Below are 144179 nucleotides of genomic sequence, written 5' to 3'. Positions count from 1 at the left end.
TAAAAGGAATAATTTTCTTATTATGTGATTTTACATCATGTCTACATGCCACATTAAAATCCTTTTAAATACCATCAGATATGTGCATCCTACAGCTTGGCAAATATGAGAAGAGTAGAAAGAGCACAGATTTTGGAGCTAGACAGAGCTGGATATAAACTCCAGCCCCACCACTTATTGTGTAACTTGGACAAGTTCCCTTCTCTCTCTGTGCTTTAGTTTCTTCATCTGTAAAATGGGCATAACAAATTACCAGAATGGCATATACTCAGAGAATAGAAGGTCATAATTTGAAAAAGCATGCTGAAGTGTGAAGACATCTATAGTTTAGTTTGAAATGTTTTTAAACAGTTCAGCTTGGCTAGGCTGAACCATGTCTCCCAGAATTCTCAGAAATGTTTCTGGTTAAGGTACACCTCAAAAGACATTTTTATGTGAGGTTTGGAGGGTTAAAATGAAGCAGCACTATTTACAATAGCCAGGACATGGAAGCAACTTAAATGCCCATCAACAGATGAATGGATAAAGAAGATGTGGCACATATATACAATGGAATATTACTCAGCCATAAAAAAGAATGAAATTGAGTTATTTGTAGCAAGGTGGATGGACCTAGAGTCTATCACACAGAATGAAGTAAGCCAGAAAGAGAAAAACAAATACTGTATGCTAATGCATATATATGGAATCTAAAAAAACAAACAAAAAAAAACCCAAAAATACCATAGTACTGATGAACCTAGGGTCAGGAGCATAATAAAGACACAGACATAGAGAATGGTCTTGAGAACACAGTGAGGGAAAGGGAAGCTGGGACAAAGTGAGAGGGTAACATAGACATATATACACTACCAAATGTAAACTAGATAGTGAGTGGGAAGCAGCTGCATAGCACAGGGAGATCAACTCGATGCTCGGTGATGACCTAGAGGTGTGGGATAGGCAGGAGGGGAGGGAGGCTCAAGAGGGAAGGGATATGGGGATATATGTGTAAATATAGCCGATTTACTTTGTTGTACAGTGGAATACTATGATAGAAAAATCCAGGCAAAAGCTAATGGAACTGCTTCTACCCATGAAAAGAGTAAGCCAAAAGCAACATCTCATTGCTAGAGGTATTGCAGAGATCAGTACCACCATGGTGCACTTGAAACATGCAGAGTGGTGATTCCTACGTATCCATCTGCAGTCATCCCTATTCAGCTCACTGATTTGGCCTGTACAGTAAACAGAATGACAGTGGATTAGCATAAACTTAAGCAGGTGGTGCCTCCAATTGCAGCTGCTGTTCCAAATATAGTGTCGCTGCTGGAGCACATCAACAAATCCCTTCGTACCTGATAAGCTGTTATTGGTCTGGCAAATGCTTTTTTCTCTTTACCTTTAATAAAGACCATCAAAAGTAGTTTGCTTTCAGCTGAGAACGCCAGTAATTTTCTTTCGCTTTCCTATTCCAGGGGTATCAACTCTCCAGCCCTAGTCTATAGGGATCTCGGTCTCCATTTCCACTCTGCAGAACATCATTCTGGTCCATTGCATTGATGATATTTATGTTAACTGGATCAGTTGAGAGGAAGTAGCGACTACTCTAGACCCAGTGATAAGATACTTTCATGCCAGAGGTAGGAAATAAATCCCACCGAAAATCAGATCCTTTTTACCTCAGTTAAAAATTGAGGGATCCAATGATCTTGGGCATGTCCACATATCCCTCCCAAGGTAAAGGGCATGTTGCTGCATCTGGCGCCTCCTACCACAAAGGAAAAACACAATCCCTAGTGAGTCTCTTTGGCCTTTTGAGGCAATGTATACCTCATTTGGGCATGTTATTCCCGCCAGTTTACCCAGTGATCCGAAAGGCTCCCAGATCTGAGTGGGTTCCAGAATAGCAGGAGGCTCTACCTTACGTCCAGGCTGCCATGCAGGCATAGTGCCCACAAGCATGGATGGCGCTTGAATGGGCTGCAGCAGCCCATCATCAAATGGAGGTGGTCTGAGATGGAGCTCCAGCAGGTCCTGAGGCACTAGTGTGTTCCATGAGGAAGTATGTCCCCTACTCCTACCACATTGCCTTCTCTCCCTCTAAGCAGACCTACATGGCCTCAGTTATGGCATTTGGTTCCCTGTGCCAGTCAGTGGGTCCTCTTCAATTCAGCATGGCTTCCCTACATACGACTCCTGACAGCTGATTCTGGAGGTCGGAGCGCCCTAGAGGGGAACTCCAGTTTCCCACGCTCCTTTTTATCAGAGCTGAGGTTGTCAGTGGATTTACATTTTTCCTGAATCAATGGGGCAAGTTTTATACCAAAAAAAAATAGTATCTCCTGCCATAAAGCCGACTTTTAGCTGAATAAAAATTTCCAAATGACTTCCATATAAAAGTATGAGAAATCTGACCGTGACTGCACATGTCACTGACTCCCAGAGAGTTGAAGGAAGTCACAGCCTGGCCTCAGGCCACCAGATGTCATAGTTACCTCCCTGCTCACCTTCCTGAGGACAGCCTCCAAGGAGAGCATCACAGAGGGCCCCAGCCCAACATGGCCCTGCAGCCCAGCCCCAAAAGCTCCCCTGTAGCCATGGCTCCACCAGCAACACCCCACAGCACACTGCAGGGCCTCCCCAAGTGATCTGCTACAATCCAAACAAGCAAAGAACATGGGGGCACAGGGAGAGGGGAGGACAGATTCAATAAAGAACTCACAGATAATGTCTTGCTAGGAAAATCTTCAAGCATTACCAAAAGTAAAAACAATACAGTGAACACCTGTGTACCTATCTCTTATATTCAGTAATGTTAACGTTTTACCATTTTGCCATGTTTTTTCTCTCTCAGTATCTCTGTCTCTCTCAATTCATGATGGAGTAGAAAAGAGCTTTTGGAGGGGACAATAAATACTGCAAGTCTCTATCCTTAGTCTCTCCAGTCTTATAAATCCAACTGCTGGCTTAGCGTTCTACTCGGCTGTCTAATAAGCATCCCGAACTTAACAGAAATCTTGATTCACCACTCCCTTCCCCAGCCCTGCCTCTCCCGTGTCTTCCTCATCTTAGGAAACAGCACCACCATCCACTCAGTTGTTCAACATGAAAACGTTGGAGCCAAAGTCAGTCTTGATTCCCCGCCTACATGGGACACTTGCAAAAGAACTGTGATTTGGAGGGAAGACCCAGAACAAGAGGGGACATGAGAGTGTGGGGATTAGGAGTGTGGACTCTAGAGTCAGACCACCTGCTTTCACTGCTCGCTAGCTCACTCACGAGATCTGTGCATGTGGGCAAGATACTAATTGTTCTAACCTTCAGGTTTCTCTTGTGAAACGTCAAGATCACAGTAGTACGTACCACCAAGGTTGCTTTGAGAATTATGCAATCTCAGTATGGCAGCTGCCCAAAGTTAGCTCACCTAGGGTGCCAGAGAGTGAGCCTGTTTCTGCCAGTTCACAGTCTCCTCCTAGAGTGATGGAGGAAAAACAGAATTAGAGCTACATGATTTTCCACCTACAATGAGTTGAGTAGCATCAGCAAGAAAAAGGATACACTGTGGGGCCTCAGAAGGTCCGTCCATAACTACACTTGGATTTATGTACTTTTACTAAACCCAAACCCTTTCTTTTGTTTATTCTGTCTTCTGACTCTACACGTTTCCAACCAGAACCGCTCTCAGGGCAGCATGTACCTGGGCTCTTCACGGTGCTGCCCCCTTCCAGCTCACACTAGGCTTCTACACCCACCTCTTTGTATCACCATGTCACTCAGATATGTGCCCTCATTTAGGGTCCTTGGCTACCTCTCTTGGGGCCTTTGGAGTTTCCTAGATGGATGTGATTTGATTGTTTGCTTATTAAAATCAGTGTATTCAGATGATAAATCCAAAATTATAATGACTTCTGGCTTATTCCCAACCATGAAAGAAATATTTTTTCTGTTTTTTATAAATATATACATTATTTTTTAAATATTCTTTTCTATTATGGTTTATCATAGGATAGTAAATATAGTTCTTTGTGCTATGCAGTAGAATCTTGTTGTTTATCCATTCTGTATATGAAAGCTTATATCTGCTAACCCCAACCTCCCACTCTATCCTTCCCCCAACCCCCTCCCCCTTGGCAACCACCATTCTGTTCTCTATGTATGTGATTCTGTTTCTATTTCATAGGTTCGTTTGTGTCATATTTTAGATTCCACATATAAATGATATCATATGATATTTGTCTTTCTCTTTCTGACTTACTTCACTTCGTGTGATAATCTTTAGTTGCATCCATGTTCCTGCAGATGGCATTATTTCATTCTTTTTTATGGCTGAGTAGTATTCCATTGTGTATATATATCACATCTTCTTTATCCATTCATCTGTTCATGGACATTTAGATTGTTCCCATGTCTTGGCTATTGTGAATAGTGCTGCTATGAACATGGAGTGCATGTATCTTTTTGAATTATAGTTTTGTCTGGAAATATGTGCAGGAGTGGGACTGCTGGATCATATGGTAATTCTATTTTTAGTTTTCTGAGAAGCCTCCATACTGTTTTCCATAGTGGCTGTACAAACTTACATTCCCACCAACAGTATAGAAGGTTCCCTTTTCTCCATACCCTCTCCAGCATTTTTCATTTGTAGATTTTTTAATGATGGCCATTCTGACTGGTGTGAGGTGGTACCTCATTGTAGTTTTGATTTGCATTTCTCTAATAGCGATGTTGAGCATCTTTTCATGTGCCTGTTGGCCATCTGTATTTCTTCTTTGGAGAAATGTCTATTTAGGTCTTTGGCCCATTTTTTGATTAGATTCTTTGTTTTTTTGTTGTTGAGTTGTATGAGTTGTTTGTATATTTTGGAAATTAAGTGCTAGTTGGTCACATTGTTTGCAACTATTTTCTCCCATTCTGTAGGTTGTCTTTTCGTTTTGTTTAGAAATATGTTTTGTAATTTGATAAAGTGTCAGAAACAGATGTATTATCATTTAAGGATCAAGTTCTTTCATGCCATTTCACTCATTAATAAAATAATCATTTAAATAGATGTGAATGATGGAAAAAAATTTTAATGATAAGTCCAATATAATATATACATTGTTTTAAAATATATCAATAGGTTAATTACATTTTAAAGCTATAATTAGAACATTTATATTTATTATGTCATATTTGTATATCTGTATATGTCTACATACAGTCATGAAGGTTATTAGTAAATCCTTCACTGAAAATTGCTACATGAATAATATATAAATTGAGTAAAACTAGAAAAGTTTTTTCTGTAAAAAAAAATGACTATTATTCAATCGAATCTGTGTCCTTACAGTATTACTGTTATGTACACACTATCTCTACTCTGAAGGCCCCAAGAAACTAATTCAGTTCACTAGCTAAGGGGGAATTTATGCTATAGAAAATACTCCTTACTTTGCCAACATAAGTACAATTGAAGAGATGGAAGAGTCTGTGATTAGACTAAAAGAAAGGGGCATGACCTGGATCCCTAGAGCAGACCCACCTGGACTTCGGGACATGTTTTCCTGTTCTGCATTTAGTCATCTGGCTCCTGACTTCACAGCTTATTACAGAGACAAATTTTGTCTTTGATAATTGCCTATACCCCACTTGACTGGGATATCCCATACAGAGATAACCATTGTCTCATGAACAATCACTGACATGTCATATCATTCAACAATGCATCCTGCAATCAAAGGAGCAAGAAGTACTAACTTGTCCAAGTACAAATGATATACTCTGAACAACCTCCTGACAAGCAGAATCTCAGTAATGGTGAAAACCTCAACATCACAGATTAATGTCCTGTAACCTAACTTTATCTGTCCTTGACCAAAAGTGAGAATTAGGAAAAAAAATCTCTGAAAGCCATCAGCTGGCACTAACAAGACCCTGATGTTCTACTAAACATACAATTTCACAGAACACCGACATTGAATGAGGTCACTCTGGGATCATGGTAGAGTAAGACAAAAGTGAGACTCCTCTGAAATTATGTCTGGGTACAGACAAAAACAAGGATACTGGGAAAAACATGAAAACAATCAAATGTCTCCTTCTTTCAGCTAATATGAGTAACCACTGCCGTTTTGCTAATTACACCTTCAGTTCCACTCCATTTCTCTCTCATCTTGCAGATAAAAATTATTGCTATCTAAGCATAGAGTTAATTTTACTTCCTGACAGTATCCAATCCAGAGAAGTACCCTGCTTCTTTAAACACTCCACAAAATCACCTGACACAAGTTTAAATCCTGAGTTGCTTCCTGGTGTTGTCTCCTTTGTTGTAGCAAGTAACATGGGCAAATTTGTTCAAATACAGATGTGCTCTTGGGGAGATCCGGCTGTGGGCAATGTTAATAACACCAAGAACTACCTTGAGTCATTTGATCCAAAAATGACCAAATGCCCAGGGAAAACAGAAGAAATTACAAATAGAAGTAATAGTTACTGCTCCCTAGACATGTGCTGGAAGGCATTTTCACATGGTTGCCTTCATCTCACACAACAACTCTCTGATTTCCTTCTTCCCCTCACAGCCTGCGTTGCAATCCATCAGCAAGCCCTCTGAGCGCTAGCCCACAGGACACCCCAAACCTGACCACTTCTCATCCTCTGCACTGCGCACACCCAGCCCAGCCATCCTCAGCCACCACTTGCACTATTGCCATAGCCTCCGGAGGGATCTCTGGACGGTTCTGGCCCCGAGTCCCCTCCCACTGTCCATTTGTCTCACCACAGCCAGAGTGAGCTTTACAAATAGGACATATATATGTATCTGTAATATTGAGTCTATGAAAAATGTTCAATCCCAATAAGCAACTAAACATTTTCAAATTAAAATAACACATTGCACAGTGTAGTGCTTGGCACAAAGTGACTACTCAATGAATATTTATTGTATACATGAAAAATAATTTTTCGTCTAACAATTGGCAGAGATTTAAAAATATAAATTCGTAGTATTGGCAAGAGTTCTCGGAAACAGTACACTATATACTTCTGGAGAGATGGTGCATTTTATCAGGAAATTTGTCTCCAGAGTCTCTGAAATGTCCACATACTTTGAGCAAGCACATTTAAATTTCTTATTTAAGGATTTAATTAAGAATGTGCACAAAGCTGTATTTATATCCAGTAGTCCAGGCACTTTGACTAGCAGTTTAATGTTAGGTGTTCAAGAATGGATTTTTTTTTTTAGGTTATAAAAATTCATCATAGAATTAAAAAGGGGCTTTTTTGTTGTTGATGGGTATATTTTTTCCCTATTGTTGCTTTAACAATTTGCCACACACTGGTGACTTAAAACAACACCAATTTATTATCTTACAGTTATGGAGGTCAGAAGTCAGAAATGGGTCTTATGGGGCCAAAATCAAGCTATCAGCAGGGCTGTGTTCCTTCCAGAGCTCTAGGAGAGAATCTATTTCCTTGCCTTTTTCTAGCCTCTAGAGGCCTCCAACACATAGGATACCTACACTTCTACATTTCTTGACTCACAGCCTCTTCCTCTAACTTCAAAGCCAGTAGCATATCATCTTCAAATCTTTGGTTCTGACCTTCTCTTCTGCCTCCCTCTTCCACTTTAAAGGACCCTTATAATTGCATTAGGCCCATCTCTAAAATCCAGAATAATTATTCTGAATTTTAAGATCAGCTGGTTAGCAGCTTAATTCTTTTTTTTTTTTTTTTTTGACTTTTTTTTTTTTTTGCTCTTCATTTATTTTTTTATTTTTTTATTTTTTTAGGGGTACACCAGGTTCAGTCATCTGTTTTTATACACATATCCCCGTATTCCCGCCCTTCCTCGACTCCCCCACCTCGAGTCCCCCCCACCCTCCCTGCCCCAGTCCTCTAAGGCATCTTCCATCCTCGAGTTGGACTCCCTTTGTTATACAACAACTTCCCACTGACTGTTTTACAGTTGGTAGTATATATATGTCTGTGCTACTCTCTCGCTTCGTCTGTTTCCCCTTCACCCCCTGCCAGCAGCTTAATTCTTTCTGTAACCTTAATTCCCTCTTGCTGTGTAACATAACATAGTCAGAGGTACTGAGGATTGTGATGTGAACATTTTTGTATTGCCATTATTCTGCCTACCATATGGGATATAAAAAATTTTGGTCTCCCTCCTAAGCAAATGATGAACCTTCCAACCCACAGGTGAGTCTTCAAACTTCAAAAGAAGGCTTGAGACTGTGGTCTCAGGCTGCAGATAGGGAACAAGATTTCTCAGCACATCCAGAGTACCTTTATCACAACCGTAGTCATGGTGGTTGGGAATCAGCATTGCCCTTACTGTTTGAAACCCAAATATTCAGGCAATTATGGTGGCCCGACCTGAGCCCAGGTGGGTATTTGATGCTCAGACTCTAGGTTGAATGTACTTGAAACAGTCAGGAGAGGAAACAGGCCAGAACTTGAGTTCCTAGGCCATTTGATAGTCAAAGTTGGGGAAACAAAGTTCAGACACAAAATCCATCCAGCAAAAGTAGGGTTTATGCTGTGAGACCAAGCTAATAGCAGAAGCCAAGTATAGCAGGGATGGAAACAGAATTGAGCAACGACAAATTAAGCCCACGGAGCTAAAGCACGCACGGTGACTCTTTGCTAATTACCCTCATGGGCAAGTCCGATTGACTTAAAGGTACAGATTTGGCTGACATCATTTTTATCAGAGAAGAAATTTAAACTACAACATTGTTTTGATTTATTTTCCTTTTTTCCTGCAAACTGAAGAGTCTCAGTGGTTAGAAGGTAAACCTTTGTGATCCCAGTGTGAGGTAGCCTTTGGAGCTATGGCTCCCCCACCCCACCCCCAGCTTCTTTGCAAGTTGCTTAACTTGTAGTGTGTACAAAACAAAGGTAAGTGAGATGGAAACCCAGCATCTTAACACACACCACTCACACATTTCCAAGAATTTGTACTGCGCTGATCCCCCTTCCCTCCAGGTATCATCATCTTTTTTTTCCTGCAATAATGGAATTACCGTAGTGAAAGAAACAGAATACTATCAGAGTGATGCACGAAATCTCTAGTTTATTCCTCTGTGGCTAAAAGAGCTTTAGTGTTCAGCCTTCGGACCGATGTGCTTCCTAGATTTGAATGAGTAAAGGAAACAAAGAACTACAGCTAACTTTAGACTAAAATGTGGAAAGTGGGAAGGATTGTATAGGATAGCGATAAAGGAAGAAAGGCACCTTGGCAAATTCTGTTTTTCCCAAAAAAGGATGAAGGAAACAAAGCCCACATTTTTATTGTAAACTGTTACTGGGTACCAGAATCCTAAAATTCTTAGGACTTATGAGGCCACAAGACACTAATAAGCTAAAAGAAAGCAGGGCAGGGTGGAACCGTCTTGAGACTCAATAATCTCCGTTTCCCTAATCGCGAACGTCTGTTTGGTTGGTATGGAAACAAATTCTTTAAGTCTGGCCACAAGCTAACAGGAAAAACATTTCCTTCGGCCCCATGTTTCCCACTCAAGGACAAAGTCAGGGGCAAGACTTCTCCTTGCACTGCAAGAAGAAGGCAGTGTTGAAAGCAATGCATTTGATTTTAAGAGAGGAAGGCCTGTTCTCAGTGGCTAAACATTTGGCTGTAAAATGTGTAGACCATGTCATGGAATTTCTGGCTGTGGTATGTGTCAAGCTTAAGAAACAACATGCCATCTCACCACTCTAAGTAACACAGAGGTACAGAGAGGTTGAGACAGATAAACAGACACATATGTAGTTAGTTATGACATTAAAATATGGGAGCTGTTGGGAAAACTTTGCTGCTGAAAAATTAGAGCTGCTATTGTATAAAAACTGTCTAAATACTGGCTCGATATCATCATCAGTTAGGAAGTGGTGATAAAAATGTGTTGCTGGGAATATATAAAAACAAAGGAATATCGGACTTCCCTGTGGCACAGTGGTTAAGAATCTGCCTGCCAATGTAGGGAACACAGGTTCAATCCCTGGTCTAGGAAGATCTCACATGCCACAGAGCAACTAAGCCCGTGTGCCACTGAGCCTGTGCTCTAGAGCCCACGAGCCACAACTCTTGAGCCTGTGTGCTGCAGCTACTGAAGCCCGTGCGCCTAGAGCCCGTGCTCCACAACAAGAGACGCCACCACAATGAGAAGGAAGCCCGAGTACCACAACGAAGCGTAGCCCCCGCTCACCGCGACTAGAGAAAGCCTGCGTGCAGACCCAATGCAGCCAGTAAATAAATAAAAGTGTTAAAAAATAAAAATAAAGGAATAACTTGTTTTTCCAGGAGATAGGTTTCTGAAAATGTGTGAAGTAGATTTTTGTAAATGAAATCATATTAGGCATACCCCTATTTTAAAAGTTTTTATATCGCTTATCACCTTCTACCATGGTCTGTAGTTTACTTATTTGTTGCATTTATTGTTTATTGACTCTCCATCCTACTGCAACCTGTAGATCTCTCATACAGTAGCTGCTGTTGCCGCTGCTGTGGCTGCTGGCCCAGGACTCAGCTAAAGCTTTAACCCCAGGACTTCCTGCTCCCCCCCTGCAGCTCTCTCCTCTCTGCCACTCCACCCTCAGCCTGGGGTGCCAGCCCTAACACTTCATTATCCTAGAGGTGTTACAGGGCTGTTTAGTTCCCAAACAGGGAAGAGGGTCTCCCTTTTACCAGCTCCAGCCCACAACTGCAACCCCTGCGTGGTGTTGCAGACGGGCCCTGATTTACTATTTCAACCTTAAAACTCCTCAGCAACTAATACTTCTTGGGCACCTACTACCTGCCAGGCACTCTCCTAGGTGCTGGGGATACACACATAGACAAACACGTCTCAATTAATTCAGCTAACATGTCTTCAGTGTCCACTGACATTGATCCTGTAATTCAGTGCTTCTCTATAAATGTACCGTGTTTCTCTACATTTAGAATAAATCCCACACTGAAATCTCAATTAATAAACTAGAGATCTGGAGTATTATAGGCCCTATTGTCTGCATATCTTAAAGGCAACCATCAAAAATTGGTATCAGGTTGAGATTTCAATGTGGGATTTATTCTAAATGTATGCGTACTACAAATGCAGGTGCTCCCCTCCCCTAGGGCCCTGGGAAAAGGATCACTGAGTGCAAATGTTACAGCTTCCACAAATCCCACTGTCATTTCAATGAGACGTCTTACACTCCTAAAGTAACCAAAAAGTCAAATTGAATTGTTATAGAATTCTGAAATAAATCTTTTAATCTTTTCAGAGATTTCTGTCCATCTGCATCCATCTGACCATACTGGTCCATGATCCACCCCTGTGGAAACTCTAGCCAAAGCATTGGAGACTTTTAGTTGGAGTGTAATTAATGTGCCAAGTCATAATAACTATCATGAAAATATTAGAAAAAGTCAATATAATGAAAAGCTTTCCCTTGTCTCTTTCTTGAAATTCTTCTCCAGCTTAACCCAATTGCCTAAGTCACTTAGAGGCCTTTAAACAAAATGAAATCCTAATGATGTCTCTGCCATGAATAATTAATTGTTCATGTACAGTCTTCACAACAAAATCCATTCTCATTAGATTAGAGGTTTCCTCAAGATATGTGAGTTCATTATGGACATTTTTACCTCCTTCTTGTATCTTTCTTTCTCTGTCCATCTTATCTGTGTCTGTAATCTGAGATTCCATCACCCTGGCAGCCCTCCAAAGAGAAATAGTTGTAAGGCAATTAAAGACCTTTGAGAAGTGGTAGAATGTCTTACTACTTTAAAACATGATGGCTTAATTGAGAGCGTAAACAACAGTGGAGGACTAACTTACTGTGGTAAGGAAGGGCGGTTTGTTGCCTCAGAGGGAAAGAGGAGAGGCAAGTAGGGAAGGCATGTTTATCCACCTTTTTAGAAATGGATTTTTTACCCATGAGTGTTTTGTCTTTCTGAGGAAGCCTTCATGACTGGAAAGTCTTGAGAAGAAAGGAACATTATGACAACAGAACATCTTGTAATTTCTTTTAAGATGATGAATTGCAGGGTCATAGACACAATGGCAGAAATTTTAGGGGTCATCTCACATTCATTTGACAAATAACTGATTCCTGCTCTCTGTCTCAGTTCCAGCCACTGGACCAAAAGGAACCTTGTCCCCCTCCCCTTCACAGCCCTGCGTTTTCAACCTTCCCTCTTCCATCCTCACCCACAATGTATACAATTCTTTCAACTGTATCACTGAATTGAGTCATATTTATTACAACTGTGTTTGAATTTTTAAAACTAATCTAGGTGAAGAAAAGGATCTCATCTATAACTTCAAACATGTTTTCTATTTTTTCTCTTAAATTTGTTATATACATTGGATTATGCCTAAATTATTGTTCTTTTTCAAAGTAATGGTCTAAAGAACACTTAGGTGTAGGATGAACTTGGCGAATGCTGCACAGAGCTTTTTGTTTCACAATTTTTTACATAGCTTACTCATCCAATAGACAAAATTTTGTATCCTCTTTTTTTTATCTGGCCTATCATATGCGTTTTTGAGGTTAAACATAGTCTTTACAACCATCGTTTTGGAAAGCTGCATGATATTCCATTGAGTGGACACATGCTACTTTAACAAACCACTATTAATAGTACTGCAATGAGCATCTTTCTGCGTAAAACTTATTTAATACTTAGGATTATTTCCATAGGTTCAACTCTTAGAAGTGGAACTAATGAATTAAAGGATAATATTTAGGTTGTTGAGATATGTGAAAACTTTCCCAAAACATTGTTCCAATTTATATTTCTACATATCCTATTCAATTAACAGGATTAATTTTCAATTTAAGGTGGTCATAATGTACAGAAGTGGGTGACTGTGTTTATTGTGAAATGTACCATACATATACAAAAGTATATAAAACATATGCAGTTTAAAAAATAACAATAAATTAACATCCATGTACCCATTACCCAGTTCAAGAAATAGAATATTATGAATACCTTAGAAGCCCCCATAGTATCAATATATTGTAGCAGCTACAGACAGATCTCATAATTTCATTAGCTTAAAATATATGCACACACATCACACACACATTTACACCTTGTTCACATCACAGTCCATTCAGGCTAAGGAACTCTCCTTGACACCTCCAGCAGTAATTTAAGACTAGGTTTCTTGTATCTTGTAATTCTACCGTCTTGGAGGGTTTTTGCTCCTAGTCATTATGGCAAATAAGAGAGAGGGCATGGGGTCTTCCTTGGTGGTCCAGTGGTTAAGAATCCATCTTCCAATGTAGGGGATGTGGGTTCGATCCCTGGTGGGGGAACTAAGATCCCACATGCCGCAGGGCAACTAAGCCTGTGCGCCACAACTACTGAGCATGCAAGCTGCAACTAGAGAGAAGCCTACACCACAACTAAAGAGAAGCCCACCTGCCACAACGAAGAGACCACGTGCCACAGTGAAGATCCCGCATGCCACAACTAAGACCCGATGCAGCCAAATATAAATAAATATTTTTTAAAAAAAAAAGAGGGAGAAGGAGAGAGGACATGATTATTTACAATATCCAAGACATGGAAGCAACCTAAATGTCCACCAAAAGATGAATGGATAAAGATGTGGTACATATATGCAATAGAACATTACTTGGCCATAAAAAATGATGAAATAATGCCATTTGCAGCAACATGAATGGACCTAGAGATTATCACACTAAGTGAAGTCAGAGAAAGATATCTTATGATTATCACATATGTGGAATCAAAAAAAATGATACAAATGAACTTATTTACAAAACAGAAACAGATTCAGAGACTTAGAAAACAAATTTATGGTTATCAAAGGGGAAAGGTGCAGGGGGGATAAATTAGGAGTTTGGGATTAACATACACACACTGCTATATATAAAATAGATAATCAACAAAGACCTACAGTACAGCACAGGGAACTCTACTCAGTATTCTGAAAAAGAATAGATATATGTATATGTGTAACTGAATCACTTTGCTGTACACCTGAAACTAATACAAATTGTAAATCAACTACACTCCAATAGAAAATAAAAGAAAAATTTTTAAATAGAGAGGGCATGGAGAACTCATGTTTGCCTTTAACTGCCTTTCTCAAGAAGTGACACATCTCTACTTTCTTTGGTGAAAACTAACATGTGGCATCAACTTTATTATAAAAGAGGTTGGCCAGTGTGGCCTTCCTTTATACCCAAACAGTGCTGCCCGTCACACACAGTCTCCGCCACAGTGCCCTTCCCCAAGAGAGAACCCCTTCCTGACTTTTGTACTAATCATTCCCTAGCTTTTCCTTATATTTAAAAAAAAAATTGACTACAAAACACAAACCTAACTGAGAGAACGATAATATTGACACTATTATATAAAGACTCCTGAAAGAAGAGAATGTTAAGTGTCTGAGTCGTAATCTTGTTTCAGCTTCCTTGAGAATTTGCAGGAGTCCTTTCTGGGAATGTCAGTGGGCAAGATCACGAGCGAGTCTTGGAACTCGTAAGGATCAACGTCTAGAGCGTTTGAAAGAACTATAATTTTGATCGTGTACTAGATGTCCATCAGAAATAGACACGTTGGAGGGAGGAGGCTACTCTATAGTTTTTTCTCCCGAAATTCACAGTCATCTTCTGTCAGCTGTCAGGAGTATTTTAAATCTAATCATCAAGGCAAAGAGGAAACATAGGAACTTTAACGATATGTAGTCAGGACAAGCCAAGTGTTAAGAAGAATCTGGGCCAGTCTTGCCCAGGCATTTAGTCCCAAGGTCACAAGGATGGTCATAAGGCAGCAGGGATCTTGGAATTCACAGTTCTCAACAGACGGTGGCTGCCTTCTCTATCTGCGCATGGCTGCCATTCTGGGAACCTCCTTCATCACCACCCTGTGGGTTCCCTTCCCTGTCTCTGATATCGAATCTCCTCTCTCTGCTAATGATTGCAGTATGCCATGGCTTCTTTTTGTTTGTTTGCTTACTCTTTATTTTTTTTATTCCTCGAATTTAGTAAGTATAGTTAATTTAAAATCTGTAACTCTTAACTCGAATATCTTGAGTCCTGAGGGTCTTTCCAGTTCTCTGTTTTTTTCTGCAGGAACACATCCTCCAGCTGCTTCTTCAGAAAGGATGCAGGAGAGGTCAATTTTTTTAGAAAATCCATATGCTTTTTTGAGGTTACAGCATAGTCTTTACAACCATCGTTTAAAAAGAGTGTACAACCTTCCATTAAGTGGATATGCCCTTGTTTACCAAACCATGCCCTTTTTAGACATTCATATTGTTTCCCATTTTTACTACTGTGAGCAATGCTGCAATGAGCATGTTTCTGCATCAGGATGCCTACTGTGGATCGTGCCCTCATGGGCACTGTAGAGAGTCAAACACAGTCTAGTGGGCACAAAACAAGGAGGAGGCAGCAAAGAGAAGCAAGGTGTATACATGTGCCTAATAGAGAAACAAGTGATTGTCCCCCTGAGTCTGAGGCACAGAACAGCCTACTGCAGAACCTAACTTTCTCTGCAGTCTTTATTCCAACTTAGTTACATATGCAATTTTGCATTTTAATACATGTTCATCTTGGTGGTTTTGATGTTAAATAGTAACCTTTTAAATTATTTATCAGTGATTTTACTGTGGCACCAATTTCAGTTAACACTTCTCTGTGTAAATCCCTACACCACATCCTGCATGACCTACCTCTTGAATTCCAGTCTTGCCAACTGAAAGCATTCGCAATGGCCAAGGCTGGAACAATTTGAGTGACAAAGCAAAGAAATTTTGGATTAAAATTCAAAGTATAGAATAAATATTTATGAGTTCATACTGACATATAAATGATTGAAAAAATAAATAAATGGGAGAGAAGAGGAAAATCTCCCATGCAGAAAAATTCGAAAATAGTTTATGTAGATACTGCACCCAGTAGTTGTGGCTCATGGGCTTAGTTGCTCTGTGGCATGTGAGATCCCAGATTAAGGCTCAAACCCATGTCCCCTGCATTGGCAGGTGGATTCTTAGCCACTACACCACCAGGGAAGTCTGAGACAACAATGCTTAACTCCTTCAAGAACCACTTGTTTCTCTGTTTCCCACCACCACCACCACCCTGCCACACACACACACACACACACACACACACACACACACACACACACACAGCACCCTTGAGACACCCATACAACTGCTTATTTTTATTGTCTATATTTTTCTGTATGTTTGAAATATTCTATAATAATGTTAAGGTAATGTTTTCATAAATTTTTTTCCTATTGAGCTTTCAGACTCAATAATTTCAGACTTGACAAACAGTTGCAAAATAATATAAGAATTCCAGTACATCCTTCACCCACCTTTCCCATGTTAACATTTTACATAGCCACAGTACAATAATCAAAACCAAGAAACTAACTTGAAGTAATACTGTCAACTAACCTACAGACTATGTTCAAATGTCACCAGTTGTCCCACTGATGTCTTTTTTTCTGGTCCAGGATCCCATGTTGCATTTATTTGCCATGTCTCCAAAGTGAGGCAGTTCCTTGGTCTCTGTCTTTCATGCCCTTAACACTTTTGCAGAGTCAAAGTAAAACAGTTAAACCCATCAAGTTTGTGACTATCTCCCCCAACCAATTTCATTAAAGGAAGCTCTTCAGATAGTTGCCAGCACAACAGGGAAGAGCCTTGATATGGTTTCTAATCCCAGATGCATCTATAACCTCAAGCAAGTCCACAGAAGGGGCAGGAGGAGGATAGGAAAGTGGCTGAGCAGGGGCAGACTACACCCCAGTAGAATTACTGAGTTTTTAAATCTACAGTCTTCTGAACATCTACTGCAGTGCCAAGTTCCTAGATGCCCAGAAACTTCACCTCACTGGCAGGAACTTCTGAGATAGGGGAGCCCATTGTGGATGAGTGAGTACCCAAGTCCACTCATCAGGGCTTCTTCGTGAAGCCAGGAGTTCAATCTAAGACAGTCTGAAAAAAGCCCAGACTGTCAGTACTACATGTCCTGAAGCTGACTGAGGGTCACACACTCCAGCCTTCTCAGAGTTTAGCATCAATGACCAGAATGTCAGGGCCAAGAGAGGCGTTCCTTTTTTCCTTGCTTTCTCATGCTGCTTGGAAGTAGCATCCGGCCCTCCAGTGCCCCCAGGCTCTGAAATTACCTTCCTCCGGGCCTACAGCAGAAGAGATATGTGGTGTTACACCACCATCTAGTGCTAAAAGTAGTAAAGTGCAACAATACCATTCCCCGCATTTTGAAGATATAACAAGTCATTCAGCAGAGGTTGACAACCTTGAAGAAGCAACATGCCAAAATTTAATCAATGTACTCTAACTTCATAGTGTGACAAGCCAATGTGGTTTGTTGGGAAGAGGCAGTGGAGTCAAATGGACCAGGAGAGAATCCCTTCCCTGTTCTTACTTAAAGTGACTTGTTAAGTCTCTGAATGTCCCTGAACATTATCTTCCTCATATTTAAAATGGGGCTTGTAACATCCATATGTAAGGTTGTTATAACATGCCTTGATGAGTATTGGGTTCACAGTAGACCCCCAATAAACATGTATTCCTTCTTACACTCCTGTCTAACCCCTTGTGCACAATTTCCATGACAACCTAGAGTCATCAAAATGGAAGGGATATTTCGTGAGAGGTTTGATCATGTTCATACAAAAAGTCGGACAGATTGTACATTTCAGAGGCCATACTACATAGAGTTTAGAGCAGGGACTCTGGCACGGGGCTGCCTTGTTTTGAATACCAGCTCTGCCAATTGTTGTGTTTTCCATCTGTAAAATAGAAATGATAATAAAGATACCTACCTCCTAGGGTTGTTGTGAGGATTAAATAAGTTAGTAGCTGCAAAGCACTTAGAACAGTAAGCCTTTGATAAGTGTGATCTATTATTAAGAACATTTCTTAATGATACTGACCCAAAAAAGGAGGGCTGAGAGTGGGGAGGCTCCAAGCCAGTATTTGATTTATAAAAAGAAAATGTTACGTTACAGTTCTCATCCTTTTGAATGCTACTGCTCTATCCCTTGTGTTTTCCCCTAAACATACACACACACACAAGCACACACATTCTGTCTTCAAATACTTCAAATCTGGTGCCTCTTGACTAAGTTAGCTTCTTAATCCATCACCAAGCTGAGACAGGGCCCTTGTGAGCTTCACAAACAGCTCAAATGCCTGAGTGAGCTGCTTACTCTCTTACTCTAGTAATGCTTCTTACCTTAAATTCTTCTTTGGATATTAAATACACCAGTTTCCTGTTGGTTAATACTTGCATGAGAAGTCTTTTTCCATCTTTTTACTTTCAACCTTCTTGTATCCTTATACTTAAGGCAGTTGTTTTTAAGTCTTATAGAATTAGGTTTTGTTCTTCTTGTAGTTGATTTCTAATCTCATAGCACAAAAAAAGAATTCAGAGTAATGATAGAAAAGAAGATCCAAGATCTCGGAAAAAGAATGGAGGCGCAGATCCAGAAGATTCAAGAAATGTTTAACAAAGACCTAGAAGAACTAAAGAACAAAAAGAGATGAACAAATACAACAGCTGAAGTGAAAAATACACTAAAAGGAATCATTAGCAGAATAACTGTGGCAAAAAAAAAAAAAAAAGGATAAATGAGCTGAAAGACAGAATGGTGGAAATCACTGCCACAGAACAGAATAAAGAAAAAAAAGAAGGAAAAGAAATGAGGGCAGTCTAAGAGACCTCTGGGAAAACATTAATCTCACCAATATTTGTAGTTTAGGGGGTCCCAGAAGGAGAAGAGAGAAAGAAAGGACATGAGAAAATATTTGAAGATATTATAGCTGAGAACCTCCCAACATGGGAAAGGAAACAGTCAGCCCAGTCCAGGAAGTGCAGAGAGTCCCAGGCAGGATAAACCCAAGGAGGAACATGCTGAGACACATAGTAATAAAATTGACAAAAATTAAAGACAAAAAAATATTAAAAGCAACAAGGGAAAAGCAACAAATAGCATACAAAGGAATTCCCAGGTTTTGTTCTTTATCCAAGCTGACAATATTGTCTTTAAGTTGTAATACCTAGTCCATTAATGCTTGATGTATTGATGCATTTGGATTTAAATCTACCTTGTTAACTTTTTGTTTTCTGTCTGTTCCCATCGTTTCTTTTTTCTCCTTTCTTGCCTTCATTTGGATTTAAAATTTCAAGTTCCTTTTCTATTATCCTGTTAATTTTACATTCTTTTATTATTTTTTTAGAAAATATAGAAATTGAAATATGCACCCTGCTGTATTCATTTCTAATATAAATTAGTGTCTTAACCATTTCCATTTTCAAGACAATTCAAGGCCTTCAGAATACTCAATTCCATTTACCTCTCATTAGAGTTATATGCTATTTTTGTCATGTATTTTAATTCTTCATATATGTAAGAGCCCATAAAGCATACATATATTATTTTATGGCAATATTCTTTTAGATTTATGCATAAATTTACCTTTCCATTGCTTTTCAGTTTCTTCCTGCACCTCCAAGCTGTGATCTCTGATAATTTCCCTTCTGCCCAAACACCCTTAGTATTTTCCTTTAATACTTCTAGTACTTTCCAGTGGTGACAAATTGGAAAATACTAGAAAACAAATGAAAATTGTTTTCATTTGCCTGAAAATGTCTTTTGAGGGATATTTTTTGCTGCACATAATTTTCTATGTTGGCTATTATCTTCTGTAAGCTCTTTGAAAATATCACCTACTAACTAGGCTTACTTATTATTGCTCCTTTGAATGTGATCTACATTTTCCTTTAGCTTTTAAAGTTTGTTTTTTAGCAGTTTTACTCTGAAGTAATTAGTTGTGATTTTCTTTGTATTTATTCTGCTTGGAAGCCAACAGCATTTCTTACATCTGTGGCTCAATGTCCTTCATCAATTTTGGAAAACTCTTAGCCATTCTCTCTTCAAATATTGTGTCTGCCTTATTCTCCCCCAGCATCATTCTGGATACTTTTTTTTATCTTAATTCCCTCTTAAACTGTGCCTATCAAAGCCATCTATTGATTTCTTAACTTCAGTTATATTATTTTTCAATTCTATAATTTTCTTTTTATATAAATTTCCAGTTCTCTACTGAAATTTCTCCATCTTGTCATATAAATCCTTGAACATTTTAATCACAGTTATTATAAGGTCTCTGTCAGATAATACTAAATATCTTAATTTTCTGAGGGTTATCTGTTTTACTTTCTCCTTTTTGGTCAAATCTTATATTTTTGTATTTCTAGGGATTTTTTTTTTATTATTGCTTAACAGACTGAAAAAATGATAGAGATATTTTGAGAAACTGCATGGTATTATCTTTCTTCAGAGGGGGGTTATTTTTACTTGTGGCTGTCCACTAGGTTTGGGGCCAATTGCCTCATTCAATTAGGGACTGAGAGGATTTGAGGCTGGGCTTCAGTCCTTGTGAGGACAGATCCATTTCCAGTTCACCTTCACTCAAGGAGTAACCATTTTGGGATCCAATAAAAAGCCTAGGGTGTTTAAAGGACATTTCTTCTTGGTGCAGCCAGAACTCTAATTTTTGTTCCCTATGAGTCTACCAAAAATTTTGCTCAGCGTCTCTCACTTATTCTTGAATTAGCAAGTACTATTAAGGGGTAGAATGTGGCATCAAATGTAGGTCTCATCTGTGTGGAATATTGGTCTCTGCTTTCTTGATAGCTCTCTGATGCCTTAATGTTCTGACCTTTCTAGTTTTCTCAGCAGAGGGGTTGGTACAAAACAAGCTAATCACCCCTTGCTGGAAGCTAAAGTCTCTACATGTTCTATTTGAATGATTAATTTTAAGGAATTCAAGTTCTGAAGTAAAATAGACCTGATTCTGTCACTTACTAGCTATATGCCTTTAAGTGAAATATTTAACCTCTTTCAGTCTTAGTTTCCTCATCTGGAAATGGAAGTAAGACTCCTGGACAGTAGAGAAGCTCCAGGTGCTTTGGAACATGAACGCTAATTATTCTGGGCTCTCTTTGTAAGAAAAACACTTATTTCAAAGCGTCCATAGTATTTTAATAAAAAAGGCTTGCATTGCTCCACAATACTTATGTTCAAGAAGCATCATCATTTATTCCTCCTTGTGTTTAAATGTTGTTTAAATGTTTTTAAATGCTACTGTTAATATACATTTAAAAATCTGTTGAGGGTGGACCTCATGTTAAACAGTCTTATCACATTTTTTTAAATTCAAAATTTTAAGTATTTTTAAATGTTTAAATATTGAAACACCCAAAATACTGTTTATGTGTAGATACAAAATACAATAAACATGCCTTGTACCTACCATGAAGCCAGTTTCCCAGGCTGCAGTGACAGCCTGTGATGCCACGTCAGGAGGTGAGTCAGCCAGCTACATTGGGACTCCCAGGAAAGACTGGCAGTTGGGAATACCACATTCCAGAGCCTGGTGCTGTTCTGCAGACCCATCAACACAATTCCAGATAAAACAGGTCTTAGGGTCTCATTTACACCAGACTTAACAGAAAGCTGACATACAAATCAGCACTCTTTAGTCTTTTCTCAGTGAAGCAAAAACTGCCATGGGGCTCCAAAAAATGAGGCTCCAAATATGGCCTTTTCTCCCTTAATTTGAAAAGCCAAATTTCAATAGTGATGATGGAGCCAGAGCCAGAGAAACTAGTTAGAATAATGATGGGGTGTAGCATCAAACTATGGTGAAAATATTTTCAGTTCTTCAGTCCTCAGATCACTCTTTTTACCCAGCTAACAAAATCCAACCCTCTCACCCATACTGCTTGACTGTACAAAGTCTAGTCTTTATTGTGATGTGTAAGTAACAGGAAAAGTCCTGGGAAGTATTTACATCCCATCCTGATTGTTGCTAGTCACCCTTTAGCCTAGAGACCAGTGTCTGGGCTTCTGTGCTGCTCTTTTGCCATCTGGAAACCATCTCCAAGCTACCACTGCCCTGTAGGCACCATCTGGCCCCAACACGGACAGAGCTCTTCCCATAATCATCTAAAACACAGCTGACACTGAGCTGTAGTTTCTGACAAAGACCAACATGAGGGAATTAACAATGTAGGGAAAATAATTAAAATCGAGTAACACATGCCATTGTTCTTAGAACCCTTAGCCACAGCCCTTCACAGGGGGAATCTATGACCAGCATCGTTCTCCTTAGGCCCCAACCCGCAGCTAGGATGCAGAGACCTGCTCATTTCCTTCCGATGGGTGTCCCCCACAATAATTCTCCCCTGTATGAATTCTATGGCTCCAATTCTCCCCTGTCCAACTCCCAACAGAAGATAAGAGACTGATCAATCTCATAATTACCTCTGCATTCTTACTCTACCCACCCTCTCTATTTTAGAATCTGACCTATGGAACACTTCTTCCAGATTTGACAGTTTAATTCCCACATTAAAATCCAGACACTCCCTGTGAATGCAACGATTGCATCAGCCCTGAAACAAGCCATCCCTAGTCATGGACCCAAACAGTGTACAAATGTACCATAGCGCTCACCCTGTTGAACACCCGTCAGTCCTAATTTTTTCCTATTTTGAACAATGCAATGAAGATCTTAAAAGCTGAATCACACATGCATGATACCCTTCCAAACTTTTTGTGATTCAAAGAATGTGCACACTTTCAATCACTCATTCAGTACTGAACTAACTACTGAGCACTCTTCTAGGATGGGGCCTATACTAATGAGCATAAATTCACTCCCCAGCCTCACAGTGCTCATGTTTTGTAGGAGAGACAAATAAGGAAATAAACGTAAACTACCAACGGTGCTAAGTGCAAAGGCCTTTAGCTGAGATCTGATGATTAGTAAATGTTAACCAGGAAAAGAAGGACTGCACTGTGTTCCAAACAAAAAGAACTGCAATTTTAAATGTTCTGAGGGGACAGGCCAGGAAGAAGGACTTCACCAGATACTGAATCTGCCAGCACCTTGGTCTTGGACTTCACAGCCTCAAGAACTGTGAAAAATAAATGTTTGTTGTTTAAGCCACCCAGTCTATAGTAATTTGTCATAGCAGCCTAAGCTGACTAAGAGATTACCCTTGCCCATTTCCTATTAGGATTTTTGTCTTTTTTTTTTTTTAAGCTAAATTTAAGACTTGCTTATCACCTTTTAAATATTTTTTCCTAATTGTTTTCCTTTTAATTTTATGTCAAAACATTATATACATAAGCAGCCTTTTCTTTTAGGGATCCTGCCATAAAGGTATTTTCTCATCCCAATATTATATAAGTATTCATCTGTATTTTCTATTAGTAATTTCGTGGCTGAACTGCTCTTATTCAATCATGATGTCTTGACTGATATCTATAAACGGAAGCCTAGTTTTACTTTTCAAAGGGTTAACCAGTTACCCTTGAAATGTCCCTTTATCATTAAAAGTAAACAACTTAGAGAATAATTCATGGAGTCTTCTTAATCTTATATTTTGTTCTATTATCTAATCATATATTACTGTATCAGTATCATATATAACTTTATAATACATTTCATGTGAGATAAAGTTCTTCCATAGTAAGTTCTCCTATCCTCATTTATTCAATTTTAATTAGCTACCCTATAAGAGATTACCTTTCTTAAGAAATATTGAATTGACTTTCACAGGGATTTTTAAATAAACTAATGAGGTTTCAGACTACCTGAGAACTAGAAGATACCCATCTGGAATGGAAAGAGGTGAAAATGACCTTGAAGACTTCAGCAATTCCAAAACTACTGAAATTTACATAGATTTTTGCATGTAATGGGTACATTATGGAAGAGTTTGAATAAATATCCCATAAGACAGTTTACCATAACTGACGTTTTATTTTAAAAAATTACAGGGAGTGATTTCCAGAATCTTATTTTATAAAAGTACTGCCTATATCAAACATTTTACATCACTATTAATTCCACTGAAGAGCTGCCTTTTTTTTTAAGGTACTAGTTCCAATTGATGGGATACATGCCCTTAAAATAGAAAGTTTCCATTTATCCAAATGTCAAAATTAAGATTATTGAGAAGTTTATTGCTTTATGGCTGGGCAAGATGCTACTAGCACATTTTAGGTAAATAATATTCTTTGTTAAAAACTATGAGGTCATTCTGTTTAAAACTTTCAGGATAATTCACAGAAAATAGATATGTTTATTCAAATTATACATTGAAGGGCTGGGATATTAGCCATAGACATTTATATGTGAAGCAGCTCTTTAAAGAAATAAGACACACAAACAGGTCTGTCTTGGTATAATATACATAATTGAAATTAATAAAACCTGGAAGACCAGTATTATTACACTATGTTTTGTTAGGATATTAAAAAAAAAAAAAATCACACATTTAGTAGTCCATTTGTGCTTAAAATATTCATATGCATGAGAAGCTTAAAGAAAAAAACACCTCTGTACATGATGATGAAAAGAAAGTAATAAATTTTTTTGAAATTGCACTGTTATTTAAAACACTTTCCTAAATTCAGACCCGCCTTTGCAGCTAGCACAGTTTTTCAGATCTAATTGGCAACCTGGGGAGGCCCCTCTGGTATTAGTGAAGTAAAGAAGGTGGTGATAAAAGACCAGGCTGACGCCATTAATCCAGGCCTCTGAATTGCACTGGCATCTTCACCTGCATCTTCTCCACTCTCATCTTCAAGCCCATCATCCATAAGACGCTCCTTCAAACAAAACAAGAAACATATTCCTAAGTGATCTGAACAGCTAGCATTAATTCATGACAGAAAAGGAGAGAGTTAAATTCTTCCCAAAGAAGGAATATGAGCATATAATAAGGAAGTGGAACTATCTGGTCATTAGAAATCTTCAAATCCAAAATTGATAAATTCTTCCTTGTTCAATTTCAAAGGGATAATGGCCAATTTAATACAATAAATTCTCAATGGGTGCATAATTTTCTTTCTTGGCTATTTTTAGGAAGAATGATGTTAGTTCTTTCCACTTAATTCTAATACATGACTGACTCAGTATTTTAAGTTCTCCTGGATGAAACCATGCATTTACGTGTTAACTTTTCTTCAGTACTATGGAATACCCCAAGATTCTTTTATTATGTTGGTCTCATACAGTGCTGAAGAAACCTCTATATTTAAAGTATACAAAAACCTCATTTGCATACCATTTCTTCAAGTTCCAGATTGTTTGCATTCTGCACATCATTGTTAACTTCGGCGTTATTGTTGGGAGCCTGCTGCTGACCTCCTTCTTGCCTGAAAGGAAACCATCCAGCTTGGTGTCTGCTCAGTAAAATAAAGAGAAAAGAAAATAAGTCACAACTGTTTTTATTTGCGACACTGTGAAACATTAGTGTACTACAAGAGAAAAATGATCAGAACTATGATAAATGAAAAGACCAAATCTCCTACTTTAGGCCAAGAACTACCCCTCTCAAAGCAATGATAGGAAAACAGGCATCAATTTAAGTCTAAAGTTTATCATGAGCTTAACTGACTCTCTGCTAGGTATTAAGACATATCAAGAGTCATAAAATCATTTTTTGATATTTTTTTAAATGAAATTCAACTAGATATTTGCCTCTTGGGAAAGGGGGGGGCGGGGACAAGGTACAGTTAGTCTGCTTATGAAAAAAAATCTAACCTATACCTATAGGACTTACTACTGATAACCATAATTAATTAAAAAGAATATCCTCTGCAAGACTGCATCATACACTCCTCAAGTTCTAAGTAATTGATAGAGCATGTCTAACTGAACTAACAAATTTTATAAAAGACAATAAAGGAAAAAAACCTGCTTCTAGACAATTTTGATAAATGTTATTATGAAACATAATCTGCTTTGCCTTTGATGCCAGATATCTGAAGCCTAACATTCATATTCCTTCACTCAGCATTCACAACGAACTACCACATGCTGGATTCCATGCTGAAGTTTTAGAAGGTAATTAAAAGAAACCCAAAAAAGTGAATGAACGTCACTCACAAATAAACCAGTAGCATGGCTCCCATTACCATGATAAACCGACTAAAAGAAGAATAGAAGTATACAATGCTAAGGAGAATTGCAGCTCGTGAGAACGTGTACATCCAGTCTAGCCAGTCTCGATTGAAGTCTTCTTCGTTTAGCACTGGACCTCCCTGTGCATTCATTTGAACATTCTCATTCATGGGTCGATTTTCTTGGGCCACTAGGTTTGGCGCTGGTGGGGGTTCTTCTCCAGGAACATGTGCCAAATTTAGAGGCTGTGAAGCAGCAGTCTGGGCTGGGTTGGCATTTGATGTGGCCTGAGCTGAAACTGCAGCTTGACTGAAATATTCACCAAAATAAATATTAAAAAGAAAGAAAATTTATATACTGTATTATATTTTTCAAAACTTCCTGGGAAGCCATATGTATTTTTCATAAACCTAATATGGAATATTATAACTCCTGCACCTCATTTTCTAGGAAGCATAATTCCCAGTGGAAAAGTGGAGTCAATATGGATGGTAGGAGTAGCTCAGGAAAGGATGTTCTTCCAGCCTGGTAGTCTAGGATAGCAGGGGAGAGGTGGAAGAGATAAGAACAGCCATGTCATCACTATTGTTTCTCTCTTTCACTAAATTATAAGGTAATGACCAGATCTTTTTCCAAAACTTTTCACTAATGGCCTCTTTTGCTATTCTACATAGGATAAATACCCCCCACACCCACCACCTCTCCCCTCAGACCCATGTTTTGAAAGATTTGTCTAAAAAAGTACATTAATCATTACCCTGTGATTCCACTCTCAGTGATAAATGATTTGTATTAGTATTTTAAAATATTAACTAGATCCCAGATAACAATCCCTCAATCCTGGCTTTTGGGAACTCCATCTGGAGAACGCTGGTGTAGGTCCTTGTCAAGTTATGAAGAATTGTGGTCCTGAAGTTTGCTTATAATTTGATTGCTTAAAAGTCAGAATAAATTTTCCTGTAAAACACTCCCAGAAAAATGATAATATATCTGAAGTTTGCTTTAAATTATTTAGCAAAGGGAGGAAAGTTGTAGAACCACACTGTCATGAATTGATAAATGTTGAAAAGCTGGGTGATGAGAACACAGGAATTCATTTTACTAGCCTATCTATAATTTTATATGCTGAAATTTCTCTACAATAAAAAGTTTTCAAATCAAGATAGCAAAATAAAATAAAATAGAAGTTTTCCAGGCTACAAAAGCCTATTTAAGCCAGTATCTAATACACTGTATCTGTAGAGGGCTTTATCATTTCTAAAACACTTCCCATCTCATAGACATTCTGATTCATAGGTGAGTTATTTCATTAAAGGTGAAAACTTGAGGCTCAGAAGTTAAATGATGTACATAAGATTATATGATTCAGTAGCAAACTATAATAAGCCCCACTTTTCTTACACAGTTCTTATGAGGTTATAAACAAGACAAGGGGTGTAAAGCATCTAGTGCAGTATTAAGGACAAAGCAGTCACTCAAATGATAACCATTACTATGCTGACAGGTAAGAGATGAAGAGCCTGCCTAGAGCCAAGGGGTTGTGCAGGGGAGCATTGGGATACAAAGTTAATAAAGCAGGTTAGCTTTATGGGGTAAGGTTTAGAGGAAAGACTTCACACTGTAAGCAAGAAGCCATCAGATATTTTAGGGGATGGAGAATAATGGACTCAGTTACGTGTTAAGCAAGTTAACGTGGCAGTAGTACAATGAAATACAGTAAAGAGCCTAAAAGGAAAAAGAGCGATTGCAGTAAAGTTGGTCTAATATTAGAAAAGATCTGGGCAAAATATTGGAAGTAAGATACAGAAGGACAAAAGCTAGAAACAACATACTAACTTATCTTGGTAAGTTGTTGGGTTCAGGGATCACAGAAGCCAGAATCAAAGCTGATTAAGGTTAAAAGCTTGGAGGATGATTAAGAAGAGACAGTATCACTGACAAGGAAGTCAAGAAGGAGAATGCACTTAAGAGGATGGTGCAGTCAAATTTCAGACACAATTTGAATTTAAGGGAAAGGCAAATTTCTCTATGGAAATCTCCAGCAATTAAGTGGAGACACAAGATGAGGCACAGGAGATGAAGAACTGGGAATAACCACAGAGAGCTAACAACTAAGGCCATGGAAAAAGGAAATCCAAGAGGACTGGCTCAGGACTGAACCCTATCTTCCCTACCAGACTGAGTATCACAAGGCACATGGTAAGTAAACAAATACCTAATTGAGCAAGAAATGTTACCATTTAGAAAAAGGGGAAAAAAAGGCTATCAAAGGACACAAAATGAGTGCTCAGAAAGACAGAAAGAATGAAGAGGATAACAGAATCACAGAAACAAGGAGAGGAAAACACTAAAGAGAAGCTAGAAATGTTAAATGAGTACATAGGGCGTCCAGAAGAAAGAAAACCAAGAAACTGCATTTGGTGCTAAGACTGTTCCATGCTGATCAGAAATAAGACTTACTAAAATACCGACAGTCCAGAAAGCATATTTAGCCGCAACTGAGCCCTACATCATATTGATGCCTCCCTGACATGATTCTTTCTATTCCCTTTTTTATTCCTATCTGCACACAGATTTGCTGCCTTTCAGTGAAACTTTCCTAAGTTTTCTCCTCTTAAATAGATTAAATGTTATATTAAAGAAAGCGCCTGAATACTGCTAAATATAATTAGAGGAGAGAGGGAGAAGTAGAGAATAGGTTTAGTTGATATGAATAGGATCTGAACCCTTTTTCCTTTAGCTAAATAATTTAAAATAATTTTTAAAAACCAATGAAATACATCAGTAAATGAAATCCCAAGTCAACTTACTTAGGATGAGAAAGAAAATAAAGCAAATAACAAGTGAAAAAATAAACTCAAATTAACTTACTATTGCATATAATACTGACGAGCATACATCTGTTGCCACCACAGTATCTGCAGTGGGCTGAAGGCAGGATACACTGGGAATCCAACAGGAACAGCCTGCCCAGGAAGCTGGTTGTCTACATTTCTGCAACAGAGTAATAAAGAAATGTATTTTAATGCTCTAGAAGAAGCTGAAAGCATTTCTCTACATTTTAACTTCTGAACTACAAGTCATCCATTAACAAAATGTATTAAATCTTAATGAAAAGAAAAATACTTATTTTCAACATTCCTCAAGTAAGACATTATATGGCTTATATAAGATGACCCTGACCCCAAGTATATAGAACAAGTAACATCACAGCCCAATTTTAATGAGAAAAAATACTTTCATTACATTTTTAGTACATTCTCCATGAGAACCAAAACCCTAAACTTGGGGGAATTAGCAAAAGGATATTTTACATTAGTAACAAAATATTATTTAAAACATAGCAACTATCAACTGTAAAATAAAAAATGAACACTATAAAAATCTGTAAAAGACACATGCAGTCCAGTGTTCACTGCAGCACTATTTACAATAGCCAGGACATGGAAGCAGCCTAAATGTCCATCAACAGATGAATGGATAAAGAAGATGTGGTATATACATGCAATGGAATATTACTCAGCTGTAAAAAGCAATGAAACTGGGACATCTGTAGAGACATGGATGGACCTAGAGACTGTCATACAGAGTGAAGTGAGTCAGAAAGAGAAAAAATATATCGTATATTAACACATATATGCAGAATACAGAAAAATGGTACAAATCAACTGGTTTGCAAGGCAGAAATAGAGAGAGAACAAACACATGGACACCAAGTGGGGAAAGCGGGGCAGCGGTTGGGGGGGAATGAACTGGGAGATTGGGACTGCCATATATACATTACTAATAAGAAAAAAAATATCAAATTGTACACTTTAAATATATGCAGTTTATTGTTTGTCAATTGTATCTCAATAAAAGTTCTTAAAAAATAAAATTAAAATAAAAAATAAATTGCAAAGATGTGAAAAAAAAATCTGTAAAGTACTTTTTAGTTAAAGAATCAACATTAGCAGAACATATTTATACATGCATTCCTAAAGTAGATTAAAATTCTATTAATTCAGTAAAATTTGTGGCCAGTCACATTTAACTTCTCTATGCCTCAGTTTCCTCATCTCTAAAATGGGGCTAATAATAGAATCTTCCTCACAGGGTTTTAGTCTGTACTCAATAAATGTTAAGCTATTTTTATTTTTACTCTCCCTTACCACTAACTCTGAACAGGATTCCAAAGTGTGTAATGTGAGATTTGCTGAAATTTGCATACATCAAGACAACTACAGGGATAGACGTAAGTAAATGCATAATTTGTAAATTTCCTAACTCTCCTTTTCTTCATATTACTTGAATTTTATCTTAGCTAATGTTAGTTTGATCTATCCAGAGTGAGACAAGAATAATTAACAAATTCATCAACTTTAATTTTATATTCTAAAGACTGTTAACATACAATTAGTAAAAACTGATTATAGAAACCTAATTTAGAAGAGCTTGGGAGGCTGAAACTTATCAACAAACTGTACTGAAGGCAACTTGGTGCTAGATTAAAGCATCAAATCTCCTACACATAACCTGAAATTTCCTCATCCTTGGAGAAATAATAGGAGCTGTACAGGGGCTCCCATCCTCGGAAGATCCTTCTACCTCCTGAATGCGGCCCTCCCACTACTTCCCAAGCTTTCCCACGTACTGAAGGAAGAAGGAAAAGGAGAGAAGCCTCCATGAGAGTTCCTCCCAGCTCCTGATAAACAAGTCCTGTATAAGAAGAGGAAAAGAACCTTACCCCAGCTATACCTTTAAAAAGATATCAATTAGTGATCAATCTGGAGAGAAAGTCATACCACTGGAGCAGAGACATATTATAAAACATTTGTATAAATGTTTTGACATTTGTATAAATGCTCTTAGCATTTCCATCAGTGAACTAATGCATCTGAGCAAAATGAAAACTACCTAAATCACGTATTAGCAACAATATGAGTCTGTATCTAGGTATATATTTAAATTTTCTTAGTATTTCCAACTAAGAAAAAACTCATCCCCCTAAAAGTAGCTCAACCAATTTCTACCACTAAGAGGAAATATAACCTCACACAAATCCACTACTTCAACTGTTAAATGTGAAGACTGGACTTTGTCACTGTTTTTAAAGGTCAAGGGAAGAAAAGGCCACTAACAATCACTTAGAAAAAATTACTATAGCTTCCCACCTCACCCTCCTGCAGCTGAAAACATAAATGTGATTACTGAAATTACGTTGTCAAGAAAATTAATTAAAGTTTCCGTAGATGATTCCCATATGCTTCTTCCTTTTCTCACCAATAAGTTAAAAACTGCTGGACTACATAATTGCTAAGATACATTCCAGGCCCAGGATGTATACTACAACTTTCAGCTGTGTTACTTATCCTTCAGACAAGATGTTATATATTTGGTACTCTACAGAAAACAAGAAATAAAGAGCTTACTTTATACAAAAATTTAAAGTTATTGTTAAAATACATAATAATAGAGTAGTGAAACATTACATAAGAATTTAATATATTCTGGAGGATGTATTATTAAATAACACAATAGAGAATTATTATTTGGAGCTAGGAAAAGTGATGATCAAATTGGTAGCTGGGGGAATGGAGTTTAAAGTGTCACATCATTCCATATTCAAATGAATTTCAAGTAGACTAAAATAAAGTATTAAGAGTTAAACTACAGAAAATCTAGAAGCAATTAGAATTGATCACCTACCAAAGCCTTGGAAGGAGGAAGACCTTCCTAACTATAAGCTATAGAGGAAAGCACAAAAAAGATAACGTTTTTGATAACAAAAAGTTAAAGAGACAGAGCTTAGAAAAAAATATTTGCAATAAATAGTAGTTAATATCTTTTCTATATAAAGAACATATAGAAATGGAAATAATCATTAGGACACCAAATGAATGCAAATAAAATAAAAATACGGATTTTTTATCTGCCAATATCCAGTGTTGGCAAGGGTTGTAAGTGAAACTCAACTCTTTCACTGCTAGAAGGATACATTGGAATAAGGCTTTAAAAAAAAAATTTCATAAAATTAAATACCTTTAAAAATGTTCACTTATACTCAACTGCCCAGTAATTCTGCTTCTGTAAATTAGCTTAAGAAATATGAAAAAAATTTTCACATGTCTGCCCTTTAAGTCTTTGTATGTACTCATCCCTCTTAGGAACCACACACTCAACCTACTCCCACTCCCAGCCTTCTTTCTCCTATTAAAAGAGAGAAACTGAAAACAAGGACAGTAGCTCATGATTAGAAAGAGAGAATCTTATCATAGCACTAATCAGCATGCTGAAATCACCTGTTTTTAACTTCACTCCTATGAAGGCATTTACTCTCTGATCTATCTACTCTGACCTACTTCTACTTCTAGGAGTCCATCCTAAAAAAAATAGCAAAAACTTGAAATGATGTATGCACAAAGCTATTCATTACAACACTATTTCTAACAGTAAAGACGGGAAATAACTCAAATATTCATCAATAGGAAACTGGATCAGTGAATTGGTATGCAGATGTAAATAGGAATGAAGACTTCCATATCCTCCTACTGAGTGAGCTCCTGGATATTTTGTTAAGTGATATTTTGTTACAAAGCAAGGTACAGAATATCTATAATATGCTATCTTTCATGTCAGAATGAGAAATATATTTATATGTGTGTGCACATATACATATATGTGTGTGTATATACATTGTGCATACATGTGTATATACACACTTCCTTAAATTTTCACAGTGAAACAGTGGAAGGATAAACCAACACCAGAAAGTAATAAAAGTAGTTACCTACTGGACTTCCCTGGTGGCACAGTGTTTAAGAATCTCCCTGCCAATGCAGGGGACACTGGTTCGATCCCTGGTCTGGGAAGATCCCACATGCCACAGAGCAACTAAGCCCATGCATCACAACTACTGAGCCTGTGATCTAGAGCCCACAAGCCACAACTACTGAAGCCTGCATGCCTATAGCCCATGCTCTGCAACAAGAGAAGCCACCACCCTAAGAAGCCTGCACACCACAACGAAGACCCAACACAGCCAATGGATAAATAAATAAATTTATTTTTTTTAAAAAGTAGTTACCTATTATGGAGAGAGAGAGAACAGGAAAAGGGAATAAAATGAAAGCAGGGCTCTCTGAATGTATCTTGTTTTATAGATTTGAGACTAGAACCATAGAAGTGTTTTATGCAATTAAGAAAAAAGCTAAATCAAAAAGAAAAAAATAATAAGACAAAAAAAATTCAAAGAAACAGAAACAAATGAACTTGTGTACCAAGTCTGATAGCATACTACACAGAGAAGATTTATTCTACTAACTTCAAAACATAGTATTCTAACTATAATAGGATAAATTCTAAAGACAAAAAAGAACCATACTTGGGGAGAAGGGAAACACCCAATTCCAATCCCTTCTACCCATCCTGTCCCACCTAAGGGGAGGGAATAAGGAGAGGCACTGTGAAGTTCCTTCCCCCAAGTAGGTTAGACTCTGAAATAAACTCTAGCATGTAAGGTTCGGGGAAAATAGTTCTCCAGAGGGCAGACCTTGTTAAGCAGAACAGAATGATCTGACATATTTCCAAATCATTTTCTTTCCCGCTCTGCCTGCTAGAAACATGAAGGAATTCCTCTCTGATATTTACTATGAGGACCTGGTCAAGCTCCTAGAAGCAAAACTCACAACCGCGTGGGGACCCCCATATGACTGGGTCCCTCTGGAGTTTTTAACTCCTAGAGTTTTCCACAGTGACCCTCCAGCGCAGCTTACTGTTAACTGTAATTCATCAATTACAATTCAGGTTTTCCTAGCCCAGCACTGGTTCCCGTGGAGGTTTCTCCTCATGAATTTCTGCTTCATTAAGTTGTGATTCTCTGTATATGTCTGTCTGTCTCTCCAATTTGAGGGGCAGCAGTCTGCCCTATGACCTCACATCTCTGACAGATCTAAGAGTCACTGATTTTTCCGTCTGTTCAGTTTTTTATTTGTTGTTAGGACAGAGTGGCAACTTCAAAGCCACAGTTATTTTTTTTCTACCTATTATACCTTCTTTATCAACTGCCCCTGTTTCCTATGGTAAAGTGATAAACAGATTTGTTTGTTTTTCAAAGAAAGTGATGCACAACAATAAAGATGAAAATCACACTCAAAAAAAAAAAAACCCATAAAAATTTTAAACTATAAATACTATTTCTCAACAGCATTCCCTGGGAATAGGATCAGGATGAGCCTGGGAAGTCTAGTCAAGTATGAATCTAGGACATTATTCAAAATTACTAAAATAATGCAATAGGACACAGTAGAAAATTGAACAGGCTCCCACAGGCCAAAGATGAATCAATACTATCAAAAGACTATCAAGATGAATGACTACATTCTTTCAGTAGATAGTCTGTACACCAAACACAAACATATTAAAAGCCTTAAGTTCAGGGACTTCCCTGGCCGGTCCAGTGGTTAAGACTTCCACTTTCAATGCTGGGGGTGTGGATTCAATCCCTGATCAGGGAGCTAGGATCCTGCATGCCTTGGGGCCAAAGGGCCAAGGCATAGAACAGAAGCAATACTGAAACAAATTCAATAAAGACTTTTTAAATGGTCCACATCAAAAAAAAAAAAATCTAAAAAAAAAAAAAAGCCTTAAGTTCACATTGATACTCTAAAAAAACAAAACCAGAAAACCTCATTCATCACCTTTCATGGTTACTAGGGAAACTACTACTCTGAAAACTGATAAAGAACCCAGCATTTATCAAGCCTTTCTTGAAGGGACTGTATTTTAGGATAACAAAATGATGAACGTTCTTTATACAAGAAGCACAGCTAATAAACAGGAGAAATGACAGAATTAGGAACTTACCATTTTGTAACAATTAATAAAATAATGGATCTAGTCAATGATTATCACTGACTACTAAAAGGCTGACAAAGAAAATGTATGATGGAAGATCAGGCTGGCCACCTGAACCCACTGATCAACTTTAACATGAGTAGAGGTAATAAGACAGCCAAACTTTAGGTGCCTCCTGAAGTGATGCAAGGACACAGCACTACCTACAAAGGAAGGGAGGGAGGGAAGGAAGGACACTTAAGAGAACGCACACAGGGCTTCCTAGGTGGCGCAGTGGTTAAGAATCCACCTGCCAATGCAGGGGACATGGGTGGGATCCCTGCTCCAGGAAGATCCCACATGCTGTGAAGCAACTAAGCCCGTGCACCACAACTATTGAGCCTGCGCTTTAGAGCCCATGAGCCACAACTGTTGAGCCCATGTGCTGCAAGTACTGAAGCCCATGTGCATAGAGCCCATGCTCTGCAACAAGAGAAGCCACGGCAATGAGGAGCCCACGCACCACAAGGAAGAGTAGCTCCCACTCACCGGAACTAAAAGAAAGCCCGCGCGCAGCAAAAAAAAAAAAAAAAATGGTGCTGATGAACCCAGTGACAAGACAAGAATAAGGATGCAGATGCAGAGAATGGATTGGAGGACACGGGATTTGGGGGCGACGGGGAAGCTGGGACGAAGTGAGAGAGTAGCATAGACATATATATACTACCAACTGTAAAACAGATAGCTAGTGGGAAGTTGCTGTATAACAAAGGGAGATCAACTAGATGATGGGTGATGCCTTAGAGGGCCGGGACAGGGAGGGTGGGGGGGAGTCTTGAGAGGGAGGGGATATGGGGATATGTGTATAAATACAGCTGATTGACTTTGGTGTACCTCATAAGCTGGTACAAGAGTGTAAAGCAATTATATTCCAATAAAGAGCTTTAAAAAAAAAAAAAAAAAACCTGGGGGGGGAGAAAAAAAGACCCAACACAGCCAATAAAATAAATAAATAAATTTATAAAAAAAAAAGAGAGAACGCACACAGATTAAAAACATGAAATCAGTATTTCCCTTTTCCATTTCCACACATTGTCATCTTTCATTCTATAACTGATCTTGTCACCCAAATAATTAAACATTACTACCTACAATGTTTATAATTTATAGTATGTGGAATCAGGTTTGCATTTGGCCTCATTATACAGATTAGAATACAGACTAAAGGGGCTTAATCAGATAGGTTGCTCAAAGAAGACAATATATGGAAATGGAAATGAAAAACAATGATTTCATGTTTTTAATATGTGTGTGTTTTCTTAAGTGTCTAACCAGTCTATTACAAAAAATAACTTCAGAATTTTTGCAAATTTTCAGTCATTACAAAATAATTTTTTAATGGCCTAAAGCAGGCCACATAGTCATCAAGTAGGTAACAAATCCTTTCCTGGTTTGTTCAAATCTAAAGCAGAGTGATGGAAATTAGCAAATTCTTTAGGTTAAAATTATCCAAATCAGAAGTACTAGCATACAGAGAAAATGGACTTTTCCTTATCTTTGGCAATTATCTGTTTACATGATAGAAACATATGATATAGTAACCAAATCTCTAGTATTTATCAGTTAAAAACAGCATTTGAAAACACCTACTAATCATGAAATAATTTCATGTATGAAAAATTTTTAAATGGGACCAGCTGTGACAGAAGTATGAGGTGTTGCTTCATGATACATCCAAATGTTTTAAAATTTTTTCAATAAAACTTGTATTCTTTGATCTATATTTATATCCACATTCCATTTTAGTATTGTATATAAATACAATTTACTATTTCTTCCTAAAAATCACAGTAAGATTCAGTTCCTATCATACGAAAATCATTTGTAAAATATATTCTGGAGCATCCTCTGTGCCTGTTTCCTTATATAAGCATGAGAACATTTCCTATCCCATAGGGTTATTAAATTTATATATATATATATATATATATAAAGCACATCAAACAATGTCTGGCACAAAGCAAGCAAATATTGATAAAATATTCTTATCATTACTAGGAAAGGAAATATAATGATGTGTTCACCAAAATTTGTTTTTCCCTCCTATAGTTTTCCTCCTTGAGTTTTTGCTAGGAAGTGCCTCCCCAGCTAGGGATTGCATTTCCTAGCTCCTCTTGCAAATCACTGAGCTATGTGGCTAGTTCTTGCTCAAGGAATGTGAGTGACAATGGAATATATCACTTCTAGGCCAAGGTATTTACAAAGTAGGTGTATTTCCCTATGCTATTTTCTCCTCATTTGCCAAGTATATACAGATAAACTCCAAGATTTTATGAGTCTTTTTTTAAATTTTTATTTTATATTGGAGTATAGTTGATTAACAATCATGTGTTAGTTACAGGTGTACAGCAAAGTGATTCAGTTATACCCACACAAGTATCTACTCTTTTTCAAATTCTTTTCCCATTTAGGTTATTGCAGATTATTGAGCTGAGTTCCCTATGCTATAAAGTAGGTCCTTCTTGGTTATCCATTTTCAATGTAGTAGTGTATATATGTCAATCCCAAACTTCTATCCCTCCCTTTCTTTTTTTCCTTTTTTTTTTTTTTGTTTTTTTGTCTGTCTGTCTGTTTTTTGTTTTTGGCAGTGCAGCCTGTGGGAGAGCTTAGTTCCCCAACCAGGGATCAAACCCAGGCCCCAGCAGTGAAAGTGGCAAATCCTACCACTAGACTGCCAGGGAATTTCCTTATGAGTCTTGAAAAGATACAAAAGTGAAAAAACCCTGGATCTCTGAATCACCAGATGGAGAAAAATCACCTAAGTGGGAATGATAAATGCTAGAATCAGACTACTGCATGAGTAAATATCAAACTTCTATGTTGTTAAGATTCTAAAATTTGTTAGTTACATTGTTATTTGTTAGTCAATTGTCAAAATGTTCTATAAAAGTGATTTAATAAAATTCACATTTTCCACATAAGCTAAAGTAAAAAAATAAATAAAAATAAGTTTTTAAAAGTTGAATTTTAACTGAATTTAATCGGGCTCTAGATCTAACTACCAGTTTATAGGCAATCTATAAAAACAAAGGAAAATATTAATGATGCCACAAAGATGTAGTGGGCCAAATCTAGACTACTATGGGAAATTACATAGAACAACAGAAAAGGCACAGAGTTAAAAAAAGGCAGGGATAGCAATTAGATTAGAAGAGCCTTAAGAAATATCAACCAAATGCAGTAGGTCAATCTCTTTGAATACTGATCCAATCAAAACAACCATAAAAAGACAATCAGGGAAATGGAACATGAATTGGGTATTAAATGATACAAAGAATTTTTAATTTTGTTTCGTGTTCTAATGGTATTGTGATTCTTATAGTCCATATCTGTTACAGAAACACAGTAAAGTATTTAGAAATGAAGTGATGTGATGTCTAGATTTTACTTTAAAAATACTCCAGCCCAAGAAAAAAAGGAAGAGCAAAGGGGAATGGTTGAAGAATTGTCCATTAACAATTGCTGAAGCTCAATGTTAGGTTTAAGTAAGGGTTCCTTATAATAGACATTCATTAGTTATGCTTTTTAAAGTTAAGAATGATAAAGGAGAGGAGATGAAAGGAACTGGAAACTTCAAAAATCAGGAATAAATTCTTTCACAGAAAACCTGCATGGAATCCCCACTTTGTTTCCAGAATATGCCTTTTGAAGACTCTTCACACTGCTTTGTTCTCCCTTGCTGAACAGCCCAAATGTTGCTAACTATGAAGCCCTACCCCCTCCTCCAAGCAGACACAATCACTCCCTCCTCCAGGCTCCTGCAGAATTTTTTCAACACCATGATAGCACATCAGTGAATGGCAATTTATTTGCCGATCTGACCTACTTCCATTGGGGGCAACTACATACTTCATTTTCCTGTCTTCAGTGCCCAGCTACAGCAAATTCTAAACTAAACTTTTCCTGAATAAAAGCCACAAGGTCCTCCTACAAACAAATTTGCTTATTCAGTCACCAATACTTAAAAATCTGACCAATAGATCGGACTAGAGAAAAGTTTTAAAAGGAAGAGCGGAGAGGAGAGAAACACCATTACAAATGAAGTGAAAATACAAATGGTAACCTAGGAAATTATACTGAAACAAATGACAGACAAAATATTCACTTCAAGAAGACAGTTAACACAGACTTTCAAGTCAGATATGGATTTGAATTCTGTCCTGCTACTGATCACTTCTGTGAACTTAGGCAGGCTACATAACCTTTTAGCCTCCTTCTCCTCATCCACAAAATGGGAGAGAATAGTACCTAGAACACAGAGTGGTATAAAGTTCAGTGAACAAAGCATGTATAAGTGCCTAGCTTGTGCTAAGCGTTCAATAAGTATTAACATCCTTTTAGATAAAGAACTGTCATGAACAAATTTCTTAAAATACCAACATGCCAACAAATAAGCATTTCACAAAACAAAATAAAAAGAATGTCTCTTTATTGTGCCTCAAATTAAAAGGACATTCCAACTTATCACACTGGGAAGTACATATGTGAAATCACACTCTTTAACAACAGCTGTTATTGGAGGAGTAAACTGGTATAACTTTTCTTTTTTATGGCTGAATAGTATTCCATTGTGTATAGATTTACCATAATTTCTTTATCCATTAAATTACCTATGGACACTTAGGTTGTTTCCTTATCATGGCTATTATAAATAATGCTGCAGTGAACATGGGGGTACATATATCTATTCAAATTAGGTGTTTTCATTTTCTTCAGATAAATACTCAGAAGTAGAACTGATGGATCATATGGTAGTTCTATTTTTAATTTTTTGAGGAAACTCCATAGTGTTTTCCATAGTGGCTGTAACAATTTACATTCCCAACAGTGCACAAGGGTTCCCTTTTCTCCATAATCCTGACCAACAATTGTTATCTGTCTTTTTAATAACAGCCATTCTAACAGGTGTGAGGTAGTATCTCACTGTGGTTTTGACTTGCATTGCCCTGATGATTAGTGATGTTGCATATCTTTTCATGTGCGTGCTGACCATCTGTATGTCTTCTTGGAAAAAAGTCTATTCAGATCCTCTGCCCATTTTTTAATTGGATTATTTGGGTTTTTGCTATTGTATGAGTTGTTTACATATTTTGGATATTAACCCCCTATCAGATATATGATTTGCAGATATTTTCTTCCATTCAGTAGGTTGTCTTTTCATTTTGTTGATGATTTGCTTCTCTGTGTAGAAGCTTTTTAGTCTGATGTAATCCCATTTATTTTTGCTTTGGTTGTCAAATCTAAAAATGATCACCAAGTCCAGTGTCAGGGAGCTGATTTTCCTCTAAGAGTTTTATGGTTTCAAGTCTCACATTTAAATCAAATTCATTTTGAATTAACTTTTTTTTTTGGCCACACCACATGGCTTGCAGGATCTTAGTTCCCCGACCAGGGATTGAACCTGTGCTCTCAGCAGTGAAAGCAGAAAGTTCTAACCACTTGACTGTCAGGGAATTCCCATTTTGAGTTAATTTTTTTTTTAATAAATTAATTTTTTTAATTAATTAATTAATTTATTTGATTGGCTGTGTTAGGTCTTTTTTGCTGTGCGCGGGCTTTCTTTTTAGTTGCGTTGAGTGGGGGCTACTCTTCGTTGTGGTGCGCGGGCTCCTCACTGCCGTGGCTTCTCTTATTGCAGAGCACGGGCTCTAGGTGCATGGGCCATCAGTAATTGCAGCACATGGGCTCAACAGTTGTGGCTCATGGGCTCTAAAGCACAGGCTCAGTAGTTGTGGCGCACGGGCTTAGTTGCTCCACTGCATGTGGGATCTTCCTGGAGCAGGGATCGAACCCGTGTCCCCTGCATTGGCAGGCAGATTCTCAACCACTGTGCCACCTAGGAAGCCCCGAGTTAATTTTTATGTATGGTATAAAATAGTAGTCTAGATTCATTCTATTGCATGTGGCTGTTCGGTTTTCCCAACACCATTTATTGAAGAGGCTGTCCTTTCCTCATTATATATTCTTGCCTCCTTTGTCATAAGTTAATTGATTATATATGTATGGGTTTCTTTCTGGATTCTCTATTCTGTTCCATTGATCTTTGTGTCTGTTTTTATGCCAATATCATATTGTTTTAATTACTATTACTTTGTAGTATAGTTTGAAATCAGGGAGTGTGATGCCTTTAGCCTTGTTCTTCTTTCTCAAGGTTGCTTTGGCTCTTTGGGGTCTTTTGTGGTTCCATACAAATTTTAGGTTTGTTTTATTTTTATGAAAAATATCATCTGGAATTTTGACAAGGATTGACTGAATCTATAGATTGCTTTGAGTAATATGGACATTTTAACAACATTAATTCTTCTAATCCATGAGCATGGAATACCATTCCATTTATTTGTGTCTTCAATTTCTTTCATCGTCTTACAGTTTTCAGTGCATGGGTGTTTCACCTCCTTGGCTAAATTTATTGCTAATACAGACTTTAAATGTTGTAGATTTATATTTTATCTGGAAATATGTCCAGACTACATTATGCTTTTTTAAAAGGCTTATAAAATAAAATAGTATGCTATTTCTATTTTTAAAGCATACTTGGAAAGGTATTTGGAAGGAAACTACAAAAATGTTAACAATAGTTATTTCTGGGTGATGGATTATAAGCAATCTTTACTATTAAAAAATCAGATAACATAGAGGGTACAATGAGTAGGTTTTCAGTTTTATTAATTATAAAACAAGGCTGTTACTATTTCAGGGGGAAAATTGAGTGTACAAAACAGTGGGTATTCTATAAACCAGTCAGCAATTTTGGGAGTTAAATAAATATGACAGCACAGCACACTTGAGTCTAAAACAGTCAAGATTTATAAATGTGACATTATAAATGGACAGCCAGCGTGATGATGTTCATGTACTGTTTGCTCTTCTCATGTTTCCTCAAGATCTTGATGGGCAAATAATCACCTGCATTAGAGTTTCTTAAAATGTGAGGTTCCCAGAGGGCTGTTAAGTTGGCAGATTCCTCAGCACTACCCCAAACCTAGTGATTCAAAAACTCAGGGAGGGACTTCCTAGGTGGTTCAGTGGTTGAGAATCTGCCTGCCAATGCAGTGGACACAGGTTTGAGCTCTGCTCTGGGAAGATTCCACATGCCAGGGGACAACTAAGCCTGTGTACCACAACTACTGAGCCTGTGCTCTAGAGCCCATGAACCACAACTATTGAGCCCACGTGCTGCAACTATTGAAGCCCACGCGCCTAGAGCCCGTGCTCCACAACAAGAGAAGCCACTACAATAAGAAGCCCATGCACCACAATGAACAGTAGCCCCTGCTCTCAGCAACTAGAGAAAGCCCGTGTGCAGCAACAAAGACCAAACGCAGCCAATAAATAAATAAATAAATTTATTAAAAAAAAAAAAATTCAGGGAGTAGGGATCAGAATTGAGCAATTTTAACAAGCTCACAAAAGATTGAGAGTACTAACCTACGTGGTGGAAAACACATGTGACTAGTTAAATATAAGCTGTACTAAAGTCTAAAAAAGGTGTGCAGAGATTATATTTTGTTGATGAATTCTTCACGGTCAGTGAATTACCACTCTTGCACATTTAAGGCTAAGGCTAAGGCTCTGTTAAATGAAATTTACTCAAAGACAGATATAAAGTCTTCATTAATAAAAAATTACAACTATAAGATTAAGTTAAATCACATTCATTGTTGAACTGAATAACCTATTTATTGAACTTGCACTTAAACTGCTTTGTAAATCACAAAGTGCTCTTTCCAAATATAAGGATTTATTTTCTAGCACCTAGCACTGGCATTTATTCAAATGTTTCAGTGTATCAGACTCACAGATGCCTATAAATTTGTTCACTGAATGTACAACATTCACTTATAAGTATGAATAATTTATAAATAATTGCCAACATATCACTAAACACTTTACATACATGAACTCTTAATCCACACAGAAATCCTGTATGAAAACTACTATTACCTCCAGATCACGAGCAAAGGGAAGCAAAGTTGAGAAGAGAAGCTAGTGAGCAGACAGGGCCAGGATTCAAATCACGGCCGCTGGCTCCTGAATCTGCACATCCACTAAGCTGTACTGCCCTCCTGATTTAAAGCTAAACATCATTCATCTAGTAAGAGAGTCCTTAAGGGAAGCTCAAATCTTTAAGGATTTTATTGCTTATCATCTTAATACTCATTTTTAGCAAAGTAAACACTTTCAGATTTTTCTAATCTGTTTTATATACTTCAAAGAGCTAAATGCCTTTGTCTCCAAAGGGTGTTGGTTTCCTCAACAGCCTAGTTTAAAGAAATTATTAATCTTTTCCCAAGATATCCATGGTCTTATTCTAAAGACATGCAACTTTATACACTTTGTTCTGTTTATTACAAAATATATTCACTGTAAGTATGAGAAAGAGTTAAAAATCTTATTGTGCAGAGATAACTATTATTAACATGTCATTATATATTCTTCCAGGCTTATTATATCCATAATATTCTCATTCCATCACTACCACATATTTGGTAAAATATTAGCAAAACCACTCTATAAATTGAGAGGAACTGAATTGTCTTACTCTGCAAAAAGACAGGAAAGGAATCACTGTCATAAGACAAAGTATTTTAAGCCACTATTCTATAATGTAAACTGTGACAACACCTTTTTTTACAAATAACTAAGTTTTGGTTTGTAATAATCATTTTCTGAAAACAAAAATATTGATAGTTTCATAGGATGCTTTACAAAAGTTTACAATCAGCCTCATCTAAACACTTATTTTTAGAAGAAAAACTCAAGAATATGAGACAAATGAGTCTTTTTAATATTTTGGTATATACTCAGCTTTGTTTTTCTACATTAAGAATTGAATTAAGTTTAAAGTTCTAAGTAGAAAGTACCTGTATGTTATTATTACATCCCGTTTGGCATAACGGTCAATGGCTACTCCTTGGCTATATCACTTACTACCATTCTGAAGGGTCCTAGCCATCGCCTTATTTCCAGCCTCACCATCATGGATCTAGAGCACTGCCACACACTGCCATCCCGCAGCATGATATGCAACACAAAATAACTATCACTACGTATTATTCATGTTTCCTTTACTTCAAAAGTACTCCAGTTTCAGACATACCCAGGTCTAAACTGTACTCTCCAAGATCCTCCTCTCTGAGTTATCTGAAAGCTGTGCTGTGGCTGTTGGCTACATTCCCCCCAGAACTGCCTGACCCAAGAGGCCTGCTGTAATTGCTAAATATAAGGTAGCCAAAGCAAGCTTCTTGAGTAAACTCCTCTAAGAAGCAACTCTGGATAACATGCAATGGTTAGCATATCTTCATAATACATCACAGTTTTACTCTACCTCAGTTGTTACCAAGCCTGGCTGATTATAAACACCAGTAGAACTTCTTAAAAACAGATTACTGGGCCCTATACTCTTCCAAGAACACCCTCACTCATCCCTCTGGCTTCCCAGAAGATTAATTTGCATAGATCTATAGTGAGGCTGAGTAAAAACAAAAATTTTAGTTACCTAGATCCTTGCTATTCAGAGTATGTTCTAAGATCAGAAGCATCAGCATCACAGGGGAGCTTGCTGGAAATACAGAATCTCAGGCTGCAACAGACCTACTGAATCAGAACCTGTTTCTTAACAAGATCTCCAGGTGATTAGCACAAACATTAAAGACTGAAAAGTACTGCCCTACACAATTCTAATGTACAACCAGCTTTCAAAAGCATTGCTCCTGGGAATTCCCTGGTGGTCCAGTGGTTAGGACTCCATGCTCTCACTACAGAAGGCACGGGTTCAGTCCCTGGTCAGGGAACTAAATTCCTACAAACTGTGTGGGACAGGCAAAAAAACAAAAAACAAAAAACCCCACAAAAAAACCACTACTCCACCTAACTCTCTAATTCTCAAAACATATAATCAGCTACATGAATAAAATTCAAATGTACGCATACTCTGATTACTGAAGGGGGCTACCATGAAAGTCTGGAGTCACAGATTTTTAAGAGGCCCACAGCTATCACAGTTGAACTCACCCTTGCATTACATATGGGAACTGATGACTCTGTGCTGGGTCAGTCTGTGCTTGTGGAAGAGTACGTTGCCTCAGTCCTTCTGAGGAAGAACTGGTAGCTAAAGACAAGGTTTCTTGACTGGATGATGGAGTTGATGATCCTGACTGATCTGAACTCTACAAACAAAAATGTAATTATTTTTTCAAGGAGATTTAATTCATTACAATCACAATATTACAGACACACTGCTAAAAATGTATTTATGAAAACCCTCTGTAAAGAGTGAATTTTTAGAAATTTACTGATTTGACTCATGTGCCCAGCTTAATAGGTAGATATTTTAATTCTTAGGAGACTGAAGAGTTTAGAAAACCAAAATCACTTAATTACACAATAGTCCATTTGTCAACTATAAAAGGCTGAGTAGTAGAGTTATTATATACAAAAAAATAGCATACAGAATTTGTGAAAATTAAACTAATGCATGCTAAGCTCTTTTCATGATGTTTAACACATAGGAAGTGTTTGATAAATGGTACTAATAACTGTGTCACTTAGACAGTTACTATGTTCCAGCTACTGTATAACATGCTATTAGTAATATACTGGTTTAAAAAACTGAGGAACATGCTAGAATTTGGTGTTATCTCTGACATTAACAAGGAAAATAACCTTAAAATTCACTTCATCCCTAAGTTTCAGCTTTCCTATAAATAATGAAATTGAACTAGATTTTCAGGATTTCTTTCAGTTCTAAAATTCTATTAGTTTATAGATACCACCAACAAATGTTTTTTTAAAAAATGAACAAGATACCAAACAGGATTTTAAAATTCTCATGCTTCAATGATGTCAGTAATACATAGATTCAATAACCTCAAACAATATAACCCCATATAGACCACCTTAATTTGCAGCTGCTTGAAAATAGTCTGTCATGTGTTTTATGTAAATTTAAAACACAATTACATTTTACATAAATTACCCACTTTAAAAAGCTGGGTATACAATAATTTCAACATCCTTCCAAGTTCATTAAAATTGCATTTACCTGTACTGCTTTCCTATTTATAGCACGTCTTTTTGCCTGTCTACCTTCCTTAGTCCTGCCATGTGAAAAGTCCCAACAACACTGGTCTTTTGCAAAACTAACAAAAGTTTTAAGATGTTATTCCACACCAAACAGACACCAAATACCTTACTAGGGAGCCTGATTGTTAGGCACACAACCTGGAAAGTCTTCCTTTTTGGCAAGATTTCTTGTTAAATGGACCATCAAAATATGGTGTTCATTAAAAAATTAACAGAAGAAAGGCCTAGCTATTTGGCAGCACAGCCTAATTTCCCTAGAACTAATTATTTCTGGCCTTATTAGATAACTCTTTCCTGAACATATTTTTTAAAACATTTTTAAGTCCTACTGAAATTTATCAGCCATAAAAAATTAAGAGGAATTCAACTTAATTTTTCCTTGATACTTTTTAGATTTTTTACAACACACCTTATAAAAACAGAATATATATACTAATGACATGAAATCATGACTGAGGAACCACTAGAAAAGTGAGAACGTTCTTTTTCAACTAAAACTGGAGAAACACAACTGTGTCCAAAGACTACATACAGAACTCTATGCTAATGCCAGGGTTTTGTCCCTTCTTATGCAAGGTAGGAAACACAGAAAGACCCTTAGATTTATTGACAAAACATATCTCAGTTTAATGTAAGCTAAATTCCCATGGCTGGTGCTAGAAAATACTTATCATTGAGGCTATGCTAATTAAATATAGCAACTAGAAGACCTAGTTTACTGAAGAAGCAGTTGACTAGCAGTATCTATATCACCCCTGCCATTCATCCCCTCCTTAAAGTTTTGGCTAGATTCTTGACAAGAAAGAAAGTATACTTAACAGTACAAAAGTTCCCTGCCCAGGAAGTTTTAAGCAAGCTTCCACTCATCCAGTCCTTTTCTTTCACCTCCAAAAGTGTCACATAAAGCTTTTATGGGAAACCAAAAATAATTTAATATAAAAGGATTTGGGACAGTGTCTTTAAAACCTGTAGAAAATTTCTCAGTTAAAAAGTTCAACTAGTTTTTAAAATTTCCAAAACAATTTTAGGCAAATGGAAAAATAAGGAGGGAGAAATGAACACTCAAGTATGAAAGAACTGAGTAGGTTAAGTAATTATTCCTCCCACAGTTGGAATATACGCTCAAATCCAGTCATTTTAAAAAACAAAATTCTTGACCAAGAATCTACTTCAAGAAGATTAGGCAAACTTAAAGTTTAAATAATTTAATCTACCTTGATTAAATACACTATATCAAATACCTTAAATATTTCTGAAATACTGGTGCTAGAGTTTATATTATATAACCATAACATAATTCTGGTTTTTGAGTATTTCAGTAATTAAACCCCTGAAGATTGGATCTATTACTGACCTGCCATATAGCAAATTATAATTCAAGGGGAACAGGCTTCAAGGGATAACATTCTGTATTGGATCTCTAAAAATGAAGTTTAAATGCTCAACTTGAGCTGTTCAAAACACAATCTCACAACCCACAGATCCAATTGTTCTGTTTTCCACCTAGTTTTTAGAGGCAAAAAAGGATAATCAGAAAACTTTGACATTTACTCTGCCCAAAACAACTCACAGAATTGCTGCTGGATGCCAATGCTTCATGACTTTCTTTACTGGTGCTGGATTTTGGGGAACTGGGAGGAGTCCGAGAAGTACAGACTAGATGAACCATATGATACTCATCTTGCTATAATTAAAGAAGATATATTTAAAGGGTAGCACTGGAAAATACACAGCTCAAAAACGTCAGCAGCTAAGCAGAAATACTTAACTCAGAACTTAAGTTCCTTCCTACCACAGCCATTTTACTAGTAATAAATTGTTGTCATTTGCAGGTAAATTAGGGCCCCTATGAATTCAATATTTTCCCCATGCTTAGAAAATCATCTCAATATTCAGGAATTGCTATATGAAAAAAATGATTATTTTGTATACCAAGGAGTTTTGAAGCAAACACTGCTGTAAAGTTGTGTCAATGCAATCTATGATTTCAATATAAAAACACCTAGCACACATATCAGAACTGTGACAGTCACATTGAAGCTGAGGCATACAAACTTTGAGTAATGAAATGTTTTCATTATTTGAGACCTTACAGCAATAAAGAAACTCAAATAACTTCACTATAACCTCATCTGTCTTAGTTTTAGCAACAGCATTTTATTTTTTAAGTCAAAAACTGTTTTTATCTCTAACACTTATACACAGACATAAAGCATATATTTGAACCATGTTCTGTAAATATTCCAAATGTGTTTCCATAAACCTACAATGACAAGGAAAATATTCTAAAAATGATTAGAGTTGGCATTTTAGCTTAGCAATTTCATGAGTGCATTTATAGTTAGGCATAAAGCAAGTAAAAGAAATGGAGAAAAGAAGGAGAATAAAGGAGGCCAGAGAAGAACAAAGGGTGGCTCAGCAATTTTAAAAAAGAAAGAAGAGGAACTTCCCTGGTGGTCCAGTGGTTAAGACTCTGCCTTCCAATGCACGGGGCATGGATTCAATCCCTGGTCTGGGAAGTAAGATCCTGCATGTGGTGCCAAAAATGAAAAAAAGAAAGGAAGGAAGGAAGAGAGAGACAGAGAGAGAGAAAGGAAGGAAGGAAAGAGAGAGAGAGAAAGGAAAGGGGACTTCCCTGGTGGTCCAGTGGTTAAGACTCCGTGCTCCCAAGGCAGGGGGCTCGGGTTCCATCCCTGATCAGGGAACTACATCCCACATGCCTCAACGAAAATCCTGCCTGCCACAACTAAGACCCAGCCCAGCCAATAAATAAATAAATATTAAAAAAAAAAAAAAAAAAGGAAAGAAGGAAAGAAAAAAATCAGAAAATGAGTTAAAAAATAAAAGGGAGGGGGAGAGCAGGAAGAAAAAAAAGATGCCCAGTTGTGAGAAAGAAAATTGAAGCTCTAGGAATTCATCATCTACCATAAACTAGGATTGTGCTTAATTCTGAGGTGAATTCAAGAAAGTGTAGGAGTCAACCCCTCCCCTAAAGAGGATCAAAATATTGTTAAAAGAGCAGACTACCATATTAGAGCACAATTAGAGAAATACATAAATTAGTCTTTTGCACAAAACTGAGAAGTACAAACTACAATTGCTTTATGGGTTTAGAGAAAGAAGTTAATGGGAGTTAGGATACTAAGGAATTCCCAGAGATAGCATGACATGAGGTACACCTAGCAAGGTAGGTAGAAAGGATGCCTGATTTACAATGTCCCCTCAGCTTGGGAATACAGAATAGTAAAAAGCATCCAAGTACAATATGTTTGTCCTTACAAACCTGAAACAAAGTTTCAAAGGTCATACTAACCACAATTACCTCACAGTATTCATTCACCTTTGGGAAATGTTTCTGTAAAAAAATTTATATCTAAACAGGTAAAGCTAATGACAACATTTAACTGAAAAAAAGTAAAGGATTATACAGTTCAAAGATCTGCTCAAAATGTAAACATATTGTTCAAAATGTATTATGATAAGGGGCACAACAGACAACAGTCCTTTGACTGAAGCTTTTTTTTTTTTTTTTTTTTGGCCGCACTGCATGGCATGTGGGATCTTAGTTCCCCAACCAGGGATGGAACCCATGCCCCCTGCAGTGGAAGCACAGAGTCTTATACACTGGACCACCAGGGAAGTCCTGAGGCATTCTTATTTTAAGTCTTCTGGTTGGAAATGATTTCTGGCAGCAGAAGCCTTTTTAAACATATGCATGTGTAGACTCTAGCTATCCTTGGGTTAAAATAATAAATAAAGCTACATTTCAAAGAGCATATAGCAAAAAAGTTTTTAAGCATAAAAACAGAAAGAATGAAGAGGTGAAACAGAGGATTTGGGGGGTAGTGAAATATTCTGTACTACAATACTATAATGGTGGATACATGTCATTATACATTTGTTTAAACCTACAGAATGTAAAACAACAAGAGTGAACCCTAATGTAAACTATGGGTTTGGGGTGATAATGATGTCAATGCAGGCATCAGCTGTAACTACTGTACCACTCTGATGTGGATGTTGTTAGTGAGGGTAGCTGTGTATGTGTGGAGGCAGGAGGAATGTGGGTAATCTCTATACCTTCTGCGCAATTTTGTTGTGAACCTAAAACTACTCTAAAAAATAAAGTCTATTAAGAAAACAAAGTGGGGCAGGGGGTGGAATCTGCTGCAAATTCCACTATTTTGGTGGCGGGGGGGGGTATTAAACCACTTTGGCAACCTGAAACTACATGATTAAAATGAAAAAGAAGACGACACACTGGCAAAGCTAAAATGTCGTCTAAACAGAAGGAACACACCAGTGTAAGATTTTTTAAAGTTTCCCACAGGTGATCATAAACATACAGGAAAGGAGAGAGAGATTATGGATACCCAGAAACACTGAGTTAAGTCAATTATCTAAAGCAAAACATAACAGCTGTACATTCAATTCTGCTACATTCACAAGCAAAAAGAATCTTAAACGCAGAAAAGTTCTAAAAGTATAAATTCCACAAATAAATATGAGCTAAAAGCTGCCATTAAAATAACTAGCATTCAATCTGAATACCAGCATTCTAAGTTTGCTAATTGATGGACCAACTGGGCTTCCTTCTATTTCCTGTCCTGAAATTAAACTCCTAACCCGTTAACTTGTATTAAAATGTAATGCAGATTGGTCAAAAGTGGATTTAAGAGCAGAGACTGTCATCAATGAAAATCCTTCACCACTATTTGAGCACTATACTCTTGCACTACTGATAATACTGCTTTCTTACACAAGATAACAAATCCCTGAACACAAAATATATAATCCTATTTCATATTTAGCTATCAGATGGATATACAAAACTGTTACCTAGACTAATAAGAATCACCTATTATCCTACCCAAAAGGGTTGATTTTAAGTATCTAAAAACTAAACTGGTCGGATATCAATAAAACTTCAGAACATATCTCCTCTGGCACTCTGAGTATCTGGTATCAAACAGTGATAGAAAAGCTTACTTTTCTGAGAATGTCTTTCAGCTGCAGATGATCGGGAAGCAGTCTGCCCGAATACACCAATCTCTGATCCTTCGTCAACTAAGAAATGGGACAAAGAAAAGAATTCAACCTTTTCTAATTATACAAATTGAAAGTTAGGAATAAGATGCCTTACTATGGGTAAAGTAAAACTCCCTTTAGGCACAAATAAGCAGAAAACTGACATAATTTAAGAATTTTGTTTTTCCAAATTCCACTTAAGACATTAAAAGTTCAGCAAATGGTAGCATATCTACTGTAGATATAATAAAATATAGATAATTACCGAATTATTTTTTAAAACGAGGAAAACAGGTCAATTGGACGTTTGTCTTTTCAGCCATAATACAATGCATGTGTGACTGTCATTAAAAACCTTCGAGATGATAAATGAGAAGGTGGCTGGCTTTCTACTAACAGTCAACAATGGGATAAAATTCCAAGGTCACCAATGTTATTTTGCATTGTTCTGTTGGTATTTTTAATCAAAAGTATACATAAGATTTATTTTCTTTTTTACTAACGTCATGCAGGACAATTCATTGGTTTTAATTCAAAAGCCATTTGGATTTAGTTACAGCTTTAGGTAACTATTCTAGTTTTTATTATTCTTGCCATTCTCATGAATACCTTAGTACATTTTTCAAAAACACAAGTCTAAAGAAAAATCAGCTCAACTGCATGAAGATTCAAGTGTCATCTCCATGTGCAACCCAAAATAGAAAATATGTTCTGGTTATTTCTGCCTTATTTTGTACTTATAATAAATCTGCTAAGTATTCACACTAGCAGCATTAAGTATTTAAAATAAAAGCATTTATGTAGTCCCCTAAGACCTCCTATCTCATAACTAAGAAACAGGCAAATGTTCCTTGAATTCTATTAAAACAATTAAATATTAGCTATGTCAACAATTACTAAACATGCCAAATCCAAGCAATAACTATAACAATTTTCAAACAGACTATAGATGCAACACAGCTACTAAAAAAGAGTCTTACATTAAAAATAGCCATAGTAGAAAGAGTCGTACTGAGTAAGACCTATGGTTTAGAGGACCTTAGGTACCAAAGATCAAGGGAAGGTATAGTTGTCCTTCCAAGATACTTAGCTTTTAGGCATAATTTAACTTCCCCTGGAAATATTTTTGAGTGTACCATTCCTAAATGTACATATAAAACTTCTAATACATAACCAAATGCAACACAGGATTTTTTTAAAAATACGTATCACAAGTCTTGAAATTTCGATCAACACATAAATACTGAGTGGGACACAAACAGTAAATTATATAAGTTAAATGCTAAGTAGATAATGATAGATTTAACCCCAGACAGCTGAATTATGGACTGCTTTACAAGTTTCCACAATATACGTATCACTTCAGCTGCAGCCTCAAGAAGTTTCTTTGATAAATACTACAGCCATCATAAACTATCACTCTTTCACCAGTCCAAACATTTAATAGATACTTCTGTCATATCATTCTGTATAAAAAAATCAGTCATTTCTTATGAATTTTTTTACTTTACTATGAAAATTCTCAAACATACACAAAGTGGAGAGAATACCCTTACCATCTTCAAGAATTCCCAAATATCCAGCTCCAACAATTATCAACATCCTGCTTTTCCTGTTTCTTTCACCATGCCCCCCCACCCCCTTTTCATTTTTGGCATGGAAGGGAGTTTTAAAGCAAATACCACATATCATTTCTTTCACCTGTAAAAAACAGCATGTATCTGTAACAGTTTTTTTCCCAACTAACCACAATATTACCACATTCAACAAAATAAATATTAATTCCTTATTATGTAATATCCAGCACAGCTCAGTTTTTCCTACTTGCTCAAAAATGCCATCTCCTCAACAGTATAAAGATGTCTTCCCCATTCTTTTTGACAGATGCATTACATAGAAATACTAAAGTTTACAATATGGATATTTGAGTGTTTCCAGGCTTTTGTTATTAATCGTAGTGTCCTTCTTTCATACTATTCTGTTTATTTCTCTATTCCCCCACCATATCCTGGAACATGGAGCTCCCTGGTGATCTTGTTAAAAGCAATCCTGGTGGAACAGTAGGGTAAAAACTTAATTGGAATGGATTCAAGAGAAAAAGAGAGTACAGTTAAAGGTAGTGAATATTCACAATTTATAAGGAGTTGTGCACTAAAGACAGGAAAGAAAGCAACAGCTAGAAGGGGAGTCAAAAGAGTCTTATTTTACTGTTTTGTGTTTTTGTTTTTTTAAAAAGAGAAATAACATGTTTGTAGGCCAATAGGAATAATTCAGTACTAAGGAAAAACTGAGGATGCAGGAGAGAAAAACAGAGAATTTCAAGAGCAATCTCCTTGAGTAGCTAATAAGGGGCAGAATCTTATGTGAAGGAGTTGGACTTAGAGAATAATACAGCAGAGATAGGTGAAGAAATGTTAAGAAACTTGTACACAATTCCACTACCACCACTCTGTGCCTCAGTTGTCTTATCTGAAAAATGAGGGCAATAACAGTACCTATTTCACAGGGTTGAATTTTCACAACAATGAAAATGCACAGAAACCTCTAAGAACAGAGCAAACCTAGAAAACATTCAATGAGCATTTGATACTAATCTCTAATACCTGCTTCTCTGACATCATGCAGTTTCATGAAGATCTAATGAGAGATTATGTGAAAGAACTGATAAGTTGTATGACTAATAGCAGACTATCTTCATTATGTATAAGAACATGATTAGGACACTGCTAAATAGGTTTGATTAAAGCTGTAATAACTATCACTTTTAATGAATAAAAAAGCAAGCCCTAATCCAAACCATGTTTGAAGAGCTTTCAAGAATCAGTTTAAAATGACACTTATAAATAACAAAAGGAAAGTTTTAAACTAATTTTAGTTTCTCTACAGAGAGAAAAATATTTGATGTTGGTAAAAATAAGTCCATGTCCAAAACATAAGTTACTTACCTTCAGATTTTTAGTGAAAGGATGTATGGGTGGTAGGATAAAAGAAGTATTTACCACTTACTGCTTCAAAATGTAAGAAATCTATATATTATCTGCTTTCTACATAGGTAATCTCTATTTTACTATAAAACTGTAATGGTAATGGAATGTACTTTATCACAAGTATCACTTTGAAACAAGATGGGACATAAAAAATGCTAGAATACTCATTATTGTGGACTACTGACAAATATATATATATAAATTAAGTACAATGGCAATCCAACTTAGACAGTTTACTCCCATAATTATTTAGCAGATAGGTTTAAAACAACTTTTTCACAGAAACAATACAGATCACTATCAGTCAGCAACCTCACAGATTCCAGAAGCCTATGCTTGAAAAACTTAGCCATACAAATTAAACATAATATTTAGGATGATCACTTAGTTTAAAATACAGGTACTAAAATCTCATGAGAGTCAGGTATAAAGTAACCATCCAATTATCTATAATGATAATTTTTACACCAAGATTAAAAAGCCAAAATTAAAGATTTTGAGAACTCCTAGTCCTAAAACTATAAGTCTCAGTTTCAGAAATACATACACTCATCAAACTTTTAAACCTAATATTACATAATCTATTTAACCCAAAATAGAGCTGATTGAAATAGCATTACTAGAAGCCCAGAGACTGATAATCCCTTATCCCAAGTCCCTACTTTTTTAAAGCCTATACCCACTGAACAGAAAGGCTGGGCAATGGCTAAGCAAGTCCCTCAGCAGGATGAGGAAACAGCATGACCAAAAGCACCTAGCAAAAGGTTTGCAAGAAGGAAAAACCACAGCTTTCACCATTTGCACCTCTGGAAGAGCAATCAAGGTTCAGAAAATCCATTAAGAAGCATTTGTACATTTCATCCATACCACTGGTCACTGTCCCTCCAGGGTCTTTTGCTAACTTTTCCATCCAATTCTAAAAGTTAAGGAAGGTTCTTCAGCTTAGATGCAAATTTGTTTTTCTAGCCTAGGCCTCTCTCTCCCTCAGACCCAGATCCGTATTCCCACCTGCTTATTAGACATTTGACACCTTCAAATATCTTTTTTTTTTTTTCTTTTGGCTGCACCAGGCGGCATACGGGATCTTAGTTCCCAGACCAGGGATCAAACCCATGGCCTCTGCAGTGCAGTCTTAACCACTGGACTGCTGGGGAAGTCCCTATCTTCAGGTATCTTAATAGCGGACTCAAAGTCAAAACATCTACAATGGTTCTCTTAATTCCCAGTTCCTCATATCTTTCCTCTTACTTGTTCCCTGTTTCATAACAACTTGCCACCAGTTGTTTAAGCCAAAAATCTGGGCATTAGCCTCAATTTTTCTTTCTTTCACTGTGTCTAACGTATCTAACCATCAGCAAATCTCACGGACTCTATCTCCAAAAGTCCCTCTCAATCCCTTTCTTTCCATCTCCATTGCCACTACCCTAACCTACACCATCACCTCTTGCCTGAACTTCTGAAATAGCTTCTTAACTGGTCTTTACACTCTGTTCTACAGTCAGTAAACAGAGTGATCTTTTAAAAATGTGAATCATTCCTGTCACTCTCTAATAGATTCCTACAACTCTGGATTTAATTCTAATTCCTTACCATAACCAGATGGTCCTAGCATATCTGGTTTCTGTCTCTTTCCAACCTCCTCTGATCCTAATCTTTCCTCCTCATTCACTACCTTAACTGGCATTCAGTTAGATCCCCAAATATGCCAAGCCCTTCTCCAATTCTGACATCCTACCTGCAATATTCTCTACCAGCTCTTGCAGGGCTAGCTCTTAATCATCTTTTGGGTCTTAGCTTTAAAACGACCTCCTCAGAGAGGTCTTACCTGATTTACAAATTTAGAGTATTCCCTTTCACACACCCAATTTGTTTCCTTTATAACACAAACCATAATCTGTAATTAGGTGCACATGTTTATTTCCCTAAGTGGAATATGGGTGCCAAGAATAAACGAGGGCCCATGTCTGTCTAGCTCATCTCTTTACTCCGAGAGCCTAGCACTGTGTTCTGAAGAGTAGATGCTAAATGTCAGTTTATTAAATGAAGTGTTATGAGTCCAAAAGGGCTTACACAGGTTTGGAAGACACAACTTATTTGAAGTTCATTATATCAGTTATTTTACATGTAATCATTAAGAATGGAAATGAAGTATTCAGTCTATGAATCACAATACCAGTTTAAAACACTTGCTGGTGCTAAATTCATCTGGTTCATTTCTGCAAATGGTACTGATATTAGCATATTATTTACTATGAAGAAGCAATCATGTGTTAGTATCTTAGTATTAACTTTTCTCTAAATTAATAGTCAACTTCAAATAAACTTTTATCTTTCCACAGCAAGGGAACATCAATTTTCAAAAAAGCAGAATATAACAAAATTATATGGTACCCCCAGAAAATACATGAAGCAAAAACAAGTGTGTATGAGGGTGTAAAGAAAGTAGAACCCTCATACATTGCTGGTGGGAATGTAAAATGGAACAGCCTCTGGAAAAGCTTGGCAGTTCCTCAGAAAGCTACCATATGATTCAATATACATCCAATTCCATTCCTAGGTATATACCAAAGAGAACTGAAAACAACACATCCACACAAAAACCTGTAAGGGAATGTGCACAGCAGCATTATTCATAATAGCCTAAAGGTCAAAACAACTCAAATGCCTATCAACTGATGAATGGATAAACAAAACATGACATATACATACAATGGAATATTATTTGGCCATAAAAAGTAATGAACTGACACATGTTATGACATGAAGGAACCCTGTGTTAAGTGAAAGGAGCTCATTATGCTAAGTGAAAAGAGCCAGACATAAAAGGCCATATATATTACAGTTCCACTTATGTGAAATTTTCAGAATAGGTGAATACATAGAGACAAAAAGTAGATTAGTGGTTACCAAGGACTGGAGGACAGAGAATGGGGAGTGACTGCTAGTGAGTATGGGGTGATGAAAATGTTCTGCAATTAGATAGCGGTGATTGTACAACTTTGTCAACTACTAAAACCCACTGAGTTTGACACATTAAAGGGCAAATTTTATAGTATGTGAATTATTTCTCAATTTTAAAAACTGCTGCTTTAAATTGAATATTCAAATACCTTCAGATAATCAGAAGTAAACGGAAAAAGAATTCTTTAATTTTACTGTGGTTGAAAACAGAAAAAGTTTTCATGTGCATAAACTAAGATTTGAAATTTTTTCCACTAAAAAAATTAGTGAAAAATTTCAGTTTAAATATCAGTGAATTTAATTTAAATATCCGGAAAACCAGTGGTTAGACATGATAACAAACCACACAATAATCAACTGAATTTTCAGCTGGTTTGGATTATAAGCTACAGTATTGGGAAAAATTTCTGAGATCAGATTTTGAGATCTCAAATCAAATTCAATTTAACTTGTAAAAGTGATACAATTTTATTTATCCAGACTTACTAATAACAGTATTTTTTACCTTGATGAAAAATCCATTTCTGTATTAGTTAGCGTAAGTAATGCTAGCTTCTGTAACAAACCCCCAAGATCTCAGTAGCTTAACACGATAAAAGTTCATTTTTCTTTCAATAAAAAAAAAATTACATGGTATCCTTTAAATATAAGAATTCAGGAGACTCAGGATTGGTAAATCTAAAATAAAGTACTAATTAAATTGTCAATTAAAATTTTCTTCTGTTAAGATATTGGATATACAGAATAACATATAAATATATTTGACTATCTCTGTTAACAACGCCATCATTCTTCCTGTTGCTCACACTCTACATCCAATAGTCAGCACATCCTACTTTCACCATCTCCACTGCTCCACCTGAGACGAAGCCTGGTGATATATGGTAGAGCAGAGGCAGCTAAATTACCAAGTTGGAAACATCCTGTTGGCACTCTGAGTAGCCCAGAGACAGAACTATACCACTCCAAATAAAGAGTTGGTTAACCAGCTGGCCCCAAAACTCTGCTACCCACTTAACAGAGACTGCTAAAAACCAAGGGGTGATGAAAGCTCACCTGCTAGTATAATATGCAAAAAAAAATCCTAAACTGGGGAAAGATGTTTCCTTTCTAAAATATTTATGTATATTTTATCTAAAGTGTCTGACTTTTTAATGTTTAACTAGAAATCAAAAAGAGATGAAATACTATGTATCCCTAGTGTGTTTAAAATATTCACAAGTCTAATAGATGACTTTACAAAGCGAACAATACTTCTATATTTCTGGAAGGCCACCTAGTTAGTATCAAAAGATTAGATTTTTTTATGTGAAAGACTAAATGGGGTCTCTCAAAATTATGTATGGCTTAAAAAAAATCATGTCCTTAGTATATCCAACTTCAGTGTAATCAAATAGCTCAGTAAAAGCAATGGTCAACTTACATGTTAGTTCAAAGAACTCCAGCCCAATTTCTTTGAAAGTGGTAACTATTAGCATTACAGCACTTACATAATGTTCAGCCACAAGTGTTAAAGAGCTTTAAAGAGCTGGTTCCCAGAAAGTGCACAAGATATCATTTCTGTGGGAAATGAATTTTGTGAATTTGTACTGGAACATATCTCCCTCCCATTTCCACTAAATCCACCCAATCTAAAGCCTCAGGAAATTCAGAAACACTGTAAATGGAAGCATAGCTTACCCAAACTGTCTTATCCTCTTGCAACAATAGTAAACAAAACCAGCTCACAGAGCTTAAACAATAATTTCCTCTAGAACTCCAAAGGGACATTCCCTACTTAGCTGTTTCTACTCACAGGCCAAATCAGGTATACGTACAACAGAGATGCCAAAATACCTGATTGCTATGGTTCATACAAATAAGCAGGAATGTGAAAAGATAGGGCAAATCAATGTTCTTTGAAGTCTTAAGATATTATGTTCCCATAGCTTCCCTATAATATAGCAAAATAAACAAAAATAACCACACACTACGCTGATACGCATTAGAACGGTATTAAGACTGTGTTACCCATTCATCTGTAGCCTTTAGATGACAAACCATCTAAACACACAGGTCTTTTTACAGTTCACTTCTTTTTAATTTGCAAGTATATAACTGAGATGGCCAAGTCCCTAAATGCCTTTCTTCATCTTATTATATATAACCATCATACGGTTAAGACCTGAGGCTTGCAAGTCAGGCCAACCTGGGTACAGATTCCAATTCTATTACTTAAAGTTCTACGACCTTGGGCAAAAAAAAATCACCAAGCCTCAGTTTCCTCATCTATGAAATAGAGCTGATAATAAAACAGCTTAAGCTGTCTATGAGGAATACATGTGATAAACATATAAAGTGCTTAGTAGAATGCCTGGTATACATAGCAACCGCTTAGTAAATGGCAGTTTAAAATTAGAGCACCCAATATGACAGTTAAATAAAAGCATTTGAGACCATCAAATCAATATTTATTGTGTATGGGAATTCCCTGGCAGTCCAGTGGTTAGGACTCCACGCTCTCACTGTTGAGGACCCGGGTTCAATCCCACAAGCAGCGCAGCACAGCCCCCCCCCCCAAAAAAAATTATTATGTAAAGGAGAGAAACAAAGTTCTAGAAAAATCCTATTTTTAAAAGCATTGATGCATGACTAAACAAAACATTACCTTCACAGTACTGTTATTTTCCCAAAAAAGACATTAGAAAATGGCTACAAAGGAGTTAAATAAAACAAATTTTAGTCAGCACTCATTCAAAACTTTTAACTTTCCATCAACCTTTGACATGAGTCCTATAAAACAAAAATTACTTATGTGTGTGGATTGTAGCCCCTTTAAATCAACAGTTCTGAGATGGTTAAGCAAGCAAATTGTAAAAATGACCTAGTTTACTTAAGTTATGCTAAGTGAAGTAAGTCAGACAAAGATAAATACCGTATGATATCACTTATATGTGGAATCTAAAAAAATACAACAAACTAGTGAATATAGCAAAAAAGAATCAGACTCACAGATACAGAGGACAAACTAGTGGTTACTAGTGAAGAGAGGGAAGGGGGGGGTAATAAAAAGGTAGGGCATTAAGAGATACAAACTATTAGGTATAAAACAGGTTATAAGGATATATTGTACAGCACAGGGAATATGGCCAATATTTTACAATTTTTTAAAAAATGACCTTCCTAAGTAAGATAACAGTGGATTACAAAAATAAGATGGATATAAACCTCAAATGATACTATAAAAGCTATTTCCACTGACAGTGAAAGTAAGACTTCCATATGAACTGTAGGCAATTTGGTTACGGAATGTTATATTCTCAGAATAGAATCTATACAACTGGTTCTATTCCTTTTTCTTTACTTCTAACAAAATCTAGAGCATAGGCACAATTTGAAAAGGCGCCAAAAGAGGAAATCTATACAGAACTGAGGGATGTGTTCAACAGGCATTTTGACCTTAAGACAGAAAAATGGAAAGCAAAAGGATACAAGCCTCAGAAAGGTTTGCCTTCAAAACTGAATTTCAGGGTGAGTCAGGTCCATCTTAGTTATTGTTTGTGTATAAGAACAAATAATAAGAAACAAGATAATGAAAAAAGTGCCTAATTGGATTTAGACATTCTTATTTTATTTCTTATTTTAAAGTTTTCTCTAGGGTAGTCCATTCTACTGGATAAACATTAAGATCAACCATTCTGATATTTACATACCTAGTAAATAAGTCTAAACTAGCCCAAAGTCTGAAACTACTCAAGTAAAAGTGGCCCTCTTGATAGGTTATCTTCATCCACTAGCAGCAATTACCTAAATTTCAGAATCATTATTTCACACTACAGGCCAATTTTAGAAACTGAAAACCTAAAGTCATGAAGTGATGACAAATGTCATTTTAGAATATGATTCACAATTATATACACTACCAACATGAACTGGTGCACTTCCCAGTTCTTAAACCGAGTACTAAACCAATTATCAACACCATTCAAAGTTAAACAAAGCTCCATGAGAGCTCAATTTCACATCTGAGGTTTTTAATAATGACTTTGTAAACAAACTTCTCCATAAATGTGGCAACTGCCTTGCTTCCTAACTGGAAAACACTTTTCCCTTTGCAGCCCATTATGGATCTATAATCTTTTTACACAGTACTGTACTACTAAGTACTATAATAATGCAAAGCATTTAGAATCATCCGTGCAGCAATAGCACTGAAAAAACAGTTAAAAAGAAACTATCATCTTATCTGCTTAAAACTGTTATTAATTCTTTAAGAAAAATGTCCCTGTGAATCTTTTCTTAAAACAGCTACACATTCCCTTACCCCTAACTTCAGAGTGGACCATTCCCTTCCTGTGCTCCTACAGCACTCAGTAATCCCTCCTATATACCACTAGTCACATAATAAATATTGTAGTTATTTACTTGTATGTCTGTATCCCCCACTAGACCTGAGCTTCTTAAGGGCAAAGGACTCTTTATTACCTCTTTGCTTAGTATATACATAGGCCTTCAAATGCCAGATCAATAAAATCCTAATTAAATAAATAAATGAAGCCCAAGAAAGTGTGCTTTGGAAGGAGGGGTACATTTGTTGCGGGTTTATTGAGGGGAAGGGAAGTTGAATTTAAAATACCCATGCGGATGGAGATTATCTGTGATTAAATGAAGTCAATACCTGACCATAAAGCTAAAATCTTAAGATTTTACACACTGTTGCGGAGTTTGGCCAGAATTCAATTAACAGCATGTAGGCATGTGACCTATCCTTGTAGAGATCCTAAGAGAACAACTTCAAATCTCCATTCTTCTCCCTCCAGCAGCTCTCATTTATTTTTCTAGAAGCCACTGCCCATAGGGACCAAGGCCCACTACCTCCCCTGACCCATCAGATCCAATAAGAGCAGTACTGCCCAGAGCTACAAACTTTTCTACTTCACACTGGGGAACACTTGCTTCTACCAGGCACTAAACCCTTCTCTGCTTCCAAGTCCACCCGCCTCCACCCGGCAGATGCACAAGCAATCAGGCATAAGAAAGGATCTGTTAAACACCAAATAGCACTTGAGACACTTAAAAACAAAATCAATGTTAAGTAGTCATTGTGGGTGGTCATAAGACCCTAAGCTTCTGTTATATTAAATCAATAATATAATATTGCTTATATTGTCACATTTCTCTGTTCTAAGTAAGCTTTAGGGACTCCAATTCCTATCCCAAGGACTACCTATGGTTTTGGAGTATCATTAAACAGTTGGTCTGTTCGACAGCTGTGATACTTCAAATCAGTTCTTCAAATCGACTGTGATAAAAAATTTAGAATGTAAGTGTGTCAATAACCTTACAAAGTTTTCAGTGAAGTTCTATGAAAATAAACACATGTAAGCCATCCCCACTCTCATTAACCTAGAAATAAACTTCAGATATTACAATTCACTTGGAGAAAACTTGCTGGAAAAGAAAAAAAGGTTTGCCACAAGGTTAGGTAATTATTAGGCTGCATATTATTTGGTACAGCTTCCAAAAGTGCCTCCAGTGTGTACTAGAAGCAAGCGGGTTAGGAGAGCAGGGCGTAGAGAAGTTTGCAACTGATCTCTGTCCTCCAGCAGCTGACTGATCCATATGGGCACTGATAGCCCTCCACTGGAGGTTAGTCCTAAGAGGGCAGAACTCCTGCAAAAAACAGTCTTATCTCAGGTGCAAGTAAGACAAATGGGTTTCACAGTCCTCTCTTAGGTACTTTTTTAAAAAGAAGAAGTTTCAGAAAAGTGATAACCCTTGTTTTATCACAGTGCAAACCAAGTCCCTTTTGGTTTAATTGTATAATATAAAGATCCTCACGTAAGTGTATACTTGAGCATATAACTAAGTACTTAGATATATGCTCAATAATGTACTCAGGAATGGCTATCACTATGTTACAAACAGTACTATGGAAGTCTATGACCTCCAATTTTGACTATCCTGAAAAGCTATTTTCTACTTCAAAAATGTGTAAAATGAGTCATGCAATAGGAAATCTTTTGTAAAGCAGAAATTTTTAAAAAGAAAGTTACCCCTGTGTAAATCTTACCTTTCAAGAAAAGATTTGAATAAGTGAGAGTTCCAACTATTTTGTTCCAAGTACCTAAATACTTCAGGGTTTTTATTTCTGCTACTAAAAATATCTGTAATCAAAAAATACTGAGAAACATAGCTAATGCCAACTAAGAGTTGTTTTTCTAAACCTCCTGTTTTTGCAATAACTACCCTATTTCTATAGTTACTGTAGAAGCCTAAATGCCTCACTAAACTTAATACTGTAACACTGAAACAGTCCTAATTCATTAATATCTTAATATAGATTAAGTGCCTGCCTTATTTGCATAAAACAAATAAGTAAAACCTAGAAAGCACAGTTGCCTTCCAACACATCCCTGCTGCTGGCTGAAATTTGCCAGATGCCAAAAATATCCCCTCCCCCCCCAAAAAAAACCCAAGCCTCTTTATTAATTAAAAAAAAAAAAAGGTTTAGTAATCACTGAAAACTACTTAATTCAGAAATGAAATTTTTACACAATGGAGAACATGAAAGCCTCACTTTCATACACACTATACATTATACTTTTCTAAATTACTCCAAGACTTAATTATCAACTAAGTTAATTATTAATTATTAATTATCAGTTAATTATTAACTTTCAAATGTAACTTTGGGAACAGATGGAGCTGTACTATCTATTGTATTTATTATCTTTGCAATATCCAGATATGATACAGAATGGAAAACACTGCCACACTGATTTACAAGTGGCTATATGAGAGGAATAAAAGGATGCACCAAATGGTGGGGGGTGGAAGGGCTGTTCTCCTCTAAATGAAGAACATTTCTGTGTCCTCTACAGGAGAAAAAGGAGAGAGTAAGGGGCAGAAGACAGTGAATCTAAAACGTACAACTCTTTGCTTCTTAAATCATACATACCAGTGTGGAAAGTATAACTTTTATAGGGGGTCACATTCTCATTTCCAAGAAAAAATTCGCTCTTCAGCATTGCGCATATTTCTGGGCCGGGTGTTAAAAATAAAAAGGAATTTTAGTCTAATAAGCAATTAATATGGGTTATAGTGCTTTATCTTTTTTTTAAGGATGAATCTGTCATACCCATTTTAGGTTGATGACTGAGTTCAAGGAAGATGGTCCTGTTGTATGCCTGCCAATTCTCACGTCCCTTGATATTTCCGTATACACTTACTAATTAACTGAACCTCATCAGGAAGATATTAATGATGGTTCAGACACTCAAGAGAGACACATAACCTCGGAAGGCAAAATACTTTGCAATCAAAAAGAGACCTATTTGACTCAAGAGGGGTGGGGATAAACAGGGAGTAAGGGAGTACATGGCACGAAAAGCTGCTGGCTAGAGCAGCTGCGCCCAACTTTTAGACACTTACTGGTTTGCTAGGGTACACGTTAGACAGATGCGTTTTTAGTTTCCCCACGGTCCAGTTCAAGAAGCAGCTAATAGTCTGGTCACTGTATTTCTGATTCGGTGCTTTAATAATGAGGGTCACAGGCATCTCCATCCCATTTTGGTCCATGGTGCCCCCAAAGTCGAACAGAGTCAAGAGGAGCAGCAGTTCAGCCCAAATGAACCGAGGTGGTTACCGCCGGCGCGTATGGGATGGGGACGCAAGCCAGTGAGTTCTTAATACTCCTGGTCCAAGTCAGTCACAAGTGCCTCGGCTGATACAAAGGCCATTGCCGGTACCGAAGATGATGGGCAGTGGCGGCGGCGGGGTCTGGGGGCCCGGTCGTAAGTGCAGTTTTCCCCGCCAGGTCCGGGCTCCGCCGGGCTCTGGACTGCAGAGTGAGGACGGGGGAGAGAGAAAGCTGTGAGAAGGCAGGGAGGGGTGAGGGCGCGACCGCCCGAGCCCCCGCCGCGACCCCCAGGTTGAAACGCAACAAGGCCCCTACGCGACGGCCCTGCCGCGCGCGCTGGCGGAGGGGACGGGCCGCCCCGGGCGGCCAGCCGCGACAGGCAGGGCTACCTGAGAGAGGGCCGCGGGGCCCGCCACCGCCGCCCTCCTCGCCGGGGCACGACCGCCGATCGCACAGTCCTGCCGGGCGTCCTCCGCGGCGGCCGCTCCCTTCCTGCTGCTCGGCGGCGCCCACGGTCTCGCGAGGCGCCGCGATGGCAGCGGGAGAAGTTGGCCGCAGGGCGCGGTCCGCTCTCCGCCTGACCCCTGGGGCAGGGCAGCCGCGGCGCAGGGCCGGGCGCGGCCCAGATGGCGGCAGGTGGCAGGAGGGCGGGGACGAGAGGAGGGGCGCCGGCCGCGAGCGCGCTGGTTTTGTTGTTGTTGTTGTGAAGACGGTCCCGGTCCCCTTTAAGCCGGAACACGCAGGGCGGAAGTGCGTCACGAGCGGCTCGCCCTGGAGCGAGGCCCTCCAGGTCCGGCAGCCGCCGCCCGCCTGGCGAGGCCCTGGCCGGCCCCGGACTCCGCGGGCCGAGTTCCGGGTCGCTTCGAGGCCGTTCGGGTGCGTCGAGCGCGCTAGGCCGAACCATTCGCTCTGCCCGCCCTCCCCAGCGGCACTCGGGCCTCTCTACCAGCTCCGCGGACGTCAGTGCATTCTGTTTTGACCACACCCCGAAGACTTGGGAAGTGTTCCTCATCTTTAGAGTTGTCTCTGCAAAAGTTATTGACCTTCCTGATGCTGAATCAAACGTCTGCCCGTAATTCCTTGTATCGACTGTCTGCAAAGCACAGTAGTAGCTGGAACTTTGGGGAGGGAGACGCTGTGGATACGTTGCTTAAGGAGAAGCCTTTCAATTAAACCTTAAGTCTGCCTCTACTTTCCGTGTGACCCTGGCTGAACTTCCCGAGTCTCAGTTTACTTCTCTAAATGGGGACGGCAGTGCCTACCTGCCTGTGTGCTGTTGATTAAATGAGCTGTGTAGGTAAGCCATCTGGTCCAGTTCAGCCGTATATGTCTCACAACTAAATATTGATTTCCATGGCTTTCCTCTTCGTCTCCTCGAAAGTTGACAAGTGTTTGTTTACTGAGCACCTACTGTGTGTTCAGTGTGGCTGGAGATGAAGACGGATGGCAGTGTTATTTTTCTGTTTTATGTCTTAGACGTGGGAACGCGAAGGGTCAGGCTATTGCCCAAAGCCAGCGGACTCTCCATGTTCTGCACAAGTTTAGGAGTCAGTGCAGTAAATTGTTTGTTAGTTGTGCATTTGCACAGCTCCAGGTTTCCACTTATAGGTGAAAACAAGCAGATAATGGAAGGGGCTTTAGAGACCTGGTCTCTTCCCCCTTAGCTTCAGAAGAGTTAGTGAAAATTAGTGACCAAGAGGAAATTATTCCTCTCAACAGCTAATGCAGCAGGAGCCCTTACACCCTCTCCTCCTTCACCTCTTTCTTTGTGATAGGACACCTACCATATCTTAGCCATACCCGCTCAAAGCTCTTCTGAAATAAGAGTGAAGTTTCCTTTATTTCTTGTCATGGAATGAGAACAGCTTGCTATGACTTCACTTTTCTGTAGAAGACCCTGGTCTTTTTCTACCTACTATCTAGTCATCTTAATAGAACCTTAATTCTAGCTGCAAATACTTTTTTCAGACTCCCTTACATCTAGCAGCAGCCATGTGACACAGTTCTAGCCCATAAGATGAAAGGTGAAGTTGCTACTGGGGCTTCTAGGAGAGCTTTCAGATGAGCGTGTTCTGCATACCGGAGCTCATTCTTGCCCTACAGCTGTCTTTATTCCTAAAGGAATGTGATGCCAGCGGTGGGGCAGCCACAGCTCAGTCATGAAGCAACAAACAGGAGAGCAAAGGCCTATATTATTACAAGGACGGCAGAGTGGAGCAGAACAATTGAAAGAGGCTAGATCCTTTGTGGCATAATTGTGCCACCATATAAGTCCCAAGTTGTCTGCTCTAAGAATTCTTTTATGTCCAATTCCTGTTCAAGCCAATCTCCTCAACCCCCAGCCGCCACAGCCACCACCACCACCCAACCCTGTAGCTGCTGCCACTTATGCTTGTGACTCAGACTTCCTGGAGGCCTTTAATGTGGTCATCTCACTTGGTTCTCTGAAATGTACATTATTAATGAGATATACATTAATAATTATTAATAAGACAGAACGTACATTTCACTGCGATTGACACTAGAGTTCATCAAAGGTTCACCAATATGGACAAAATCATTTTAAAATATAACCAACATTCAAGAGATTGAAATATATGAGTATAAAGATGATAGAGTATCTGACAGAAATGATGTTTTGTTTTGTTTTGTTTTACAGCCACCTGATTAAGTCCCTAAAAATGCTTTTGATGCTGCTGAACCTGGCCACAATAAAAACAGTATGTAGACATGATCCCATTTTTGTTAAATTGTGTGTATATGTGTATAGAACAATGCATGAAAGGGTAGTCCCCAGATTATTGATAGTGTTTAACATGGAATTTGGAGTAGGAAAAACAGCATGGAGGGGATGCACAATAGCAGTTACTTAGAGGCTGCTACGAGCTGTTTGTTCCTTGTCCGTGTTGCAAGTAAGAAAGAGAAATGCGAAAGAACCACTGCACATCTCAGTTACCATTTGCTACTCAAAGATAGCCTCTAATGAATGCTTAAGAGTAGGATGCTAATAGATAATAAAGGATTTGTGATTGTTAAGACCAAATCTGCTTTAACAAAATTAATTATTCAATACACATAATCTTAGTATCTAGTTCAGTAATTCAGGATGATTTCTGCCCGTGGAGTAACTGTCTGTGTTGATAAAGTAAAACACTTAAAGCAAATTATTTGTAAACAATAAAATTGATGTCCAGTATTTGTGGGATATTTCTAATTTTTTTAATTGGGAAGGAGGACAGCTAGAAAAGCTTATATCGACTTATTCTATGAAATTCCAGTTTCTTTTAAAATTTTAAAGAAAATAAAGTTCTTCTTATTGAGGTTTTCTTACTAAAATTTAGAATACCTTTCAGGAAGGTAAAACACTTTATAATGTTGAATAATATAGTTTTCAGTGTTTTGTTTTTTTATTTTTTTATTTTTTGATAACTCTCTTGGGAGGAAAGACTTTAGTCAAGTGATGATCTTGCAGTTATAAATTTCAGAGATGATGTTGGCCATCTGGCTTCTGATTCCTTCTATTTCTACTTACACCAAACTTGTCTTTTTTTTTTTTTTTAAGATACTGTGCCACAAAGCATCTAATCAAATCTCAATCAAATTTAGTGTTTAAAAACAAGTGAAATCCTACACTTGGAGCCTAGAAAAATTAGCTCATTTCAACACTGCATTTTCAAAATCTTAATTGGTCCCAGATGTTTGATTATAAACCGTTTTGTAGAAAATGGAAGGAAGAAAACTGCACATGCATTAAATGCCAAATGGATGATTTGACTGATGTGTCGTTTAATGAATTTTCAGAACAGCCTTGAGAGACAGTGAGGTCTATGAAGTGCAGAAAGTCTAGATGTCTTTCCCGAAGTAAGACAGCTAATAACTTCCAAATAGAATTCTGATTCCTCTGTAATACACACTCTACTACACTGAACTGTTTTATTTAAAGAAATTTATGCATAATAACACACATTCAGAAGGAAAAGGCTTCCAGGAACAACATCTTAGAGGTCATCTAGATCAGCTTTCCAAGCACCGCCAGAATCACTCTTACTACCTCTCTGAAAGGCAATAAGCCAACTTTGGCTTAAACCCTTCCAGGGGGAGGGAGCACATCATAGTTTTCACTACAGCATAACCTGTTGTTAAACAGCCATGGTTATGATAAGTGAATTAAAATCTGCATTGCTATAGTTTGTCATTAGGCCCCTTTTCTCCTCTTGATTAATCCAAAATATGTTTACTTATATTCCACATCTGTCCTTCAAATAGTTAAATGCTATCTACATCTTCTCCAGACTAAACATCCCCAGATCCTTCAACTGTCCTTAAGAATCATTTCCAGATTATTCAAAACAGTGACACCTTTGAACACGCTAGTTTGCATAGCCCTCCTCAATTATGGTGACCATAATGAGCATTTAGACACTTAATTTCCCTAGAATAGTCTTCATAAGGACGCATCTGTATTTCTGTTAGTTTCTGTGTTGATATAAATCTTCATAAGCTAGTTTAGCAGTTGGATTTCCTGCTTTTTAGAAACTTGGTCTAGTCAGTTCTTGCAGTGACCATTTGGCTAAGACAGAAGTCTGATTTCTCTGATGAGTTAATCCATTGACTTATTTATGATAACACTTGAAGAAAATTGTAACAAATAGCATCTCACTGACCTCCTTTAGGTGACCAGAGGAAGGAGGGAAGGAAAAATCCCTTATATTTTTCACTGTGTAAAGAATTTTGACCTAAATTCATGCATGTATTAGTTATCTATTGCTGCAAAACAAGTTGCTCCCAAAGCTGTGGGTCAGAATTTTGGGAGTGTCTTTGCTGTTTGTTCTGGTTTTGAGTCTCTCATGAGATTGCATTCAGAATTTCAGCTGGCATTCAGTTATCTGAAGGCTTGATTGGAACTGCAGGACCTACTTGCAAGGTGGCTTACTCGTTAGGCTGGCAAGTTGGCCTGGTTGTTGGTATGAAGTCTCTATTCCTCCCCATGTGGGTCTCTCCAAGGACTTCTTTTGAATGTCCTTACAACTGGACAACTGGATTCCCCCAGAATGAGGGATCCTCGAGACCAAGGCTGAAGCAGCAGTGCCTTTCGTGACTTAGTTTCTGAAATCGTACACTGTCACCTACATGGTGTGCTATTTGATCACAAAGACCAGCCCTGAGTCATTGCAGGCGAGTACATAACGAGCGTGAATACAAGGAGGTAAGGACCTCGTCATATTGGAGGCCAGTTACCGTAATGTACCTTACCAAAGCCTAACAGGTCATAATGGATACCCTGTTCCTTCTATATGCAGCTATCCAAGTCCAGATCCCGATAGGAATCTTGCAGTTGGTTTACAACTGCTTGTGCTTCCTCTGGCATTTAGCCTCTCTCTTCCCAGAGATCTGTCACCAATTTCCTCCCCCCAAAATTAGAACTATCTAACTCTTTTGGCTATATTTCTCAAAGGTTTATAAATGTTTATCTTTTTTGCTAAAAGCAAATATAGTTTAGCTGAGTTTGGGAATGTTAAATTTGCCCCACTACGTTCAAAGAAAGTTAAGAATAATCACTAAATTGAACATACAGACTAGTCACTGGCCTAACTCAGAGGTTCTTAATGTATACCCTGAATTATCTATAGAACTGTGTTCATATGTACACATGTGCATTTATCTACAGGGAGAGTTCATGGTTTTTATCATCTTTTTTTTTAAGATAAATTTATTTATATTGGCTGTGTTGGGACTTCGTTGCTGTGCGCAGGCTTTCTCTGGTTGTGGCGGGGGGTAGTCTTTGTTGCTGTGCGTGGGCTTCTCAGTGTGGTGGCTTCTCTTGTCACAGAGCGCAGGCTCTAGAACACAGGTTCAGTAGTTGTGGTGCTCAGTGGCATGTGGGATCTTCCCAGACTAGGGATTGAACCCGTGTCCCCTGCACTGGCAGGCGGATTCTTAACCACTGCACCACCAGGGAAGTCCCTTTATCAGCTTCTTGAAGGGGCCATTTGTAACATCTTTCAGAGCCACAACAAAATTTAGTCCTCATTGTAAGTTTTTTCCAGTTAAAGGATATGGGTTGTTGAGCCAATTACCAAGTTATTGCCTCAAGGGCCCCCAAACTCTCTTCATTGCCTGCTTTGTGATAATAGAAGTAAATCCTGTAAATATCAATATTTCTCCTTTTCCAGCTCTCATGATATTAAGCTTTGTCAGTAAAGGGCCCTGGAGGAACACTGGAGGAAGAAGAGAATTCTCTACCTGTGTAGTGTAGTGTGGTCCTTCAGGCAGGCTCTTACAGTACCTATGGCTTCTGCAGCTCCCAATTCCAGCAGTGCCCAGCGGCCAGCAGTGTGTAGACTTCCCGTGAACAGCTTCTCCAGGAACCCTCTCAGGCTGCTTTGCAGGCAACACCCATAAGCAGCTTTCCTGGGAACCCCATCAAATGGCTTCACGTGGACTACCACCCGTACAACACTGTCCGTGAACAGCTTCCCCTCATACCGCTTAGGCAGCTTTGCACCCTCAGGGAACTTCTCTGACATCAAACGAGCCACAGTCACTGGACTTCTTCAAGGAGAGTATCTCAGCCCTAAGGACAGTAGATAATTGCTATATCTGATTTTCCTATATTCTTTAGAATTCTTTTAGCTCCTTACTAGCTATCTCCTTATCACTCCAATCCTCTGTTATAAGTGGTAATTCTTTATATTTAACCTTCCATGTTCAAAATATTGTTTGATTTCTGTCTCTTGATTGGACCCTGTTACAGTATTGGTATCAGTAGTGATTCCAGGAGATGAACACACAAAGAATTTGAGGATTGCTTTGATGATGCCCTTTGGCTGGGCTCCTCCCCATTGAGAAGTGAGATGAGGGCATTATAAGTAATCAAACTATCATCTGTGGTTGATTGTGATGACATGTCAGCTGAAGCAAGAGATTGCCCAACTGGCTGCTGCACTTGACCATTATGGCAGTTAAGATGTCTGTAAAGACAATGGTATGGGATAGAGACTTCTGAGTGCCCTTTAGCACTTATAAAAAGAAAATCACAAGCTCATGTCTTTCAACTGAGGCTCAAGTCACCGTCTAAGACCAGAAAGCTTCCATGATAACTATAAAAGAATCTTTTCTTTCTTTCAGAGAGGTGATATTGTCAAAAATCAAGCACAAAATTTTAAGGCTTGCTGAATTATAGCCATAGTTGTATTCACAGTCGCATCAAATTTTTCACATGACAAAGTAGTGATTACCTGGGGGGGGTCAATATATGGGTGGGGGAGTGGGAGGTACAAACTATTGGGTATAAGATTGGCTACAAGGATGTATTGTACAACATGGGGAGGTGTTAGTTCATGAAGCTGGAGGTAGCTGTCACGATTGATGGGTTGACTGAAACCTGGACTCAACCATGGCCTGTATTTAATACAGCTGAGATACCAGAGCTATCTACCTTATGTAGATAAAGGAATCCAAGGGCCTAGGGAAATAGGAATGTTAAATGTATCATGTGTTACCTGCACACCCACCTGCCTCCTTTAGCGTTCCATGAGAAGGCCCAGAAGACACTCACTTCACTAAGGCGTTGAGAGACGCATGAGTGAGGGGAGCCCCCACATCCTTGTAAAGTTCGGTGTTGCCCTCATTTGTAGACCAGAGATGGCTGAAGGGGATACTACCACTGAGAGAAACTCCCTAGTTATAGTGCCCTTTGGAAGACAGCAGCCTGAAAGGATGAAAATCTGTTTTACAGGATGCAGTATATGCTTTGGATCAGAGACCATTATATGCAGAGGCATGTCACTTCTTGGCTCAACTGCAAAAATACTTAATGTCCACCATTTACAATAATAATATTTGTGCTACTCACTATTACAGAGGACACAAAGAATGGTAAGATGTACTTACCTTCAAGGAGTTTACAACTTAGGAGAAAATAAGACAAGCCCACAAATGACTGTAAGACAAAATAGAGTAGGAGAAGTATCCCAGGGCCTTCTGGAACCCAGCCAGTTTATGTCTCAGCAAAAAGCAGAAGAGGAAAGTGAGGGATCTGCTGTATCGAAGTGGGCTGGGGGCAATTTGCGAAAGGCAAACAGTAATTTGACATGATTCTTTTCCTCAAATTATTCTAACTTTTTCTCACATTTCCCCCAGATTATATGTTCATTAAAACCAATCCACTGCCTTTCCACAAGCCCAGCTGAGACCCTGTAAGTTCAGAGAGGCCCAGCTATGCCACAGGAGATAAGATGGACCTCACGCTACCAGGCATGCACGTCTACCTCCCCCTTATTAAGGTCTGTTTTTCATTGTGCCGTTGTTAAGGACAGCTTCATCCTTTTCCATTACGCTCTCCACCATCCCTCCCATTTCATTTCCAGCAACTATGGCAATTTCTTTATGTTGGTAGTGGCTTCCTAATTCGTTTTGTTAAGATTCTGAGGCCAGATCTGGGATCGGCAGGATGATTGATTTAACTGACATGGGTAAGGAAAGGGAATGACAACTAAGTCAAGTACTTCAAATACTGTGCACTAGAAACCCACTTCATTCATTCATTCATTCAAAGTATTTCATATTCCAAAGGTTTTGTACTTTTTTATCTTATCTTGAAAAATATTTCCAAAAACATGCATAACAATTTTTAAATAGTTTCATAACTAGTCAACAGAAAAGGCCAGAGTTCTTGAGAAAAATCTTGTCTGAGTTCACTTTTTTTTTCTCTTAGTTTCTTTCTTTGTGTCATGACTCCCTAGGGTTTGTAAACTAGGCTGAGTCTTTGAAACAGCAAACTAGCTTTGACTAAGAAAGTTTGTTAAATTCCAGGCTTTAAAGAGTAATAGGACAATAGAGAGTAATAGTCTTTGTAACACTCATTCTTAAAGAATGCAGGATTTTATCTCCCTGAAGGAGTTTGTTTCACAACTTTGATGTTGCCCAGTGCAAAATGCTCAGCTCTGTTGGAAGAATTTGTGACTAAGATCACTCCAGAATAAAGACAAAGCAATGTAACATTGGGTGCTTATTACAAATGTGCAATGTTCTAGGTGCATTTATATTGTGATCTTTCAATCCCTTCAAGATAAACCCTGAGCTCTCACTTTTAAAGTTTCCCTGCGCCATCCTTAGATGCTTTGTCTGCGCTTTCACGTGAAATTTATTGCATTTACCATGTGATAATTATCTCTTAATAAGTCTGTGAGCTCCCTGAGGCTAGATATTATGCCTTGAACAAATTTTTTATCACTATTGCCCAGCACAATCCCCTTTTCTTAATAACAATGAATATTATTGACTAAATGACAATACTCATTTTACAGAGACGGTAGATGAGATCAGTAATTTGCCCAAGATGACTCAGTCAGTAGTTGATAGAGCCATTGATACAAAAACCTATGAATTTTATGGCATTTCCTACTTGTTTCTAAACACCACTTCTTGCTTCCGTATCTGTAGAAATTGGGGTAACCCTCTGTGTCCTTTTTCATTTATGCAATAGCAGACAGTAGAGTGTCTGGAAGAACTACAAGACAGAAATCTGAAGTTGAGGAGATGTACCGTGAGGTCAGCAAAAGCATCACAGGGACAAAGTTCAGAAGTGATGGGGGGACGTCACTCTTCAGACATCTGCTAGGAATCTCAGGGAGCCAAAGAGCAGCATCCCTGATTAACTATAAACTTGCTTCTTATCTACCCAGAAAAACATAGGGAAAGAAACTACAGGAATTTCAGCATTGTGCCTAATTCTTATCTCACATACTTTCTTCTGACATCTAATGATAAGCTATATCACAGGCATTTTCCTGCTATCTCCTCTGCCAAACTCAGTATTTTAATCTATTATTTTTTATTGCACATATGACTATAATCTCCTATAATTATTATATACTTGTAAGCTTTTTATTTTGTGTCTATAAAAGTTATTCTTAGTTAACACAACCATTTTTATTCACTCTCACCCCAAATTGCAGCTTAGAGTAACACTTCAGGAAGGGAACTATTTGAGGCACTCTCCTTATAAACCACCTGCATTTGTGAGGATGCCAAGGGACTTATGAAAGAAAATAAGTTTAAAGAAGGAAAAGAAAGCTCAGCATAAATTAGTACTTTTTCTCAGATTCATGTGAGAGATGCTCTTCTTTGCTCTCCAGCATTTATCCATTGGTTCTCCAGGTTTGTTTTATTTTATTTTTTTAAAAAATTCATTTAGAAACCTCCATTTTGGATATGGAGTCTCATTTTGACTTATCAACAGAAACCATTTTACTTATTTCATACAATTTTTTTAATCAGCTATGATTTTCTTTTATTTAATACTTTTTTAACTTAAAAGAAATTCTAGTCTAATCTGTATAACCTAACCATCCTAAGTTAGCAACTATCATTTTTTATTTCTTCTGATTTTCATTATATCTGAAGGCATATTTATAATGAAATGTGTATGTATATAGTCTTATAAAGTTGTAATAGTATGCACACACAATTTTAGAAATTCCTTTTTTTCGTGTAAAAGTGATTTTATAAATTCTTTTTATTTCTCTTTGGTTATTTTTTATTTCTACGTAGTCATATTTATCTGGGCTGAAGTTTCAAAATGAAATACCATATCAACATGCCATAATTTTATTTAGTCATTTCTCAAGTCTTAGATATGTGAGTTCCCAGTTTTTCATTATTAAAAATAATGCTTCTATAGGGACTTCCCTGGTGGCGCAGTGGTTAAGAATCCACCTGCCAACGCAGGGGACACGGGTTCGATCCCGGGTCTGGGGAGATCCCACATGCTGCTGAGCAGCTAACTGAGCCTGCGTGTCACAACTACTGAAGCCTTCACGCCTAGAGCCCGTGGTCCACAACAAGAGAATCCACTGCAACGAGAAGCCCACGCACTGCAACGAAGAGTAGCCCCCACTCGCCGCAACTAGGGAAAGCCTGCGCACAGCAACAAAGACCCAACACAGCCAATAAATAAATAAAAATAATTTTTAAAAAATTCTTTTTTAAACATCTTGGTTTGCTTTGCTCTTTTACTTGAAATATATTCCCAGAAGAATGATTACTAAGTCAAAGGATCTGAACTCTTGATATACATTGTCCATTATATTTTTAAGTCAATTGAAAATTTAAATATAAGAATTTGGCATTATTTATTTTAACTTGCTTTAATCCAGCTGTTAATATATTATGTGTGGTCATCCAATATTTTTAAATATGCTGAAACTATGTCATTTAGTTCATTTTGTTGCAAGTGATAATAAGCTAAATATCAGAAAGGCATGGCTGGATTCAGGAGTTCTCTTTGCCGTTCTTCATTTATTTTCCAATGGTATTATTGGTATCATTCCTTGTTGGGCTTGCTCCATAGTAGGAAAAATGGCCACTGGAGATCTCAAGCCTCCCTAAAGACTTATGGCTTCCATATATCAGACTTCATTGAAGGATTCTGATTATCCTTGCTTGACTCTGATGCCTACCCTGGATTAATCATTTTGTCTATGAAGACGTAGATTGTACTCTGATTGGCCCATCTTGGTCACACACTGACCCTGGAGGCATGGGGAGGTGGAGGGCAAGGCACACATGAATGACAGCCCTACTAGAACCATGGACTTGGAAAGAAGTGAGGGGCTTAGAGGGACTATTGGCAGACAGAAACAACATAGCCATTATATGTGTTTCTTATATTGTTTCTAAACTTCTTTACATCTATAAATATAAATGTAAACTTGACCCTATTTAAAATTGTGAAGTAAAAAGTTTTACTTTCTTCCTCTCTTATCTCCACTTCTCTGCATCCTTCTCCTTTCTCCCAGACCTACCAACACTATCCAGTGACCTAATGTTCTCTCTAATCTATTTCCTATCAAAACCTGCTTTCAGTTAATAGGAGTTGAAAAGAATCCAAAAAAATCAAATTAAGACGCAGGATTCAAATTGCTATCCTCTGTAGAGTTGGTTCGTTTTTTTGTTTTTTGTTGTTGTTGTTGTTGTTTTTGGTTTTTAATCAAGGACAATCATACAAGACTAAGAAAGGTAGAATTTGCAGGGGAAGTGGGACATCTGAGTACCTCCAAATACTCCCCTTCTACTAGGAATTTTTTTTTCCCCTTTAGATTGCTAGTAATATCTTTAGTGAAAAGGTTGTAAGAGACGATGAGGACTCAGGATCTCTAACCTGAATCCTGTCCGTTCAGCTAGATGCCCAGAGGAAGTATACATGTAGAAGTCTAGGCCAGCCAATGTATGCTTTTTATTACCATGAAGCTTTTGCCCAAACCCCACTATTTAACAAAGTAGACAGAAGTGGTCAAGAGCATAGGCTCTGGAATCAGCCCAACCTTTGCTCAAAAGTGGCTCTATCATTTATTACCTGGAGTCTTAGTACCTTGACTATAAAATGGGGATAGTAATTTCTACCTCATGGGGTGCTATGAGGATTACAAAAAATAAATAACGTATACAGATTGCTTAGTTCAGTGCCTGGCACAGAGTAAGCTCTCAATAAGTGAGAGTCGTTTGATGATGTTGATAAAGGATGAGAAGGAGGAAGAGGTGGAAGAAGAGAAGAAAGGAGGAGGAAGAGAAACAGAGGGAAGAGGAAGGAGGAGGAGAAAAAAGAAGGCATCACCTTCTTAACTGAAAGGCTAAATTACATAGAAACCTTCTTTTCACTTGGCTGCAAATTGGCCTTAGGACCTAAAATAATGGTCTTCAAAAATTCTTGTCCTTATACCTCCAAAATAATTTTTTAAACTATGAACCCCCTCATGCAATTTTAAGTTGACATCTAATTTTCATTCTGAGTTTAAATAGTTACAAAAGGATACTCCTGGCATTTTGCAAATAGCAGCATTTTCAAATAAAATTTTTATATCACTTTTAGCTACTCAGTTGTTAGTGTCATTCACTCTCTGACCATCCAGACCTCCCAAGGCTATACCAAGATATTAATGATTAATTACACCTCTTTTTCTTTTATTTGGAAGCAACTTATTTAATCTACTAGACTCAGAAAGAGAAAATTTAAATTTGTTAATTTCTTTCTTTTTAATTTTTTAAAAGGTTCTTGGCTGTGTTGGGTCTTCGATGCTGCATGCAGGCTTTCTGTAGCTGTGATAAGCGGGGGCTACTCTTTGTTGCAGTGCGCGGGCTTCTCAGTGTGGTGGCTTCTCCTTGCGGAGCACAGGCTCTAGGATTGCAGGCTTCAGTAGTTGTGGCACACAGGCTCAGTAGTTGTGGCTCACAGGCTTAGTTGCTCCGTGGCATGTGGGATCTTCCCGGACCAGGGATCAAAACCCATGTCCCCTGCTTTGGCAGGCGGATTCTTAAACACTGCGTCACCAGGGAAGTCTCTAAATTTGTTAATTTCAATACAGCTTTGCCATTACCATATGCTTAAAATATATTTTCATGAAAATCTCAGAGCTACACATTTCACTTGTTTATTGCATGCCACATATCTGTTATTTAGTTTAATTACCAAAGCCAGCCCTTATGGTCAAGCCAATCAGATGATTTTTTTCTATAGAAAAAAAAGACTAGTATCCTTTTTAATTGATATATACAGGCTAATTAAGGGAAATGAATTCTGAGTATATGATATATATATATACACAGATACACATACATCATATATCTATACACAGTTGACCCTTGAACAACGTGGGTCTGGACTGCAGGTCCACTCACACTCGGATTTTTTTCATTAAACGTGCACTACAGTAACACATGATCTCCACTTCCTGGTTGGTTGAATCCAAGGATGCAGAAGTGCGGACACTGAGGGCCAACTGTAAAGTTATGTGTAGATTTTCCACTACAGGGTGGGGAGGAGCACCCTAAACTCCCTGCCCCTTGTTCAAGGGTCAGTTGTACAATACATTCATACAGATAATTTGGAGAACCAAGTCCCATACCAGTAAAAAGTAGGCTGTACTGCCTTTGGCTCTCAGGTCCCTTTCCTCTTTTCTCCCCTCTTTCCTTTCAAACTTGCATCAAAGTTCAGCACTGCATCAATCCGACATTGAGATGATCAACCCAAAGAAAAGGACAAAAAACTGAGAAAACAGCCCTTTCATGTACTAATGAGACCCAAATGGTGTCTCACATGTGTTGGACACCTAATTGGGCTTCCCTTACAGGTCAGTATAGGCCAAAATGCCTACAACTGTGTGAAATATCAGTCAACCAGTGAACTGAAATTCAAAACTGAATTATATTTTCAAATACTGTCTAGGAATGAAAGGTACAGTTTAGTACACCAACATGTCATTTGATGTAATTCATTTTGATATTTTGTTATTAACCTTCTCTCAGATGGACACCTAGGGGAAAGGGACAATTTGCTAATGCATGTCAGAATCTTAAAAGAGGACTGTAAATTGGGAAGGGATGAGGATGTATTCTGGGAGGCCAGTAATGTTCTATTTCTTGACTTGGATGGTGGTAAGTACACTGTTGTTTACTTTATAACTGTTTGAGTATTCATGTAAGTATATTGCATGATTTTAAAACTGTTGGAAAACATGCCTACTTGATTATTCACTTTAAATAGTTTTTCCCAAATTTAAAAAAGATATAGGAATAATTTTAGATCATTGTATATAATAAGTAAAAACTGAAAATAAGAAATCTGATAATGAGAGTTTGGTTAAATAAAGCATAGCATAGCCATACACTGGAACACTATGAAGCTTTTTTAAAAGTATGTATAGATAAATAAGTACTGAAATAGAAGTTGTTCATGACATGAGGTGAAAAACAAATTGCAAAAACTATTGTTCAGTAATATCCCTTTTCACTTAAAAATTACATAATCCGTATGTAAAGAACAATTTCTGGAAATATGTAAGCCAAAGTATTAATAGTGGACTTGTGGTGAGGGTTTTATTTCTTTTTGCTTACTTATATGTTCTAATTTTTCTAAATGAACTTGTTTTACTATTTTGATAAGAAAAAAATTGTTTTTAAATTTTAAAATCTCACTTATCCTTTGAGTCAGCAGAAAGCCCTGTTTACATTATTCTCAGTTTTGACCTTTTTAATTTTTTAAATAAAATATACACTTTAGAAGGACGATCAGTTCTCTTCATAAACCCTTATATTTTGAAATATTAATGTATTTTGTTTATTGACAATTGGGGTGGAATCAGACATTTTCAAGTATTAAGGTAATTTCATGTTTTAAGTTTTAATCTCTATAAAGAATCTTTTCTGAAATCAAAATTGGTACTGAAAACAAGAAACCTACTTTGATGTTTAGAAACTGTAGTTTAGGGATTTCCCTGGTGGTCCAGTGGCTGGGACTCTGAGCTCCAAATGCAGGGGGCCCAGGTTCCCTGGTCAGGGAACTAGATCCTACATGTCGCAACTAAGAGCCCGCATGCCGCAACTAAGACCCAACGCAGCCAAATAAATAAATATTAAAAAAAAAACTGTAGTTAAAAAAAAACTAGGCAAGATTGGATGATATTTTTCTTTTATCCTATTTTTAAAAATTGCTTGCTCACAGATTCTTCAATCTTTTAGACAAAGACCTAATTTGGGAGTGATATTCAAGTTATGAACTTCATCTTTACTATTACACTATTTAAATTTCTTCTTAGAGATACTTAGTGTCATGTTTTCAAGAGGAAATACACTTATTTGTAAAACAGGAAACTGACGAAATGCACTGTGAAATGCGCTATTGCTGCGGTTAACCGCGTTAGCCACTGGGTGGCTCCACTGCTTCACTCCATTCGCTGCCTCTGTTGATGGAAGTTTCCAATGAAAACAGGAGATGAAGAAGGCTTTATTTACAGAATGCTTAATTGGAAACTGATGCAGCATTTACATTCTAGACATTTTATTTAGAAACAGTTCTGTTCGTGTATGCAGTATTTTCTTGTGTTCTTTGATAACTGGGCATTTGACTTGCCAAGGAGGGGAAGGGAAAGCTATTTTTTTTTCCTTATATTGCATCATTTCCTATTCCAATTTTTTAATCAGAACCAAAAATTCTTCATTTGTAACATCTTGCCTATTTTGATAGCTATCATTTTCAGAGTTCTATAATAAAATAACTGGAGGAAAAACAAGAAATTACCACTAGACAGGAATATTGTATATTCTCCTTTCGGAAATGTAGAAAGCTACATTGCTGGTAGCTTCTATCTCTAAGGGATCTCATTGTGTTCTGTTAAGGGCTGGTGAATAGAAGAAAGAGATAAAAATAACCCACAAAGATGTAGAATTGGACTCTGGATAAGGGATCTCTAAAGCTAACTCTCCCTGGGGTCATTTATCTATACCTTGGGACTGAACACAATTTAGAAATTTGACCTCAATTTATAATTCTAGATGCCATTACATTTGCATTTTGTGCATTTATGATAAACATTTTCTCCATCCTGATTTCTTTTAGTCTAATTTTTCTACCCTAAACCTATTATTTTCTTCTGTGTTCTTGGTTCCTTTTGCAATCTCCTATCCCTATTTTTATCCTTTTTTTTTTGTCCCTTTTCATTTGCTAGGTTAAATGTATAATTTCTGAATGACAGTCATTGTTTTAAAAACTCTAATTGGCCCTGAATCATTCCATCATGAGGAAAGAAATTCCAGAAATCTAATAAATAGTTCAGAGATTGAGGTGCCTCTAAATGTGAATACAATTAAATACCTGAGCTAGTAATCACTGTTTTTTAATAAATTAGCTGTATAACTAATTTCCTTATGTCCTTGGGGGAAACTAATGAATGGTGGAATTAGATGAAAAATATTTGAATTAAAACAGCAGTGAAATTAGAGAGAGAACGTGTTTTTGGTTCTAAACTATAAATAGAATAACTAAAAACAGAACTTGGTATAGATGACAGAATCCCAAGTGAGAAAGTAGAATTTAAATATCAAGTTCACCTTATCAGGAAAAAATACAGTCATGAGTTAGAGAATACATCATTAAAATATATTCAAATAGATGAGGAAAAAGTAAGATAGGGTCTTGGATCCTAGGTTTGGGAATTAACATCATGAAATTCACAGAGTTCTCTGCAGAAGGGGAAAGGAGTAAAGAATCTGATTACTGATCAGGGAGAGAGGATGAATCTCAGCTATCCTCCCACCAGGAGAAGACAAATCCACACAAAACCCTACAATCTCAGTCATGAATTAAAACCCTTTTCTGGCTATCACATACATCAATTGCACTAACTCTCCTGTCAAAAACAAGAATATTTCCAGAGGGTGGGAGCCAAATGGCAGCCACCACTTCCACCCCAGAGGCTTCATTATCTCCCAAGGCTTCTGGAATTAGACTTAAGTTTTGTTGATTCAGGCTCTGCAGTGGCTGGGCTCCATGGAACATCAGTTTATATTTGAGTTACGTAACTCTTGAATGGGGCTAAAGCTTTAATATTCTTCATCTATAAATAGACTTGTATAGATAAAGATTTAGACTAAAAACGTATTTAAATATTCCTAAGTATCTAATGTATTGGTGTATATATGTGATCCCCTCTTGCTGAAACTTGAGTCCATCATTTTTTCTTTCTTTTTATTTTAATAATGAGGTGTTTCCAAAATACGGAAAACTATAAAGACGCATATAATGAATTTCCAGGTATCCAGTATCCAGCCAAGGCAAATTTTTAACATTTTCCTTATTTGCCTGATCTCTTTACCTAGATTTTTTAAAAAAACATTTAAAACGTTTCAGATACAAGTGAAATCCCTTCTAACATCTTTCCCAACCCTATTCCCCATCATCCAGCCCTAAAAGTAACCACTACCATGAGTCTGGTGTTTATCACCCCAGGTATGTTTTTATATTTTGCAACATATGTATCTATTCCTAAACAAAAACAAAAAAAATAGATAAATGAATGTTTTGTTTATTTGTTTGTTTTTAAATTTATGTATGTATGTATGTATGTATTTTATTGGCTGTGTTGGGTCTTTTTTGCTGTGCACGGGCTTTTAGTTACAGTGAGTGGGGGCTACTCTTCCTTGTGGTGTGCGGGCTCCTCATTGCCGTGGCTTCTCTCGTTGCAGAGCACAGGCTCTAGGCACATGGGCTTCAGTAGTTGCAGCACATGGGCTCATTAGTTGTGGCTCACAGGCTCTAAAGCACAGGCTCAATAGTTGTGGCGCATGGGCTTAGTAGCTCTGCTGCATGTGGGGCAGAGCAGGGATCTTCCTGGAGCAGGGATCGAACCTGTGTCCCCTGCCTTGGCAGGCGGATTCTTAACCACTGCACCACCTAGGAAGCCCGATAAATGAATGTTTTAACCTTTTATAAAAATAGCACCATACTGTATATAGCCTTCTACAATTTGCTTTTTTTACTTAATGTCATATTTTTAAGATTTATCCATTTTGGTACATTCACCATCAGTCTTTGTTTTAAATTAGACCCGTAGCTTAGTTTTCTCTGGTTTTGCTTAAGTCATTGGACGCTTTGTCTGTACAGAAGTTTACCATCTAGTGGAAAGAGTGAAAAATTTTTTGAAACAATTTTTTTGAAACATAGGCATGATTTTAATTCCATCTGTTTACCATGGATAAACTGACTAAGAAAAAAATGTTTATTTTCAGACTTTCTCATGTAGTTTTTAAAGATAACCTGAGCTATTCAGGTATTTCCCAGCAGTTCTTCTATTTGTTATGAAGACCAATAAACATGTCACTGAGCTGTTTGGCTACTGGGTAAGGTGGAGAGAACTCATCCTAGGAGTCAGTGGTCCTACAGTCTAGTCCTGACTCTGGTATCTTTGGAAATTTAACTTCTCTGGACTCTAGTTTTTCTCATATATAAATTGAATCAGTTGGACCAGAGCATCATGGTGCTAATTTTCAATGATCTATGGAATATTTAAAAAAAATTATAAAGGCTTAAATTTTAAGTTATATGCTTCAGTAGAATTTCATTTTCTGTGTGAAATAAATTTTTATTACAATACTTTGATAAGGAAAGTACATAATGTATGAATACCCATTCTTTAAGGACATGGACTATGTTGAAGTACTTAAATTAGTATGTATGTGTATAGTTATGATTTTGCCTTCATCACACATTTTGTTCACATCTATAATCTATTTACTTCTGAGTCCTTGGTAATAGCCCCTGCCCCAGTTATGACATTGCTCTTATGGGGAAATAGGATCCACTTCCATGATCCATTTCATCATGTGGATTCAGTAGGGACTCTCTATGTAGACAAATTATAAGGACTATGGATGTGAGCGTATGGTATTAGAATCACCCTTAGATTATTTGGCAGTTTCAGTTAGTGTTCCCAGCCCCTTCAAATACAAGGATAGGGCTCTTTTATCAAAGCTGCAACTTGCAGAATCCTCCCTTAATTTTTTATCAGAAAAATAAAATCATTCATTTTAGAGGATTTTTAAAATTCCTAATTTCAGATATAAATAACTATCAGTTTGGAAAATGGCTGAGTTTAATCAAAAATACGATAGTCCTTGTAACATTGGAAGCTTTATAGTAACACAAAGATGCTGCCCATGCTGGCTTCCTCCTCCTGCTCCTACCAACTCCTATTCACAGTTCCAAAGAGACAATAGAAAACCTTTCTGAACCACCGTTTATGTTGAAGTAAACTTAAAAGCTTGATCAGCAATAGAAACAATTCAGGTGCTTAAAAGCTGTGAAAATAAATTCTGGTATTGCCCAAGTATCTAGTAGCCTTTTTGTCAATACTCTGCTTAAAAAATATAAACTTACGTAAAGAATGAATTATGATGATTTGCCTTTGAACACCCTGTTTTCCCCTAATTTATTGCTATGGGAAATTGCCCTATTTTGCCTTGTTTCAGAAAAAAAACATCTACTTTTGTGGAAAACCATCCTCATCATGTAACCTTTTAGTCCGTTGTTTCTCAAGATTTTTGCACTCACAGACACCAATTATATCATCTCTTAGGGATATGATAAAGTTATATTAAAAACTCACATTAAAGCTATAGATTTACATTAGTGTTCTATATAACAGCCTTATCCCCATAGGCTTTGCAAATTATATTTAAGGAATTAGGGACCTTCCTTTCTTAATTTTATTCTCATTAATTCTTCTAGGACATTTATTCATTAAATAGGATGCATTGTTAAACTATGTCCATTACGTGTGTAGGGCACATTACTAGTCAAATGGCAGGGCTCTGAGTAGGTAGGATTTCATGATCAAATATTGCTTTCTCAATACTCATGATCTTGTTCTCACATTCCCCACCACCAAAGTCTGTCATTTCACTGCTATTCGTTTTTACTTACTCCTGCCAATAACTCCAATTAGATCCTCTTATCCCACCTTTCCCATTACTCTTTCCTCACAGTAAGTTTCATTTTTCCCACTTAAATTTAGTCACATCTGCCCTGATCTATAGATGTATTTTGCCTTAAATCACAGGCAGATGAACAGAGGTAACACTATCAGCCTGTCCAAGAGCACTGCAGTTGTGGAGGGTAGATAAGCAGGTGGTAACAAGAGCATCCAAGTGAATCTGGGCTGAGCCTGGGGACCTGCTGAACTGGCCCAGCTCAGAGGCAGTAACGAGAAGGCAACATGAAGCAGGAGGCATCCCTTTCAGTGTAAGTTCCTAGAGCAGGAACAGGGAGGGTGCTCCTCCTCAGGCATCAAGGGGGAAAGAATTCTCAAAGAAAAAGTAGAAGCCAAGGTTGAAATCCCAGGAAGATTGAGTTCCAGTGTTATGTCCAGACGGTTGGAGGAAGGCCCAAAGTCAGTGTGGTAGGGCCAAGTTTATCTTGTGGTTTGGCGTTATCAGTGCAGGAGTACATGCAGGTGCCATCAGCTAAGCCGAGAGCTGCCAAGAGAGGCAGGAAGCAAGGGTGATGGAGAAAATATGATGGCAGAGGAAGACACCACAGGAGTTGTTGAGGCGTAGGTTAGGAAGTAGACAGCAAAACTGGCAGAGACTTTTGGGCCCGATCAGGCACCAGGGATGGCAGAGAGGCTGGCACAGGTAAGTGGCAGCTGCTGGGCATGACAGACCAGATTGGCCAGTACCATAGCTGAGGCCCGGTGGGCTTTAACTCAGGGAGGTTGGGGCACCTATGAGAAAGTAGAAGAGACACAGTAGGTAAGCCAGAATAGTGAGTGGTCAGAATGAACAGACAGGGCAGGCCAGGTGGCTCTTACTGTGTGTCCAGCTTGCCAGCTGCAATCAAATAACCAAATTAAAATAAGTCCATTTAAGCCAAGGTCAATTTTAATTCTGTGCTTTGCTGGTAATACAGGATCATTAACTATATCAATAATGCCCATGCTAAACCCATTTTGAAATGCGGGCAATTGTGTCCCTTATTATTGGTCTGGATATGTTCAACACAAAGGAAAGGATGAACGCAAAACCGTGCAACTATTTTTTAAAAACTGATGCACATTAATGAGGTCCAGGGAATCTTGAGATTTAACTGACAATGTTGAGATTTATGTAACTTTGTGTCGCAAATTCATTGTCCAGGAATAATTTATTTCAACTAGTCATATTTTAATCTTCCACTAACGTATACATTTAATTTAATGAAAATAACTACCATTTAAATCTCAATACTAATACAATCTTTTTCTTTATAAAATATATTTTAAAATTGTTTATGTAGTTCTACATGTATGTGTCAAAACCGAAAATTAAACACGGGTTCAAGTCTTTGACTAGGAACAAATAATTGGCAAATTCACAAGTTAGAATTTGTAATTCCATTGTGAAGTTGACTAACTTGTTAGTGTAAATAGTGTAATAAGTTATATTGTCAGTGTAAATAAGATTGTCAGCATATAAAAAAGGTAAAAAGGTAATGCTGTCTCAATTGTAGCTATAGATTGCAAATCTTGTGTCAGTTCAAATTTTTGCCAACAGATGCTAATGACTTTACTGGAAGCAGAAGATAATTAGAATGAACATAGAAGTGTAAATATAACCCTAGTTGATTAATATGCACATTGTATTTCCTTATTATGATACTAGCAAATATCGTCTTTAAGTTTATCTGTAATGTATTCAGCAGTGTCATGGGAGCATAATTTTTTAAATGGTATGTCCAAAGTTTCTATCAATCCATCCTAGCCACAGAGTCGAGTGTTAGAGTTACTGCTGCCTAAGTTACAACAGCTGCCCTGGGAATCTTGTCCAAACAGCAAGTTAACTGCTATTCACAGTAATATCTGGTCTTTCCCACCCCCAAACATACACAAAAGATTTTTGTCATTCTTGGCATTGGGCAATAGCAGTAGCAAGACATGCCAATAGAACTCTAAAGGCAAAATGCCCTTCCACCTGTTTTACGCTGTAAGACAGACTTCCAAGTGCGAGGCGGTGCAGAGGACTGTTTCCTTGAATGGCAGCTGAATGTGCCAGCAGGATCTCTGGCAGCAATGCCCGGGCACTGAAGCTGGGCATTCAGGAGAACTAAATGGAGAAAAGAAACTTGAGCACACTGCTTCCTGGAACACTGAGAACCTGAATGGGAAATTAAGAAGTACCAGATTCTCTCTATTCTTACACCAGCCAAGGTCAGATTTCTAAGCTCCTATTTATTCTAATCTTTCCCCCAAAAAGTGCTATTGCAATTTATGAAGGTAATAAAAGTGCTTTTTTTTTTCTTTTAGAAAATAGTATTACTTACTGTTATATTATGCTCTTGCTTGAGAATTTTTCCCTATCCTGAAGTAACAACTTCATACCACAAATCAAGCAAAACCACAGTGGAGAGGTTCAAGGGAGACAAGTGACTTATTCTACATCTCAAAGGGATAGCTCCTTAGGTGAGGGTGCTGGATAGGCCAGCTTGCTTGTTGACCATCCTGTGATGTCTTGTTAATAGAAAGCTGAGGCTAAAGTCTGGCCTCTGCCTGCTTGGCAGACAAAAAAAAAATCTCATCACTCAGCAGGACACCTAGGCAGGAATAACTGCCACAGTAGAGCACTTATTACCAGTAAGGAGGGTAAATGGATAGCAAAAGACCTAGGAGAAGTCACAGGCCTTTGTGAAATGGGTGCTACCTGCCTGGTGCCCTCTGGAACCTAATTTCAAACCTAGAATCTTAGCAATGTAGGAAAATAATAACCACCATCTGAGGGGACAGGGAGAATTTCTTTAGCTGTTTTCAGTTAGTCAGGAAGCTTAAAGTAATTGTTTACTCAAAAATCAAGCCTCAAGGATGACTTCTAGTAAGGAAAAAAAAAACTTGGCTCCTTGATTTCCTCTTGGGAAGATAAATCCACTATTATTTAACAAATGTGTTTGCTTGTAAACAAATTCTTTCAAAACAGGGATTTTGCGGGGGACATCATATTAAAGGGGGTTTTCCGAGAGGAAGCGATTAGGAAGCTCTGTCCTCGCGGAAACTGTTTAAGGGATGTAATTTTTCAAATTGTTTTCATAAAAAGTTTGCAAACAGTGGCTAACTTCCCATTATACTCTGTATCTAATTCAATCAAAGTACTAATGATTGCTAGAGGAGTGGCTGTGGGAAATTCCAGAGCTGCTGCCACCTGCAGAGACTTCCTTTACTGAGTGTCTCAGATCCCAGACACTGCCTTATTTGCCAGAGCTGCAAGGAAATGGTAGAAATTCAGTGAAAGTAGGTCTTTCTTAAGCCAGGGAGCCTTCTCATACAGTTGTGGATTCTTCAGAGATGTTTCACCAAAGCAGAGGTAGAGGATGCATACAAACTTCCACAGATTCAAGAAATGCAGGCAACGGCAACGACGTGTATTATTAGTCCTCCTCTCATTTCATCAGCAAGAACAAAATCAGTTGTTTTCAATTGGCACAAAAGCACATTATTTTTATTAAATCATCAGGCATTGCTCATGTACCTTTCACATGCTTGGTTTTATGCTAAGTGCTAGAGGTATAAAAATGAAAAAGACTCGTGGGGCCACAGTTAGGATTGGCCAAATTTGACCTAGGTGGGTCATTCTGGGTTGCCTGAACAATGAGCCAGTTGGGACCTGGGCTCTTCACCTCCTCCCTGCAGGAGGGGTTGCCCCCAAACCTCTCACAGGACTAGTTTCTCTGTTCCATAGAACTCAAGGTCGTCAGGTGCTGGACAGTTGGCTTTGCTAGGTGACTCTGTTTGTTTGGTTTTTTTGAGGACTTTTATTGAGATATAATTGACATACAATAAACTGCATATATTTAACGTATACAATTTGATTTTTTTTCTTACTAGTAATGTATATATGGCAATCCCAATCTCCCAATTCATCCCACCCAACCCCCTCCCCCCTTGGTGTCCATATGTTTGTTCTCTACATCTGTGTCTCTGTTTCTGCCTTGCAAACCAGTCGATCTTGTACCATTTTTCTAGAGTCTGCATATATGCGTTAATATATGATATTTGTTTTTCTCTTTCTGACTCTGTATGACAGTCTCTAGGTCCATCCATGTCTCTACAAATGTCCCGATTTAATTCCTTTTTATGGCTGAGTAATATTTCATTGTGTATATGTACCACATTTTCTTTATCCATTCATCTGTTGATAGACATTTAGGTTGCTTCCGTGACCTGGCTATTGTAAATAGTGCTGCAATGAACACTGGGGTGTGACTCCAGTTAAGAGCTGGTATCTACCCCCAGACTGGATGATACCTAAGAAGTTGGATTATCTCCCAGCTAAGACATTCTCACTCTTGCTCTGTAAGAAGGAGAACAGCAAGGAGGCAAGTCCTCTTCCCTGGAATGTCCACAATGGGTGTCCAGCAGAGAACCTTGGCCCATCTCTTCTTTTTTCTTGTTCATTCTTGCTTTGTAAATTTTTCCGGGAAAGCCTATGAGATTTCATGGAATTCATCACAAATCTTGTTGCATGACGTGATGAGCATGAAAGGATCCACCTTATACAGTGCTTCCCAGCTTTTGTAAAACTACTTGGAACAATGCTGAAATCACCTGTTCCAGAACAAATCCTGTCCTATGACAAAAAGGATTTCATTTTCAGTTCTGGTGGGGTCTCTGGCCAAGGGAGGAAGTGGGAAGTATTTCAGACTGTCTGCTGCCCTTCCTAGCTGAGGAGTGCAGAAGTTGCTCAGGTGAAGTGCCTGTCTTAAACCTCCCTCAACTATTGTATTTGGATAGATTGTATAGATGTTTGTATAGATATTTGTTTTGTGTGTTCATTTGTTTAGTCACTTAATCAGAGCTGTTTTAAGACTTAAGGGAGATAATGGACTGAAAAGTACCTTGAAAAACTATAAAGCTCTATTCAGGCAACATCATTTAAATATCAAAGCTGTATTTACTATAGATTATCAGTTCCATTCTCTTTTTGTGTTTAAGCTAGGAACTTATTCTCCAGATGAAGGCTTATTATGAAGCCCAAAATATAACATAGATATATATGGACCTGCTATGACTGAAGCCAGGTAGAGGGGTGGAATTTCAAGGGTTCCAAGGAGCACTGTTTGAAAAGCACTGCAAAAGATGAAGGGGCAAAAGAGCAGAGAAGTTTCTTTTAAAAATGAATCCCGGACTTCCTAGGTGGCGCAGTGGTAAAGAATCCGCCTGCCAATGCAGGGGACACGGGTTCGAGCCCTGCCCTGGGAGGATTCCACATGCCACGGAGCAACTAAGCCCGTGCGCCACAACTATTGAGCCTGTGCTCTAGAGCCCATGAGCCACAACTACTGAGCCCATGTGCCACAACTATTGAAGTCCACGTGCCTAGGGCCTGTGCTCCACAACAAGAGAAGCCACTACAATGAGGAGCCTGCGCACCACAGTGAAGAGTAGCCCCCACTCACAGCAACTAGAGAAAGCCTGTGTGCAGCAATGAAGACCCAACGCAGCGAATAAAATAAATAAATTTATAAAAAAAAAAAAAAAATGAATCCCAACTGTTCTGTAGCTTGACTGTCGTGGTGAATACACAAACCTACGCGTGGTAAAGCTGCATAGAACAAAATATGCACATACACAAATGCATACATGTAAAACTGGTGAGATCTGAATAAGATTGGTGGATTGCTTCAATGTCAATTTCCTGGTTGTGCCCTTGTAGCTTTGGAATTTGTTACAGCCAGGGGAAACTGGGTGAAGGGTATACAGAATCTCTGTTATTTCTTCATGGAATATTCATATATTTCTATATGAATCTATAATTACCTTAAAATAAGAAGCTTTATTAAAAATAAATAAAATAATCCACTATAGGTTTCTAATCCTATCATTTTCTTCCTCCCAAAATCTCAGAATGGTCTAACAAAAACCTACCTATGACCAATAGCTGAGATTCTTTGTCGTCGTTGTTTTTGTTTGTTTGTTTGTCTGTTTTTGGCCACACTGCATGGCATGCAGGATCTTAGTTCCCCTGACCATAGATGGAACCCATGCCCCCTGCAGTGGAATTGTGGAGTCCTAACCACTATCTGTGTCCATTAATAAGGATGACAGGGAATTCCCTGGTGGTCCAGCAGTTAGGACTCCATGCTTCCACTACAGGGGATACGGGTTTGATCTCTGGTTCAGAAAATGCTGACCCAATTGACTTTAGCAGCAAGGAAAATACAGTGTATTATATCATGAGAAGTTTTGAGTAGGGTAGTCCTTCAGTCAGTTGACTCACCAGTTCAACATCATCAAGAGCCCACATTCTTTCCCTGCCACATTCTTTCCCTGCCATCCACAGGCTAGCTTCATCACAGTTGTAAGATGACTGTTATCATGCCATGTTCCCCTAGCAGATGCAGAAGTTATTTCTTTTCACAAGTCTCATTTTAAGACCAAGGAAAACATTTGCAAGTCTTTCTAGTCACTCTCCTTGCCCACTTATTTTTATTGGCCAGGATCAAGTCACTTCCGTAGATGGATCATTGGCCAGAGGGATGAGATTGCCATTATCCTTGGATGGAGTCCCCGGGGGTTGGGGGATGGTTACATCTGAAAAAATCAACATTCAGCCAGTGAGTAAAAGCCAAGGACAGATGGAGTGAGGGATAGGCAATCCATTACCAAGGGGCCATAGTAGTGTGGGATAAGAGTTGTCCTAAGAAGGTTCCCAGGCATTTCTTTCAACAGTACAGCCATGTAGTCTCCCAGAAAGTTTTGTGGCAAGCTCAGAAGGTGATGAAGGTGGAGTGCGTTCCAGACTCCACAGAACAAATGGAAAGAACACTTTTACAGCCAGTTCCTGATTCCACACCATGGAGCCATGGAGGACAATGGGTCCAGCTTCCCACACAGGCCTGGGAAACTCAGAACTAGGGAAGAGAGCAGGGGAAAGAGGCTGCTATAGCAGAAATCTTGATCATAAAGATTTCTCTTTTTATTTATCCCAAATGTCTGACTTACAAGCACAGCACCCAATGCAGTATTTGTTATTGATTTCTTGCTTAATTGTTGTGTAAGATAAAACTCCTTGGTACTGAAGGAAGGGTTTTAGGGATTTGAAGACCAGACCAGGGAAAAGGAAAGCCTGATGCTCTGGTGCCAGGAGAGGGAGAGTTCAGGAGGGAGCAGGAGTCAGAGTGTGTATTGGAAGATATGAACTTATTTGGTGAGGGTGGAGGGGTACAAAATATGGTGCAAAGGAGGGACTTTTACTGCCTCCCCCACTTCAGTATCAACCTAAGGAGGCAGGGACTCGATCTTCCCCCATGCCTGTCTATATCCCCAGTGCCTATCATTTTGTACATGTGAATATTGATTTAATTAAAATTTTCTGTTTCTACTCCCAAATTATGAAAACCTAGAAGGGTATATTCTTGTTGGACCATAGCCTCAAGAAGAAAGGAAGGAAGCTGAAGATATGGCTCTCATTCTTTGTATCTGTGATACTCGCCACCTGTGTGGTCCTCTATCAGGACCTAAGCCCCGTGGAGACAGTAGCTCACAGAACTCAGTCCCAGGGCTGCAAATTGTGGGCAAGATGGTATCACCCAGCTCAGGGAAGGCCTTCTTCATCCTTGTGCTTGGGTGAGGGTGGAGGAACTGGGGTTGGGGGGTATGATTATTATTCACTGGTCTAAATCTTACTGCTAAAATTAGACCTGAGTGCTACATTGCCAAGCTTGGAGGGCCTGGTGTCCACAAGCCAAAGGTTGTTCTTCCCAGGGTCTGGGCGGTAGAAGCTGTGTGAACTGGTTAATGAGCTCATCTAAATTTCAAAAGGATGCAAGAGAATGTCTTTCCTCTCCAGCTCCCCCCCACCCCCACCCCCCCAAACTTTACAAAGGACCTTAACAAACAGCCCCCTCAAAGCTACAGAACCAATTTTTTTTATAAACCAGTTTTTTTATAGTCCTCTTCATTCCTCTCCTTCTCTTTGCTCCTTTTCCTCCTTTCTCTTCTTTTTCCATTTCTTCTCTCCCTTTCCCTTCCTCTCTATTTCTTTTCATCTCTCCCTCTTTTTCTCCTTCTTCCTCAACTCTTCTTCCTTGTCCCTTGTAAAGAATGATACTTTGGGACTGAAAGTATATTTTAATGTTTATTGAAAACAGTTATTTCATTTTCATAGTGTTTTCTGACCCTTCCTAGAAAATGATTCTTCTATCTTAAGTTGACTTTCACAATAATTACCTGAAGACTAAAGAATCATATATATGTGAATTTAGTAAATTAAAAGGAAAAAATATATCTAAAGACGAGCATCTAAGCATTCTGACCTCTAGTATTTTAAAATGAGAGTTTGACTTGATGCCATTCATATTGGAATTCCTAAATTTACAACCATCATCTATGTTTTACAGGCTTCCCTTATCTATCCAGACATTTCTTGTTCCGTTTTCTTTTTCCCCAGAGACCCATAATGACTTACTTATTGTTGGTTTGAGGTTTTATTGCAGAGGTAGAGAGGCAAGAAGGCCTTTTAAACTAACATGAATCTAAACTTTTGAGGAGAGGTGGAGGATGGCATGAGATGTCGGCCCTAACCTAGGCTGGCATGTTTAATTTTGCCTGACTGAGTTCACTTTAGAATGTAAATGTCTTCCCACTTAATGTAAAATTAATTTCTCAAATTTGTCTTTCAGAGCTCAGTGTGCCCAGGTACAATTATGTATGCCACATTTGTGCACAATATCACCGAGTCTCAAAACCCAAGCCCACAGATCTGAGGCCAGTGATGCTAGTTAACCCTCACAGGGCTTCCCACGTGCCAGGCACTGTGTGCAGTTCTTCAAGTGCATCAACTCATTTCATCCTTCAACAACCTTACATGGTAGGTGTCTTAGTCTGCTCAGGCTGCCATAACAAAATACCATAGACTGGCTTAAACAGCAGACATTTACTTTTTCACAGTTCTAGAGGCTGGAAGTCCAAAGATCAAGGTGCCAGCAGCAGGGTTGGTGTCTGGTGAGAGCTCTCCAGTTAGGTGGCAGATGGCAGCCTTCTCACTGTGCTCACGTGGCCTTTCCTCTGTGCTTGTGCAGAGAGGGAAAGTGAGCAAGCTTTCTGGTGTCCTTTCTTAAAAGACACTCATCCTATCCAATCACGGCCCCACTCTTAGGACTTCATTTAACCTTAATTACATCCTTAGAGGCCCCATGTCTAAATACAACCACTCTGGGAGTTAGGACTTCAATATGTGAATTTGGAGGGAACACGAACTTGCAAACCATAATAGTAGATAATGTTCTCCCCATTTTTTAGAGTAGGAAACTGAGGTTCGGGCAGGTTGAGTAATCTGCCCAAGGTCACAGAGGTAGTAAAAGGCAACACTGGAATCTGAACTTCAGCATCATGCTCTTAAACACTGCTCTGTGCTGTCTCCCATCACCTAACATGAGTCTTAATATAACATCTAACAACCTGTCAACATCATCAACATCTTACATCCCCAACCCCTAGTAGAGCTTTAAACCTGTTCTATAGTGACCAGAGCTTTACCATGTCTTTTTTTAAAGTTTCCCTTAAGGGAAACAATCCCTCACTATTATTAGTATTATCTTATTAGAAATAGATTTCTATATTATCAAATTTAGGGAAATAACGTTACTACAGTCTGGTTCTTTAAAATGCTTGTACATCTTAGTGAAACACCTAGTGAAAACTTCCTTTTTGTCTATACCCTAATGGTTATAAAAATAACCAGTAGTAATATTTTAAAGGTTCTATTACTTTTAAGAACTTAAAGCTTTTTAATTCAAATTTCTATGCAGAAAAGTCTGTGTGTGTGTGTGTGTGTGTGTGTGTGTGTGTGTGTGTGTGTGTGTAATTTGGTGGGACTACTCTGACAATTCTTACCAGTCAGTGAAGAAATTATTTTACACCAACTTACAGAATTTGCAGTGTTCAAATTAAATATGTATTGAAGGGAATCTGATTATCTGATTGGCAACAGTCCTAGGATTTTTAATGGAAGTTGGGAGGGAGAGACACAATGCATTGGATAAGAGCAAAGATTTTAATAGAATTGGCTATCCAGGTCTGAATCCCAACTCCGCTGTGTTCTTGAGCAAGTCATTCAGTTTCACTTTCCTCATCTATAAAACGAAGCTAATAGTAGCTTTTACCTTATATGAGGATTAAGTGAGAAAATCCATGAATGTAAATTAAATAGTGCCTGGCTCACTAAAAAGTCAATTTTCCCCACATTATTGAGATATAATTAACATATAACATTGTATAAGTTTAAAGTGTACAACATAATGATTTGATATATGTATATATTGCAGAATGATTACCACAAGCTTAGTTAACACGTCCATCACCTTACATGGTTACAATTGTGTGTGTGTGTGTGTTAAGAACTTTTAAAATCTACTCTCTTAGCAACTTTCAAATATACAATAAAGTATTGTTAACTATAGTCACCATGCTGTACATTTCATCCCCAGAATGTATTCATCTTATAACTGAAAGTTTGTAACCTTTGACCACCTTCTTTCATTTCTCTCCACCACTAATCTACTCTGTTTCTATGAGTTTGGTATGTTTTTTAATTCTACATATAAGTGAGATCATACGGTATTTGTCTTTGACTTTTTTCACTTAGCACAATGGCCTCAGAAAACGAACATCTTTTAAATTGTAAACTTCTAAAAAGAATGTTTTATACTTTTTTTTAATTCCCCAAAACCCCTAGCAGGAGGGGACACAGTGCATGTTAAATGAAAAAAATGATAAATGTCTTGAGAGCTCCATGTCCCACCAAGACCATTCTCAATATTATTAGTTTCACCAGGAAATAGTGGAAGCCTCCCACTGAAGTAAAACAGAGCCTCACACAGGCAAGAGCATTGCTAAACCACAGGCCTTGCTCTTAAACCGCAGCAACATACCCCAGCCTCACATGAGAACTGGGGAGGAGCTCTTGCTTGCTTTCCACGATAAACAGGTTCTCACCTGTGTAGTTCTTGTGCATTTTTTGACATAAATGTGCATGTGTGTTCAATCTTTTTTGGAGAAGATATTGTGATATGGGGTATTTATTTTTTAAATCTACTTAAAACTAGTTATTTCAGCTATTACAGTGAATTAAAACTATTAAGCACTACACAAAATATATTTTGGCCAGCTGAGCCTAATTTTAGATTGTTAGTGTTGATACCCATCAGCAAAATTACCACCCCCACAGACACTATAACATCTGTTTGCTTCTATTAATATGGTTGAGAAGTTTTGTTTTGTGACTTGGAGAGCAGACTGAAGTGTAGCTGCTGGGATAGCTAAGAACCATAAAGATTTGAGGGATGGTACAGTTTGTCTTCCCTCATAGCTCTTTGAACTTGATTTTAAGCCCCACAGGTCAGATAGATGAAGGTCAGAAATTGGGAAAACTATTCATAAGAAACATTTATGATTCTCAGTCCGAAGCACCATTGATTCAGATCCCAGGTGCCAAAGTGGAGCATAGAGCTGGAGGGAAGAGGCCATTTTCTCTGCTTGTTCATGAAATCTCCCTCTGCTCTGAGAACCCAAAGACTGGCTGGCTTGGCAGCAATGTGAGAGACTGTGGACTTGGCACCATCAGTGCTGCTTTCGTGATGGCAGTGACAGCACTTATGCTTTCCAAGTGGCCCTGCAGGAAGCAGACCTGGTGGAGCCAGAGCAGAAGAGAAAGGGCCAGGTGGACCTGTGTGGTTACAGCAACTGGCTTGTAAGCACAAATGACACATCCTGCTGGGGACGCCCAGAAATAGCTGTAGGATACTGAGGTCAAGCTAAGATCCTGTTGTTACCTTTGTAATTTGGACATCAAAGGAAACATAACCTGATTTTACATAGTCTGGGAGACGTGGACAAGCTGTAACTAAATTGTAATTACAATTAATGTACTACTTTATAAGTAACTTAATTTCACAGAATATTTGGTGGCTTACACTAAAATGAGATTGGTGACTTACTATAAAACAAGGAGGTTATAGCCATTTCCAAAATGTCTATGAATTGGAAAGACTGAGACAGGCAAAAAATCTGAATTAGGTTAAGCAAAATGAGAAAAATACAGAGCTTAGAAAGAATGAGACTTGCTGCATGAATAGCTTTTTACCACAAGTTCCAGCATATCATTTCAAGAAGAGCTTAGAAGAAGAAATATGGATGGAAGATGGACTTAGCACTTGTCTTGGGCATTTGCATGCCGCTCTACTTAAGACTGAGAAAATGTCAGTTGTTCCCATTATAGGATGAGGGGGTGATGGGCGTGTGCACCTTTGTTATGGTTGCTGACCCCAGGGCATTCTTAGCTTTTGAGTCACTTCCAAACCAGCCTTGTCAGCTACCACAGGACACATGGCATTGGCTTTCTCTCCTCCAGGTGAGAGCCACCTGGCATGCAGACAAAGGATCCAATGCTGTGGAAGGCATGGCTACAGCAGTAGAAGACCAGTCCCACAGAACCTCCCCACACTTCCCACTGACTGGCATCCCATTATGGGTTCCAACAAGAAACACCTTCTAGCAAACTCTGTTGTTAGAACAGCTTCCCTGAGAACAGGAACCAGGGAAGCAGTCAGCGGCAGCCCAGCTTGACCATCTCATATTGTCTATTTCACTCCAGCAACTAAGCTTTAACTGCTTATCCTTCAGCTCTTAGCTGGTAAGTCACTTCCTCAGAGATGCCTTCCCTGACCAGGTTAGAACTTTCGTTGCTCATTTTACTTCTTTGTAATTAATTAGTACTGACATAATTGTGTATTTAATTAAGTAATATGACCAGGGATCATGGCCATATTGTTCACTGATGGACCCTCAGTACCTGGCACACAGTAAATAAAAAATATTTGTTGTATGAACGAATGTAGTGTCATCTGCAAGGCTTTTCCTACGTGGCTTAAGGCTTCAGCTAAAGCTCTTCATGTTTTGCCTCATTTGCTCCACTCCTGCTATTTATATTTTTTAATTATTTTTATTATTAGATAAGCAATATGTGAATACATGCTCATCGTAAAAAATATAAATAACATGACATACATATGAAAGTTATGGTCTTATAGATATGTAAATTATGCCACAATAAAGCTATTTTTAAAAAGCTATCGTTCCCCTTCACAATTTCATACCAACCCAGCCCCATTCCTTTTCCCAGTCATAAAAGCACTGTTTACAGTTTCATGTGTAAACTTCCAGATCTTCTTCTGTGTGTTTTCATACATATGTGTAGTTTCATACATATATTCATATAGATATTCATATTTTCATGTATTATATATATATGATGTACACATACATCTAGAGTATTTTAGTCAGAGTTGAAAATACTCTGCAGGAGCCATGCTAGATATTGCAGAGGGAATTTAATCAAGTGATGGAAGAGTTGAGAGGCCAGAGAACAGCAGGAAGCCACTATCAACCCTGGGGCAAGAGCGATGTAGGGAGAAGGCAGTGTTACTAGAGCCTTGATTCTGGGGCCTCTTGGAAGAATCTGGAACTGTGGCAGCACTTCTGAGGTAAAGCAGGAACCATGGAGAGAGGATTATACAGCAGGCTCTGGAGACCTGGACAAGATGCTGCCAGACATCATCTAAAGCAGAGGGAAGGGGAAAAAATAACCCAGCTTCTCCCTCCTCTCATTTTCCAGTGTTCCATCGCTGGCTCTCTTTGGCCAGGTCTATAAGGGAGTCTGGGACAAGTGGCTCCCAGGGGTGAAAAACCCAAGATTGAGGATGGTAGAGAACAGATCTAAGAGCAAACAGATAGAAGACCAGCATACATAGCTTAAAATAAAATACATAAATAGCATCATGGTATGTGCAGTGTTCCAAATTTATCACATCATTTTTATAGGGATAAAACCTGGATAAAATGAACATTGAGAGCAGGCTTGATCCACAAAATCAAGGATACAGCAGTAGAGCACAAATTAGGCAGCAGAAGACAGATGTGTTACAGGAGAAAGGCACTCCCAGCTAAAGGAAAGACCTGTCACAAAACAGCAGCTCCAAGGACTGGTGCTAGTCCCAGACTTGTTCCAAGATAACCAGGTCTGACTTGCTTTGCAGAGAGTGGGAAGAGGGCAGGGTTATGGGCTGCTTAAAGACTCAGCGATTTCACAGTCTGAAGGGAACTTAGGTCTCATCTCAACTCATAACTACTGCAGAATAAGGAACCGAAAAACAGAGACGTGAAGTGATAGGCCCAAGCAGCCCAAAGGACCACAAGCCTATTTTTTGTCATTTTGGGGTTTTTTGGACGTGATGGGGGAGGTGTTGAGAGACAGTTTAGCTCCAATGCCTCCTCTTCCTGCCGAGCAGTCCAGCAGAGATCTGACGAAAAACAAGGAGCTGTAGAAGCAATTGCTCTAGTATGACTTGTTTTGTAAACGATGCTAGGCATCTGGCGTGTCTTATGAAGGAATTCACCAAAAAAAAAGATCTTTTCCTTAGAAGCGCCTCTAGCCTCCAGTCTGGTTTTAATTGCCTTTGGCAAAATTTTGGAACCTTCAGTCTGTTCCAGGCCCTGTGCTAGACAGATGAATCTAGATGCAATAATGAATAAGCCATATACTTCTAGGAGTTCTAAGTCTCATAGGGGATCAGAAGTGGATAAAAGTGATTATGATACGATCTGATTAACATGATAATATCTGTAGCACAGAAGAGGAAGTGAATAATTGCTGAGGGAGGAGACCCAGGGAGGTAGACAGAGAAGGCTTCCCAAAGGTGACATCAGAGAAGCTGTAGAAGCAAGAATAGGAGCTCTTCAGACCTCCAACTCCAACTTTAAAATAACAGCATTAAATCAACCTTCCCTGCAACAGCACTATTATTCCTCAGGGATTTACAAAGCAGCAGTTCTTGCCCCATTTACCTCTCATTACGTAATGGAAACCACACACATACATATACCATTTTTAAAAGTAAATGATAAATAAAATGAGTCCACTGGCCCCATCAACCAGGACCAGCAGGGCCGGATTGACCTCAGAGACTCTGTGCACTGAAAAGTTGATGCTGCTCCCCACATGTAATTGAATAGCCAAGCAATGCTTTCAGTCAAATGCCTGTAAGGAAGTCCAGCAAAGTTCTGTCTTTTCCCACAGTAACACCTTTTATATGTTTTTGAAAATATCAAATAGCTGCTTACTGTCATAAAAGGTTTTTTTCATCATTTTGGTGCCTCTGCTTTGCTGGTGCCCAGACATGAGTCTGGGCTGCCTGTGGGTGATTCTGCCCTGAGCAGGCAGCCCTCTTCCACTCCAGGCCGCTCCAGGTGAGGTTGGCCTCAGCAAGGTCACATCCATATTCTCAACCAAGTGGACATAAAGCTCTTCTTTCACTTCCTCACATAGCACATGCGTTATGATGTTATTCTTCATCCCTTTCCGTCATTAAATACTCACCTGACAACTCAGGAAGGCCATCTGAAGGCCTAGTGGTTAACCAGAAAGAAAGGCTGATGTGAGAAGCGATTAGTAGCTCTTAGCAGCTCATAGCGAGAGGAAGACTGTTACAGTGAAGCATTTATGAGCACAGGCTTTTGAAACAGACATGACTGGGTTCAACACTTGCTCTTTCACTTCACCGTGTGATCTCGAGCAGGTTCCTTTACACTGGTAAGCCCAAGTTTTATCTTCTATAAAATGTGCTTAATAATAGCGCCTGCCTCAAGAGGCCATTCTTTCAACAAACATTTAATATGCTCCCACTCTGTGCCACACACTATGCTTGAAGAGGGAGATTCAGCAGTGAACAAACAAAAATCCCTGCCCTAGAGCTTACATTCTAGTGGAAGAAGATAGACAACGCAAATAAATAAATAGATTATATATTGTGTTAGAAAGAAAAGGGGCTCAGGAGCATTGGGATGGTTGCTGTCTCTGATGGAGTGAACGGGAGAGCCTGGGTGAGGAGGGGACTCGGTGGATGCAGGCGAGTGGCAGGTGGACATTCGGGGGCAGCCTTCCAGCCAAAAGGAACAACCTGAGCAGAGGCCCTGAGGCAGAAGCAGGCCTAGCATGTTTGAGGAACAGTGAGTCTGGTGGGCCCTGAATGAAGGTGGGGACAGAAGAGGGACGTGAGGTCAGAGAGTGTGAGCGCAGAGGAGTGGCGTGGACTGACTCATATTTGAATAGGATCATTGGGGTGCTGGGGTGAGAAGGACTTAGGAGGGTAGGGGCCGAAGCTGGGAAACTGGTTAGGAAACTCCTGCAGTGATCCAGGAGGGAGACGAGCATGCTCCATCCTCACCTTGGTGCCTGACCCCAACCAACTCTGGAAGAGGGTATGATTCCACACGTGTGCACCCGGCAAGAGCAGAGCTCAGCTTTGTTCTCTTTTCTGCATCTTTCTCAGCCAGTCAATCTACTGCCCTCAACATCATTGTCCTTAATCATCCTGCTCTCAATCTTCGTACCCTTGTCTTCTCTCTCTGCCTCCTCCTCACTCTGCTGTCTGCCTTTTCTCACTCTTATGAATGGTCTGTTTTTCCAGGGCACAGTTTTGGGGGGTGGGGGGGTGGGCGTTGTTCTCAGCCTTGGGAAGAGAGCAGTGTGCCTCTTGGCCTGTAGGTTCCATGGGGCACATGGGAAGGATAAGGGAGCAGAGATGGGGTGACAGGCACTTAAGGTGCCCAAAGAGACAGCTTTGCCATGAAGGTTATACCAGTGCCACAGGCAGAGCCTTTGTTGCCTGGTCAGAGTTCAGCCAGGAAAAAAGAAGCTTCTGAGTGTTTTAGGTAATTCCTATAAGGCCTATAATTCAGAGAGTTAGAGGCTGACACCACCAGTGGATAGACCAGGAAAGCAAAGATCAAAAGGTCATGTTCATGAAATCAGGAAGTGTGGAGATTATAGAGAAACCACCACCAATAACTTCATAGCCTTCAGCACCAAAGCAAGTGATTCTCAGAAGGAACTTCGTTGATACGAGCCCCCAACTTGGTGTCACAGTGCCAAGTAGTTGTTACCATCTGCAGTAGAGGTTTTCCCAGAAGCCATTTCAAGGGTGAGACTAATAGCCATAACTTAACTATACATAGAATTGTCTGAAAATTACATATCCCAATAAAGCCAAACTCAGTGTGTCTCCAACCCAACTTCCTCTTACCCCAGGATGCCATGGCCACTCTAATCCCCCTGACAAGGTGGCAGAAGGAAAGTCAGAGTGGATAGAGATGGAGTCTTTAACTGTAATTTAAAATATCTTACTTTTGCTAATTTTATAAAAACACATGACCCTGTGCACATGTTGCTAGGATCTCCCAGGGCCCTGGAAGTTGTGCCACAAGTGACACTCCCAAAGCTTAAGCTTCTTGTGGAAAATCTGCCTCTGCCTAGGACAAAAGTAATTTACCTCCACTGGCCAGAGAGCTGACCATAGAAATGAGCTTCAGACCAATGCGAAGGGTTTTCTTGGGTGTTGTTTGTAGCAGTAATGTTTTATTCAGCTTGGCAGTTGCTAATAACACTACTAGATGATTTATTAAATTAATACAAATTTGAATTAATAGATAATGAGCCACTTTATGTAGCCTTTACACTCAGACTTCTGAATCACTCCCTTTTTGTCAGCAGGCCCCTAGCTTGCCCATTCAACAAAAAATTTATTGAGGGCATCCCCTGTGCAGGCGCTGCGCTAAGCTCACCATGGTGAGGAAGGTAAACACGAACCCTGCCTTTATGAAGCCGTCAGGGGAAGAGAAAAAAATCAGCCACGTCTCTAATTATAGGACTAAAGAGGAAAAGTTCAGGGTCCTACTGAGAGTGTAGGATGAGGAAGCCTAGTCCAGTGCAGGTGACAGAAAAGACTAAAGGATTCCCTCTTTCAACAGTTATTTTTGGGTGCCCACTCTGCGCACGCAGGGCCAAGGGCCAGGGTAATGGTGAGCAAAACCTGCAGCATCCCTGCCCCCCTAGAACGCGCTCCTGGAGGAGGCATTTTCACAGAATCAGATTGCATCTATCTGTAAATGACCACCTGATGCTGGCCTCCAGGAAGGGGTGATGCAGGTGAGTATGTGGGCGTGTGCACCAAGGGTTGCTGCAGTAGGACAGGCCTTTTGAAGGAGCTGCAGTGCGCGGAGAACCAGAGGCAGAGTTAACTGATGGGTGAGATAGTCTTCTAGGCAAAAGGAAGTGCAGGAGGAAAGGCCCAGGGCCAGGACAAGAGGACAGAGCACATAGGGGAAGAAAAAGACAAAAAGAGGCCAGCATGGCTGGGACAGCACCAGGGGAGGGCAGGGGAGAGTATGCCTACATGTGGCTGGAAAGATAGGAACAGACCTGTGTGCCTAACACAGCTGGGAGCCAACAACAAAATAAATAAACAACCAAATAAAACCAAACAAAAACAAACATGTAGATACAAAGAACAGAGCAGAAGGGAGAGGGGAAGGGATGGGGGAGGGTGAAATGGGTAAAGGGGATCAGTGTATGGTGACAGATGGAAACTAAATCTTTGGTGCTGAGCATGCCATAGTGTATACAGAAGTAGAAAAATAATGTGTACACATGAAACTTATATGTTATATAACATTATATGATATATATAACTTTATATAATTATAACATTACATAATATATATAACATTATATAATTATAACATTATAAACCAATGTTATCTCAATAAAAAATGGAGGTAGAAATTAATAATAAATAATAAATTAATAAATTAAAAATAAATTAATTTAAAATAAATAATAAATTAATAAATAAATCAGAAGATTCTGAGGAGTAGAGAAACATGACCCAATTGGCACTTTAAAGGATCTCTCTGGCTGCAGTGAGAATATTGGATTACAAGGGATGCTTTGGCAGTAGCTGTGTCTTAATTACTTCCCCCTTTCTCACTTTCCTTTCTGGTAGCCACTGAGATTTAAATAAATGCATGCCTGATACACAGTTAAAAGCTCCCCAACAATGAAGGGCTGTGTAGCCTGAAGAAGAGCACACTGCCTTCAGTCGGGCACATTTGATCTCCCCTCCACCTCCAGTCGGCTGGTGGCACTGGACAAGTAACTCACCATCTCTAAAACCCACTCTCCACCTAGTCTATAAAGTGGAAGAACAATGCCTACTCCACCGAGTTAAGTGAGTAATAGAAAAAGTGTGTGCAAATTAATTGGCATTTAGCAGAACTCAGAACATACCAGCTGTTATTAGAAGTAACTGCAGCATGGTCAAGCTAGTCAGAGGAACGTTTGTAACCAAAAGTTATATTAGCAAAAGCTCTGGGAATAGAGCATAATCTCTCCTATTGAAAAATATATAAATATATGCAATATTATGTATTTACTTAAATACTGCATTTTTAATAGAGGGCTGTCTAATGAAATCTTCCTAATACTGGTGTTGGAGAACAAGTCTATATTACTTATACAGTTAAAATATATGTCTATACAATAAAGTTTAAAAGTTTCTCAGTAAATTACATTGTACATGAATTGACTTGTCTCTGGTCTTTTCCTGTATGCAGTTGTTTTCTAGAGAAACTGAACTCATTTGTTAGCCTCTCCATCTCCCAGACTTAACAACATTAGCTTCTCAAGAATGATTTTATTTATCTGTTTCTCCAGAGCCTACTAGAGAGCCTAGCACTTGGTAATAGGTGCTCAGTAAATACTTGCAGAGTGGAAAAATAAAGAATTAATAATATGAGTCTGGCAACTATATATTATGAACCAAAATCAAGGTACATTTGACTGGTCTACACAGTATGTGTGTCTTAGAGAGAACTTGGCATGGAATATTTGATATCCAGACTGTCCTGAAAATTTCAGCATGTATGATCAGATATACCTCAAATAGCTGCATCTGTTTTAAAGGAGCTACAGCAAGTAGCTATAAGTGCTGCTGTGAGCCTGTGTTCTACTTATTTTTCAGCATAAAAATTGTTTCAAGTCTTTTGTTCATAGTAGAGGGAACAATCTAGAAGATTTTAAAGGGTGTCTGTTTAATCATTAACACAAGGACTCAGGATATGCTTTTCTCTTATCTCACTCTCTATAATTAATTAGTTGCTCTGATCAGAACTCTTCTGTCACACACACACACAAAAGCTAGTGAAACAGCCATACATGTTGTTTGTTAAGCACAGCTGAGGCTAGCTCAACAGAGTGTCAATTCAAAAGAGGGAAATAAAATATGCAGCAAAGCGGGGAGACAGGGAACAAAGAATCCAGTATGACAACAGGAGAGCTAAACATTCAGAATACCATCAGGAAGGTAAAAAGCCTCAAGTGTCTAGAGAAGAGAGAAACTGGAGGGGAAAGGCTGAGAGGAGCTGGAAGGACCAATTTAAATCAATGAAGAAATTTAGGACTTTGTTTTGAAAGAATATTTTTTAAAGTTATGTTTATTGAAGTATAATTTGTATACAATAAAATTCACCCTCTTAGTGTATAGTTCTGTGAATTTTAAACATCACATACAGTTGTATAGTTACCATCACAATCAAGATATAGAACAGTTTCATCATCTCAAAATTCCCTCCTGCCCCTTTTTAATCAACAGCTGTCTCATCTTTAGCTCCTAGTAACCACTATCCTGTGTTCTGTCCCTCTAGTTTTGCCTGCTTTAAAGGAATTTAATAACAGAACTTAAAATGGTGGGGAGGGGTAAAGGAACTGAGTTTTTTTCCCTACACCCACTCACTTTCTATACCCTTGGATAGCATCATTTGTTGAACTTGTGTTTATTAAGTATCTATTATATGGTAAACATTTTACCTACATCATCTTTTATTTTTACAGCTTGTCCATGAAGGAACTTATCCGCATTTCCCAGATGGGAGGTAAGATTCAAAGAGGTGCCAAGCTGGTTAAGAGGCAGAGCCAAGATTCAAAATCAAAGTTAATCAAAAATGTCACCATGGCTTATCTCTAGTTGTTAGATTATAACTGATTTGTACTTTCTTCATCGCACATTGTTTGTACTATCAAAGTTTTCAACAGTGAGCTTATATTATTTTCGCCACCAGTACATATACTTTCATAAATATATATATATAAATACATACTATCTACATACATACATATATACAGTGTCTGATTCTCTTTGTTGAGCAAAAAGGGGAAAGATAGGAAAAACAGTTTAAAAGAGGGTAAAGAAAAGGCTCCTCTTAGCAACTGGCACTCAGAACTGAGAAACCAGAATCAAATTTACCAAAAGAACCAGGGCACAGATTTGCTGTGTCTCTAGATCTCATCAGAGTCTACCATCTCTACCTTTAAAAAGTTCTGTAGCACAAATACCCTTCCAAAGCACTGAAGATAAACCCTAGAGGCCTGTAAAAACCCATTAGGCCACTTCAGACCCAAAAGACAGTCCTCCTAAGCATCTTTCCGCCTCATCTCCACAAGACCCGATAGGAACAAGCTAACCACCATGGGTGAGTGAGTGCACAGCAGCCTTTCACTACTCCTGGAGAGGCAGGAACGTGAATAACTTAAGGCCAAGGCTGAAGGGAACACAAAGCACCTTTTATTGTGGGGGAGGGGAATTGTATTTTAATATGTCTATGTTGGGAGAATATTACCCGTCACAGCACTACAAGGAGACTCATGAGGGCAGCCTCTGGCCTTTAAGCAGAATCCAATTATTGCTTGTTTCAAAAATATTTGAGGGATCTTACAAAAATGCACAAAGTACAAGTTTAAAAAAAAATAGATTGGGTACTGGAACTACGTACCCAAGTGGAAAAACAATGAACCTTGACCCCCTACCTCACATGATACACAAACAATTAATTCAAGAGGGAATCACAGACCTATATATAAAAGTGAAAACTCTAAAGCTTCTGGAAAAAAAGCAGAGAATATCTTCACAACTTGTAATAGCAAAGTATTCTTAGACAGGATAAGTAATAACCATGTAAAACTTGATAGAGTATACCAAAATTTTAACCTTTTGTTCATAAAAAAACAGTGTTAATGAAATTCAAAAGAAATATATCATAGACTGATATAAAATATTTGCAAGACATATATCTGACAAAGAATTAATATCTAAAATATGTAAAGAACTCCTACACCTCAAAAATTTGAAGAACAAACAACTCAATTTGGGTTGACTTAGACACTTCACAATGGAAGATATATTAATGGCCTGTAAGCAGTTTAAAAGATACTAGATATCATTAATTATCAGGGAAATACAAGTTAAAGCCACAGTAAGATGCTACTACTTGCATGAATGGCTAAAATAAACAATAATTTGAAAAAAGAGACTGACAACACTAAATGTTGGGAGAACATAGAACAACTTGAACTCTCATACAGTGTTGATGATACAATCACTTTGGGAAAAGGACTGACAGTTTCTTATCAAATTAAACATGCATCTACCCTATGACCCAGCATTTCCACTCCTAGGTATGTAGCCAGGAGTTATGAAAGCATTTCTCCAAAGAGACTTGTACAAAAACGTTCATAGCATCTACAATTGCTAAGCAAACTGAGGTATATGGATACAATGGAATAGTAATCAGCAGTGTAAAGAAACAAATTCTGGTGCACATAATAGTGTGGATGAATCTTTAAACATTATGCTGAGTGAAAAAAGATTTATATAAAAGTACTTACTGTGTGATTCCATTTATATGAAGTTCTAAAACAGGTAAAACTAATCTAGGGTGGGAAAAAAATCAGAATAGTAGGTGTCTCTGAGGTCCTGAGCATAAAAGAAGAGACGAGGGAATTTGCTGGACTGATGGGAATATTCTGTAGCTTGATCAGGATTTGTGTTACACAGTGTATCCATTTGTCAAAAATCACTGAATGGTATACTTGAGGTATGTGTACTTTGTTGTATGTAAGTTTTTACCTCACTAAAAAGAACTATAATGAAATATTGAACTTTGGTTAATGATATGCTAAAATGTATAGGGGTAAAGTGTATAGATGTTTATAATTTGTTTTTTTAAAAATAGTTTTGTTTATTTATGTATTTATTTTTGGCTGCCTCTGGTCTTAGTTGTAGCATGTGGGCTCTTCATTGCAGTGCACAGGCTTCTCTCTAGTTGTGGTTTGCAGGTTTTTCTCTCTAGTTGTGGCATGAGTGGGCTCCAAGCACATGGGCTCTGTAGTTCACAACATGCGGGCTCTTTAGTTGAGGCGCCCCAGCATGTGGGCTTAGTTGCCCCGCAATGTGGGATCTTAATCCCCAACCAAGGATCTGAACCCGAGTCCCCTGCATTGGAAGGCAGATTCTTTACCACTGTACCACCAGGGAAGTCCCTGCAATTTCCTTTGAAACACATCAAAAAGTAATTGAAAAGAGGGATGGATACACGAACAGACATGTGATAAAGCAAGTACAGTAAAAGGTTAATCATGGGATCCAGATGGTGGCTATCTGGGTGTTAACTACAAAATTCTTTCATCTTTTCTAGATATTCAAAAATTTTTATAATGAAATGTTGGAAAAAATAAGTTAGGATTTAGGAGAAAAGAAAAATAAAGGTCAAGCAAAAAGAATGAAACTGAAGTTAGAACCTTATAAAGAAGTACAGATCTGTCTTAGAGTTTCCTAAGAGCCAAAGCAAAAGGAGAGAGGGGGTAATGTGCAGGAGCGGAAGAGGAAGAGATGGAAGGAGGAGAAGAGAGAGAGATCTCAGTTACACAATTAGCAATGCCCATATGATGGAAAAAATTGTTCTAGTAAAGCACCATTTTCCTGATACAGACAAGTTTTCATGAAGAAGGCATTGTGCAGTGTGTGCATGTGGTTCAGTTAATTAGGATAAGGACTTGGAACAGACTCTTTTCTTCTTAAACAAGCGAAAAATTCATTCCTCTCTCATATAATACTCTACAGGTAGTGCTCTGGGACCATTATGGTGGCACTGTTCAAGGAAAAATAGGTGATTGGAACTCCAAAATTCTATGACATAGAAAAAGGCTGCGATTATTTTATCTGAGAAAAAAAATTGTGTACAAAGATAGAAAGACTCTTGAAAATCTCTAAGAAATATTCTATCACTTGTCTTATTGATCTACTCCAATTTATCTTGCTGAATCCATTCCTCTCTGAACTATATGTTGCTTACTAGAGTATATGTAGCTACATATTAGAATGACAATACTAGCTTTCTTGTACCATACTTCAACAATTCTAAGATGCATAATTTTTTCCCACATTTTGACATCTCTGAAATTGGCATGGGTCTTACAATCAATGGCATGTCATAACTGATGGGTTTTTTTTTCTTAATGGTACATAAAATAATGGTTTTTCTTAAAATCAACGGCATGTTACATTTAATAAAACACATCCAGTGCTTCATGGTTCAAAGTATTTTCATCCTATTTCAGCCTCACAACATCATATTTTGGTACGATGGAATATTTTCATTTGGAATAGGAATAGTTTTTCCTATCCCAAATATAAACATTGAGATTCAGAGAGTTTAAATGATCTCTTCAAGGTCCTCAGCTAGACTATGATGAAGCCATAGCACTAATCTGAGCTCTCTAAATTTGTAATGTCCTGCTTTCTCCCAATATTACACAAAATATTTAGAGAATGAAACCTCCATGGCAACAGGAATTTTGTTTTATTCACTGCTATAGCACCAGAGCATAAAACATTACTTGGCACGTAGCAGATACTCAAATATTTATTAAATGAATTAGTATTACAGAAAGGAATGAGAGATCAGAAGGGGAAAAGCCCATGGACTGCGTTGGGCTGGGAAGCTTATACAGAGGGGGGCTATCCTGCCATTTTTCTCTGCTTTGATGAACTTTTCATTAATCACTCAAATAGCACCTACTCCATGATGCCTTCCACAGATGAAGCTAAATATATTCCATCCCTGATGACTTGAGAGGCAACCTAGTATAGAGCAAAGCATACTGATTTTTGCATGAGAAGACCTGGTTTTAAATCCCTTCAGATTTTAACCACATGTTAGCAAAAAATTTTGGGAGAAATTACTTAGGTTTAGTTTTCTTACCTACAAAATTGGGAATAATAAAACCTACTGGATTGCATCAGTATGAAACTTAAATGAGACCAGATATGTGAATGTACCTGACACATAGTAGGAACTCAATAGTATTAATTCCTCTCTCTTTCCTACAGCATGCCCCACTTGAACCTGGTAAACACTTCCATTTTTGTACTTCACATTTTTTTCTACATGATTGTGAGTTTCTGAAAGAACCCCATTTGATTGACAGCCACCTCTCTAGAACCCAGGAAAGTGCCAGGCTCATTCTAAATGCCCTTAAATATTTTCAGAGTTTATTCATTCACTTATTTAATCCATAAATATTTATTGTGTCCCTATTATGTGCCAGGCTCTTTTCTAATTGCTAACACTCCACCAATGAACAGAACTAATGAAAATCCCTGCCCCTTTGGAGGCAGATGGACAGTATATGAATAATGTATGGTGATAAGTGCTATGGAGAAAAATAAATAAAGCAGATAGAATAGGGGATAGGAAGTGTGGGGGGTGGCCAGGGGTGACTTGCTGTAATATTAATATTAATATGAGTGTTAAAGAAAAGCCTCACTCATGTGGTGACATTTGAGCAGAGTCTTCAAGGAAATGAGGGGAATGCAATGCAGATATCTAGGTTAAGTTTGAAGAGCAGCATGAATATTTGTAGGAAAAATAAATAGAAAAAAGTAGACAGAACATTCCAGAATGTGAGAACATTTGACCAAAAACCTGATAGGCTTAAATAGGCTTGTTTGGGCAGTATGAAATGAACCAGTCTAACTGGAGTATCAGGACCTTGAATACCAGGAAAAGAATTCATATTTTATCTTATAGACAATGGTGAACCACTGGAGCCTACAGGATCCAAACAGCACTACAGGAAGCTTAATCTGGTAGAAAAACCCATGCAGGAACTATTAAAGAGAAAGGATAGCAGTTCCATTATAGACATCTTGAGTTTGACATCACGGTGGGCTTTTAAGAAGAATATGCTCAGCAAACAGTCAGAAATACAGGCCTGGGGTTAAGAGAGAGGTGAGGGCTTGAGATCTGAGGGGCGTAGCCCATCCGAATCCCAACAGCTGATTGTAATCATCTTCCAAGAGTCATAGACTCTGTGAGCAACAGACAGATCTTGTTAGAATTTTACTTCTGGCCTGAAAGCTGGTAGAACATTCCTCTTTGGAATTTTCCAAACTTAGGCCAAGACTAGAGAATCAAAGTCAGCAATAATGAGAATGATATGCAGGACCTGACAGGGAGACACGCCAGACAATTAAGTAGGAAAAAAACCTGAAAGGTGGGGCACAATGTGCCTTGGGAAGCTCCGACTCTTGAGAAATCTGGAAGAACATGTATCATGCCAGATGCTTCAGCCTTATTGGGAGGGCTTTTGTTTAAAAGTGTGCTATGTAAAATGATTTAGACACCCTTCAAAAAGCAGCATGCCAGTGATTCATCCTGTCTGAAAAAACATATAGCCCCTTTGACTTTTCAATCTCACACTGATTGGAAATACCAAAAGTGATCTCTTTGCCTTTTGGAGTAATTTCTCATTCACCCACCAACAAGCAGGAAGGGGGTCTCTGAAAACCAAGGAGTGGGGTTTGTAATGTTTGGAGAAAAAAGTTGCAGGAGGCAGTTGCAGCTTTATATAAGATTCTTGAGTCCCACTGATGTGCTTGTGGCTGTGTAACAATGGAATCTACCACTGAGAAAAAGGAAAAGAAAACATTATTGAAATAAACTTGATTCTCATCCACAAAAGCAAAGGGCTGCCATTTTGTCTGGAATCCTAATCAGGTGTCTTGTATGCCTATAATTAGTCACTGGCTCCTGGAAAGGAAAGAGACTAAAAGGATGCAAAAGAGAGGGCCTCCTTTCCTTGAAATGTATTTTCTTAGCTCAGGAATCTTTAACTGTGTTGCTTACATAACCTCCAAAAGAATTTTTTAAAACTATGTAGCTCCTCACATATTTTAAATTGTCATCTAAAATTTTTTCATCATAGGATAAGATGATGATAGATCATAATTGGGATAAATATTTCATGACACTATTTGATAAAATAGGTTTTAACTTCCCAAAGAATAAAATCCCAGATCTTAAAGGGATCATGTAAAAACTTTATAAACCAGTTTTATCCAAATCCAAAAAATTTGCTTGTCTTACAAGACATTCCAGTTAACTTTAAGAGAATCAGCATCACTAATATATACTGTTCAGCTCTTCCAAGTCCAGAGCTTCCCCACAAAGGCCAGTTATTCTGTGAGGGTGAGTCAAAAATTATCTGCACTCTGGCTGTAGAACTTGTTTTAATTAACTTTTAGAAAAGACAAATACATCATTTTTTTTTTCCTTTGCCTTCCTGCTTTCTTTTTTTTAATTATTTTTTTTGGGGGTACACCAAGTTCAATCATCTGTTAAATACATCATTTTTTTGACATAATCTCCTTGCTTTTTTTAAAAATAAATTTATTTATTTATTTATTTATTTATTGGTTGTGTTGGGTCTTTTTTTTGCTGTGCACGGGCTTTCTTTTAGTTGCGGTGAGTGGGGGCTACTCTTTGTTGTGGTGCGCGGGCTCCTCATTGCTGTGGCTTCTCTTGTTGCAGAGCATGGGCTCTAGGCATGTGAGCTTCAGTAGTTGCAGCACATGGGCTCAATAGTTGTGGCTCATGGGCTCTAAAGCACAGGCTCAATAGTTGTGGTGCACAGGCTTAGTTGCTCCACAGCATGTAGAATCTTCCTGGAGCAGGAAACCCATGTCCCCTGCATTGGCAGGTGGATTCTTAACCACTGCGCCACCTAGGAAGCCCTCTCCTTGCTTTTTAATACGCTTTGTCCATCTGTCAACAAGCTTTCATATTCCCTCATTAAAAAATGTGTTAGGCTGAGCTGCGAGTCACGAATGCTCCACTGTCTGCAATTCTTCATCAGAAGTAAGTCTTCATCCTCGTAGGACTGCTTTCAGGGGACCAAACAGGTGAAAGTCTGATGGAGCAAGATCAGGACTATAGGGAGGATGCTTTAACACCTCAAAACGAAGTTTTTGCAGAGTGTCGACAGTGTGGGCAGAAGTGTATGGACGTGCACACCCTCAGACCACAAAAAACGAATCACTGCATGCTGCTCTTCTTTCATGCAAATCACAAGTGGGGCATCCATTTTTGCTCGCACTGCAGTTACAAATGAACTGATGAAACACATTCACACCTGCACAGCAGTGACTGGAGAGGCAGTGGCCTTGAACAGAAAACTCTGATAAGACAGTGCAGCCCACAGAAGTTTTAATATACCCGAAGTGCGGTTAATTTTATTTTTTACTTATTTATTTTTATTTATTTATTTATTGGCTGTGTTGGGTGTTCGTTGCTGCACACGGGCTTTCTGTAGTTGCGGCGAGCGTGGGCTACTCTTCATTGTGGTGCATGAGCTTCTCATTGCAGTGGCTTCTCTTGTTGTGGAGCATGGGCTCTAGGCACATGGGCTTCAGTAGTTGCGGCACACAGGCTTAATAGTTGTGGGTCGTGGGCTCTAGAGTGCAGGCTCAATAGTTGTGGCACATGGGCTTAGTTGCTCCATGGCATGTGGGATCTTCCTGGAGCAGGGATCAAACCTATGTCCCCTGCATTGGCAGGCAGATTCTTAAGCACTTTGCCACCTAGGAAGTCCCTCGGATAATTTTTGACTCACTCTTGTGCTTCTAATGCCAAACTTGACTTGTAACAGAAATGTGAGTAAGATAGGCAAAGAAGGGAAGCCCCATGCATGTAAGGAAACTTGATTAATAACAAACAAAGGTGTCATCACCAAACCAATATTTCTCTCTTGACTTTTCTTCCGTATGCATGTACCAAAAAATAAGAACATTTTCCTACACAACCAAAATGGCACTGTTGCACCTAACAAAAATAGCCAATCCATATTAAAATTCTCACATGTCCCCCAGATGCCCTTTATGGGATGATTTATTCAATCCAGGATTCAATCCTGGGCCATATATTGCATCTGGTTGTGATATCCCTTAAGTCTCTTTTAATCTAGAACATGCATTCTACGTGGGGATGATGTTGTCACCAAGGGAGTAAAAATTGGTTCTTGGGAGATGAAAAAAATCTTACTCTTTTTATGTACAAAGCACAGATACCCATATAGTACATAAACATATACACGGTATGCCTGTAATATTGGATTTTCATGTCGGGGGACAATTAGGAAAAAAATGTCTAAAAAGGCCCCAGGGTGGGGGTGGGGGAATAGCAGTAATGAAAAAAAGGTTGAGAGTTACTGATCTAGAACAATCCCTCTTTCATGATGCCAGTGGATTCCTAAATCAATATTTCAGTGTATTCCCTTGTTTCATAAGCGAGGTTTTCATAGCCCAGGGTAATGCCCTTTTGTAAAATTTAGAATGAGTAAGGTGGCAGGCATGGAAATGTGCTGCTCAGATATCCCCCCAAGAAAGGACTTTCTGCCCACCTAGGAGGAATGTGCCTAGCTGAGATTCCTCAGCTTCTCAATGAAGGTCACACTCTCTCAGAATGGCCCCTGCTAATCAGCAAGGCTGTTGCACAGGGGCCTGGCTATTTCCACCCTACAGGAAAACTTCTAAGGGGCCGTCTCAGCTCTGGAGCTCCCCCATTGATCTAGCAGAGATGTTGTGGGATCCTTATTAAAGTCTGTCGACTCCAGATGCCCAACCCTGCTTTCTCCTTTTTTCTTTCATGGATGTTACTCCCCAATAGAACATTTGCACTCCTAACTCTTAGCATCTTCTTCCTGGAGAACCAAACTGGCTTATTCTTAACAGATCAGATTTATGAAAGAGTAAGGAGGTTGAAGATTTGGAAGTTGACGCCCTTAAAACTGTAACCTCAAATTCTTCACCTGTCCCAGGTGTAAGGAACTAGTCAGAGTTCAATTAGAGAAGCAGAGCATTAGGAAATATGTATATATTTAATGTGGGATTTTTTATAGGAATTTGATGTTACACAGTTAGAGGAGCTGGTTACGCAGCTTATGTGAGCCTCTTTCTTCTTTGTCTGCTGCTGAAGCCTAAAATCCTCAGAGAAAACGTTTGGGAAAGAAAGATGGCCATGAAGTGAGGGAAGCAAGGGCCTCTGAGCTGCCAATTTTAACGATCAGTAATCTGTAGGAGAAGGTGATGTCCTTCATCAGGGAGCTAAACATGTATCTGGTCCAGGAGTCAGAGAGTTGGAGAAGCTGCAGGCCTGGCTGCTCTTCCCTCCCAACACAAGCCATCAGGTCAGCGACAACATGAATGAGCTGCAGCAGCACCTGTGCCTGCACCAACCTTCCACGTGCAAAATGAATCAGGCCGCTGCTCCACTGCTTCAGTTTTGCCTTCCCAACTCATGCAAAATGTCTCTTGAAGCCCACAGTAACCTGGGGCTTCGTAGGCAAGAGGATGCTGAGTGCCCTAGTTTCAGTTCAGCTGAGTTAACACACAAATCCACCCAGTAGGGATCTCCAGTTTAAGGACCACTGACTTAACCAATGGCAAAGGGCCAGAGAGCCTTTCTAAAAGTTGTGCTTGGGGGTTTAGGATTAAATTTCTAGCCTTGTTGTGTATCCTAAAAGTGAATGTGTTAAACCTAAAACTATAAGGAAGGCTATTAGCCCTTTACTCCAGGGCTTAGGCAGCCAAATATGTGGAGCGGTAGTGGAAGCTTTCAGTCTTACAGACCTGGGGCCGTTGGCTGTTAACCTCTCTGAATTTCAGTTTCTTTATCCATAAAAGAAGCTGATAAGCCCTACTTTGCAGAATTCTATGACGATTACATTATGATAGTATACACAAAGCCCAAGTGTACAGTGTCTGCATACAGTAAATGCTTAATAAATGGCAGCTATTATTTCAAGCATGTCATAGCTTCCAGATTAATAAAAGCATGTTGAGATCTTAGATCTGCTGAATCTTTGGAGGATCACTCACAAAAGTCAAAGACTGCTTAAGCCAGGGTTAGAATTCAGTTCAGAACCATCAGTTTGTGTCCCATAAAAGCAGAGTTCTCCATGTCCTTGAGTATCAAGAGTAGGAAGGAAAAACCACACAGTCCCCATTGGTTAGCTTTCTATTGATGAATGACATCAGTAGCCACAGGCAAATGCAGCAGTCAATAGGAAACCATGCTCCATGTTGCTATTGCAATTCAATATTTCCTGAAGGCAGGGACCTCCTTCACGCCTCGGAGAGTTGGAATTGACCTGAGAATCATGGAGGCAAATAAAGTTGTGAAAAATGGGAAAAGGTCATGCCTGTCCTATCATAATTTGATTCTCTCTGCCCCCACTCTTTTACACCAATGTATAACTTAAGGGCCACAAACATACTTCTTAGTCAGAATGCACTTGGTCCTGAATTAGTCAAGGATCTGGTTGCAAGAAACAGAAACCCAAGTCAAACCAGCTATAAACAAACAAACAAGTAAGTAAACAAAGATGAAAGAAAGAAGGAAGGATGGAAGGAAAGAGTAAGATTACTGTTTATCGGTTTATTTTTATTTGGTTCATGCAATAGGAAGTCCAAGAGGAGTAGACCTCAGGGGAATACAGGGACTTAGCAATGCAGTCAGATCTCTGTCTCTGTTTCTGTCTCTCTCTCTCTTCTGTCACTTCACCTCTCTGCTCTCTTTACATTCTCTCCTACTACAAATGAGCTTGCTCTACCTTGCTGTGGGAAGAAGAGGATGGTTCAGAAGAATATTGGTTACATCATCTCAGTCTAGTCATATCTGCTTCCTTCTCCCAAAGCCTGATATAAAATCCCAGGGAAAGACCCTAATTGGCTCAGCTTGATGCACAAACACATTTCTAGCGAATCCCTGTGGCCAAATATATGGAAACTATGGTTGGCCAAATCTGGATCTCAGGCTCACCAGACTGAAGACTGGTTTGACAGCCCATTAAAACTACAAGAAGGGGTGGATCATTTCTCCCAAATGAAATAATGTGTTGTACTGGAAGAAAATGGGGGAGGAGATGCTAAACAGACACAATTGACAGGTATACATTACAGATCCTTTGTGTCTCAAGGTTTTGTTTTGTTTTCCAGAAAATGTCTCTGAAAACAGAGACTTTTACAATTGCAAAGAAAAAACTCTTTGTTGACAGAAAGAGGAGAAGATGTGCAGGAGGGAGGAACTAAGTGAATAATGCTGTCATTAAAACTGTTTGGAAAATATATCATCTCTTCATGACTTTAGGTGTTTAATCTCTGGGAGTATGCCTCTCATATTTTCATTTACCAGCCTCTAATCCCAGTACCTAAGCCTCAGGGGATAAGAGTAGCACCTACCTTACAGGACTTCTGTGAGAATTATGTGAGTTAATGCAAGTCAAATATGTAGTGTAATACCTGATTCACAGAAAGTTATTTTTATAAATAAAAATATAATTTGTGTATATTTATGTATCACATATATCCCTACTATACACTGAGGGCTCTTGGTTGCAAATACCTGCAACTCCCTGCTTTGGATTCTTTTCCTGGTCCAGGGAGACTCATCTGGAGAGTGAATGCCCCCCATATCAACTCTCAACTGACAGGAGTTAGTGGGTAAATACTCTAGCTTCCTCATCCCTCAGTGCGACAACTCTGAGTTCCCCAGCATGACTGAGCTCCAAATGATTCATCTGAGAACATGCCCCTTTTTTTGGCTTCTTTTCCTTCCTTGTCTTCCTATTTCCACTCCCCTAATGGTGTTTTCTGGAGTCATCCCCTAAATAAACCACTTGCACTTAAATCCTTGTATCAGGATCTGCCTCTGGGGAATCTAAACTAGGGTAATACATTTGCAAAGAAAGTGTGTAAAAGGAAATGCACCAGAATGTTCACCATCATTATTCTATGACTGGTGGGATTGTAAATGATTTTCCTTTTGTCATCTATATCTAAAATATTTTTCACCAATATGAACATGGATAGCGACTATTGATTATTGAAACAGTCTAAAACATTAAGCCTAGTTTTTAGTTTCTACGGAACTTGAGCACCTTTTCCTTCTACCTACTTCTAATTCTGTGAAACTAATAAGTCTTCTCACTTTTACACCCACTAAGTCCACATCTAGCTCTATGCCTTCACTCATACTTTATCCAGCACTTTCTATCAATCCTATCTCTTCCACAAGGCCTCCCTGATTCACTCCAGCCCATAATGCCATTTTGTGTCCATTTCTTCTATGTATTATTTAATTGACCTTATTAGTTCTTCCCATACCTTACATCATTTGAAGGAGATACATGTAAAATACTACCTTGCTATGGGTCTCTCAACTTTCTAGAATATTTGGATCAGCAGTAGAACTACTTTCAATACAAAAATGATGTTAGACCAATTCAAGATAAAATACTCCCTCCCCAAATTATTTATGATAATATCTGAGCTGCATCTGCTGTTTCAGTCTTTAACAAAGAGGCTGTTTTACAGGACAGCAGCAACAGGAGAAGAAAAGGAAAGAACAGAAGCTGGCTCTGATGCACTCATTCCACCATCCATAAATGATCTTTTCATGAGGACACAGCCGATAAGGAGAGAAGGAAAGACAAAAAGCATTCTTGACTTAGGAATGGAATAGCAGCTCCCCCTCTGTGTCTGATTCAGTTGCTCAGAATGGCTTTCTTATGGCTGTGCCTCTTGTGAATTATGAGTCTCTCTCTCTTTCTCTCCCCCCACGCCCCCAGGCGTCATATTAAAGACAAGACGCAGCTGCCAGGGCCTCCAGAGATTTCCCAGCAGTCTGCTATGGTGAAATAAAATACCATGTTATGCTGGAAAACTAGCCAGTCCTTTTTTCACATGGGCTGTGCTATCTCATGGCCTGGATAAAGGATCCTAGGCCTGGACACTTTCTGCTTTTCCTGAGATTTGTGGAATGATCTTCTGGACAGTACTGAGTCTTTTTGTGTTCAGCTTCCCAGCGTGACATTTATTATTATCTCCTAAAGAGACAAATTATACATTTGTATAATACATATACATTCTACCCTCTTGAAATACTGTCCTGAAGGAGTGCATTTGGTTACCATTAGAGCAAGTATTTTACTTCCAAGGAGAGAGAGGTTCTGTGGCCCTGTTGCCACAGATGACTTGGGACTTTGACAGGCTCATGATCTCCCTTATTTGCATCTTTTGTGTCATTACTACCAGAAGGATTGCATTATATAAATGGACTGAGGTTTATACATAATGATTGGTTGAACTGCTTCTGATATTGCAATCTTAGCTTTATCTGCCCAGAAGAAAATGGATCCAGCTAAAATAGGTCTGTAATCTTACATGGAGATTTGGAGTATACTAGTGAAATGTTGGAATATACTAGTATAACCAAATTGGAGACTATCTTTAGTTAAACAGTTAAAACCCTATTTGAGACTGAGGCTGAAAGTAAACATGATGCCCCATATTTATTTCTTATATCCTGATTTCAGTCTTTAAATAATAGGATAGGCTTCAAATCCCAACAAAGGCTTGGGTAAGCCTGCAGAACAGGAAAAGGAAGAATGTGAGAAATTACTGAGTTGTTGCTGATGACAGTAACTCTCCAAGTGTCGACAGACAGCCCTCTATACACATTCCTTTCTCCCTCTCCTGTTTCATCCTACTTATTACCTAGCAAATAGAATAAATGAAGATCCCCCTTCCTGTTGATATACCGTGTTTTCAGAAGCCTTTAATAGACTAAAATCATCAGGTGCTAAGTATCAGATTTCTTTCTCACCTCTTTGTGGGGTGTACATGGGAGAATAGGTAAGGATCCAATTCGTGATATGAATGCTAATTCTTTATATGCAATTAGATAAATAGGTCTCTTTGGGAGTACACAAGTAAAATTGGAAAGTAGTTCAGTTTACCAGCTGAGGAGCAAAGGTAGAGTCTTAGTTATTTTTCTATCTTTTTTGTAATAGGTGTTCAATAAATATAGTTGGGTTGAATTATTAAATTGAAAACATCCATGCCCATTTTGAAAAACATAATCTGCAAGGAAATTATTAAATGCAACGAACATATAAACTATAACTTGAACTACTTCTCTGCTTTTCAATTGTGAGCTTAAAATGCTCTCCAAATATAACTTGTTAATTTTTATAATTTGTAACAGTCCCTGAAGGAAGGGAATTAACAATCACCATCATTCCATTTTACAGATGTGAGAACTGAAGTGTAAGGTGCTCAGGCCAGCATGAGTCAGTCAGTCAGAGTCAGAATAGAATGATGTGAAAATGGGACAGATGGAGCAGAAGTGCAGCCTACAGTCTACTTTGGGGCTCCTTTTTCATCTCTTTTCTCTCTCACTATATAACAACTTGGGAAGCCCTGGCATCGCACTCTGGTACAATAGGAGAAACTTCCTCCTGCCCATCAGAGGGGTAGAGCAAAACGGAAAATCCTTGGACTCAGTCAGGGCAGAGCTTCTGTTTATTGGCCCACTGTGTGCCCATCTCCACCCCATACACTGCAAGGCCTACCTAACTTGGCACTTGGATTGGCCCTAGTGAACACTGGTCAAGTGAAAGAATGAATGGATGCCTTGTGATTCCCGTTTGAGCATTTGAACCACTAAATCAATATTTCTTAAAATGGTACAATCAGCCCCTTTAGAAGAGGGAAAAGAAAAAAAAAAAGCCCCCAGCATCATTTATCTGTAATTGTCCCTGCAAAAACAGCAAATAAGAATCTTTCCAGGGACTTTCCTGGGGGCGCAATGGTAAATGTTCACAAATATAACAATAAAGGACAGAATGCAAACTAATCTTACCCTTTCGGGCCGGTGGATAAGGAATAGATTTCTGTAAAAGAGAAAATCTTTGTGTGTGATGCTCTTTAAAAAAAAAAAAAGCTTAGGGAAGAGAGGAAACCACAGAGCATATTCTGAGACGGGTGGCCTTCCAAACATCATAGTTACTTCTGTGGAAAGGCAGAGCTAAGACCAAGGGGGCAAACGTCTGGAGAGTCAATGGCTGGGGTGGTCTTAAAAATTGTTATGTGCATCTGGAGATAAAGAAGTCAGAGGGCCAAGGAAAGATTAGGGTTAATGACCCACATAGCAGTCAACCCTTGATACTGGAGGGGTGACTGCTACCATCTGAAGAGCACAAAGGCTGAGAATTTGAGAATTAACCACTAATACTGGAGTGCCCTTGAAGGCTGAGACCTTTCCTTGGTTTATTTTGTTTTGCCATAAATCATTTACTTAATACACTGTAGTTCTTAGGATAGTACATGCTGTATTAATTTATGACCATTATCGGGTTGAGAGGGAAAACACAAAGTTTGTGTAAAGAAGAAAGTATCTCCCAAAGTGTTTTCTTTAGATACATGACTGAGTGTAGGAAATCAATGCCAAGACTCATTTTTGAAGGGTTGCCTAAACTCCAACAATTTTTAAACGATTCTAAACCCCAGTCAAATTGGCAATGGAGTGGTCTCCCCCATCAAAATTATACTTTTCATAAATGTCTATCCATTCTGACTCTAAAACATACTCAAAAGTTTTGGAAGTATACAGAGCTAGGGAGTTTAGTAGCTTGGTAAGAGAGTCGTAAGAACTTGACCCTCTTCAATATACGTTCATCAAAAACTGTTTTATCAATATGAGAACATTCATTCTTCTAATTCATTCTCCACTTGCAATCATATCTCTTAGTTGGGATGCTTCGTGGAATGGTTAAAAAAAAAAAAGCTATAATGCAGCTATTTCTGAGAAAAAGAAGTTTGTTTGTACTACATTTGCCCTTTAAGGGTTATCTAACTGCAATTATCTTTCTCCAAAAAAAATCTTGCTGGAACTTGCAAAGTTCTAACAGAAATTGGTATGGAGCAGTCAGGCAATGGCAAGTACAGAGCGAAAAAAACAGCAAGTCCTGACTTTGAAAAGTATTTACATACATTCCAGTGTATTCCAAACACATAAAGAATAAACTTAGCAGGGAAAGGCATTCCATGCCCAAAATTGAATCTTTGAAATTAGGATCTGAGTAAAAGAAAAACTTCATGTTACTGCTACACATAGAGAAACAGAGCAGAAATTGTAAGCCCAGATGAGGTGTTCCTGGACGATTCGTGAGAGAAAGGCAAGCATACACCAAGTAGATACTTTTCATAAGGATATGCTTTGCAATTTGAGCATTTTTGAACTTGCAATGGAATTTTAAAGCCATCCAGAAACAACAGATGTTTGAACCCAAATGATCCAACGTCTTGATGCCAAAGTTAGGGCTCTGAAGAACAATCTTAGAATTGTAACATATGAAGAACTACTTTAGAAACTCTTCTCCAGGAGAACAGTTGAAAGAGATTTATTCTGTGGCTAGCTGGCCCATCCTTTTATCTGTGCCCATTTATACCCCAGGTGATAAAAATGTCTGTCAAATGGAAATATTAATAATAACTAAAATGCAAATCTCTTTCTGAGGTCTAACTGCAATCTCCTCTCTCACCCCTTTGAGCACTCTATCTCCAAATTGAATTATGAAACCAGAAGGAGGACTCTTCTAAACATTATTTATCCCAAACTTTTACATATGAAAACCAGTAACAGGTTATGGTTGAACCTACACAGCATGAAATTATCTAGCTAATTTAGTAGTTGTAAGCAGCAAGTCAGATATTTCAAGCAAGCCAACAAAAACTGGCCAATACCAACTCCCACCAACAATAAATAAGCAAACTGCACTTTGCAAGGTACTTTTTTTCTCCAGATTAAATAGGTAACAGATAAATGCTAAATCTCTGCTTTCATTTGGTTTAAAGGATATATCTCTAAAACAAGGTTGTTGTTTTTTCATTAGCTTGTCGGATCAACTTTTCCCCCATCTCTCTCTAATTAAACAAATAAATGCAACTTAGACATCAAAGTCCTTTATTCAGTTTTCAAAGAAACTTTTTGTACACCTCATTTACCAACTAAACTTCCCATCAAGATAGGAAGATTTTCTGGTTTCCAGAAGGATGTTAGCATAAAGATATTTCTTATTTCAGCCACACAAATACTATAAAATAGAGCCTGTGAGGAGAAAGTGGCAATATGGTCATGGTTCCAAAAAGGAGCCAGGAGCTCAAACTGTAACTGCATTTTAAAAATAGCATAGCATAGCAGCTATGATTATAATTTAGCTCCACAGCATGTAAGCGTGGTATGAACAGGAAATGGGAGTACATCTTCTGAGCCTGATAAGATTCGCTAATATAAGACATATGCTCTGTTTCTTAGCTGGAGAGCTAGACCCAGCCAGAAAGGAAAGCATATATGTTTGTCTTTAACCCAGAGATTAAACCTGTCAACCTTGGAAGATTTCTTGAATTGCTGTTGAATTAAGTGATGAAGTCAAGAACTGCGCAGCATAGATTCAAAAGTGAAAAAATACCTTTATTAGAAAAATCAAAATTTGACGTAACTTCCAGAGGAAAATTAAAGTGAGCTATGCATCCCAAGACTGTGTTATCTTAGTGCAGCCTCTGAAGGGCAGAGCCGCTCCTCAGAGAAATCAGTGCTATTCAGGGGACACTCCTGATAAAAGAATCTCCATTGTCTACAAAAGGCCAAAGTTGAAGTCACTAAGGATAGCATGTTTTGAGAACTTTCTACAATATCAATAATTATTCCTAATTCTACTTATCACAAATAGAAACGTGACAAAATGCCCTTGAGATTACTCTTACATTCTAGGTAGAAACTGATGGTTTAAACATATGTTTCCAGGTTAGCATCGTAGAGAATGTGTAAGATAAAAGTAACATAGCTCAGCAATAGATACATGACAGTACATTAAAGTACAGATGGACCTATTACATCACCCAGTTTTATAGTCTACATTAGAGACAGTGAAAAGGAGCGGATACCAGTGCCTATCATCAAAATACAAATTTATTTGTTTGTTTGGCTGCGTGGGATCTTAGTTGCAGCACACAAGATCTTTTGTTGCGATTCGCAGGCTTCTCTCTAGTTGAGGCATGCAGGCTCTGGAGCACGCGGGCTTAGTTACTCTGCGGCATGTGGGATCTTAGGTCCCCAGCCAGGGATCGAGCCTGTGCCCCCTGCATTGGAAGGCGGATTCTTAACCACTGAACCACCAGGGAAGTACCCTAGAGTGTATGCTCTTAATCTTTATGCTGTGAGTTTTAGTGCTGTTCACCCTGAATATAACACCCTTCCACTGCTCCATGATATAATATTGCGCTCATCTGTTGAATACTATTAACTTAGGACAGAGAGGAAAACTGTAATTCAAGTAGCAGCCAAGTTCTAAGGGAAAAAATTATGCCACCTTGTCTTACTTTTTAATTTTAAAAAATTAAAGTTTTTAATGCAAATTAAATTTTTATGTTTTTAAATTTTTTTCTATGTTTAGTACGTATACTGTAAGATCTGATTTGAATTGATTTAAGTTCTTTTTTTGGAGAAGTTGTTAACTCCAGGGGTGGGGCAGGGAAAATAAAAGGTGAGTTTGGAGCATCTTGTGATGCCAGAAAAAGTAAGGAAGAACTCAAAAACCAATGGCAGCATACCAAAAAGACATTGGGGCCAACCAGAAAGGACTCCCAGGGACCAAAGATGAAACTGTTTAAGCAAGAAGTAAATAACAATAGGATTGAATTATAATCCATAGAATAAAATAAATATCCGTGAATCTTATTGATATTAACAAATATATTTTAAAATAAATGGGGGTGAAGAGACAGTCTATCTTACATAAAAATTCTAATTAATAAATGTGGAAGAAATGAGGAAAATAGAAAACTGAAAACAGAGCACCACAGTAATATTTGTTGCAGGCAAGATCCATTCATGGATGCTGAAATCACTGGAATAGAAATAGGATATTTTCATAATCTTAAAGTGTCTCCCCAAATATTTATTAATTGTAAAAGGTAAAAATAGTAACTTTATAGTGGAGAAACCTGGCAAAGAGTACCTTAACCAAGTTATGGGAGTTAACATCACTGGTATAAAATACCAACATCATGAACTCCTGGATTATGATGTCCTGAGAAGGACACACCACTTCTGTGAATTCTGATCAAAAATGCATAAAACTCGGGACTTCCCTGGTGGTGCAGTGGTTAAGAATCCGCCTGCCAATGCAGGGGACACGAGTTCAGACCCTGGTCTGGGAAGATACCACATGCCACTGAGCAACTAAGCCCATGTGCCACAACTACTGAACCTGCACTCTAGAGCTGTCGAGCCATAACTAGTGAGCCTGAGTGCCACAACTACTGAAGCCCATGCACCTAGAGCCTGTACTCTGCAACAAGAGAAGCCACCACAATGAGAAGCCCGTGCACTGCAACGAAGAGTAGCCCCCACTAGCTGCAACTAGAGAAAGCCCATGTGCAGCAAGGAAGACCCAACACAACCAAAATAATAATAAATAAATAAATACATAAATACATAACTTTTTAAGATATTTAATTTAAAAAAATACATAAAACTCAGTTTAATCATGAGAAAATAGCAAACATAGCAAATTCTATAAAAACCTGAGTAATATTCTTCAAAAGTGTTGAAGTCGTGATAGACGAGGAGAGACTAAGGGATGGTCCACATTGTTGGAGACTAAGCAGAGCTGACAATTAATTACATGTGAGATCCTGGATGGGATCATGGAAAAGGACAATAGGGAAAACAGAGTAACCCAAAGAAAGTCTGTAGATTAGTTATTGTTATTATTAGTAGTATTATATATGTTAATTTCTTAGTTTTGATCATTATACGATGGGTCATGTAAACTGTTAAATGTTAAAGGAGGGACTTCCTAGGTGGCTCAGTGGTTAAGAATTCACCTGCCAATGCAGGGGACACAAGTTCAAGTCCTGCTCCAGGAAGATCCCACATGCCGCAGAGCAACTAAGCCCATGTGCCACAACTACTGAAGCCCACGTGCCTAGAGCCCATTCTCTGCAACAAGAGAAGGCACCTCAATGAGGAACCTGTGCATAACAGTGAAGAGTAGCCCGTGCATGACAATGAAGAGTAGCCCCCGCTTACTGCAACTTGAGAAAGCCTGTGTGCAGCAATGAAGACCCAATGCAGCCAATAAGTAAGTAAATAAATAAATAGATTTATATAAAAAAATGTTAGGGGAAGCTGGATCAGAGGTACACAGAAACTCTCTGTTCTATGTTTTTAACTTTTCTATAGGTCAAATTATTTCAAAATAAAAAGCTACAAATAAAACATAAGCCCTGATCTTGCATTGTTTTAAACAATTGTTTAAATGATCTATTCCAATGTTTCTCAAACTCAGTCATTTGAATACCAATTTCAGGATTTTTACCAGTCTACCCAACATTTACTGATTTCTCGCACTACTTTACAGGGGAAGAAATTGAGGCACAATGAAGTAAGTTACTTAACATCACAGAATTAACAGGTAAGATTCACCTTTAGGCAGTTTGGTGCAGTCTGTGTTAACTTCTCTTCTAGACTACCTCCCTCCTGTACCCAATACTGCTATCACCTGTATCATTATTTACTTACTAGCTTCTTTAAAATTGAGTCAGTTTATTTTAAACTTAAAAAACAGCAATTAAAATAAGAAGCTATAATTCTTCAGGATAGGAATTTTAGTTCTTCTCCACTGACGTACCACAAGTTCATTGAATAGTGTCTGGCATATTGAAGGTACTCGATAAAAATTTATTGAATGAATGAGTTGAAAACTTTATATCATAACTGTACGTGGAAAGCCAGCATCATTTTCCAGAAATAGAAAGTAATCTTCAGAATAAATACAATGGGAATAATACAATATTATTGAATGCTGTTGCTTCTTGATTGCTCTGGACCTGAGGCCCAATATCTCTATATTTAAAAAGTAGGGACTTCCTAGGTGGCACAGTGGTTAAGAGTCTGCCTGCTAATGCAGGGGACCTGGGTTTGAGCCCTGCTCCAGGAAGATTCCCACATGCCACGGAGCGACTAAGCCCATGTGCCACAACTATTGAGCCTCCGCTCTGGAGCCCATGAGCCACAACTATTGAGCCCGTGTGCCACAACTACTGAAGCCCATGCTTCTAGAGCCTGTGCTCCACAACAAGAGAAGCCACCGCAGTGAGGAGCCCACACACCACACAATAAAGGGTAGCCCCGCTCTCTGCAACTAGTGAAAGCCCATGTGCAGCAACGAAGACCCAACGCAGCTAATAAATTTAATTAATTAATTAATTATTTTAAAAAAGTAATGCAAGGGAAAAAAAAGTAATGCAAGTGTTAGAAGATATAAAAAAGAATACCCGGGCTTCCTAGGTGGCGCAGTGGTTAAGAATCCGCCTGCCAATGCAGAGGTCACGGGTTCGATCCCAGCTCCAGGAAGATCCCACATGCCACAGAGCAACTAAGCCCGTGTGCCAAAAAAAAAAAAAAAAAAAGGATACCAATTACAAACAGACTTTCTCCTTGATTTAATCAGAAAGTTTCAATTAGAATGACAAAGAGAATAATTTTCCGAGTAAAAGGATTTTATATAAAGTCGTATCAGTTTGCCATCTAAAGTCAGCACACAAATGACCAAGTTAAGGGACCATTCTTTGGGGGAAGACTGCTCTATTCTAAAGGGACCAATCAATTGAGGGCTCATGTGAGATTAGACATCATCCTCATGCCTTAAATGTCATCTCTTCTCTTTTGTAATCTCCTACCTCCTCTTGCTTACCTCTCATTTCTATGTCTAATCCCCTATAGAATTATTTTTAGTTCTTGTAACACTCCTTATTGCATACCTCTTTAATAGCATTTAAAATATAAATTCATCATTATTTTTTTCCAAGTCTGTCTCCTTCACTTAAATTATAGTTACATAGAGCATCAGGAAGTGTGTAATAGCTTATTTGTATCTCCAGAGCTCCTACCAGTATCTAGCAAGACAGTAGGCCTACAGCACTGTTGTATTATTAAATTAGGAAAATTACAGAAATAGAGGGGGAGAAAAGAACTGTGTGATTTCCTGTCATCCTTGACGCCATGATTTTGTCCTCAACTGTGTTTGAAAAGCTTATTATTCAGATCCTTTATAAAATCTTCCCAGTCACACATGAAGGTTCTTCATGAAGGTGAAAAGTAAATAGCAATCCTTTCCTTCAAAAGTGCTCAGAATTAACTTGCTTCCTTGAGCAATTATAATATACCTCTCTTCCTTTGCAGAATATTCGCTAAACTCTGGATGGATGCCTCCTTTGTAGGCATTATTGCTGTATTTTTGTGGCTTGTTTATAAAGTGAGGTCAGTGCTGAGGTCACTTTTCTATACCTGGGTGATGATCTCTGCTCTCCACAGAAAGGATGAGGGCCTGTTCTAGCTGATGTTAGATTAGCAGGGTACAGAATAGCAGAGGAAGCACACTACAGAACAATATTCTTACTAGAAGCCAGAAATGTAACCTTCATTGGAAATCTCTTGGGATGGTTAATAGCAGTTTCTTTTGAGTATGTAATTATGTCTAGATAGAAACCAACCTCTTAACAACTATTGCATTTAAGAACAAGATTCAATATATGAGTACAAGACCTAACATGGGGGCACATGGCAAGCATCCCTGAGATACTGAGCTGAAATAACCTCTACCTTATGAAACTATTAAACAGAAATCAATAGCTTTCGTATACACACACAAAAAAAAAACCACTTAGGAAATATAATGGAAGAAAAGAATCTATTATAGTAAGCAATAATATATATAAAATTCTTCATTCATTATAAATGTTACTAGAACTTTAAAACCACACTCAGATACCAATTTTCTCCTGTCAGACAGGCAGAACCCCAAACATTTTACAACATGTTCTGTTGGCATAGCTGTCAGAAAACAGGTGCTCATACATTAGTACAAATTGACACAGCCCCTGTGGAAGGTAATTTGGCAATAGTGCAAAATTAAAAATGCATTTATCCTTTAGCCTGCCAATGGCACTTCTGAAAGTTTATCCTTTGTACCAGCAACATGTAAAGTGGCTGATGTGTACTGTTACTGATTTCAGCATTGTTAGTAACAGCAAATGATTGGGGGGACAAAAAAGCATTCCTCAGAAGACTCTTTGTACAAAATATATTTGTGTAAAACTCAATTATGTAAATCTCAATGAAGGGACATTTTACAAAATACCTAACTGGGACTTCTCAAAGCTGTCAAGATCAACAAAACCAAGGGAAGTCTAAAGAACTGTCATGACCAGGAGGAGCCTAAGGAGACATGATGAGTGAATGTAATATGATCTCCTGGAACAAAAAACAGTAAAGCTAAGGAAATCTGAACACAGTGTAGACTTTAGTTAATAATATTTTATCAGTACTAGCTCAATAATTATAACAAGTGTACCCATGCTAAAGTAAAATGTTAGTAACAGGGGGAAACAGGTATATGGGAATTCTCTGTACTATATTCACAACATTTTTGTAAATATAAAACTGTTCTTTAGAAATGAAAGTTATTCACAAAAATAAATTATAGGATAGCCATGTGATGGGATAATTCCATGCAACATTGAAGAAGAAAAAGGAAGTTCTTTCTGAACTGGTAAGGAAAGATCTGCAAGGTTGTAAAGTGAAAAGAGTAGTTGTATAAGCACTTATATTTGCCTAAAGAAACCAGGCACACATAATACCTAATAATAGTGGTCACCTGTCAGGGCTGCAGTAGGAAAAACAGGGTGGATGGAGAACAGGGTGGGAAGAAGAACACACACACACACACACACACACACACACACACACACACACACACACAAACTACGTGAATGGAATACCTAGTTAACTAATTTTGTTAACTCCTGCCTGTAGGACCATCTATGAATAAGCAATGAGATGGACACCTGGGTAAAATGTGATTATTGTTGAGAAACAACTCCCTTCCCCAAATGATGAATCTTTCTACCCTCTGTGTTTCTATGAAATCATTTTAAGAAATATGTATAAAATAAAAACCACACTGATTTGAGCCTGCCAAACTTATATGAACCAAAACACCTAAACCAGTTTGACTAAAAAATCATGTTACCCTTCCATAAAACATTCAGTTTCTTTTTCTGTAAAGTGAGGGTAGGACTAAATAAAATTTTCTGTTTTGAAAAACACTTATTATTGATTGAAAGAGAGAGAATTTATGGGCAGGGGAAAAAAAAAGGAGTGAGGGAAGAATGCAGATCCTTAAAAAACTGTTTGAAATGAAGAGCAAGCTAATGAAAGTTTGTTATTTCAGAAAAATATTAACAAAGTCAAGTTCTGTTCTACCTCTAGGAAGATATTCCTTCACTGAGTATTTCAACAGGAGATATATTAGAGTGACAGAATAATTGGAAATTGGAAGTTTTTAACTTAGGATAAAAACCTTAGTGATTGGAAGAGTAAGATTCATTTTACCTTTATTTCAAAGAACTGTTAAAAACAGAATTCGAATAGAAAGGCATTTACTTATATGAGTTTCAAAATGACATTATCTTCAAATCAGGCCTGCTTCCTAACATTCAAGGGGGTCCAGGTCAGAAGTACATACTGGAGTTAACATCCCATATATCTAAATTCTTTAAAATTATAAATCAAGCTAGCAATTTGCTAAATAGATATTTAAATCTTCCCACCTCAGTATCTTCATAACAACCTAAAAGATTAGGTTTGAATTTAGATTTCTCAGACTCTTCAGAGTTCCATACCAGAAAACAACAGGAAAGAGGAGGAGAGCTAGCCCCTAGCCCATGGCCTGTCCATTCTTGGGAGGACAGAGATGGGAAAAAAGCCATGAAAGTTGTTCAGATCATCTGAACTTGGACTCCAACTGTGCAGGTTACCCCAAATGTGGTCTGATAGAGGACACACAGACTCTGAGTAGGCATGTCTCCTTGGCAATGCAGACACCTCACTCCATGGACAGTGATAGGGCCAAAGGAAGGCAAGAGTTTGGGGCCCAGGGTCAGGGACCTTTCTCATCCTGGTCTAAGGATGATACTGCTTCAGATACTTCTTAGTGATTAGTCATCAGATGAGGGTATAGAAAGTAAAGCTTTCATTCTCTGGGTCCTTCAGAATATCACTAAGCAATGGAGATTTTTATTATGATAATATTAATTGACAAATGGAGAGATATAACGATTTGTCTTTGGGCATCATGCAACATTGGGATTTTCTGAAACTCAAGGTCATATATAAAATAAATTGGAACTGGTTGATTTTTATTATTATTTAATGCGGTTTTTTAAAATAAATTTATTTACTTATTTATTGATTGATTACATTGGGTCTTCATTGCTGCACACGGGCTTTCTCTAGTTGTGGCAGGTGGGGGCTTCTCTTCATTGTGGTGTGCGGGCTCTTCATTGCAGTGGCTTCTCTTGTTTCAGAGCACAGGTTCTAGGCGCGTGGGCTTCAGCAGTTGTGGCACACGGGCTCAATATTTGTGGCTCATGGGCTCTAGCACGCAGGCTCAGTAGTTGTGGCGCATGGGCTTAGTTGCTCCGGAGCATGTGGGATCTTCCTGGAGCAGGGATGGAACCTGTGTCCCCTGCACTGGCACCACCTAGGAAGTCCCAATGCAGCTTTTACATAGTATGTGATTTAAAAGGTAATTTCTAGAGAGGAGGGAGGGAGGGTAAGGAGAATGGAGGAGACTTTTAACCTTCAGTTGGTACCATTCTTAACTGTTGGATTTTTTTATTTTTATCATGTAGATTGCATTTACGTTAAAACAAACAAAAAAAAAAAATGAAAGATTTTCTAATAGTTCCTTAAGCAAATATAGAAGTTTGAATGCTAAATTTAATTATCATCTATACTTCTTTTGGTTTCCAGATGAAGCACAGCTAACACAACATATTAGGTAATGTGATAAATACAGAAACTCTATTTTTTCTTAATGGAAACATTCACATTTGCAGCAAGCTGTCAGTAGCAAACAGCTTTGCTTGAGTAGCCTGGTTTAGCAGATGTCTTTGTTAGGAATGTGACAATTATCACCATTATTTATTTCACTGAATATCAAGTGGTACAGAGGGAAGCCAAGTCCTCATCAATAGTGCACGTGGTTAATTACATCATGCTATCTCCTCACATGTCTTATTCTTGGTTACTTGCTCTTGAAATTATCATAAAAAGACATATCTGACTGACAAATCTGACTGACGAAACTGAATGCAGTTCAAAGTTACTATCAGCTGTCATACAAAACTATGTAGACTACATGGGAAAAGGAAATTATTTTTTTCCAGCCACTATATTTGCTGTTTAATAGTATTAGGTAACGTTTACTGAGGGATTAGTCTATACCAGAGAATGAGTAAGCATTTTAGATGCATTATCTCTTTTTGTTGTAGTCAGAAACTCCCCTGATATTTGCATATATTCTTTCATCTACATTGTGCCGTCCTTTTAACATATTATTTGTTACACTAGTCACTGACTTGTTTTGACATTATGAATATTATGAATTTTTATCCATTGAATATTTCCAACTATAGAAGTTCTATTATGAATGGAAAATTGTATTACAATAAAGCCTCAAATCATTGAGGAAAAAAAATCATAAAAATCTTGCTTCCCAAAATAAGCTAAATTTTATTCTTAATTCTATAAATTTCATCAAGGCAACTCTTGCTGTAGAATTCAACAGTTCAATAAACGATAAAGTACCCAGTATGGGAGCACTTTATATTCATTAGGTTGGATGCAGAAATGAATTAGTCCATCCCTCTCTTCTAAGTGTATGGTCTAATGGAGAAGAGAAACAAACATTGGATGCCAAGACCGATTGTGGTACATTCTGTGTTCCAGATATCAACCAAGTATTGATATTTAATAGTGTGGGGAGGCTGTTGTTTTGACTGTGGTGATGGGGACAGAGCATTTTGGAGGAGAATGTTGTGAATTAGGCTTTGAAGACCAGTTAAACTTGCAAAAGCTGATCTGGAAGGAAGGGCAGGTGACAGAGGCAATAGTTTAAAAAAGGCAACTGAGCATAGGCCTGTTTGGGAGGACTTGTCACATACGAGAGTGCAAGAGTTGAGTGGGAGATAAGGCTAAAGTGATGGATTTGGACCAACTCATGGAGGGCTTTGACTATAGAAGACATGGGTAGGAAAGGAAAGTCTTTGAGCTCAAAGTGACATGGCTAGATCTGAACCTTTGGAAGATGACTCTAGCAGTAGTGTTCAGAAAAACCAACATTTAAGGTATTAGTGGGGAAAGACAATTAAATGAGCCAAAGAAAGGGAAAGAATTTTTTGGTTCTTGTTTTTTAATGAAAAAGCATTTAACATGTAAATAGCAAAGTCGATTTGCTATTATTCCACTAAATGGAGGAAAAACAAACTGAAAGCATGGAGACCATTTAGGAAGCTATACAATGGTCCAGGCAAGAATTAATGAGTTTCTGAAGAAAGGTAGTAAACAGAAGAGATTGATTTGAAAGATAATGGTGGAAAGAGATCCCATTGGATTGATTAGCCAACATCAAAAACCCAGGAGTGAAAAGCGATGAGTTTAATTTGGATCAGACTTTAAGGTGTCCATAATCCTTCACTGTGGGATGCTCAGCATGCAGTTAGGAATAGGGTCTGATTAAGGGAGGGCAGATGAGGGCTAAACGTACAGAGCTGGGAACCAGTCTTATAAAGGGGATAGCTAGATAGATCAAGCTGTAAAATAGGATGAGATTACCAAGGGACTGTCAAGACTCAAAATAGGACTGAGCACTGAATCTTCAGAAAGCTTATATATAAAGAGCTTGTTTTAAGGCAGGGAAGGTGTGGGGCAGGTTAGAAATCTTGGGAGAAAACTAAACAGAAGCAGTCCATGAGGCAGGAGGACCAAAAGGATGTAATGTGGGCTCTGGTGGAGATGAGAGTTCTAGTAAGAAGAGGGTAGCCAATATTCTCAGCAGAATTTGAGCAGAAAGTCTACAAAGAGGTTTTGGTTTTAGGACTTTCCATAGGCTGATGGTGCTGAGGATCAAGAGGGAGGAGAAACCAAGGTGGATGAAGAGGAAGAAGAGAACAGAAATACCATGAGCAGAAATTAGAATCAAGGGAGAGTATTAGGCCAGAAAAGAAAGGTTTGTAGGTGTCAAGGGGGAGAGGTACAGAAAATGGAAGGGGAGTAGATGAAAGGGAGAAAATGGAAGGGGATCAAAGCCAAGAAGGACCAGCAGAGAGAGGAGAGAAAAGGAGAGATGGAAACACTGGCCGTAGAAGGAAATCAGGAAAAGTCTTCAGAGACTGGAGGGAAGACCAAGAGAATGGGTGATAATTTGAACAGAATGAAATTTATGTACTGTTCATATCAGACGATCTCCAACTTCCCATAAAGTTGGTAGAAAAAGAGGGTGGAGGTAGGTGTAGAAATTTGAAGGGAGTGCAGAAGATTGGAACAACAGCTATGTGTATTTTAAGGGCAAATTGATGAGAGGTAAGAAAAGGAATTCCCAGAGTTATTGGATTCCCAGACAAATTGGAAAAAATACATTTCATAGCATCCAGTCAACCTGGTTATGTCTGTTTTCTTCAGAATTGTTCAGATGCCTAGAAAAGTATCAAGAAGAAACAGATGGCTGGCTTAACCAGGGCTGGAGATTGGCACGACAGTTGTGACCCAAGATGAGTGAGATAAGTCATTAGGATGCAGGTGTGGTGAGCACAGTGGGAAGAACTGTCCCAGAGATTCCTAAGGTAGGTGCCTTGGGATGTCCTGAGAGGCCAGGAAGGCTGGCAAATGCAAAAAGAGTAAAGGGACTGGACTTGAAAATGGGAAGAGTAGTTCAGAAAAGTGAGGTGATAGGACAGATAGACAGATAGGCAGTGGTCAGAGAAAACTTTTCGAGTTTGAGAGTCTCAGATATGGAGATGTTATGGATGATGGTGAAAACAGCTGTGGCGACACTAAGGAAGATCTGAGGCAGATGAGATGGAGTCACAGAGCTCAAGGTAAAGGAACGATAGGCCAGAGAGTTAGAAAGATTATCAGCACGGAATTTGAATCCCAAAAGAAAATACACTGGTTATAGGTGAGATTTTTTTATATGACTAAAAACACATTATAAATCATGTTTTAATATCAAGTGATATTAAAACACATGAGCAGCTAGAAAAATACTTGGAAGGAAGACACTCAACTTGTTCATTCAACAAATACATATTGGGCCATATGCTTAATGTGAAACTGTATGCAATAAGCATGATACAGTGGATTCCTCTCAAGCGATGGTTTCATTAAGATTAAGCTTTTACTTCCCACTGTCAAAGAGTACAATTTAGCACCTGATGACCTTGTGCGGAAAATAGAAAATACAAACTGGTTACTTGGAAGAAAAAAAAATGGTAGAAAAGCTACACTTTGTCACATCACCATATACTTAAATGGTTGAACGAAGTAAATAATAGTGATTCCCAGGAAATTGCTCATATTCAACATGAAGCTACTAATCACTCCCTACTGTTTTGCCTTGGAGTATAAACTTTCACACTCAGAGACCCTTTCTACAGTCGATGAACCCAAACCTGAAGCCTGTCTCACTCTGGATTGTCATAATACTTGCTTGGTGGTGGCATATCTGTAGGAATGCAGGAACCACAGTAATGCAGGAACCACAGTAAACTGGGCTCACTGGTCCTTTGTAGCCCAGATGGGGACACAGCCACAATTTTCTAAAGTTCTAAAAATAAATAAGTTGTTTTTTTAGAGACAAGTACTCTATTATATACACTCATCAGGAGATTGTGCAGAGTTTGGGATGCTGTAATCATCCAACTCAAAGAGGAATTGTTAGCCAGATGTTGAAAACTATATGTAAATGGGCTCTGGGAGTACACATTATCTCTAAATCTTCCCAAAGAATGTTGACCTAGTCCTAAAGCATTTATTTACACATTCTTTTCAAACAATCTTTAAACTCTGAAGCCGTATTTTGTATCACATAGGTTAGTCCAATATAGACAAAGTGCTTATAATTGTTGAAGCTATGTGACAGATATGAATATTTACTATACTCTTCTCTCTACTTGAAATATGTTTGAAATTTTCCATACTAACAAGTTTTTTTAAAAAAAAGGAAAAAAGGAGATAAGTCCTTTTATTGTGCTTGTATAGCTTTTCTTGCTTTTCCCCTTCCTGCTGACATACACTGTAACCTATCAGAAATTGCTTGCCCCAATTCCCCTTTTTCCAGAACAAATTAGAATGTACTAACGCTAAGATTTGAATGGTATAACATCATTATTATTTCGAATATTCCTTCATGCTTCATAAAACTGTCATTTCATTTACTTCCATGGAATTTCTATACTCACAGGCATTCTCCCAAATACTTGCCCTCCCAAAATCCATCCCAAAAGAAAACAGACTTTAATCATTCGTGAATCAATCTTCATCGAGCATCTAGTATGTGCCATCATTTTAACATTATTTTAAAATTCCATGGCTAAATATCTTTGTAAGGAAAAAAATAACACCCAATAGAAAACCTTCATTTGCTCCATAAACATTTATTAAGCACCCACTAGCTGCAAGGTAGATACTCTAGTCTTGGCTACACATCGTGCTGGAAACTTCTTCATGGAAGCAAGAATGGGTGAAGGTTAGTGAGATGGCCCTTGCAATGAGGGAAGAGGAGCTTTTTAAAAAATGCGTATCCCCAGGCTCTGCACACAGAGAGGTTTAGGTCTGGGTGGTTCCAGGAAAGTTTGGGAACCCTTGGTCTAAATCACCAAGTCTGAGGGGAACCAGAGCAGACTCTAGTCTGACTGAAGCTGGCACTGCCATCTATGGAGTGTAGTCAGTGGGTGTAAAGCAGGCAGGATACATGTTTGAAGCTTCATCCTAATGCTGGAAAGGATAAGAAAACAGGCTGTAAGCCCAGAGAAAAATTCAGTAAGATTTGGACAGAGGGTTAGAACTCAGAACTGACTGGGCTTAGGTTCAAGGCTGGGCTTTGGTCCTGGTGGAATTCTCAGCAGAGACCCAGAAAGGATTGATTGATTCATTCGGTCCCTTTTGTGTAACAGGCACTGTGCAAAGCTCTTTACTTACAAAATCTCATTTCATCCTCATGACAGCCCTATGAGACAGGTTGAATTGCCCAAGGTCAGATGACCAGTAAGTGGATGAGTTGTATTTGAACCGAAGTCTATTCTGAATGCAAAGCCTATACTCTATCTGTCTCTGCATGGTATCTACAGGGACTGGGGCAAAGGCTTGCCAGGCTCACCCAGTGGTGAGAACTAAGAAGATCATTCGACTATAAAGGACTCTGCTCACATGAGGCATCAGGCAGCTATTTCCATACTCACTCTACTCACTAATGGTTAAAATAAATTCCCAGTGACTCCTGACTGACAGAGTGCTCATTCTTCCCAGATTATGTCTTAGGCAACATAGCAAAATTGGCAAATTTGTCTTTGTGCCCCCAGCCTCTCCAGTTTTACCTGTTTCTTCCCCAGTTCCTGTAGAGGGGCCTACTATACTCACGGTCCTCACCTCCATTCACATCAGGTAGTACATGTCTGATGACAGATGGAAGTATTGTCCTTTTGGGACCTACTGCTTTTGAACAAAGAACAGGCACTTAGAGGAATGACATTGATATCAGAGGCAGGAGCTAGGAAGGATTTAGAAGACAAGCTGAATTCCCTGAAATCACACTTGTAGATAGGTGGTAGCACATTCAAATGGATCCTATTGCTATCTGAAGAGAAAGGATTACACATCAGGGGGTGGGATGATCAAGAGTCCTGCTGCTCCAGAGATTCTCTTGAAGTACTGTTCATCCCACTGTACCAGCCTATCTGTACAAAGTCCTCATTTTCACAGGGAACAATACATGTGTGTGTGCTTCTCACAGAGATGGTAATCAGTGGGCATAATTCATCAAAGCCTCTTTCTTTTGATAACTGAAGTTATAGACCCAGACACCGCTTTACTAGTATTCCAAATACCAGTACTGCCTTACCCTACAATAAACAAAGTAAACAAGAGTGGCTCTCCTGGTACTCCCCCACCACCCCTCAATCATTGATAATGAGAGCCCAAAATTATGGCATTTTCCTCTACTTATCAAAATCACTTGTAAGTTCAAAAATGTTCTGGCAAATATTTCTGATGAGTGGCTATGAGATATGGATAGATGGATGGATGGGTGGATGGATGGATGGATAGATACATAGATTTAGATTTAAAGGTGGTTTGTTTGCCAAAAGAATATAGTAATGACCTGTAAATATGATAATATTAAGCTGTATGATAATTTTCTGTATCCTGTATATACAACAGAACATAGTAACTTTATAAGGCAACATAGTAAAGTAGACCAAAGGCTTGGCTTTGTTGCTTATTAACTATGCAACTTTTATAAATTGCTTGACTTCTCTGAGCCTTGATTTCTGCCATGATAAAATCAAAATGATGAAACTTGCCTCAAGGGATATTTTGTGAGGACTGGGTGTAATGTATGTTAAATCCCTAACAATGCGTGGGACATAGGCACTTAAACTTATTTGTTGAGTGAATAAGTAGTAGATGTTCAATACAGGCCATTTTTATTATTTTTTACAGTATTTGTCAAACTTTATAGGCTTTAAACTGTCTACCCCATGCTGCTCATTAGTGCTTTCATATTTAATTACAAAAGCAAACATCTGTTGCAAAAATTCAAATTATATAGATGTACAAATAAAAAGTAAAGGCCCTACTTCTGTACCTTAGAGGTAACTACTGTTAAGAGTTTGATATATATACTTTCAGACCTTTTTCTAGGCCTATACAAATATATGACATAATTTCTAAACATGAGTTTATACTATACACAGTGTTCTGTTACTTGAATTTTTGATATAAGATATTGGGCATCTTTCCAGACCTAGTATTCTATTTATATGGTTGGACTGTAATTTACGATACAAATTTCCTATAAGCGGACAATTAGGTTATTTACTAATTTTTGCTCTTTCTACCACTGTTGCAATAAACATCCTTAAGTAAATATTTTTTTGGCATATATGCTAGTTATTTTTCTAGGACAAATTTCTAGAAGAGGAATAGCCAACTCAAAGGACACACGTATTAACTAGACTCTGCCAACTTGCATGAAGAATATTATGGACTGAATCGTGTCCCCTTAGAATTCATGTTGAAGCTCTAACCCCCAGTACCTCAGAATGTGACTGTATTTGGGCCTTGGAAAGGGGTAATTAAGTTAAATGAGGCCGTTAGGGTGGGCCCTAATCCAATCTGACTGGTATCTTTAGCAGAAGAGGAAATTTGGACAAAGAGACACCAGGGGTGGGCATGCACATAGGAAAGACCATGCAAGTATGCAGAGAGAAGGCAGTCATCTGCAACCCAAGGGGAGAGGCCTTCAGAGAAGGCAGAGATCTTGATCTTGGACTTCAAGCCTCAGAACTATAAGAAAATAAATTTCTGTTGTTTAAACTACCCAGACTGTAGTATTTTACTATGGCAGCCTGAGCAAACTAGTACAGAGGGGTTATTCTCAAGGCCCTGGTGGCCCTTCTGCTTTGAGCTGAGGTCTGTATGGTATAAGCATGCTGTTCAAACCACTTGTTCCCTACTTTCTTCATCCCATGCTCTCTGTCCTTTATTGTCCTTACCTTCTTGCTCATTGCAGTTTATTTAATAAGGGGTTTATTATGACCCTTGAGGGGTTTCAGAGATCTTCGGATGTTTGTGAACAATTTGTTTTTTGATGTACTTCATTCTGGTATGGCATTAAAATAACAGGAAGAAGTTACTAAGGTATTTTCCCATTGAATTATCCTCCATTTTCATTATGTGAACTATGAAACAAAATCTTTTCCACATAATTTCTCTCACATTTCTTTCACTGATTGGCTAGGTCGAGTTCATACATCCTTTGAGACTGCATTTTAACACATTCCCTCTCCCTGACCATCCCTTCTCCCTCAGCCTTCATTATATCTGATGTGTGTGCTTCTGGGAGAAAGTAGGGAGGAGACTTGAAATTACCCGGAGGATCCACATTCTGCTCTGCAGCCATCCTCAGTAACTTTCGCATATTTGACATTCTTTCAGTTTCCTGAAGAAGGGTGACTCACCCAGAATTACACAGCCACAGTAGCTGAAATAATTGGTCTCAAGGTCTCCTAATATTTCTTTCTTCCTTCAGCAATTCCTTTTACTTGTAAGGTGAGAGATTCCTTTGCTGGAGACTGCTGCATGTTAGAGACAAAAGGAAAGGAAGAGGGAGAGTACCTGCCAGTGACTGAAAAGAGGGTTTTTCTTGTGTGATCTCTTTGTTCTCTTCTTTTTCTTTTTCAGAGTATGTGTTGGTTGCTTATGCACCACACCGTAGGTTTGGGAGCTTGTGCTTGCTTTTCCCCAACAGGTTAGTAATATATCTTAAGACTCTAAGAGTCAGGACTGTCTCTATTTAGAACTGATCAGGAGAGAGAAAGAAGGATGAGAAGCAACAAGGATGAAACATGAGAAGTAAAGGTGGACCTCCTTCTCTCTGCCCAACCTTGCCAACAGCCATGTCAGCTAAGCCTTTCATTTGAGTGTCAGCATGATGCCAAAAGCAAACACAGAAATCTCATGGTGATGCTAAAAAAAAAAAAAAAGATAAATCTCTGCCATATGAAATCAGGGGGCGGGGGGGTAGATTGTGTAGGAAAGTGTTTTTTGTGGGGTTGTTTTTTTCTTGCATGACTTTTTTCTCAATGTGTATGTGTGTGTAATGGAAGTTGAGGATAAATTAAAGAGCAAATATGAAGATAATAATCCTACCTATTTGTAATACTCAAGCTCCACTTTTTGGCCCTTTTTTGGTGTTGCTTTTTCTACTCTATTCAGTTTCCTAAGACACATATGAACCCTAAAAATGTGCAATTATTTCCAAAACATTTTGGCATTTTCCAAAAAATTTAGGGTGTCTACTATGTGCAAGGCATAATGCTAGGTTTGCACAAAATGAAAAGATAGCTGAGCTTTAGTCCTCAGGGTCTGCAGTATCATAATGTTCCCAGTGAATCTGAGGTTCTTAATGTCTTGTTGCAGAAAGAATTCTGTGAGAGACAAAGTGATAGGTAAGAAGTAGGTTAATTGAGAAAGAAACACACTCCACACAGAGAGAGTGGGCCATCTCAGCAGGTGAGAGACCCTGAAATATGGTGTGGTTAGTTTTTATGGGCTGGGGAATCTCGTAGGCTAATGAGTTGGAGGATTATTCCAATTATTTCGGGGAAGGGGTGGAGATTTCCAGGAATTGGGCCACTGCCCACTTTTTGGCTGTTTATAATTAGCCTCAGAACTGTCATGGTGCTGGTGGGAGTGTCATTTAACATGCTAATGTATTACAGTGAGCATATGATCAGGCTCAAGGTCCAGTGGAAGTTGAATATTCTGCCATCTTGGACCTAGTTGGGTCTAACCAGTTTTTGTCATGTCCTACGGCTCTGTCATTCTTTAAAGGTTGTGCCTTGCCCCCTTCCCTCCTGCTTCAATAGCAAAAGTAATTCATGATCATGTTTACTCATAGATTTGTAAAAGCTGCTAAATTTTACAAGAGAAAATGTTTTGTCTAATAATCATTGACAGCATCTAAATGTCACTGTCATTTAGCTCAAACCAAAAACATATTTTGAAATAATAAGCAATTAAATGAACACTTTTATCAGAAATAAGGATTTCAGAACAGTTTGCTCACTTGTGTGTTGTAAATTGTAAAAGGAAGAGTTACACCCACACCATATGCGAACTATTGGGCTATAAAGTAATATAATATCATCTGCAATACATATTCTTCATCTAAATGCAAATTCTAACATTTCTAGTTTCAGTAGTTGATATTGTGGCCTTATACATAACATGAAAAAACTAATATTTGAGGAAGTTCTTGAATTCATAGGTGGCTGATGTAGTTATAAGGTTTCTTCCAATTCTTACGATGTTAGATTCTATTAAGACACAGATGTAGCCTTTTGAAATAAGAATTCCAGGGGGATATACCTATAGTTCAACATTAGTGTTTAATGCTGTGCTGCTACCATTTTGGATAGTAAAGATGGCCATTATTTTTGTTTCATAAAATGTGTTTATCTGTTTATAGTGGTTGACTGGCAAGATGTTATCTTTTACTGCCAAATTTCCAGAAGCAAATCAGGGAAAAAAAGAGTATCAACTAAAAACTATAAATAAATCTCAGTTACAATTCCTTCCATGAAATGGATCACATCATGGGTAATAATCACAAACATTGTCATTTGGTCTTTTTTATCAGACACATAACTTTCTAAAACAGGATCCAATCAACACCAAATGATTAAAAGTATAGTACAAGAAAGAGTCTTTAAGTTGTTGGGAGCCTCATAAAGGGAGTAATGTTACATTATCTTAACTATCACTAAGAATTTGTCCTCCGCCAGTAAGTCTCCATGGTAATCCAATGCAATTGCTTCACATAAAGCAAGCACATTAGTCTAGCACAGACATTTGCTTCCTCTCTGAATTTCCTGTTTTCCTGGATATGAGATCTCTTAGGTGCACTTTCAGGAACTAGTCACTCACTCAGAGGTCTGCTAGGAAAAGTGATTTTGAGAGGGTAAGGTTCCTACTGCTTAAAGTGACAGCCTTGATCTAATGTAACACGTTCCATCTACACACACTTAACTTAAGTACAATTCATTTCACCTTCACAAACCTCTTATATAGCAGGAAGTATTCAGTCATTGCCAGAGTCAATATATTAAGTCTAGTTGTTGAAGGCAGCTGGTTTCCCATAAAGCCATGTGTCCTTATTTCCTATTTCAGTCAGTTTATGATTCAGTGGTAGGAAATGCCAAAGGGAGTTGGCAACAATGGCATTTTCCACTTGTAATAGATTTTTTAAAATGTACTTCGGATTTTTCTCCAATATTGTGCTCAGTGGTATTTCTACAGTGTAATCAGATTGGTTAGCTCACAACAAGGTGATGACTGGCAAGAAAACCTCAAGGTAAATGACTTGCTCTATTCCCTCAATCCCAGGGGCAACTGTGCTGCCAATCTTATTACCAGGGACATGGAGTCCTCAGAGGAAAGTGGGACTCTCATCTGCATTAGAAGTAAGTTTCCAGGAGAGCCCTGGAATTTGAAAATTCCTTGAGACTCCAGTGATAAGTTGAGATAAATCAGGCCTTCCAGGGCAGTCTGGATTCAGACATCCTATTTCTGTGCTGCTTTCTCCCCCACTCCCTCCTTGGCCGGTGGGAAAAAGAAAAACTCCTCCTTCTAAGGTAAAGAATTTAAGAATGGGAGCTATTTACTGTTTGTTTAAATCTCTGGTCTTCAAATTGCAAGATTCTCTCATTTTATTTTATTTTATTTTTTTGTTTTGTTATTACTGCTATGTCTTTTGGCCTCTCTTCCTCTGTAGGGTGAAGGTTGATCTTTACAAAGGAAGAGGAAGTATGAGGCTTTATTTTTTCTAATTTCTGTTCACTTGTTGTATAACCTTGCAAGTGTCATTTGACTTCCTGTACCGTATAGATTCTTTATCTATAAAAGGGCATGTCAATATCTATTCCCTTTCATTTGCAAAACATTAACACCGTCAATTATTTTAAATTCTTTGATCTCAACAGAACTTTCCTCTAATAACTATGCTATTTAATAATGAATTTAATACTAGAATGCACTTTTAGTGTTCATCTATTTAAAATTTATGTACAAAAATATTTAAACTGTATTTACCTTGATTCCCTGTGTTTGTATTTCATTACACTTAAAAGACATTTTGTGGGTGGTAGAATATTTCTTTTGAGGAATATCTTGAATTATGAGGTTTCATATTCAAAATCTGACTTGAACAAAATATACTCCCATATTCATTAATAATATGAAACTAAATTAGCTTCAGCTTTTGTGAATAAGTTATGTCTTTACTTTTCACAAGAAAACAAGCTTTAGTTAGTTAATGACTTTATTTTACATATCATTTCTTAATGCTCTTCTACAGTTCTTCAAAGGAGGAAAGAAAAGTACTCAAGGGCTTTTAGCTATTTGGACATTACTGTTAACAAAGAAATATTGCAGATTGCCTAGTCCACTTGCTAAAATACACATCTGAAATTTCAAGCGCCACTCCTACCACCCAGCCTGACTATGTCTGCTAAGTTTTGGCAATGTAGTAAACAGGACAAACTTGTTCTATAAGAAGTGCCATGTCACTTATACCATCACTTTCTGAATTGGCCCTTAAGGAAAACCTTCGGATAGACCTAATATCATTCATATGTCTTTCTTCTTGCATTAAATGTAAAAGTACCTGAAAATTGTAAACAAACAAACAAAAATCCATCTTACCCTTTCACCAGAACAAATGTCTAGCAAATGAGATTAGGATTCAGGACAACTGAGGAACAAATCTCTCCAT

General features: G+C 38.3%; 1 protein-coding gene and 1 long non-coding RNA gene across 6 annotated transcripts; one reads left to right on the top strand and one right to left on the bottom strand.

Annotated features, from left to right (window-relative positions):
* Positions 1-23793: 23793 nt before the first annotated feature.
* Positions 23794-65044, bottom strand: HERPUD2 (HERPUD family member 2). The gene is made up of 9 exons (XM_057732725.1): positions 64907-65044; positions 64310-64718; positions 50910-50987; positions 47491-47604; positions 44850-45004; positions 28833-28955; positions 25947-26270; positions 25123-25240; positions 23794-24664 (listed from the first exon to the last, which is right to left on the bottom strand). Exons 2-9 carry the CDS (start codon positions 64454-64456, stop codon positions 24503-24505), a joined length of 1221 nt encoding a protein of 406 aa, XP_057588708.1. The 5' UTR covers positions 64457-64718; positions 64907-65044; the 3' UTR covers positions 23794-24502.
* Positions 65045-65189: 145 nt separating this feature from the next.
* LOC130852076 (uncharacterized) lies at positions 65190-126195 on the top strand. 5 transcript variants are annotated; one of them, XR_009053294.1, is made up of 7 exons: positions 65190-65814; positions 67177-67237; positions 72660-72802; positions 93493-93680; positions 97221-97502; positions 105594-105634; positions 126141-126195. It is a non-coding gene; the product is annotated as an uncharacterized LOC130852076 (long non-coding RNA). The 5 variants fall into 5 exon arrangements; XR_009053292.1 differs by lacking the exon at positions 126141-126195 and having other exon boundaries at positions 105594-105693; XR_009053295.1 differs by lacking the exons at positions 72660-72802; positions 126141-126195 and having other exon boundaries at positions 105594-105693.
* Positions 126196-144179: the final 17984 nt, after the last annotated feature.

This window comes from Hippopotamus amphibius, chromosome 4 (genome assembly GCF_030028045.1).
Source record: "Hippopotamus amphibius kiboko isolate mHipAmp2 chromosome 4, mHipAmp2.hap2, whole genome shotgun sequence".
NCBI classification, from domain to species: domain Eukaryota; kingdom Metazoa; phylum Chordata; class Mammalia; order Artiodactyla; family Hippopotamidae; genus Hippopotamus; species Hippopotamus amphibius.
The sequence above is the reverse complement of the archived record's forward strand: the minus strand, read 5'-3'. Positions and strand labels throughout refer to the sequence as shown.

Bases quoted from the DNA above. Each gene is read 5' to 3' on its own strand.
- HERPUD2 (XM_057732725.1), bottom strand. From the start codon at position 64,456: ATGGACCAAAATGGGATGGAGATGCCTGTGACCCTCATTATTAAAGCA. The intron at 47,605-50,909 runs GTAAGCTTTTCT...CTTTAATTATAG, and splicing joins TGAAAGACATTCTCAGAAAA to CAAGATGAGTATCATATGGT. The intron at 24,665-25,122 runs GTATGCAAATGA...TTTTGTTTGAAG, and splicing joins ATCTGGAACTTGAAGAAATG to GAGCGTCTTATGGATGATGG.